Below are 107,234 nucleotides of genomic sequence, written 5' to 3' on the forward strand. Positions count from 1 at the left end.
CTTGTAGTTTACTGCCATTTCTTGTATACCAGTCCTTCCCCATGTACAGCTTCTTTTAACGGAACAAAAAAATATCATCAGCTTATTTACCATTCACAAAATCTGGTACACTCAAGACACTTGCTGAACCTTATATAACATCCCCAAGTGGTAGGCAATAGCATATTTTCTCGGCAGAAGAAAGCAAACAACTAAATCAGATGGGATGTGAGTGAGTGAAAAGATGATGTGTCTACAGAAACCAGCTAGATCCCTTATGTGTTCAATTTAACAGACGACTTTATTCATAGAAGTAGAACTCATTTGAGAAAAAAGTTCAAGTCAGGCAGCAAAGGGAAGATGATGGCATCTGAACTCCCCTGAAGCCAACTGCGCTTTTTATCTTAACAAATTCATAGTATTTGAGTAGTCCTACTAAATAACAGAGGAGAGAAAAACCACTTAAAAATTAGTATTTGATTTTTATATATCGCCAATGATGAAAAACAATGTTTGCATACAGGCACACAACTTGCAATTCAATTATTTTGTGCTAAGCTAAATGAAAGAATAGATTGTGCTATCTCCTAAAAAACAATCAATAGTCACTGTAAGGATCAATAATCTAAAAAAGTATTGACTGCTCTTGTCACAACCTGTACTTTCCATTCCACACTGAATACAACTGCAGATCAATATTTGCCAGATGTCCATTTGGAAACAAAGCATTCTGGCTATGGTTTCTGCCCTTAAACTCGCAAAAAATATTGGACTTTACATTTCATTTAAACATCCCCCGGTGTGATGTAGCATTCCACTAACTGCATCTCCCAGAGGTCTTGTTGTCTTCCTTTTCTAGACGTAGTGAGGGAGGTACTTTCCATGGCTTTCATTAGGCCACCCCACGTTGTACAAATCAGACTTAGTCATTCTGACAGTATTCTGTGTTTATTCAGAAGGGGATAAGAGGAGAATGTCTGATCTAGCAATGAGGGCAATTCATTATATTTAGAGATTTGACTATCAAGACCCACACCCTGGTCAAGCAAGCATGCTTCTCTTGCACACCTATATTATCGATGGATCTCTTTCTAAAAAACAATCACCCCTTTATAGAAAAGCCAAGGGCTGTACAACACAACAGCTCCCCAGCTGTTAAAATCCCAATCCCTCTCTAGTTCAGGCTGCCACTCCCCCAAAGAGATTTGAGGCACTCAATTTGTTGCAGGTGGCATGGGCACATTGTAGGTGGGGGCACCTCAGCTGTAGGTGGGATGGGCACAGGCACCCCCCAAGCCCAAGGATCTGCAGCACTGATCGAGGCTTCCCTGACGGCAGAGGGGCAGCAGCGCTGCCAAGTGAATTTCTCTCCTCCGAGTCCTGCAGTAAGAACCGAGCAAGTGCGGTTGCACGTTGCGTCTGAAAGAGGAGGTGGATCTTGTGTTGTCAGAGAGGGAGAGAAGGTTTAAATAGGTAATTTTTAGAGACTGTCAAAACTGAAATGTGTAAACATTGTTAACATTTCTTTAAAATTCTGGCAGGGAATGAATGCTGCCTGGACTTGTGCCATCCTACAGTTGCAAAAACGTTTAGCAAACCATATGGTGCCCCAGAAGACAGGCCCTAGACAGATCCTCACCGACAGGGTACAGAGCAGCAGCGAGCCGTCCCTGGAGCGCTGCTGCCATTGCCCCATCCAGCACCACCACCTTCCTGCTTCTGCAATCGTGTTTGCTCATTGTGTTGCTGCATGATGTCCTAGAAATAGTGGGCAGCACTAGTTTTGACGTGGAAAAATATGGATGCACCTGTTTTCAACAGGAAAGAGTTCCTTTTTAATGTAGTAGGGAATCAAATAACCTTCTGATCCACCTGCAGGTTATTATAGAGTCTAAATTTCCTTGGCATTTGATTCTGCATACGACAATTCTGTAGAGAATAGTTCCGTTTGATCAATATAATTCTGCAGTAACTTTGCTGGCACGTTTGGTTCTACATCAGTGTGAAATGGGTGTATGCAATTTCATAGTCAAACATTAGGATTTTTCACAAGTTTTCAGTAGCTTAGAAAGACACTGAATTAATAACTGCAGTGGAGATGTTTTTAACGAGCTGTCAATGACTGTTTCAATGTGACTTCAAAAATTAAAATGTCAATGGCTTACACTTTACATTCTCATCTGAGCAGTTCTGGTGAATTTATGAGTACACTAGCATAACTGAAGCAGAATTTGGCCCAGTGATGCAAGATACCATCAGCATTTCAAAACAGGCAAGATTTCACAACAATGACAGAGATCCTATAACTCACGTAAATTACATGGACTTGCACAGACTTCTATATGGTCACACAAGACTCATTTTTTCCCTGAATTCCAGATTGGTAAATCTGGATCCCTCATCCTTACTCAGAGGTTCTTGCATGCCTGCTATCTCAACATTAATTAATTGTACACTTCTAACCCCTGTATCTTCTCAGTCTCACAAATTATTCTGGCCCTTTCAGCTTGACGTTAATTAGAGTGCCTCACAATTCACACTGGCACACTTTATCTTAGACTCAATCTGTCTCTTTGGGTGATAGCTCCAACCATACATACCAGTCTTTCTCCAGCTCACACTGGTCTCTCCCAGCGTTAGTACCTGTAGCCTGCAATATAACGATCGGTTTCATCATCCAGTCTTGCCCACTGTCCACCTCTGCTCCTCCTGTACTCACACAGGTTCTCCAGTCCTTTCTCAGGGTCACGGAGGAAAGTTTAGGTATCGTTCACTCCTGCCTGTGGCCCTAAACACCAGGTAGAAGGAGAAACAGCATTTTAGCACTGGGCAGGTCTGCCTGGTTGGGCAAAAGAGCAATGGCACTATCAGTTCTGGGCCCCTCACCACAAGAAGGATGTTGAGGCTCTGGAGAGAGTCCAGAGAAGAGCAACGAAGCTGGTGAAGGGGCTGGAGAACAGGCCTTATGAGGAGCGGCTGAGAGAGCTGGGGGTGTTTAGCCTGGAGAAGAGGAGGCTGAGGGGAGACCTCATTGCTCTCTACAACTATCTGAAAGGAGGTTGTGGAGAGGAGGGAGCTGGCCTCTTCTCCCAAGTGACAGGGGAGAGGATGAGAGGGAATGGCCTCAAGCTCCACCAGGGGAGGTTTAGGCTGAACATTAGGAAAAAAATGCCATTGGGCACTGGCAGAGGCTGCCCAGGGAGGTGGTTGATTCACCTTCCCTGGAGGTGTTTAAGGGACAGGTGGAGGGACATGGTTTAGTGATTGATAGGAATGGTTGGACTCGATCTGGTGGATCTCTTCCAATCTGGTGATTCTCTGATTCTATGAATTCCTGTGGGAATTTTCCTGCCTGACAGCCCCGCAGCGTCGGTATTTTGTGGCTTCGTTGAGCACTCCCGGGAGCGCACAGCCCGCAGCTGGAGGCTGGCAGAACCTGCAGGGATGATCTCTGCCAGCAAACGCCCCAGGGGCCTTGCTGCTTTCCCCAAAGGCTCTTTCTTTCCCAGCTGCGGGCTGCTGGTGTTGAGTAGAGAAGCCACAACCTTGGAGGCAAACAGCAAGGAGATAGAGAGAGGTCTCTAGAAGGCTGCAGCAGCAGGAGGGCTGCGGAGCTTTGCACCGAGAGAAAGAAAGAAGAGATGAAGGAAGTGAAAAAGAACATCCTCTTCCATCCTAGCAAAGTACTGTGTTCTTCCCCCTTCCTCCCCATCCCATTTTTAGGAAGAAGCAGACCACTGCCATGCTCCAACAACCCCTGTCTTCAGGCTGAGCAGGTTTTCAGGAGCCCACAGCCCTTCTGGAGCTCTGGTTGTGCGTTTCAGGCATGGCTACGATAAGGGTGCCCCAGCCACTGCCAGACCACCCCAAGGACAGCTGACTCAGGAGACACTTCCATTCCCTGCGGCTGAAAGCAAGAGGTTTAGGCTGGGTGTCTTATATCAATTCGGGAGCCTGGCACGCTGTAGTGAGAAGCAGGAATGGGGGTAAAGGGAATAGAGCAATATACTCTATAATAAAGAGCTATGTTCCCCTAAATGTCACAACTGCTAGCCTCTTTGTGACAGAAAAAGAAGAAGGGAGAGTAGAACAGCAGAGCAGACAGAGAAACAATTCAGGCTTGAGGATAACACCAATGTTCAAAGGAAGGATTATTACCAATCTGAGGTTTAGCAGAAAGCCCTAGGAAGGGGTAGCGTCTATGAGATTAGGAAATCTGCTCAGACTTTGCATTTTCATGTTAGAGGAATCTAACATGATCTTTACAAACTGAATGTGCCAGATCTCTCTCTCACTACAACAGGTTATTATTCTCACTCTCGGTTTTACAGTCAGAAGCCTGAACTCCAGTGGTATATTCCAAATCTTTTTAAAAATAGCCTACTTACAATTATTTTTATTTGATTACAAGACCATGAAGATTTCCAGATGCAGATTTTGGAATTATGCTGCTAAGAAACCGAGACTCTTAGCTGTCACAGGCAGCTAACACAGTCACTCTGGACAGCTGTACTTCACAGCAAAAATACCAGCATCCCAATCCCAACAAAAATGACTTTGAGAAGCCTGAGCAAACCAGCAAGAACATGATGCAGAATGTGGTAGAAAACATCCACATATTTTACTAATTAGATTAGAATCAGGTGGAGTTTTAGTTAAAATATGTAAGCCTTTACTGTTCTGTATCCTGATGTTAACATGATGAATTAGTTACATACAAATAAAAGCTTTTTTCAATGAGCAATGAAAACCAATATTTTCCTATAAACTTTTGAACCTGTACTATTTCAAATTGTATTAGCATTGCCGGTAAAGCAAGAGAGACAGCTGTAGATGTCTGCATAAAACCCTGGAAAGAATCAAGCAATTGACATCTACCTTTATGGCAATATCTTGTGCTTCTGTAACTTAGTAAAGCTATTTTGTTTGTCTATGATTCAACGAAATTACTGTGTCACCAGTAAGTTTGGATTTGAATAAGAAGACCAAGATAAAAAACGTAGTATTCCTTTTTTTTTGTTGTTGTTGAGACAAATAGAAAACACTGCTACAGCCAGGAATTGATTCTGTAACACTGACAAAGTAAGGCTGAATCTTCCCCCAGAGTACAATGAGTCTAAGGCAAACTAGGACTTGCAAAGCAACTGTGAGATGGCAACATCACCACACTTCCTGATTCTAAAGAATGTCCCTGATATCACCTGATGCAGTGTTACCTAGTAATTTATAAAAGACTGAAATATTCAGCATAGTTTCCTGATTTGTAATGGAATAATGAAAATTTTCAATAGTTTATTGGAAAAGTTATTTAAAATCTATTAATGAAAAGTACTTTTTCAACAGATAAATGCTAAGACCAGTTTTTCTTCCTTGTTACTGTCTTTCTTGTATCCTGTTTGTCCTTGTTACCTTCTTATCTTCCATGTTATCTTCTGCAGAATATGTTGGTGGAGACTGTCTGGTCTGACCACAGGCAGGACAGGCCATAGAAGATAACACAATCATCTATGCATCAAGCCCATGCACTCTGTTTGGGTTATGTCTAACAAAGATGCCTGTTTTTCACTCTTTAGTTTTAGTGCTCTTTCCCTACTCTTTTCTTCTCCAGTGGGCTGAAATAATTCATAACACTGGAGACACAGGAGCCGTGTGACTCATTCCCTCGCCTGTGGGGTCCATCAGCTGAGAGACTGTTTGATTTCTTTTTCCTTTGTTACATAATTTTAAAATATAGCAATAAATTGTAGCTTAAGTTTAAAATCTACCACAGGCCACAAAGAGAAGTGATGCTTTTTACTGCAATGGAACACAGACATTACAACTAACTAAATACTGTATCACACAAACTCCACAAACTGGGGTTTGACTTAATAGATTGGGCACACTGCTTAAATGGTTAATTTACTGACTGCCTCTCTAAGACAGATTATGGAGAGAATTCAAATCCTATTTATTCCAGCCCTGCAAAGAGCTTAGGAAGTATCTGATAAGAGGTATAATGAATTGTGTATTGTATTGTATATTGATACTGTTTTCAATATAATTTTTTGAGACAAATCGTTTTCTTCAGTGCCTTCATATTCACGGATGACTGTCAAATTTCTCCTTCCCCCTCTCCCTACCATCCTTATCTGCCCTTCTCACTCCCTCCCTTAATTTTAAATACCTCTCACGTTTCCTGGCCCCCATGCTCTCTCTCCCCCTTCCTCTTCCCATCCCTCCCTCCTTCCTTGTCTCCAGTCTCCATCTTTTCCACGTTTTTGCACTCTATTTTCTTCATTCTTTCTTTTGACATCCATGTTCTTCATGTCTACTACCACCCTATATGAAATCATTCCTTCTGTTCTGTTTGTGATTCTCTGCCTCCATACAGTACAAGAAACATCAGAAATGTCTGCCTGCATCTTTCACTCCCCTCTCTGAACCTCTCCCTGTTCCCCAGAACGTTTTCTGTACATGCTGCATACCCTGCAATCTTCTATTATCCTTCCTGCTATTCATCCAAGCTCTTGAAGCCCATCCAGTTTCTGCTCTATACTCTGGCTCTTTTTTTTGCTGCCAGAAAATGATCTAGTTCTCATATTTCTGGGCAAGGAAACAGTTTCCATTTCCTATCTCACTTCCTGGATACCATTTCACCATCAAATGTCTCTGTCCTTTTTATTCGACCTCTCTTTTTCCTCGGTTCTAGCAGATCTTAGATTTCTGCCTTGCTTTCTGCCATTTAGAGGTTCAGGTATCACAGCATTATTTATCCTTAATGTATATCTGCCTCTTTCATTTATAATTAATCCAACATTAAATATAGATAATCAACTTAACCCAACCTCATCCTGGAGTGCAGATTTATTGAGACTGTTCTTACTAGACAAATTATTTACAGGTCAAGTTTCATTGTAGAATACAAAATGACATTTCTTCCTGTATGGAAACCACTAAGTTTCAAATCTACACCTGAAAATCCCATTCAACCAAGTCTGGTGTTCTGCACTGTTTTACATTTAAACCAACACCATTTAACTAGGCCAGGTTAAAATCCTCGAAGAACTAGCAGTTATTTTCTCTGAATATCTAGGGTTTTTCCCCATTTCCTCATTCAACTGTCAATGCGAGTTCCTGGCTATAAATATCAAAGATCTTTCAGGTGATAACTGCTCTTTTGGTCTCGTGTACTTAGAGAGCCTTGTACATAATTTTGATCATCAATTCCTTCCGGTGTTCCAAGTCTCTCAAATCAAGGTTAAACTTCTCTTGTCTCCTCCTAGGAATGCCCACTTCACAGGTATGCATTTAACCTTCAGCTCAGAGGGTTAATCCTCTGCTAGATTTTTCTGAGATGACAGAAGTTAGAAGTGGCCTAGCTGTCTGCTGCTTCTTTGGAAGAATTAACTACAGCAGTGTTTGCTTCAATTCTTCAATAAAGTAGCTGTATTCCTAGATATAGTATAACCTTTCATATTCAAGGAAGAAACCCAACATTTCACTTGGGCTCACAGTTAACTCCTCTGGTCTAGACTTCAAAGAGAAACTGTATTTATGAGATTCAGTAAAGCAACAGTCCTGAGGGCTCTTAGTCTGAAAGTCACGGCAAAAGTATCTGAAAAGCATAAAGTTTGGAATCTTCCCTTCCTCTTAGAACAAAGTTATGATTCATGATCAGCAAGCAAGCTAAAAAAATACCCAGCAGTCAGAGAGCCCAGCCACATCGTATCGTAGCACATTCAGGTTCAAGACATGACTTCTCAGTGAAGGAAAATTCTGCATTTTCCCCTAACAATTACTGAAGAGATCATATCCACACTGCCTTCATTGTGTACATGCATTAATTTCAACTTCTTAGAAGCGTGTCGGTAACAGTAACCGGAGATGAACCCTCCATTATTTTTCAGTGTTGCCAATGCTACAGCTGGGATAGAAACCTGAAGATTAGACCTGCCAATCATTGGTAGTAGCGATCATCACTGCTCCCTGTTGCTCCAGGTTCCTCTCTATCTTAGAGGAAGCTTCTTGTAGGTCAAAAAAAAATGGGAAAACTATCTAAAGAAACCTGGTTAGAGTCCTTTCCTTCAGCCCTCTTCCTTTGCTTTGATACATCAGCCACAAGGAGAGCTCTGGAAGTAGTAAATGTTACTAGATGGTCTTTACAGCGCACACACACTTCAAAAGAAGCAATGCTCCCTGTGCCAGTTACTCTGTCAGGGGGCCAGCTACTGCCATTATTTTATAGCACAAAGTGCTTGTAATGCATTAAAGTGCATGACCGATTATTTTCATTACTGCCTATATGGCATGTAGCATGCTCCTGCCAGCTTGTAAATTCTAAGTGTTAAACAGCAATTTTGATGATATTTTATTACTGGAAGAACAGCCTACTCTTCTTGGAAACTTTTCCTCCTTTCCTCTCCTTCAAGACACCCATAAATGATTTCAGCCTTTTCAGGACAGGGATTTCAAAGTACCCTTTCAATTAAACATTTTTACTAGCTTGGATATTACTCTGGTTACAATATTTTTTTTTTTCACAGGTTTTTTTTGAGGAATATGGTAATCTGAAACTACAAGGAAGCGAATACCACTGGTTCTTCCAGCAGCCTGTGATGAAGCACATCCCACAGTTAAACAGCTCTTGGTTAATACTTGCAGTAGTTTTGTTATAATTATTCTCAATGCCTAATAAGTGTCTGTAAGTGGGAAGATTGTTTTTGGGGTTGGTTGGAAGTTCTGAAATTCCACTTGCTCCATTGTTTTACATCTGGGAGTCTGTTAAAAAATGAAAACATAGCCAAAATTTGTCATTTCAGAACACACGGCTGGTGCAGACTGAGGAGCAAATTTTGTGTGGTGCAATTGCAGAGAAAAATAGGTGGCTGGAGTTCTTCCAAACTTGCCATCCTTAGGCAAAATACCATAGACATTCAAGACTAAACACTTTCCAGTTAGCAGTATCTTTAGGTTGGATGCAATAGAATAAACCATAGAATGGTTTGGGTTGGAAGGGACCTTAAAGATCATTTAGTTCCAACCCCCACCATGGGTAGGGACACCTTCCACGAGATCAGGTTGCTTAAAGCCTCATCCAGCCTCGTCTTGAACGCCTCCAGGAATGAGGCATCCACAACTTCTGTGCAACTTGTTCCAGTGCCTTATCACCCTCACAGTAAAAAAATTCTTCCCACTTTCTAATCTAAATCTGCCCTCTTCCAGCTTAAAAATGTTACCCCTCATCCTACCACTGCACTTCCTGATGAAGAGTGCTTCCCATCCTTCCTGTGAGCCGTATCCTCTCTCCTTCTGCACCAAGCACAGATACACAGCATGCATCATGCCTGCTCACTTACAGAATCCCAGGAAATTAAAGGAAAAAACCCTGAAAGAGAGGAATGAGAGTAAATTATGAAGGTGCAGATGGACAACATATCTTGAAGACCATTATTTACAGAGCGGATCTGTGAATTGCTTGCTGTAGGCCACAGGCACAGGCAAAAGAGGAAAATATTTAAACCCTTTCAAATAGAAGGACAGGGCTCGTTTGACATCCCAGGTGTGACATGATGCTTTGTCCCTAGAAATGTAAGGTCTGTGAAAAAAATATAAGCAGGTTAATGTCCCAATTCAGATAAAAAAATCTGATTTAGCATAGGTAGAAACTCTGAGAGGAAAAAAAAAAAAAAAATCACTGTTTCACTTATTTTGTGAAAGAGTCTGTATCCAGCCCCCAACATTTATTGTGGGCCACTAGTGCTACAAAAATAAACTAAGCTAAACTCAGGCTGAGGAAGGCAGAAGAGGATGATGTTTTATAAAAAGTTTTAAAACTCTACATGGAACAAATCAAAACCCACAAGGCCAAGTAAAACTCTGAGCAGCGTACCAGAAGTCCTAATTCCTACTATCAAACCCCCATCCCGATCTGCTGCAGAATCACCTTCAACCCAGTTCAGTCAGTATAAATGAGGAAGACAAATGAAATTGTGGTTTCTATTTCTTCTCTTTCTATTTCTTCATGTTCCAACTGTTTGCTTTGTATGACTTCAGGTAGTATAGGCAAGAATCTGCCAAGTTTTTACATTATATGTTTTACATTATATATGTTTCAAGATAGGAGAGTAAACAATAGGCAAGGAATGTTCCCTGGTCTTTTATATATATATATATATATATATACACACACACACCCCCCCTGGGCAGAGGTAGATAGCGGATGACACTGAAAGGCACTTCAGAAATGCTCAGTGTCGAAAGGGATGAGATGGGGTAGGGGTGACAGGTAGAACCATATCTCCACTAACCACCTGTATACCTGGTATGTTGACCCGAGCTTAGAGCCAAACATGCATCCTTACCTAGGTCAGGAGAATGGATATCAAAACAAGGTTCCCCAAAGCCTTGTTCAGAACTTAAATGAAATTTTTTCCTCCCTAGTGTACCAGACTGTATTCACCATCAGCTACATTTTATTGTTGGTGTTACATAGGACTGTAGTCATTACAAAGAGAACCTAAGACAGGGTACAAAAAAAAAGTTGTACAAATACATACGATGAAGTGCTTTTTGCTTCAAAGAACTTCGATCTACTGTTGCTTATGAGTAATAAAAACAAAAGGAAGGAAGGGAAAAGCAGAAATAGAACTATAACAGTCACACAGCAAGTGAGCAGTAAGGTCTAACTTTGTTGTTCTTTATGCTGCAATAAATCTGGAGTGGATCAACTTCAGCCAGAAGTCCTACACCAGTCTGAAAGCTGCATCAATCAGGAGAAAAGGAAGGCACACTCTAGGATTTCTAGAGACTAAGGAAAAGTCACAAATGAAATTTACATCACAAAGGGGTGACAGAGAAGTTAAAAAATTACACTAGGTGGAAAAATAAGATGCTGGCACTTGTCTAGGAAGCATTTGATAGCACACTGATACCCTTTCTGTGAAGGGAACCTAAATGAGCTCAGAAGGGAATTTCATATAAGCAAATTGGAAGACAATCTTTACACAATCAATTTTTCCACTGAAAAGTCCATCAAGCTGGGAAGAAAAGGAAAACAATATCCAACACATACAATGAGGGTGGGCCACCAAAGATGCAGCTCAGCAGGGTTAGGCTCTCTTATCCTCCTCCACACCCTTCCCACAGTTTCCCACACTCCAATTGCTTCTGGAGTGCTAGGAAAACGTTATCTGGAAGGCCACACATGAGTGGAAGCTTGGCAAGGGCTCCCAGGCCTCACACGCCTTCCTTCCAGGCAACCAGAGCCCATGTTGGCTGGCTGTTTTGTCCACAGACACCTTCCCATCAGAAGACTGGGGTAAACAATTTCTTATAGGTGGCACAAACAGCCAAGAACTGGTGATTTTCTGTGCGACTGACTCACCAACTGCAGGAAGAAACTCATATCTGGACTAGTTTGCTATTTCACAAGGTAACACAGAGCACCACCCAACCCACAAAGGAGTCAAACTGTCTTTCAGCTGCTGATGGGCAAAAGAGGTGCTTGGTGGACTAACTAAAGGTCTAGATGAGATGCAAAGTATCTCTTCTTGCTTGAGTTTCGATTGTTGCGGGGTTTTTTCCTTCTAATTAAGCGACAACATGATGGGAGAAATATAGTCTGTGTACAACAACTATCAGCAAGCCCAGTCAGCAAGATGAAACTGGAGTAATGGGACTGCATGAAAAACAGGTTTAAAGCTGATAGATCCCCCCCATTACGTTGCCCCATGATAAAATGATTATATGGCCAAATGAAAGTGAAAGGTTTCAGGACAGGTATAAGGGGTAATTCCAAAATTAACATCCTCTTGTACCATCTGATTTCAGTGATAGAAAGGAAAAATTAGTACCTCTTTCGTATGCCGCTTAAGTGAGAATCACCAAATAAGGCATATTGTTTCTGTCATTTTATTTACTTGTGCTATAGCTAGAAGAAGAAATCAATAAATACACAGTAAAAAGGTGTATCTACAGAGAAAGCTAATCAACTTATTACTGGATCACCTGTGGTTATTTTTTTAAAATAAAAATGTCAAGATGATTTCCAAGTCTCGGCTATCTTGATTGAACACAAAGCCTTGGCAGTGTATCGAAGAGCCATTACAGGGACAGAAAGACAAAAGGAAACAGCTTTCCCTGGGCAAAGGTCACTTCTAGAATATGCTTCATGGCTAAAGACTCACTAGGGATTTGATAGGAATAAAGAATGTGCATTATATATTCACCTCTAAACACTAAAATGAAGAACATACAAATGGATTTTCAAATATGTATATGCATATTTACATATCTGGACAAGCATTCATATTATTGAAATTGAAGTTAAATTGAAACATTTTGCAAATAAGCCAAAGGACTTTCTTCCAAGAGGGAAAGAGCTGTCCTCATCGAAAGACAAACCCTTAGACCTTACAAGAATGAGTAATGCAAGAGCCCACTCACATTGTACGAATCCCAGTACAATGCGTTACGTACCATGAAACATTCCTTAGTTTTTCTGCAGGGCAATGATTTCATCAGCAGTACATCTGCTCTCTGTCTGCTGGAATAACTCACCTCATTCATTCACAGAATATTTTCTAACAACAGAGCTGCCCTCATGTCTCAGCTTAAGAAGGACAAATAGCTCTTTTTAAAAACAAATGTCTGGCCAAAACTCTTATAATAATTGCAAATGTCATCCTGTAATTTAAAGGAAAGATCTTTACTGAATAAGGTTGTTCCCCCTCATATGCCAAAAAGATTTTTGGCCACTTTTCCTGCTAGTCAAATAAGCTCATGTTTTTTACTTGTATTTCAATTAAAGACTTACCAGAACCCATAGCATTCTCTTCCTAAATCAAATAGTACCTTTTTTTTAAGCTTTAAAAACCTCAGGCCAAACTTGATTTTCTCTTGCACTCAAGTTTTAAAACACATTTATTGCTCTGAGTGGAACATATCTTAATTATAGAATTCAAGATTCCTTTTTCTCTACAGATCTGAACAGTAAGCTGGCTTACAGAATTAATCCTCTGAATCAGATTAATCAAATAATTGCTTATTGATTTAACAGGTATTTGAAAATGTTATTTGTAATTGTTAATTGGGTTTTTATCTGTATGCATTAGTATTTTTAAAATGCAAAAATCTATGATGGGGAAGTCATCTCCAGTACACAAAGAACTGTTCCATCTACCACTTACACATCTAATCCTTCATCATACAAAGCACTGAAATTCCAAGTAAACCAGGATTTCAAATTGCACTCACAGACAGTTCTAATTAAAATTTGTATATGGCACAGTAGCAGTATGTGATCTGGAGGAAAACCTGTTTATAAAAAACTACTGAAAAGTTGGAAACTGGTACCTATGTTCAGCCAGCAGACTGAGACATGAATCAATCTGCTGTGAAGATTCATGTATATCCACAGTGGAAAAGAGCAGACACAAGAACAGGACCTTCCACCTCCAGAGGCTGTGGCCTCCCAATGCTGTCCTCTGACTCAAACCCCAACTCCTACTCTAAACAGATGCTGCCAAGATATTCCCCAAGGTGATTAGTTTAAGTTCTGTTCATTTTATCAAACTTTCTGATGCCCATTAATAAATACTTTTTGTAATAAGAAGGGTTTTCAAAAACATATAAATTACATAGGTAGCATAAGACTTTAAATCCATCTTGCCTAGACTTTTCTTTGTACAGGATCTGTTTAGTTATAATGCTTTAAAGAGAGAAAAAGAAAGAAGTCTGTTTCTTTCATAGTTTAAGTTCTAGTGCTGCATATGATATTCTGAATCAAATCTGTTCCCAAGGCATTCATAGCAAACCCAAGGGGTTTATAAGCAGATGTGTTTATAACAAACCCAAAGGCTTTATAGGAAAGCCCCTTTGGGAGACAGTTACTCATAACTTCCTTTCCCAAACACAGTGATGTTAACAGACAACATTAACATAATTCAGAATTTCACATCCTGGCCACTGTATTAGCTGATGATATTTCAATTACTGTGAAATGCTGCCTGAGCATAGAGGTGCTACCTTGAAGCATCAACATGAGCTCTGTCAGGTGGCAATAAATCTGCTGGTGCTGCATTCAGGAGCAGATCTCTCTTGCTGTTAAAGCTGCTTCCTACTGTCCTTGCTGCTTGAGAGTTTCTCATTCAAAATACTTAAATCAATGTCCTTATCTCCCTCCTTCCTGGTATTTAAATGAAGCACTATTTCTCCATAATCTGTATCCCTCTGATATGAAAAGAAAACCGACTATGTAACTGTTAACTATTCCTTGTGGCATCACTGCTTTTTCAAACATTATTTTCCACAGTAGATATGTGCAGGGTGTCATTTACAGATGGAAATGGTGCACTCCAAGAGCAAAAACACGCAGCTGGTTTGCTCCATCTACCTGTCTCTTCATCTTTCTGTCAGCATCCTTCATTTCTGATACAAGTTTCCAATTATATGATCATATTTGGTTTATGAACCCAAAGGCTGAAAGAATTTTAAGTACTGAAAACTTAGTTCTCACTTGTTCTAGTCTCTAACGTAGCCACCGTAAATATAATTCAGAGTTAACTTCATATATTTTTAATAGTTTATTTTGACATCCCCTCCAGTCTGCAAGATTGACAGTTAAGGTAACCATTATTTGTACAGCTCAACTGTATTCCTCTGCAAACTACTTAAATTCATGCACAATAATCTAACCTGCAGCAAACCAGAATGCATTTTATTTGTAGACAGAATTTCCTCAAAGATTTATGAGCAACCTTAAGTTTTAAATACACTTTGAGCAGAAAGCACTGTTACTCAGATAGTACTGGAGGCTCAAAGAACCACCTGCCTTCATAAGCTGGCAATTAAGGGACTGGGAAAAGCTGACCTTGTAGCAAAGATAGTGTTACTCACCCAATTTAGTGAGAGCATCGAGTAGTAGTGGGGCAGTTCTGAAGACCACAATAAGGAATGAAAGTTAGGGTCAGTCATCAGTGGCAGATAGGATAGAGTCCCCCATCAAATAGATTAAATGAGTTCTGCAGAGCATCCAGGACCTCCTGTTGGCTCAGCCCCCTGAACTTAGGGACATCTTCAAGAGAGTTAACCTTGAGAAAAAAAGAAGAGACCTAAGCAAGGGCTGTTCTGCTTCCCAGGAAGCTGGTTTTAAGCTGAGGCTCTGGCCCTCAGTTCCTGCTGGAGATGTGCTGCAGCTGTGTCCCAGCTGCACTTGCAGCTGGTTGTAGGCTCATTTATCTGGACCCTAGTCTGACCCTGCTGACTGAGCTTGTCCCTGTGTGCTAGTGACAATGTGGCTGGTGATGGGGACTTTGGGCTGACCCCAGGTGCCCTCCTGCTGGCCCCATGGGGAAACCCTCCTGCTCCCAGTGCCTCAGTCATCAGGGAACAGCCTTCCCTGACAGGTATGAAGATTGACTGATGGCTGTGAAATGGAGAAAATAAAGTGGAAAAGAAGGTCCTGGCCCTAATATCATTCAGGCAGTGCTCCAGGATGCAAGGAATAGAAGAATCCAGGTGCGTAAGATGTGCAAGATCTGATCAAATCTCACTTGCCCCCAGCTTTTCTAATTGAGAGTAGGCAGAGTTAATTTGATGTAGCCTTTAGCTGCTGACAATCAAGTCACACCTCAGGGAACACAGTACATCACTCCATCCCTGCTTTTCCTTTGAAGCGGTGTGGCAAGTTGGAACTGCTATTTATCCTTATGGAGGAGTATTGATGTTGAGCATCACATGTCCCTTACCCTCCTCCTTTTGAAAAGCAGCTAGTGAGTGGACTGAAAATCTTCCTTTCATCGGCTGGACAGACTGCTGAACAGCAGCAGTCCACTGCTGGTATGCAACAGATGGACCTAGATTGTTTTTCCAGCCTGTCTTCACAAATCTATACATGTTTCACTTTAGGAGGCCAGCAGTTTCCCTGCTACCAGCTTGGACTCCTGCTTGTCTCTGCTTCATATTCATTTTCAAGTATTTTAATGCAACACCTGATTAATCTCTGTCCTTTTCCCTTCAAAACATACATAAAATAGAAACCTGCCTCTTGAACTGTCAGGTTTGAGCTGGGTAAATCTGTTCTTATCGTTCTATACCAAGATCCTTAGGACTTCACAAATAATTAAGTTAATCATATACTATATTATATCTATGCCCAGCCATGTTTATTTGGTGGTTTTTTTTTCTTTTCAGAGCAATATATGCATAAACAAGTTTATGTATAAAGCAGTTTATTCCACTGAACTGCTATCCAATGCTGAACACAGCATGTCTGCCTCCGCTAGCATTTATCCTGGAGGTGCAGTCTACTTGTAAACGTGTATTTATAAACAAAAACATGTCCCTGCATCCTTAGGGAGGTTTTTGGCAAGGCCTTTTTGACGTGAACAGCTTATGACCAGCTCTGCTTGATGCTAACCTCTCACACGTAAACCCGAAAGGCTTCTTCTGCCCATAGATCCGCACCAGCGCCTGCCACCCTGCTGTGCCTGCAGGTTTTCACTTTTTTTGTATTGACTACAATGCTCAAGTGCTGCGCTCCAGACTTCACACTTCTGCAGCAAGACAGCTTCCTTCCACAGCAGCAGCGAGATAAGACAAACATTTCTCCTCTTCATCTTCACATTTTCTAGCTTTCAAGAATAAGGCTCAACTTTGGTCCATTTACCTTCTGCCAATTGTGGCTTTTCTTCCTGAGCTAAAGCAGCTGTTGCAGCTGCAGCAGCGACTGGTGCGCTTGGCTCTTACTTAAAATTAACAAAGCACTTTCTATTTGCTTGGAAAACAACAGCTTGCTCCGCTTCTGCCGCGCTGCTCTCCGGCAGTTCTGGGAAGGGTTGCTGTCTGCTGCACCATCCAGGCTGCGCATGGTTTGAAGCTGCTTGCAAGATTTATTTCTGTGTCTGGAAGCAGTCTCTGCCTGCGGTTTCCCAGTCACAAGCTGGGCCTTTTTAATAGGATCTCTGTCCCTCATCCGTACTTGCAAAATGGCTTTTCTGCCTTAGATCAGTTGCAAGCATTGCTCTCTCTCATCCTGCTTTGTTTCCACTCAGTGCCATTTCTTAACATGCTTTTCTCCTGTCCCAGAGTTCAATCAAAGCCAGAAATCTGTTTCACTCAGCATGCGATTTTTTAATTGATTTTTTTTTCCTGAAACAAATTAACATTGCAGAAACAACTGCCTTAAGGAACATGATCTACAGAGGTATTCTAGCCTTCAATAAAAGACAAGCACCAGGATGCAAGAGCAAGCCTGACAGACTGATAATTGACTGTGTAACCTAAGCACAGCCAAATACTTTCTCGCCCAGCACAGAAGACAGACTATAGAGCAACACAACTGTGTTTGGACAAGCAACCTTAGCTTGATCTTCTGGATGTGGCATACCTGGCTAAAATTTAGACAACTTCTGTGTAAATATAGGCTTATATTATTTCATACAAATTTTTTTTTAAAACCCAACTCCCGGTAAGTCTGGTAAAAATCTAGTTGGTTTTATTTCACATTCACAATTATGCTGTGAGAATTGCACAGACATTGTGTCTTCACTCTACATTACTTATCACGCCTTTTAAATGGCTTTTCTGCTATTCTCCCATTTCCTTTTCTCTCTAACCATATTTTATTCCAGGATTGTGGACATTTAGACTGTGTAAGTGCATAATGAGGACATTGAGGTGAAGTGTAATTAAAATCCTTCTAAGTAAAATGATTACATATTCAATTAATAGAAACATACTTAAAATTCTCCCTTGGTTTTAATCTGTTGTCAGTGGCAGCTGCAGCTTCACTGAGTGGTCTTTCTGTATGCATTGACTCTTCCAGTCAGCAATATTACATCAATAAATGCATATGCTTGTCATGCCCTGATTAAATAACGAAACTAAATTATCTGAAATCTAACCAAAATCTTCTGTGTCATTTGATTCAAATTCTATTTTCAATAGTCTGAACTTCAGATAGCTTAAGGCAAGTGACTTTTGAAATTATTCCACTGCATTTAGGTAGGAAAAAGAATATATTTTATTGTATATTGCTGCAAATCCCTCAAGACCAACATACAATTTGTTTTGTAAGTTGTAAACCCTTTTAGAGAGAGAAGAGCTAAACAATTAAAACAGACAGTACACTGCAAGTCCCAATCATTTGATTTTGCTCTGGTTGTCTAGTGATTAGCATACTGAAGACAAAAATTCTGCTGGGATTTCCATTTACTACCTTCAGAGAAATTATCATATAAATAGCTGAAATCAATTAAAAAGGTACACAAAAAAAATGAAATTATTGAGAAAAAACTTAGAATATAAAGAAGTATCATAGAATCATCGAATCACCAGGTTGGAAGAAACCCACTGGATCATCGAGTCCAACCATTCCTGTCAAACACTAACCCATGCCCCTCAGCACCTCGTCCACCCGTGCCTTAAACCCCTCCAGGGAAGGTGACTCAACCACCTCCCTGGGCAGCCTGTTCCAGTGCCCAATGACCTTTTCTGTGAAAAATTTTTTCCTAATGTCCAGCCTAAACCTCCCCTGGTGGAGCTTGAGGCCATTCCCTCTTGTCCTGTCCCCTGTCACTTGGGAGAAGAGCCCAGCTCCCTCTTCTCCACAACCTCCTTTCAGGTAGTTGTAGAGAGCAATGAGGTCTCCCCTCAGCCTCCTCTTCTCCAGGCTAAACAACCCCAGCTCTCTCAGCCGCTCCTCATAAGGCCTGTTCTCCAGGCTCCTCACCAGCTTCTTTGCTCTTCTCTGGACAATCCATTAGTAAAATATGAGGAAGCAAGGGCACTGCTTTCAATAAAAGGAATGGTACCTTTACTATATACTTACTAGATTTTATCATATCAGGTTTATTTGCTTTGGCTCCAGTTATCTCTTCTCACAGATACTTTCCTTACCAAAAAAAAAAAAAGTCTGCATAGAAAGCACAATACATTTTATATATAATTAAAGTAGAAACTATATTATAGAACAATTGTCACCAAAAAAGCAGCAGACCCCGGAGTGCCCTTTGGGACTTCAAAAGTTACTAGTATGTGGTCAGCATGGTGTGCTTTTCAGGCCTGATCACCTGTTTGGTTTGGAAACAAGGAATTATTTTTTCAAACTTTAAAACACATGGAAACACCACCTGGTGAAACCCTAATTTATGAACAAACCTTATAAAACCTTTGAAGCCTTCGGGCTCCCTCTTGCATTTAGAAATACTGGTGCTATGCACGTACTGCAAGTGTGGTGCCAGCTGTCGGAGACACCTGATACGCAGCATGTTGCCATCTGCATTCTTTGTATACGTGGCCTGAAATAGGGGTGAAGGAAAGTAGTGGAGAAACACAGTGACCCAAGGGATCAGGTTTTAAGTTTTTGGCTTAGGAGAATGTGTTTACACACCGAAGTTACACCAGTTTATTCAACACAAGTTAGAAGGGTGTGATTAGCTTGTGTCAACCCTGGTCTATCAATTAAAAGTTGCTTGCCTTGTAATAGTTTATTCTCTCATGGAACAGCAGAATAAGCTACAGCAGTTAGTCGTTCTATAAATGGTATGTGCGAGGAATTGTGCAACGTAGCTCTACTGGAAAAGAAACTGTAACCCTACCACCTCACATTCCTCTCATGTTGGTATAACTGTATGTTGATCGAGCCTAAACAGAGGCAGCAATTTATCAAGGCTTAGAGTCTCCCTGTAGATAACAGAGAAAGGCAAAATAGTCAAGGAGGACAAGACTGAAAATAGAGTGGAAAGCATGATAACTGACTAAAGTCTTAACAGTTAATACATAAAATACTTCAAATGAAGGCAGATAATAATTGAGAAGCACTAATGAAATCTTTTTCTAATTCAGGAAGTGCTCAAAACTGATGGGGAACTGGAGTGTATATTTTTTATGGTTTAGTGATTGAAAATGATGACACAAATGAAACCACTGAGCAAGAAAGTTCATCTCAGGCTAATGCACAAATAGAGCTGGAAAAACTCAGGGCTCCATTATCTTATAAAAGTAATTGTGGCATTCATCTCTACTTTACTTTTCTAGTAAACAGCCTTACAAATGATGGGCATAATTACCATTTTTCAATGGAGGGGATATTGCTCAGAAATTTAAACATAATTGTAAAAAATTCAGTTTTTAAATACATACTTTTCAAAACTTTTAACTGGAAATACTGAGCTGTCCAAGCTGCTTCCGGAGTTCAAAGTTCGTCACCTAAGGTCTGTCCCTGTCACTTTTTTGTTCACCCAAGTATACCTTTTACTGAGAGGTAGATGGAATGGTAGCTAGGAAACTAGAATTTTCTCTTTTAAAAAAACAAAACAAAAAAATCCAACATCTTTGTTAAGTGCTAACCACAACTAAATGAAATAAAATGCAACACACTTCATTTTTTTGTGCTCTGAACAGCACCATGTAAAGGCAGTCAGAGTGAAGGACAGAGCAGGATCTGTCCTCAGCTGTGCAGCTCTCATTTCCACCAGTCACATCCCTGTGCACGTCCCAGCTCTCGGTGGTGGCATTAACTGTGAAAATCCCCTTCCCTCCACTGATTTCACTGTGGCCACATCAACCTCTAAGTGCATTTAATGCGGTCCATTTACATCAATGGAAAGGTTTGGTTGTCATGGAGGGGAATTTGATTCGAAGGCAACATCCACTCCTCTAAACTTGTCCTTCCCAGGCATCCCCCCAGCACAGGAGTGCAGAGGAACTCACATACACACTGCTCACTACCAAACACCAGTGGTGGCACTGCTCATGCGCACAGCACTATTTCAGGTCTCCTCTACTGCCCTTGCAATCCTAAAACATAATTTTCTTTTTTTTTCCTCTCCCTCCCCCCAGTCTTTTCCATTCCAAGTGCCAAAAAAAAATGTGAGGACAGTGTTATTGTAACATGATGCTAAGGGCATGTACTGCACGCCATGAGGGCATGTAGGGGTTGAGATGATGTTGGGACAGGAGTGGAGAACTGGAGAGAAAGCAAGGAGCCAAATTTAGTGCAGTCTCATCTGGAACAGCAACTGAAGTAAAACCTCCATCAGATCCAGGTTTTCTCCTAAGGGAACCAGCTGCTTTGATCCAAAGGAGAATCTGGGACCAAAGCAGTGTGCATGCAGCAGGCACAATTGGGCACGGACACAGGAACAAACCAGAAAACTAAGGCAGATGCACCCTATTGCGGACCCCCCTGCCAAATGAATCCACACAAAAAATTGGTATTGTCTAACCTGTCTGTCATCTAGCAGAAAGAGATAGCAAATTAATGGAAACTGAAGCTGGAAAAAATCAAACCAAAGCGAGATAAACACTGTAACAGCAGAATTAATTACTCGTGGGAAATGACATATTTGCTGCAACTGCATCTGGTTCGACATTATTGAGCTCCTTCTAATAGTAAAGCAGCGGAGAGAGAGATGGGCACAGCGTAACAGTTTGTGACAGAATAAAGATAAACACCATTGCAGAAGCAGTCCTGAAAATCAATTATTTAACTGCATAGGGTTGTATCTCTCTTCTATAAAATAATATTAGCTATATATGATAATAAATAACTTCAGAATGCCTCCACAATTTGAGAGAAATTCTGGTCTATCACCATTCAAGAAAAAGACATTTTCTTTTTCTCTGAAAATCCCCTCAGCTGACATGCTAATCGTATTACTGCTTATCCACGGAGGGGAAATCTAATGCAATGAGAGAAACAAGAACTTGCCAGTGTAACAACAAAGCATAGACATATATTCTCATAAACTTCACCTCACATTCAATACAACTGTTCAGTTTTACTGACAAACAGTTTAAATCACAGCAACAATGAAATTCAAGACTTCTGCCGACTATAATATAGCTATCCCTCACTTTCTTCATTTTTTTCCAGCAGCTTGAATATATTCAGAGAATGGGGAGGGAAGAGTGTGTTATGATTTGAAGCTGCTGAATTGAAGTCAAGTTGCAGGTGTCTTCTTTCCAGCCTTCAAACAAACTTTCAATTGGGTTGGGTTAGCACAGGTCAGAAAAGATGAGAATTTTCCAATACCTTTCAAACATCAAATCATTTTTCCAGAGCAATTCAAACCCTGTGAGACCTCCTTGTGTGTCTTCTAGTGCTCACTTGAGCAGTAGTAGCCCCTTATTGAGGACTGAATGCAAGGAGCTGCCAAGATCTTCCATACAGTATCACAGGATCAATATGTAAAGGAAAAAAATATTTAAGTAGCAAGCCAGTTCTCTGTCTAATTAAAATGCCTGAGGCCTACACATGTTAAAATCTAATTTACCACAAAATGATCTTTCTTTCCAGTATTGTTCAATGATGAACACTTCTATGAATATATGACTCAGAACTTGACTATAGAAAGGGCACTCAGATACTTGTGCTTCTGGCCAAGGATCTGCAACAAGTACCACATAGTTCAGCCAGCACGTTTCTTTCAAACAGCTCCTTCAAAGTGTCCCACAAATACCTTGTTTTCTCTGCATAACGGTGGTCAGAAGCAACCCATCCACTTTGTAATTCTATTTTTTTCTGCTGCACTGTAGCTAGGTTTTCTGATAACCAGATTATCTTTGTCTTAAAAACAACAGGTCACCAATTGAGAAGCTGTAGACACAGAGCTAGATATGGAGGGTAATTGCTAGACATGGTGAAAGTCTTACTAGGACAGGAGCCAAATTTATCTGCATATGAGAAACCACAGCTGGATCACTGGTTTGTTTTGGTTTTTTGTTGTTGGTTTGTTTTTTTTTAATAAATGAGAATTCAGCCTTTTGTGCAATCCCTTCCCAGAAACAACAGATTTAGGAGCTCAACTCCAATGTTAGAAAAACAAAAACAAACCCACCAACAGTAACAACCCTACATCCTTAAGGCTACTTCACTGTGTGTTGTCAGTTCCTGAGTGCACAACACAAGATACAATCTCTTAACCCTTTGCCCCTCAGCCAGGGGTTTGGCTGCTGCTCTCAGGATCAGATTTGAAATGGTGTTGTGTAACTTCAGATCAGACTGCTTTGAAAAGTGTTGTGTGATAATCCATGAGGGTTATCTGCCCCTTGACTTGAGATCTGAGCTGCGTTTGAGCTCAGGTCCTTGCTATCAGTTCTTGCCTGAGTTGCATTGTAGATATGACTGTCCTGGCTGTATCCTTTGTTTATCCCGTGATTGTCTCGTAGATTTGACTTCCTGGCCTGGCCTTGGACCTATTCCATCACTTTGGATGTATCTGTGTAATTTCATTACTGTTGTCATAATATGAGAAGTTATTCAACAAGGAGTGCAATCAGTGGATCCCTGTCTATTATGGATTCGCATACAGTTCAATTCCTTCCTTCCACCTCTTGCATCCTCCGTTCAGAAAACACCAGGGCTGCTTTCATGGTGTCTACAAGAACTCACTTGTATTGAAAGCTTGAGTTCCAATTCCACTTTGCCTCACCTCCATCGTGCCTCCAAATCTCTGACTACGTAAGACCGTGCATGACATGACTGCCCTACGAGTGCACTGACTAGTCAGCTGTGCTGACAGGGTAGCCGCAGATCAATCAGAGCAGGTAACTCTTGCAGACACATGTCAGCTCTTCTTTCACTGGGAGGAGCACCCATTTGTCCAAAGCTCCAGGAATTTTATATCTTTGTAATCCTTTGCTCCCCTGTCAAATTTGCATCAGGAAATAGGTACATAAGCTATCAAAGGGAAAGAATGATACAAAGAGTAGGAAACCAGATAAAAAAAAAACATTCCTTGAATGCTACTAATCTGTCAGATTTTAAACATGACTACATGCTTTCTAGCCATGTAGAAAGAAGCCTGAGAAGTTTATTCTATTAGTAGTCACTAATCATACAGCCAGGAAATAAGTAGCCAAGTAACTAAGAAACAAATAGACAAATTGACACAGAACTAAATAATCCCCACTAAAGGCTCCTTTGGGACTCGCACAGAACTGCTTATATCTTATGGAGGTGATTACAGGGATTTGGCAGGATATCGGTCCAACTCCTGTTGTCCATCTGACACAGGAAAGACTAACACAAAGCACAGATTGCAGGTGGACAGGTCAAAGTGCCTCCATGTTGCCACAAGTAAGACATGCACAGTGGAAAACATTTCATATTTATCCATCAGACAGACTGTAATAATAGGTCCCTTTTCCCCTCAAACAGCACTGAGGTGTAAACTCCAATCCGCTCATCTAACAGGGTTACATATCCTCACAAACAGATTCTTTGCAAACTGCATATCCTTGGTAGCACAAAGCGAATCTATTAACATTTTTCATTTTTCCTGTTTCCATTGGATTGCTTCTCTTGAACCCTAGTGCATGGGTGTTTCTGCTCTAAGTACCTGTAACAGAACTGTATTTACCTTCCTCTTTGAAAACCTCCCTCAGCTTTGCTGCATTGCACATGGCCATTCATATTTTTAGGAAACCTAAAGTGAAAGTTTCCACACATTTCCCTTTCAGTTTTACAGTCTCACACCTTCCTTTCAAATCATTATTGCACCATTTAGTTATTCACTAGCCTGAGGATACAATGCTGATTATTGCCTACCTACAATGACTCCTCCTTTCCCCATGAAAAATATTGAAGTTGCAAAGTTATTACTTGTCATCTGTTTGTGAACATCAGTTTTCTGAGCTTTTTACTCTGCTGAAAAGAGTAAATGGAAAATCATGAGCAATGAAGAGGCACCTGTGAGAGAGGCTACTTCTGGCCATGTACTGAAGAAATCATTTAATAAGACACTATAGCATTCATCAATGGCAGATGAGCAACAAGATCCACAGTGTTGATTGCCAGCTTTCCACTCAAGTTAAAAAAAGATAGCGTGGCATCAGCCTGTACCAACTCACTCATTTTGTTAGGTGAGAGAAACTGATTTAGAGTAGCTTGAGCATCCAGCTCTGGCTGCAGACGGAGAGCTTATAACTACTGTTATGAGAACTCACTGATGTGCATCATGAGCAAAATGTATTGATTTTGCCTCTAATTCCTCCAGAGTAACACACTTAAGAGTTATTCCCATGTCTGGCAGAGAAAGTTCAGTCCAGTTCAAAATACAGGAGAGATTAATTAGATCTGTTATGATTATAAGTCTATTTTGCTATCAGGATGCCATGTAATTTCTGCTCAGCGAGACAGACTAAACAAGTAGCTTCATATTATTCTTCTGAAACTGCAGCAAAGATATATGTGATTTGTCCAACTGCTTCCACTGTAGAAGACAGTACTTGCGAGTATTCAGAGTATTTGGGGATGATAAAGATGAGCAAACCAAGCAGTCAAACATCACATTTTCATCTCTTGATTGCTTTTCTATGTCATGTATAAAGAAAATAATACTACTTAGCCCTCCTCTGAGTGTTTTCAGCATTAACTGTATAATAACGAGCAAAGGGACATGATCTGTGTGAAGCTGAATTTATGGCCAAAAGACAGAGTGTCCCTTCTCCTATTAGTCCTGTGCAAGTCTATATTTCTTCTCTGAGGGTGGATACTTTTCCCTTGGCTTCTTTAACTATTCCTGAAGAGCCCATAATGGTCTTCTCAGGGTTGATGTCATGTATTTGGGTAAATGTGGACTCAAAATGCTATCCTGAAGCATTTCAAGCTTGTTCAGCAAAATAAAGTTGCAAAACATTGTAAACTCTGGTTACATTTAATGATGGTTTTCACCAATTCAGAATGAAATTATGCTACATTTGTTCAGGACGTAATTCAGATATCGCACTTTATAGAGTTTTACAGATGAAACAGTTTGGAATGAAGTTTTCATTCTGTAATATAAGAATTGAGGAAGATTAAAAACTTGTAATGGTCTGAGTGGTGGGGCTTGCATAATCATAGCAGTTTATTCTGCACCTGGTTCAGTTCCAACAGAAGAAGTATGTTCCCCTGATAAGAAAATTCTATCTGAAGTGGCATCTGAAAAAGTGAAATTTCAATTCTGCTAAGCTGATATATTGTATTATGTCCTGTAAATGTTCTTCTTGTTTCATGACTCATCAGCTAACACTGAATCCCAGGCTGCTTACTAAAAACACTCATCACTAGTTCCTTGAAAAACATTAGTTTCTAACATATGGCATATGTTTTAGACACAAAAATGATCCAATGAGGGTCATATGAGGGCCATGAGGGCTTCGTTAATTTGCAAAACACAGAGTGCAGATCAAGATTTAGAAGCATCTTGAATGCTTGCATTAATCTTGTATGTAGACATCGTTGGCTTGCAATCATTAGGGGTTTATTTAGCTGCCCTAGATCTACTCAAAGGCAATATTTTCTTTCTTTCTTGTCAGAAAAACGTTGGAAGTATCCACCCAGGAGATATGATTTATTTGATAGAAATGTTCAGAGCAGATCTTTAAGCTCTGGTGATGCTTCATTTCTACAGAAATTGACAGCTGATTCAGACTTTATTGCCTGGTTATCACACCAAGTAAAATTCTAGCTCTGAAAAAAATGCTTTGCACAGCTGTAACTACACTCTGAACCACCTCCTGTAACTGATTAAACTTGAATCAATGTTATAGGAGTGTTTTACAATGTGGAAGCATTTTTGCTCATTCGAGGCAGCCAATACAAACTTGCCTCCTGTAGGAGTATACACGTCAGGGAATCCAGCAGTACGAGTCAAAAATCACATTTGCATGCAGGCAGCTAAGCACAGGATTTCTTTCACAGAATCACACAGAATCACTTGGTTGGAAAAGACCCACAGGATCATGGAGTCCAACCATTCCTATCAAACACTAAACCATGCCCCTCAGCACCTCATCTTTTAAAAACCTCCAGGGAAGGTGACTCAACCCCCTCCCTGGGCAGCCTCTGCCAGTGCCCAATGACCCTTTCTGTGAAAATTTTTTTCTGATGTTCAGCCTGAACCTCCCCTGGCAGAGCTTGAGGCCATTCCCTCTTGTCCTGTCCCCTGCCACTTGGGAGAAGAGGCCAGCACCCTCCTCTCCACAACCTCCTTTCAGGTAGTTATAGTGAGCAATGAGGTCTCCCCTCAGCCTCCTCTTCTCCAGGCTAAACAACCCCAGCTCTCTCAGCCGCTCCTCATAAGACCTGCTCTCCAGCCCCTTCCCCAGCTTTGTTGCTCTTCTCTGGACTCGCTCCAGAGCCTCAACATCCTTCTTATGGTGAGGGGCCCAGAACTGAACACAGGATTCGAGGAGCGGTCTCACCAGTGCCGAGTACAGAGGGAAAATAACCTCCCTGGACCTGCTGGGCCCGGCCATCCAACCAGTTTTCCGCCCAGGAGAGCATTTGCTTGTCCAGGCCAGAGGCTGACAGTTTCCTAAGCAGAACGCTGTGAGGAACTGTGTCAAAGGCTTTACTGAAGTCCAGGAAGATCCATCCACAGCCTTTCCCTCATCCAGTAGCCGGGTCACTTTGTCATAGAAGGCGATCAGGTTAGTCTGGCAAGACCTGCCTTTTGTGAACCCATGTTGACTGGGCCTGATCACCCGGTTCTCTTGCATGTGCTTCATGATAGCACTCAAGATCACCTGCTCCATGACTTTCCCTGGCACTGAGGTCAGACTGACAGGCCTGTAGTTCCCTGGATCCTCCCTGCGGCCCTTCTTGTAGATGGGCACAACATCAGCCTCCAGTCCAGTGGAACTTCCCCAGTCAGCCAGGACCGCTGGAAGAACCATGTTTCCTCACGTGGTTTATGAGATACAGCCTTGACTGAGTGACAACCTTCTAAACCATTGATTCAAACTGTATGGAGACTCTGGTGTGAGTTTCCAACATCAAATCTATAAGCTTGCTGCTGCCCTTTGAATGCAGCAGAAATACAAACAGTTTAGCTCACTCCCGGCTCACCGTGCTCAGGATTTTTAGCTACATCAAAACACTAGTCCAGGGGCTACTAATTCCATACTCCTGCTGTTCACATTGAGCTCTACAGCTGTCGTTATTAAAGCATCCAAGCAGCTTCCAGCATGCCAGCGAGCCCCTCTCCGAGCTCGCACTGCCTCGCTGCACTGGGAAAATGTTCTTTTTGCTTTGGGATCTTGCCTGCCGACCTTTGGCTGTTCTCAGTGCTGGTAGCAAAGGTCTTTTTTTCCACCTCAGGCTATCTGAAGGGCACCCTCTTCTGTCCGGCACCCAAATTGCATCACCACACTGATTTTTCCCAGTTGGTGTTTCAGAATTTTCCAAATTCTGCGGATGAAAATTGCAGCGCTGGTTGTTTTCTGTGAGGTTAGTGACACCATGATCCGTTCCATGATGACACACAAGCCTGTTCTACATTTAGTTAATGAAGACAGCAGGTGTAAAGGAAAAAATTAGAGTATTGCATGGCAAAGAAGGACTATGGATAAGATTGATGGAAAGAATAGAACAATTTTTCCAGTGGAAACGCAGGCAGCTGAGTAATATGATGAATGTTATTCACTGCATAATAAGAACTATCCTTGCCAAGTAAATGCGAGAAGTTTACTGTTTTTTCTGGGATGATTGCCTCAGACTCTGAACTTTCAATAGAGCAGTCCAGGACTAGGAACTGCTGCCATCGTCTGCTCCAGAAGAACATTGTTCTGCTTGGTTTTGTCAATTTTTTAAGGACACTGCCCAGTTCACGTCTATCCCTGCAGGCACATACTCATTTAACATAAGCAAAAAGAAACCAAAGCCTTTAATTTAAGCCACTTCCTTTTTCAGGTGATTTTTCACTGGCTGTCCTAAGGAAACAAGACTTCTGTGGCTGCCCTGCATCTCTGCTGACCCCTGGTAAGGGCAGAAACAACTGACCCGTTTCAGACAATTCTGACAGATGGAGAGAGACCTCAAAGACAGTAACCTCCTACAAATTTTCCAATAATTGGCAGCTGGATAGAAGAGACTAATAGAAAGGGCACCTGAATTACTGCTCCCACTCAGCATGAATCAACAGTCTGTTTAGATCATGACCAGCCACGCTATCCCATGTCCTCAGTGACTGCAAGGGAAGGGAAGAGACGAGGGAGTGGAGGGGAGGTCAGAGGAGATACAGAGGAGGAGGAAGCTGGATGATCACACAGATGTGGAATACAAATCACCATGCAAAGAGATTTCATTAGGTCAACGAACAGATCAACTTATTTTATTTCTCCCTTGTGGCTCATACTGTTTTAAAGCCCTGTTATTTGGATTGACTTTGGCAGCAGGTAACTAAGAGATCAAAATGCTGTCTATCCATCTGTTGTGTTGATTACTGTAATTTCCTCCCCTCTGTGTTGTTTATATCATGTTTAGATGTTATTTCGAGATTTTTTTGTCAATAAACATGGCAATAACTATCAGGGCATGCAGATCTTCACCACTGTGAAAGGGGAAAAGAAAGCTAAGATGATGTGTTGGTAATATTTAGTGAATTAAAAGACATAGTGAATTAAAGGACATAGTGAATTAAAGGACTTTTAAACATAGTTTTTTTTATTAATTGCTTGAGTGTTGATAACAACTGCTTGGAGAAAAAATACCTAGTCAATGGTTTATCACCTTTAGTATTGTTCAGCTTTTAGGACAGAACAAACCTAGAGAACATTAGTTAAATATTTTTCATTGATCTGGTCATGTCAGGTTCCCATGTTTTCCACGGAAAGCAACAGCTGGCCTTCACCTTCATGTCACATATAATGCACCAAGGCAGCCAAGGTCATAGCAAAAGAATTCTACGTGCTTTAGAAATTCAAGATTCCATAACGTATCTGTAGGTAATGAGGCATACACTGCCGGTATCGATAAGAGATGCATTGGTGTACAAATGCATAACCCACGCACTGACTGGATTTCTACCATAATTCATTGCTACATTCTGTGTAATTTTAAACCAGAAGAATATTTAATTGGATGAGGTATAAAACTGGGCCTATCTCTTTTAATCCTGCAATTTTTCATTTTATTACAGCCATGTAATTATGCATTAGAGTCAGATTACTCAGGAGGATGAAGAAAAGATCCCTATGTTTTCCACAATTATGCGAATAAAAAAGTTTCCATAAATCTACTTTATTTTGCATAATTTGTCTTCAAAGCAGAAGCCAAAAGCACTCCAAACTTTAAAATAAAATCAGAATTATGATTCTACCCTTATGATTATAAAGGAAATTTCTAAAACGTGGAAACGTTGTTTTTAAATATTAAAGACAGGAACTGGTAAAAACATGTACTGTAGCTAAGGAGCTAGCAAAGATAAGTGTCCTCGCTGTCAGAGCTTAGGCACACCAGCTTCCCCCCACTAACCCTGGTAAATACAGTTAAGGGCCTAGAATTACCTTGCTGGAGGAGGAGGAGGAGATAAATGTTTCTACCCTTGTGAATCTGTTCCTGCATACATAGAGTACTGAGCTATAACATATGTATGCACATATGTCAAGTGTATGTATGTAAAGAGGTTCAGAAACTCCCACACTGCTGTGGGATTCCCCAGGAAGGATTGCTGGGGAGCTTCAGACTGATGGAGCCCAGTAGTCTTCTGCAGAGCACTAGGGGCAGAAAAGAATTCATAGCAACTACCAGCCCTCACTTGCCAGGTGCAGCCTAATTAGAGTTTATCTTGCATATCACCACCGTCAATCAGAGAATCATACTATAGAATCATAAAATAGTTTGGTTTGGAAGGGACCTTAAAGAACATCCAGTTCCAAAGCCCCTCGATAAATTCTCCATATCTTTTCAGATTCATCACTGTCAGTGCGGCTTAGAGGAAGCCACATATTCTCTTCTACGTGAAATTATAGACTATAACTACATTAATGCAGATTTTTAAAGCAGAGATTCAAGGTATTGTCTTTCCTGCCACTGCTCTAATTGCTCCAAGAATAACTTCATAATGCCTGCCATCCCAGTAGGCAGTAGGACAGAAAGGAAAGCCATATCAGCTTTATTTTTCAAACCCTGTCATGTATCGTAAGCAGTGATGAATCCAGATGCAGAATATCAAAACACACACACACACACTGTTCTCCTTCATTAAACAAGCATTTGATTTTAAAACATGAATTGGCTGTCAACTACAAATACAGTGTTTTCTAGATCAAAGAGTCTCTGTGAGGTACAAAATCATTGCTGGTGGTTGTCATCACGGCACTAGGTATGCATACTCTTTTGGGATGGTTTAAACAGGTGCAGCCAAACACAGAGCCAGGCAGCAGCAGACCAGCTTGTGAAAGGAGAATTCTTGGCAGGAAAAGTTAACCTATCTGAGCTCCTTGCTGCTGCCACTACGATACTTGCAGTACCCGTGCACATATAGGTAGAAGTATGTGATTTATGCACCCACTGCACTGCAGTGTGTAGCACAAATATATCTGCAGATTAGGAAGAGGCAAGGGGAGGAGATGGTGATGCTGAAAGGGACTCACTGGATTTCAGGCGAGCAGCTGGGATGCTGAGTATGCACAACCAGTGAAGAACAGAATGCAGATTATCCACCCTGCACTCTCCCTGCAGGAGGACAGGCTGTGAGCGTTGGGGCTGAGGAAGGCAACCTAAATTGGAGAATGAGGGGGATTTTAAGGTGAGACAAAACTGCTGAGGACTCACTGTTACTGTGCTGTTATCAACTGTCTTTGAAACAGGGCTAGAAATGGCCCATGTAAAGGATGACAACCACTCTGCTGATATGAGCTGGCTTGTCAGCTTGAGTTGGCAGGAGTTTCTACAGTTAACGTAGCCGCTACTGCTTTGCTGATGACCTCTCTAGATGTCAGCAATGACATTTCTTTTTATTCAACATGCATTGATAAAACCACAGGCAATGGCACATTAAAAAAAAAACCAAACCCACAGTAAGATGTCTTTAATACAAAAAATAAAATATTTTTACAAGTTTTGAAATGCCAGGATTAGGACTGCCTGTGATGCCTTAATTTCCACTTGTTGTGCATGTTTATGTTAATATAGTATTTAACTAAAAGATCACATAACTCCCACAACGCTGCAAAAGCAGAGTAAGTGCAGCAATTGAACCCATTTTCTGCAGCATCTTTTCTCGCTTGCTGCAGAGATGGAGAAGTGCACGGTGTATTAGCCTGAAGACAACACGAAGCGAAAGGAAAGTCCTGTGATGTAAAATCACATAGTGCTGCCCTGACAAGAGTTGTTTCAAAAGCAGTTCCCAGCTGCCTTTTCACTGTTAGTCTGTGCATCAGCCAGGGTCACATCAGCCATACAGCACGTGGCTGGGGGCCCTTTGCTCCTATAGGAATACTGGTTGTTCTTTGACACTCAGCATCTGGAAGGTTTCAAGTTGCAAACCTGAGGTGACATAGCTTAAGCTTCTCAAAGGTGAAAGATGTGTCCTTCCAGTACATAAAGGGGACCTACAGGATGGGGAGGGGCTCTTTATCTGGGAGTGCAGTGATCGTACGAGGGGTAACAGATTTAAGCTGGATGAGGGGAGATTTAGATTAGATATTAGGAAGAATTTTTTTACTGGTGAGGCACTGGAACAGGGTGCCCAGAGAAGTCGTGGATGCCCCATCCCTTGAGGTGTTCAAGGCCAGGTTGGACGAGGCTTTGAGCAACCTGATCTAGTGGAAGATGTCCCTGCCCATGGCAGGGGTCTTCAACTGGATGATGTTTAAGGTTCCTTCCAACCCAAACCATTCGATGATTCCATGAATGAAGTAACAAACTGATATTCAAAGACCAGCTGACTGACCAACTGACAGACGACCAGCAATAATCCAGAGGGCTGTATCTCAAACCCTTAGCAGGAACTGCAATATCAAATGCTTCCCCACAAAAAAACACCACCCATTTTTCTCAAGACTGCAGCATGACCCTGTGAAGAAATAGTGTGACTGTGCAATTAAAAACTACATCACAGTGCATGCACATAAAATGTCTAAAGGCCGTTGCTCTATTATGATGTGAACAACATTTAAAGTAACTTTTTATGCTCAGCTTTGCAATATTAGCAACATTCTTTCAGGAATATTTGCAGGTATATTTTATAACCTTAGATGAAAAGTACTAAAGAATTGCAAAATAATATTATAACATTAGACTGAAGTAAAGCAACAAAATTCAATTTCTACCAGGACATATCCATTAGGGCCAGAAACTGATGACAGAGTTTAAGGTTATCTAGTTATGCCAAGAATATACAAACCACATTTCCTTGAGCAAAGCAGAGATGAATCTTTGATTTCCAAAGCAGAAGAGAACCAAATGTTAGTTGGGATATAGTTAATGGCTGCCTGTTTACGGTATGATTATCATTAGAAATTTTGAGGACTTACCATAACAATTATTTACATCTTCAGGTATATTGAATTTGGCACTATTCACTGATGATATTGGATACTTTAAGCCAGCTGCCTACAGGTTTATTCTCATACTATATTTTTAAATTGTTATACTTCATCACTCATAGCTGGAACTCTGAACCAGTGCTGAGATTGGGTCACTGGGCACTGGAACAGGCTTCAGGTAGTAATTATACACACGCTATGCTTAAAACTTTGTATTGTGAAGCCTTTTTTGATTGCTGCAGAACTTATTTTTAAGTAAACAATGTGTGAGTTGGTGACAACAGAGAAGAATCATAGAATTATAGAATCATTAGGTTGGAAAAGACCTTTGAAATTATCAGTTCCAACCATACCTGTCCACTACTAAATCATATCCTTACGCACTTCATCTACCTGTCTTTTAAATACCTCGAGGGGTGGTGACTCAACCACCTCCCTGGACAGCCTGTTCCAGTGTCCAGTAACCCTTTGGTGAAGAAATTTTTCCAAATGTCCAATCTGAACTTCTCCTGATGCAGCTTGAGGCGATTCCCTCTCGACCTATCACTCGGGAGAAGAGACCAACACCCAACTCTCTACAACCTCCTTTTAGGAGGTCTCCCCTCAGCACCCTATTCTCAAGGCTAAACAACCCCAGTTCCCTCAGTCGCTCCTCGTAAGACTTGTTCTCCAGACCCTTCATCAACTTTGCTGCTCTCCTCCGGACACGCTCCAGCACCTCCATGTCTTTCTTGTAGTGAGGGGCCCAAAACACAGGATTCAAGGTGCAGTCTCATCAGTGCCAAGAACAGGGGCAGAATCACTTCCCTGGTCCTGCTGGCCACACTGTTTCTGATACAGGCCAAGATGCTACTGTCCTTCTTGGCCATCTGGGCCACTGCTGGCTCATGTTCAGTTGCTGTCAGCCAACACCCCCAGGTCCTTCTCCTCCATGCAGCTTTCCAGTCACTCTTCCCCAAGCCTGTAGCCACATGGGGTTGTCATGTCTCAAGTGCAGGACTCTGCACTTGGCCTGGTTAAACCTCATCCTGTTGGCCTCAGCCCATCGATCCAGCCTGTTCAGATCCCTCTGTAAAGCCTCCCTACCTTCAAGCAGATCAACATTTCCTCCCAGTTTAATGTCATCCCCAAGCTTGCTAAGGGTACATTCAAACCCCTTCATTGATAAAGATATTGAACAGGACTGGACCCAGCACCAAGCCCTGGGGACAAACCACTTGTGGCCAGAAGCAGAGAAGCAGGGTGGTTTAGAATACATGAGCCAATGAAGAAATGTTTCATTCCTCCAAATAAAAAGAATTCCTAACATCCACAAATTCAAGGAAGTCAAAACATGAGTGTCAACATGAATAGGCAGAAAAGGCATTGAAAGGGCTGAAAGAACTAAGGTGCAAAGCAAAACAGACACATATATAGGAAGCTAAGAGGAGCTGCGTGGACTGAGACTAAAGAAATAAAGGTGTGAATCAAGTGATATGAGTCATAGTGAGAAAGAGCACAGGAATATTAAAAAGAAAACAAGAAAAAATACAAAATTTAAATCTGTGCTTTCTTATGTACTTTCTAACTGTGCCCGAGGGGCAAAACATAATCTTGTGCTAAGATACAATGTAGTTTGGATTTAGCTCATTGTCAATGTGATTTACGAGGCGAAGACAAGTTACTAAGGGTGAAAAAATAGTAGAGCAAGGTTCTATGGCATCGGAGGCAGAAAGGGAAGTGGGAAGCTGCATAAGATAATATCACGGTGACGGATGAATGCAGATACATTCTCGTTTATTTTAGTAAGCATTCAGTTCTATGATAAATCTGAGTTTTGAAATGCAGTCAATTGTATACATGAAAGGTAAGTAAAAAAGATAAGAAGATTTTATATTTATCTGAATAAGTGAATTGCAAATTCAATATTAAAATCCTGTATATTTCAGTAATGTATCTCCATCAGCTATGGAAAAAGAAACATTTACCATGGCAGGTATTAAAATGCATACTTTCTTGTTCTTCTAACATCACATATAAACTAGTTCCAACCTATTTCTTCCTCACTTAATGACAGTCTTGCTAACAGACAAATCCTTCAGATCATAGACCTACCTAGCTGTGGGCAGTTATTTAGTAAAAGAAAAACTAACAAACAAATAGCCACATACGCCAAATACACAAACATTTTAAACCCTTTTGTTTCTAGATGGAGAGATGTAATTTATAGTGTGGTTAACACTACATACACAAAAGACAGGTCTGCACATTAGCAAAGGAATGTGATTGTCATGCTTACTGGTAGTTTGGAGTTTGAATACCCCAACAGTGAAGCTGCAGCAGCACAGATTCCACTCTCATGGAGCAGAAGACGCTTACTCAGGCCAGTTATCACACTGCCCACCTGTATCACGATAGGCAACTAATATGGATTAGGGATGCTGATCTGATTCAATCTGCTGCAGTTACATCTTTCTATGATCTCTAGGAATGTCTCAAAAAACCCACAGTGTCTCTAAGGAAGGTACTTGAGAAGATGGAGAATGATTTGTGAGTGATATGAGTGAGAATGAGAAAAGGCTAATTTGTAGTTCATGTTCTAAATGCTTCACTTGTTCTAGCCTCTTAAGTTATTCAGCAGACTTAACAGAACTTATACATTTGCAGTTTGCTTTTCAGGTGTGTAAATTCTGCTTGGAACAAAGTTTTTAACATTAAAACTTTACTAAATAATCCCTTACAGATAACTTTGACAAAAAGCATCTGTAAGGAAGCAGAATGGAGACATTTAGTCTGAGCTAAAAATACATACTCACTGTGTAGCCTGGTATACAATGTTAACTTCAGTGATGGAAGAGGAAAAATAAAATCTCAAGGACAACTATATTTATAGGCTGGGATTTCTATTCAGAAAAACACTTGGTAAAACAGTTTTAAGACTTGGATAATTGTCTACCTTTGCATTTCTAAGTAGGAAATCTTAGAAGAATATAGAAAGGCCTGTCATAGTAAGAAGATGAAGTAAATTAGACAACACCACAACAGAAAACTTATATTGGTTAAATTTTTTTAAAAAACAATTAAAAAATCACTGACAATCCTATGGTACATGTTAAACAATCCATGATAAGAGGACAGACAATCTAAAGCTCCGCCAGGGGAGGTTTAGGCTGGACGTTAGGAAAAAATTCTTTACAGAAAGGGTCATTGGGCACTGGAACAGGCTGCCCAGGGAGGTGGTTGAGTCACCTTCCCTGGAGGTGTTTAAGGCACGGGTGGATGAGGTGCTGAGGGACATGGGTTAGTGTTTGATAGGAACGGTTGGACTCGATGATCCGGTGGGTCTCTTCCAACCTGGTTATTCTGTGATTCTGTAATGGAATGAAGAGTCTGTCTTACAGTCAACACTATACATGACGGAGAAATCTATAACCCATATTATTCTATTACACAAGCTACAGTGGTGGACATGTACTCTTAGTTTTAGGAAATGTAATATCAAAGTAATAGAAACATTCTTTAAAGCAACTTGGCAAAGTAAATAGAAATAACTAAATATTTAATATTTTCAAAGACAGTACAGCATGAGGATTTATTATGGAAAGGACACAACTGGTTCTTCTATTTAAAATCAATTATAAAACAAAGGTGTTCTATTTAGGGAGGCAGAGTATAAATTTCAGAGTAAAGCTCAGAAGAAAAAGATAAGTGATTAAACTGGATGTAAGTGTAAAGGAAGAAAGGGGAGTAAATGGCCATCTAGGAGATGAAAACATTCCCAGACATCTCTCAACAAAAGTACTGGTGGGAGGAATGCTCTTACCAGGTAATAATTACAGTCAATGTTCTGTGTTCACAGAAGTACAAAAACTAATCTTTTCCTATTTTAGCCACATACTATTTGCTAACATTTTACATTGATTGTTTCTGCAGTGCCCTATTCTTTCAACCAATATTTAGATTAAAATTACTTCTATTTCCAAGGTATTCATAGACTCACGGAATCCCAGAACAGTTGAGTTTGGAAGAAAGTACCTCTGGAGGTCCATCCCCCCTGCTCAAGCAGGGCCACCTGCAGCAGTTGCCTAGGACCATGCCCAGATGGTCTCTAAATATATCTCCAAAGATGGAGACTCCATAACCACCCTCTCAGGGCAACCTGTGCCAGTGCTCGGTCGCCCTGGCAGTGAGAAAAGTGTTTCCTGATGTTCAAATGGAACTTCTTGTGTTTCAGTTCGTGTCCATTGCCTCTTGCCTTGTCACTAGGCATCACTGAAAAGAGCCTGGCTCCATCCTTTTTGCACCCTCCCTTCAGGTATTTATACACTTGAATGAAATCCTCCTGAGCCTTCTCTTCTCAAGGCTAAACAGTCCCAACTCTCTCAGCTTTTCCTCATAAGAAAGATGCTCTAGTCCCTTCACCATCTTAGTGGCCCTTTGTTGGACTCCCTCCGGTATGTCCATGTCTCTCTTGTACCGAGGAGCTCAGAACTGGACACAGCACTCCAGGTGTGGCCACACCAGTGCTGAGTGCAGGGCAAGAAACCCTTTCCTAAGCCTGCTGGCAACACTCCTCCTAATGCAGTCCAGGATCCCACTTGCCTCCTTTGTCACAAGGGCACACTCCTGGCCCACAGTCAACTTCGTGTCCACCAGGACTCCCATGTCCTTTTCTGTAAAGCTGCTTTCCAGCCAGGCAGCCCCAGCATATATTGGTGCCTGGTGTTGTTCCTCCCCAAGCACAGGGCTTCGCACTGAACTTCATAAGGCTCCTGTCAACCCATTTCTCCAGCCTTATAAATCTCCAAATTATAATTTGTGGAACTCTGATAGTTGTATCCTGGCAAACACTATTGAACAGCTGAGTGCATACCTAATCTGAATTAAGTTTACTTCACCTTCTAAAGGATTTGAAAGAATAAAAAATGGTTATAGAACATGTTAACAAATGACATCACCATAGAAAAACGTTTAGCATAATCCTTATTTAAATCCATACAAACAAGAATTAATCCTCAAAGAGAAGGTATAAATCTTGTTTCGCAAGAGATGAAATTGAGGGCATAGAGAACACAGCCAGGGCAAAAAAGGCAACCATATGTCGATATAAGCATAGAATCTGCTAAATTTCAACCCTACATTTATTCATCTAGACCCAAGTATTTCTTCATGCTGATAACAATTACTTTCATGCAAAACTAATGTTTACTATAAACTTTGGACTAAAAATACAGTACAAAACAAATCTGAGAAGAAAATGTAAGGTTTTGGTAAACATTTCGGAGCAAACCCTGGTTTCAGTGAAGTCAGTATTAAAACTCACATAGATTTCAACTAAACCAGGATTCTGCATTTCATATAGTTACAGTGGACAAGCTGGCTCTTACAATCATGTAATCTTGGTGAAAACAGGAAAGTTACAGAAGTGCAACATGTAAAGTAGAACAGAAGATAAAACTTTCAAAGATTATTTCACAGAAACATAAGGCTAGACAAGGCCCTGGGAAACTATCCAGACTGAACCTCTCATTCCTGTTGATCTCTTCTGCACCACCTGTAGATGGTCTACATCTTTTCAGAGTGTGGTGCAAAAATCAGACACATTATTCTAGCTGAGATCTCACTAGTGCTCAGCATACCAGAACAATTTGCTTCATTATCTCACTCATGACCTCCCTGCAAATATCTCCCCAAAACTATATTATTTCAGTCTTTGTGACATCACGGTATTATCAGCTTATTTATCTTGCTCTCTGGAATAAGCTCTGGATTCCTTCTGCTGTATAACTGACAGATGGTCATTCCTCATTTTGTTTCTATGTATCTGATTTCTGCTTTGTAAGTGTTGATTTTCCAGATCTGTTAAGCGAGTTTACCCTGCTGATTGTGAACCATGATTCCAATTTGCTAAGATAGCTCAGCCCTTCACAGGACTTGCCCTCTCTTCCAGCTTGCTCTTACTCATAAATTTTGTAAGCACGTTCTTCTCGCTGCTATTCAAGTGCTTAATTATAATATTAAATAGAAATGACCTTAAGACAGATTTTGCTGGAGCCTAATTTAAAATTCCCTCTTAGTTTGAAGCAGTTTGGCCAGATCTGCAGCACTTTGTGTCTAGAGAAGAGAGAAGACATTGCAAGTGAGAAAAGTACTATCGGAAAGATGCAAAGTATTGCCTGTAATTGTTGGGAACTGTTGATCTAGAATAACTTTGAATAACCCTCACTCTAAACATTCTTTAATTTGTTCTGCCTCTCTGAAGGCTGAATTTTGAAAAGCAGATGAAAAAGAAAACTACTAAATCAGTTTTACAAATATGTTTAAAAAGAATCCAAAAGTTCATCTCAAAATGACATATCTTAGTGCCTAAAATGCAATATAACTTGTTTACAAATAAATTCATAATGTATCGCAGGAAGATATTAATAGTTTAGTATTATTCTGAACAGCAAGAGAAGTAAAATGAGTCACTGATATCTATCACCTTGTTTTCGCCCTTTCAAATCAAGCATAAAGCAAGGAACAAGTAGCAGAGACAAGGAAAAGCAATATCCTACAGCATCAAGGTCTGAACAGTCACTTGTTTTTCAAGATATTAAAAGTTCTGTTTTCACTCTCTTTCTCCTTTTCTTCCTTGCTGCTAAATGATACGGTTGCATTTGAGTATATACAAAAGTTTGCTATTTAAAGATATTCCAGAAAAAAAAAATTAGATTCCTTTTTCAAGATTAGAGCAGGTAAGAAGCTGTGAGCTGTGATGAAGTGGTAAAACCAAAAGGGGGAGATCTGCATAATAACTGCTTTTATCAATGCTGAGATCAGCTAGTGCTCTGAGATTTAGAGGTGTTAAAAATAATTTGGGCCCACTGGTGTGAACAATACTTTTTAAACAAAGATCTTGATGCCTGAATCACTGTATTAAAGGTGACATGCAAACAACAATAGATTTTCTTAAAAAAATCAAACAACACACTACGAACTATAACACATCTTTAATTTTCATTCATTTGTCATTCACATTTTTACCTTCTTAAAAAATAATGTAAAAGAACTGAGAGAAATATTTTTCTTCAGGAATTTCTTAAACTTTTTCTACTCAGGGCCAGGTAAAAAGCATTCTGCATACTCCTACCTCTTACAAGAAAAGTGTTTAGCGTAATGCCTAGGATCCAAAGGGTTTCTCAAAGATACAAGAAAAAGAACAGGCGTCTCACACATATTTTCCTTCTGGTGTACAGAAAGAAATATTCAAATATTCAAAACCTTGAAATCCACCAATGCTGTTCTATGTTTAGGTATAAGCATGTTATATGGGTTAAGATCCCTTGTGAATCCACTTCCATGAAATGGCTTGAAGTTTATCCTTACATATATGCATGTATGTGGTGTGAAATTTGCTTTTTTAAAGCACACATTTAATGTAACAGGTGTTCAATTTGTTTGCCTTTATAGTGCTGGGTAAAACCACTAAAGTTGTTCCAAAAATGGTCATAATATTTTCACTTTTTTGGCTGCCAGCACTATAACTTGGTTCAAACTCAAATAAGCAATAGTAGCAGTGATCTCATTATATCTAATGCGATGTAAGTATAGGTTTCTAGGACAGAAGTTGTCCCATCTTGTGTTATTGTTCTCCCTCCTCTTCCCTTGCTCTTCGACTCAAGAAAGAATCTCCCTCGACTCTTGTATTTAGTAATCAGGAGCACAAGAAATGCCCTTTTGGGTCCAGCCAAAGGTTTATCTCCACCTCTGACAATTGCAGTAGCAGATGCGACAGAGGGAGAGTAATCTCCGCTCAGAAATTTGGATATGAATTTTAACAGAGCACAGGATGCCAGGTACACAATGCTTTTGCAAATGTTCTATTTCATGATACTACTTAGAAACTAAAACTATTTGAATATTTTCTCAAAACAGGCATATTCTATCAACTCTTAAGGACAAGGAGACGATACCTCTCCTGTTTGCTCCACCGCTCTACATTACCTTTTTGCTTTCTGGTAACACATCCCTATTTCTGTGACCTTTCCAGTTGAAGGCACATGGACACACACTAACTATTATAACTCCGTTCAGCTTCTCTAATTTGAAAGATACATTTCCAGATGTGGCCCAGAGCTTACCGCCTGAGCACAATCTCTTGGTTTCCACTACCTTGGTAAGCATTCTGTTAGTTTTCATAGCATGATCTTTTTTTATTCATTGCATTCTCTAATGCATTGTTCTCTTTCCATCTCTCAGAAGCATAAATATAGGATATATGTGTGGTTTTAACATTCATGAAATTGGGTTGCTGTTAAGACCTAGAAATTGAGATACGTAGCCACATACAAGAAATACTGTATAGCATAATAATTATTTTGCAAGGATGGTATTTCCAGGCTAGGGTCTTTCTTAAAAATCAACATAATACAAATGTCTACTGAAAAAAAACCCAAAAAAATAAAACTAACAATCACAGCATCTCACTGGCATGGTAAACTTCACATATTTATTCTTCAACACTCTTCCTTTAAATATTTTTTCTCTGTCTCATTTTTTCTTTAAATACTGCTCCCAAACATCTGCATATACCTAGTCCTTAAGCCAATCTAAAAATTTCAAGAATGGTTACAGGTTATGACACTATTATGATATCACAAAGTACCATTTTTATTACTGTTTTTGATAATTTCCTTGCATTCTTTACAGCCATAGAGTTGCATTCACTACCTCAGTGACAACCTCCTCACTGCACTACAAAACTGAATCACAGAGATGACTTTGGAAGAACTTCTTCACTGTTTTTTCATCCCCCATCATAATATAACCAAAGATCAGCTGCTTCTTCAGGCATAGTCATCCATAGAGCTTGCAGTTCTCATTTATGTGTCTCCAGATTTCTTAAAGATTGTGGGTTTTAGACCATTCGCTGCCTGCAGTTAAACCACAAAGCTGCTCAGAAACATTATCAGTGGAGCTTGAGTGGGTGGACTGCCTTCAAATACTTCGTCATGAGCAAACAACATTACATTTTGGCATTAACAGCTCTGACATCAGTGGAACAGTCACAGAGCTAAGAAATTAATTGTTCAGTTTCTGCAAGATCTGTCAACAATCAAAACAGATGGATTTTTTTTTACATTTAGTTCTATACCTACTGCTTGGACCATTTCTTAGGTACTTGTCTAACTCTGGAAGCCCACAGAGTGTTCAGCCATTATGATTGTGCATCATGGTAGCAAAATATTTGTCAGAGCTTTCAGAGATATGAGAGACAACTGAAACTGCATCTTTTGCAAGCGGTCCTGCAACAGGATGATTACAGAACTTGTAATTCATGAAGCTATTAAGCCATTAACTTTGCAGATAGTAGTAGCATTTGCAAATATACTTTTACACTGTAAAATGTGATGCTGATCTCTGTAAATAAAGTTTGAGAAGGTTCTTATTAAGAAGGCTGGGAGAAGTCCAGGAAGCATGTTTTTGTGTTGCCCACCTGACATTCTGAATGACTGAAATATCACAGCTATTTATTCTGAAAATAAATGATAAGGCACCTCAAACTATTAGAACAACCTGAGAGAGACTTTAAAGAATTTGTGCACATAACATTGCATTTTAATCTCTTGGGAAGCTGACAGGAAGTGAAATGCAGTAAAATAAAATGAAATCTTGCAATGATTTGTTGGTATGTTCAGGATTACAAATTTGCGTTCGCTCTATACATTTTCACAGGCCTCAGGTTTACAAATAACTTAAGTATTGCAGTATTGAAAATATGCCACTTCATAGTTGGAAAACGTTGAAACCTACTGCATTTGATGGATGTTTTAATATTTTTTATGACAACACTTTGACAGTTACTTCATATACTGGTTAGCTCTTGACTTGCAAGGCACATTGTAAATATTTTCCTATGGTACTTTTAAAAATCAGGTGTGCCAGATGTTACAGTGAAGCAGTGGGAAGAGGAACCAGACTGACTGCTACAAGGACTAGGGTTAGGGAGGTAAACAATTAAATTCTTACTATTGTGGTAGGCTCTTAACTGAGCCCCTAACAGTCCCTATTTTTACCACACAGGAATCATATTCAGCAAGATTACTGATTCACATCCACTTAACACAATCATGTCAAGTCGCACCTGACAAAAGCAATCTAACTGTAGCTGTAAGTATGCAAAGTGATTATTCTCAATTGAGACAAATGCAATTGAAAAATAAATATTTACCAGTTGTGGTGTCTTCTGCAAGGTTAATAGGTTGAGCATCCTCAGTACTTCCTGTGCTCCAGTTTCTGCCCATTGTCCCTTGTCCTGTCACTGGGCACCACTGAAAAGAGTCTGACATCCACCCTTTAGATATTTATAAGCATTAGTAAGATCCCCTCTCAATCTTCTCTTCTCCTGGCTAAACAGACCCAGGTCTCTCAGACTTACCTTGTAAGAGAGATGTTTCAGTCCCCTAATCATCTTTTCAGTCCTCCACTGGACTCTCTCCCATAGTTCCTTGTCTTTCTTGAGCTGGAGAGCCCAGAACTGGACACAGGACTCCAGAGGGAGCCTCACTAGGGCAGAGTAGAGGGGAAGGATAACCTCCCTCAGGCTGCTGGCCACAGTGTTATCAGTGCATCCCAGGATACCACTGACCTTCTTGGCCATGAGGGCACATTGCTGGCTCACGGTTAACTCACCATCCACCAGGACTTCTTGGTCCTTCTCTGCAAAGCCGCATTCCAGTAGGTCAGCCCCTAACCTGTACTGATTCTTGGGGTTATTCCTTCTAAGGTGTAGAACCCTACACTTGAATTTGTTGAACTTTGTTAAGTTCCTCTCTGCCCAGCTTTCCAGCCTGTCCAATTCTCACTGAATGGCAGCCACAGTCTTGCAGTGTATCAGCCACTCCTCCCCATCTTGTGTCATCAGCAAACTTGCTGAGGGTACCCTCTGTCCCCTCATCCAGGTCACTGATGAATATGTTGAACAAGACTGGGTCCAGAACTGACCCCTGGGAAACACTGCTGGCCACGGGCATCCAACTAGACTCTGCATCACTGATCACAACTCTCCAAGTTCTGACATCCAACCAGTTCTCACTCTCACTTCACTGTCCACTCATCTAAGCCACACTTCCTAAGCTTATGAGGATGTTATAGGAGACAGCGTGAAAAGCCTTGCTGAAGCAAAGGTGGACAACACCCACTGCTCTCCTCTCATCTATTCAGCCAGTGATGCCACCACAGAAGGTCATCGCATTGGTTAAGCATTATTTCCCCTTGCTGAATCCATGTTGACCACTCCTGATGACCTTCTTTTCCTCAAAAAAGCTCTTAACATTTAGCAAGTTCTCATATCAAAAGCTGCACTGGTCTTCAAGTCATCAGCTAGCAGAAGCGATGGCTTATAACAAAGAAGTGGGCAGCTCCTCAACAAGCAAGGAATCACGATTAGATAGTTCTTTTTCCTTTAAAAGCATTTCATACCCTTACTATCTTTAGGTCCTGGCTGAGATCACAGCATAATGTCTCAGTTCAGAACTCACTTGACGATCTCTAGCAAAAGCCTGAAAATATTATTATTGAAATATTTCACCACCAGAACTTTTTGAATCTTTTCATAATTTCTGAGTGAATAAGGTCATTCCAATGTAAAGCCATTGACATAAACATTAATAAAACCCTTCTATGTAGGCAAGGTCCCACATAAGACCATCTAGTGACTTTCAGTCATTTGAATTTTATGAGACAGAATAAGAAAGCTAAGTTAGCTGAAGCACACTTTCATTCCAAATGAAAATAGAGCTTAGCACTGTGACAGCTGAAAGAAGATAGAAATTGAGTAAGCAATACAACAAAGTAAAAGTCATATGTCCCAAGAGGTACACATATGAACTAGAAAAATACAAATACTTCAGTGATTATCCTACATAATACTTCTCTCCCCAATCCTGTGTGTCCAAGCAATATGTAAAAAAACTGAAGGAATATAAAAAGGTGGATTTTTTATTCAATGTTCTTTTGTTTTGATTCCAGTAGTATCACATGCTAGAAAACATGCAGATTCTTTTCTCAGCCATACTATTACTGGCCAATGTAACTGACTTTCACTGAAGTCAATGGAATTCTAATGGTTTAAGTCTTGAATTACAGACAGAAGGAGTATTTCCAGGATCCAGTTGTACAACTTCTAATTCAAGTAACTCTCCTATTCAATTCAACGAAAAAAATAACCTGGCTGAAGAGAAGAAAACCAGGCTCATAATGCCAGAGGAAATGCAAAAGCTCAGATTTTGTGTTCTCAGGTAATCTTACATCAAGGATCAAGGCTTTGACAGAATCTCAGAGTCAGAGATGTCTTTGGACAGCATAGGGCTAGTCTGGGTGCTGCACCAATAACTGTTGTTTTTCCTTCCCTGAGCATGTTAAAGAAATAGGGGTCAAGATGAGACTACACTGGTCTGTCCATTCCTTGACACAGCTAAGAACAGGCCCCAAAGCTGCTTTTGTTCCCCTTCCTGACTCCTACTCTAGCACAGAAATAGAATAGCAGAAATCTTGGCTGGAAGATTACAAAACGTAGTGCTTGTGCAGATTTTGAGCAGTCTACTCTGCAGTTAATTTAGCTGCAGACAGACTTCTTCATACTTTCACTCGCACACGCTCTAATTTGTGCTTTTAGCACAAACTACATTGTAAGTCAACAAGCCCTGAGCTTGCCTTCCAAATGCAAAAAGGAGCCACGTTAAAATTATACCTTGACCATTGATTTTCATCTTCTTGAATAGCGTCAGAAAACAGGATTCTTTGGCCTCTGTTTTTTGTAGCACTCATTTGTCACTGATTTGATTTACAGAAGTAGCTTGCATAGAGGGTTACAACAGTGAATGGATTTAAGTCAGCTGGAAATGTGTGGAAAGGCAGTTTCAATACTTTTTGAAAAGCTAACAAAACCTACAACTAAACAAATAAACCATGTCTGAAAACATTCAGATAAAACCATTGTTGTTTAATTTTTTTTTCTCCTTAACTATGGATAATAAAAAGTAGTGGCATCTGTGCAACAGCAGATTGTTGCAGTCCAACTTGGACTTTAAATGTAATGCTCCAGTTTCACAGAAGCCACCAGGGGAAATATTCAATTGAGACAAAAATCTATTTCCTCTTATTTGAGTAAGGCTGTGATTCATCAGTAAGAACAGATAATATCAGTATAAGAACTATTGGTATCGCATATAGATTTTTAAGAAGCCTCAATTTAAGAACAATTAAAAATTTAAGAACAATTAAAAAACACAAATGCTGGTTAAAGTTAACATTAAATCTCATAATTAGCACCATTTTACTGGTGTTTTAATAGGTGCTGATTTAGATAGACAATTTATTTGGCTGCTTTGAATATTTCACTCTCAAATAAACTGAAATATTACAGGTTTAGTTGCAACTGGAAGGTTTATTCCAAATGCAACATGGCATTTGTCTTTTCCTCACATTCTTAAATTAATTTGGCTAAGAGCTATCTTGTACTAAAAGAATTCTGACCACTCCACTAATCCAATAGCTGCACTCCTTGTGACAATTCAGGACACTTGCACTTTCTTTCTGGGCACCACCCACATAAAGAACAATGAAAAACTATCATATGTTTTGTGTTGGTATAAGCGTATGCTTGGGGCTCATCAAAACATTGTGCCAGTAAGCCTTATTAGTATAGAATGGGTACGGCAATTACGATGAGCTCAAGTTCAACAGAAGACACAAAATTCACTTTTCTCATAGGAACTACCAAAGCAGAAACCAGAATCCCATGTTTTCAACTTGTTAGCCATGAAGACTGGAGTTCTGAAAAATAGTTCTTCCTCTATTTAGATCATGCGGGTTAAAACCACGCTTTTAATTTACAGAAGATGAGCAAGTTTACTCATCTTTTAGTGTTTAAATATGAACCGTTCTAGACAAGAAATTAATTTGAAGTGGAATAACTAGTCTATCTACAGTTCGTCAATGTTAGAGCATCAGGCAATGAAATCAAAGCGCTTCAAGCACAGCCACACTAGGGTTGCAGTAAAACTATCATTCCTGGAAGGAATGTAATAATAACACATTTTTTTCTAAATGAGATACACAGATGTTATGACAGAAACTTTGAGCGTAGGCACTTATAATAATGAGTTGCTTCCGCTTAATCTTTTCAAAACACTGGTAAAACCCACCTAGTAGTTTGAAGTCAGCTCAGTATGTCTAAATGGCAACAAGAAAGAATAAAAATTCATTCTGTTTCTAGTAAATCATAAACAGTGAGAACTCCCTAAGTACTGTAAGTGAAATACTTATAGTTCTTAGTTCTACTTTAACTAAAGCTGAAGAAACTTATTTTTTCATGGACTGCTTAGTGTAGGTTATGAACACAGACTCCACAGCGGGAATAAATATTAGTAGTTTATGAAACAGTGTAGTAGCATGATAATCCTGTTATAAAAACAGGTCATTCACTAATTTCGTATGTGATAGAAGTATTTTCAGAGACAAACTTACAAAAAAACCCTTAAAAATTAAGCAGCTATCTCAATTAAAAAATTCACAGGCCATTTATGTATGAGATTTGAAAAAAAAGACAAACATAGAAGGCCTCCAGTTCTCTAGAAAAAAAAAGGTAATACTGTTAAATATTATACATTCTTGTATCTTCTGCTCACCTTAGGCAAATCTGTTCCAGGCCTTGTACAGTGTATGGACTGCAGTATTTACCACAGGGAGGGATGGTTAACTTGCACAACTACTCTGGAGAGACAGCCTCATTAACTCAGAATGACTTTGCTCATGTCAGACTCTCCAATATTATTTTTACATAACTGCAAGAGCTGTCTTTCAATTCTAAATCCAGTTTTGAACTCAAACTCGCTATCCTTACTACCCAAATCAAAGTGAGTCTTTTGAGACTCATTAAGAACAGACAAATCTACCCTCCCCATGCAGTCTGCAAATACTGGATGCCTTATGGCTACTTCTTAACATGACAACTACAGAGGTTATACACATACATTTTAATGCTTTCTTCATGCCTTCAATTAATTAGCTTATTTGTTTTCTGCTAAGAACTCAATTAGCAGTCTCTAATATCATGAGAGACAGGATATTTTTCAAGAAGTGGCCCAAGTTATCAGCAGCAATATTTTGAATGAGATACTCATTAAAGCTCAACCATCAATGAGGCAATTAAAATCAGCTTTCCACAAGGGTTGTCATACAAACTGTCCAGTCTTTAGTACAGAAGTGTGCTTTTTTCCAGCTTCTAGCATCATAGAGTTCAGAATCCACTGTCTTTTTCAGTGGAAAACTGACCCATAGTTTATGGAGAAGGGATGCTTGTTGGTCTTCATACTGTCATAGGGTCCATGGCCTCCTGTACGTCAAGTTTACAAGGTATAGTCCATATAAACAGAATTTTGAAAAAAGGCAGATATGGTCAAAAAAATAATTTACTGAAAATATCATCACCAGAAGAGCTTTAGCAGCCTACTGCAGGCATTTGGAGAATTATAAGTTGAACTGCAACAAAAAGCTCAAGCTTCGCCAGGGGAGGTTCGGGCTTGACATAAGGAAAAAATACTTCACTGAAAGGGTCATTAGGCAATGGAAAGGTCTGCCCAGGGAGGTGGTTAACTCGCCTTCCCTGGAGGTGTTTAAGGTGCAGGTGGATGAGGTACTGAGGGGCATGGTTTAGAGATTGGTGGGAATGGTTGGACTCGATGATCCGGTGGGTCTCTTCCAACCTGGTGATTCTATGATTCTATGAAAAAATAACATGTATAAGACTGCCTTCTCTACTTTACACTACTATACTGATCAGCTATTCAAAACTGCAGCAGTTCTCCCTCAATGAACAACATACTCCAATGCTTCTTTGTTTTCTCATTTTCTTGGGATTTTATTTCAATTTTTCCCTCTCTTAAAAACTGAGGGAGAGTATTTCTTATTTACTGTCTCACAGCTTTTAAGATTCTCCACAATTGCTGGAGGCAATAGTGTTTGAATCCTTCACAACATTGATATCAAAACATAAAATCATATTACCAAGTATCACAATATTCAAATGTTTTAACAAGGACTAGGTATAAGGGTCTCTTTGTCTCTCCCACTGCTTCCTCATCAATGTGACCTTGTCAGGAGTCAGGACTTGCCTCGCATCGTCCTATGATGGAGGCTGCAGCTTGCTAATGCTGGGATCCTGCTGGTGTCTTCCTTGACACACTTTTTTCCCAAAAGCACCAATTCATTTACCTGTGTTCCTGCTGGGACCACTGTTACAACTCAAGATCTTTCAAATTCATTTGTCTGGCAACATCTGTCAGTTGTTGTCTCTTACATGAAAGGAAAGCCATTTCGGTTGAGAAACGAGGGACAGTAGCGAGGGACAGTACAGCCTAACTTTTGTACCTCCGCCTTCTCACTGGCAGAGTGAAGAGACCAACAGCTACTTGTTCAAATCATTGGGATACAGACTTGGGAGGAAGATGTCAAAGACTAAGCCACAACAGTGCAAACAGACTATGCAGATGAGGGCATCCCTTTACAATCAGTGTTACACCATAGAACTACCACAGTATCAATACATTAAGTCATCACTGTATATCACAGTTCACCTTCACATTGCTTACATTCTATGGCGCTGTAAATGAAGGAAGATTGAGATAATGAAGGAAGATTGCTTGATAGAAAGCTAACTTTCTATTCCTTCCCTGCATAAGGACTATAGAATACCTAACACAGATGATATAACTTTTCCATACTCATGCTCCACAACACTACAGTGAAAGGGGCAAACATGCAGACAGACTTGTACTGCCTAAGAACTAACAAGCTGATGTACCAAGAGGACTGTGAGAGAACGTATATTTCAAGGTGTCACATACGCCCGCCTGGGACTCCAGTTACTCATGCAGATACTTCAGACATACTACAATACCTTGAGCAAAACTTATTTTTCACTTAAATGCCCACTTTGACCTACAGAGAGATCTGGCAAGGGTCTCAGCAGAATGTAGATAAAGAATTTGCCAGACAACCATCAAACTCTGTGTATTTCAAACTCTATATTTTTACAAATGCCTTTCCTGAAGACACCTGAAGCCCTGTTTCCACCTTGTCCAAGTACTCCTATATAAATAAATAAAATAATTTTTATAATTAGCAAACCACAGGTTTATAACAAATGGAAAATGCAGGACAAGAGTCATGTTAACTGAACCAGTAAAGTAATATTTTTATCTGTTTACTTTAGGCAGAAGTCCATCAGTGATTGTCTGAGTATCATCACTTCCCCCGGTGTTATTTCAACATCATAGTCAAGGATCTGAGCTCATTTTAATGCTGGACTGCAAGTGTGGCAAGCTATCTAAGGTCCATTCCCGATGCAATTATTATAGAAATGTTAGCTCTCTCAGAGAATAGCTCAGACAGACTTAGGGCTGAAAACACTTGAGCTATTAGTTTTAAAATCATGTTCCAAGACTTTTATTACACAATTCTTTATAGATTCTATGCTTTTCTGTTTCCTTTTCCTAACTAGGAGCATCCTGACCTACTAAATCTTTTCTGTCTCTGACTTCCATAATTAGCTGTTAAAGTGAAAAGTGCTACCTTTCCAATGCTTTAGTGCAGACTACACAAGGTCATGGTAAAACATCACACAGATCAACAATATTTGGTTCTGAGCATCTGCCAAATATTCCTTTGCTTTCTGGACATGAACATTAAATTCAAACGTAACTGTTTATATCTTTATTTCATGCACCTCTAGAACATTTATCATCACAGTAATTTTAGTAACTAGATTTAGATAGATGCAGTTTTTATCATAAGTGGTACATTTTTTGTTCTTCAAGCTAACAGAACTATGTGAATGCTAAATTTCTCAATTAAAAACCTCCAACTTTCCAGTTTGATTATTAGCCATTTAGGCCGTCAAAGTATAAAGTATATGCACAGCAAAAGCTTGACACTCACCCAGAAATCCATGCCAAAGTATTTTTATAAAATGTTATTCTTCTAAAATGTATTATTTTTGGAGGCCTAATACATTATTTTGTACACTTGCTCTTGGCAGAAAACTTTTCTAATTTTTGGTTGCTAAAAAAAGCTTAAAAATGCAAATCCAAAGCACTGGGAGACAAGAAAGCAGACCAGGAAATAAACCTGAACCCAGAAACATGTGTCTTTCTCAAGCTTCTAATTTTAAGCCATATAACGATTCCTTGTGGCCTAAACTATAATATTTGAATGTTTGCAATCACTAGGAAGATATCAAGATTCGCTTCCAAGGCCCAGTCACATGCAAGGATGAGAGTGAGAGAACTACCTGTATGACATGAAGTCAATATCCAGCACTAAAAGCGTATGGCATCTATCAGGAAACTTGTGACAGAAGTGACCAAGTTAACTGTAAGTGGCTTGGCTTGGAACTGGAGGCAATTAACCTTCAGGAACAAGTAACTATTTAGATGTGTGGAAATGATATGTATGTAGAAATGTTTACTAGTGCTGTCAGAGCAATGACTACTGTGCAGGATGCATGGAATGTCAGAGCCTTTACTTGCAGACTCATTTGCTGAGGGGCATGGTTTAGTATTTGATAGGAATGGTTGGACTCGATGGTGATTCTATGATTCTATAATTCATGTGCAGCCTTGCAGCAGGAAATACCAGAGGGCTCTCAGTATTGCCAAATCACTAAACTTTATCCTTTTCCAAAAGAAATTAAGTTTCATAGGGTACAGCCTTCTTTGAAGTCTCCTTTCAACTGCAAAACTGAGCCCTTACTTCACCTTTGTGTCTTCCAGGTACAGCAGCTCTGGACCAACTTGGTTATACCACTTCTGCTAACTCTCCATGACAGTTCCCTGTGTCACACAGCCACGCAGAGTGAAACTAAGCTGGATCAATATTCAAATATCCTTGACATCAGTCCTGTTCTGGAAGGAAAGACAATACTAAAATTAGAGAACAAAACGGAGACTTTTTAGTTTAGAGAAACACAATTAATGAAATTGTGGACACATTTTATATACAAAGGCACTCAGAAGTATCGGCAATCTGCTTTGTTATCCAACATTCCATCCTTTCTTATTATATACAAGTCATTGTGATAAACCAGAGCTGACAAGCGGCTTCCTAGGCACAATTAAAAGAACTATGTTTCTAATGAGAAAATTATTTGTATATACAAAACAATGATTTTAAATTAATACAAAGAAATTTCTATCAACACAAGACCAACAATAAAATTCTAGCTGAATTACTGCTAGTGAATACTCAAAAGAAACTTCTTAGCCTTAGACATCCTTCTTCATTCTGTAACTGACACCATTTCACTGGCAGAAATAATGTTCACAGATACAACAGCGGGATTTACTCTGCTATTACATCAAAACAGATGGGCTGCAGTGTATTTCAAAATGAAGAGACTTTAATTACCAGTATAAAGCAAAACATTAGACTATGATGTTACCCTTTGTCCTAAATCAAACAGCTTGAGAAGGACACCAAAATATCTATAGACATCTACTAACATACTAATCTATAAATACACCTCAATTTCCAAGCATTCTGGCAATGAAAGTTCACAGTGTGAAAGTCTGCTGTAGAATATTCAATATTACTTAGAGTAATTTTGGTAATAAAAGCATGTAGGATGTTTACACTATTTATTTTTTTGAGGAATTAAAAAGGGGAAAGTGCTACTCATGCAACAGAAAATCAGAAAACATAACAAACTGACTAAAACCTTAACAAAATCCTTGTTCTAATTTTGTTTTCCCACCAATATATAAGAAGATTTTGCAAAGGAAAAAAAAATCATCATTAAGACTTCTGGGAAAAACTCTAAACCAAAGATTTGTAAGTAGTTTAGTATACTATATATACATCTAGATCCAAATATACATTCTGGCAGAGACACTGCAAATTAAACTCATTCAAAAGTTAATTAAGGCTTTTCTACACATGGAATAGTTCCTGATTAATTCCATATAGGGCCATTCTTATTCCAGAAGAATGAGAAGTGCCTCATTCCATTTCAGTTAAAAGAAACTGGTTTGTTCAGGAAGGAAAATTGCTTGTACATGGAATAATCAGAATAATTTGTAGCCTATTTTAATTACTTGTGTCCAAATAGGATTAAAAAAATAAAACCCCCATATCCGTAGCCTTTCATTCACAAGAAGGTCTGTGCTGGCCTAGAGTTCTCTCTTTACAGGACCATCTTCAATTAAATATCTGACTAATGACTAATATTTTTACCGTTTTCAATAGGTATAGAAAAAAATAAAGTAAATACACTGTAGTGAAAATACGTACAAGCCTGAAGCTTCTGAAGAAGGGCTTTTAGGTTTCAGACCTTGTAGTTGTTCCTCTTCTCTCACTTCATAAACAATCTGGTCTTATTTGAGGATCAGGACTGTTTCATAATGGGCAATATCTGCATGACAAAAGATTACATCAGAAGGTGGCAGAAAGGACTGGAACCTCTCTTCCTCCATGCTGGGCAATAGAGGAACTTGTATGCCAGAGCAACAGCCCCATGCAACTGTTTGTCATACATGCACATCACCTCGGCTTTGTCCTGACACAGAGTATGGAATGAGGTGCCTGAGCACACTAATGTTGAAGTGGAAGGGAAAAGTAAGAAGATGAAAATGCCTATACATAAGTTTTCCAGAAATGGTTTCAGAGCACTCAGGCCACAAGACTAGCACTGCAGATAACACAGTAGTAACACTGTCTCATATTTTTGGCATAACATATGTTTAGTCTGATAATACATTTGTGAGACTTTGTGTGCCCATTCTCAGTACTTGCCATTCCTTTTCTTTGTTTCCTTTGATTAAAATATACTTGAATGCTTGAAAAGTATTTGCCTATCACCAAATGACAGTGTGATCCTGGGGGGTGAGGGGAGAGAAAGGAATTTAAAAGGCACATTGTTTCTATAACCCTACAAACATCAGCTTTGTGGCTGGAACTAGATGATCTTTAAGGTCTCCTCCAACCCAAACTATTCTATGATTCTATGATAACCCTTACGCAGTCAATACCTTATAAATTTCTTATTCCTGATTTGAATGTATGATTTTCATCTGGTAGAAGATTGCAAAGGGTTTGGAAAATTCTCTCTCTCTAGAATTAAGGGCACTTTGCAGGTAGTTGATGATTTGTGGCTTGTGAGAGCTAACACTGCCACAGATAAAAAGTGGTATAATACCAGAAACTATCGGAACATATTTGTTAGCTCCCTTTGGCAAAAGCATGTTTAAGAAGCTGTTGTCCTTCCTAAAGTATTCCAGCTCCTTCAGAAAACACATAGTTATGAAGTTTGCAAAAGATTTTATGAGATTTACTTATACAACAAGTATTTTTGCCACAATGTGTTTGCCATACAGGCCTATTCCAAGCTGGTTTGTTTTGGGGTTTTTGGGGTTTTTTTTTTGGCAGTATTTACATCTCAGCTATGAGTTCTACAGCAAACCCGGTTATACTAACAAGTAACTTGGATAATAAGCCTCATTTCTCCTCTAGTGGTACCCAGCCTGTTTCAGCAAATGGGCCTTTCTGCTCGTTTGTCATGTAGACACGAATTGTGTTTACATCCTCAGAGGAGACCAGTGCAAGGGTACCTTTACTAGCAAGCCTGTCAATTGTAGACAGTCATATGCAAATAATTCCCAACTATTCAGTACAGTGTCTGTAAAAGGTCTGTAGTTACCGGTCTAAGAGCTGTTAAAGAGCTCACTCAACCTGCTATTAACTCTCAAATAACCAACGACAACTCAAATATCCAACTATTGACTGTTTAAGTCTTTGTTTAAGAAAGGAGAACACAACCCAGCAATGTAATGTTTACTGTAAATATTTCATTCTGATACTGAGATCATTCACCATCCTCTTCCTTCTAACTTCAGTCAGGAAGACGTCAGCCTTCTGGAAGGCAGCATGCATGAACTCAAGCAGCCTCATGCCATACCGAATGCTCCTGCGTGGTAACTAGGGAGAGGTTTCAGCTTATTACATGACAGATGGGACCTCTTTCTAAGCAGGAGAGAAGTTTTAACCCTGTCCCTGCAGGGAGGGAATGTCCTGCAGTAAGCTGATGGGGCAGCAGAATGAGCTTAAACCAATGTTATAAACCCTATTACTCTCAGTACGAATCAGCTAGTTTGCTTGCAAAAACAGGGTTCTCACCCACTGTCTGCGCAAATGCAGCCGTCAGCATGGATGTGAGGAACTCAGTGCTAGGTGTTTGCATCAAAAGGTAGTTTTCCTTACAGAAGCAAAAGCGTCAAAGATCCACAGCTGTTTTTCCATCTTTTTCATAGTGTCAGGACATAGGATAGAAAATTTCAGGGAAGGAAGAATGCAGTTTGCTTGAATTTAAGAGAAAAATAATCCCAGTGGGCAGAGCTCAGTGCAGTAGGAAGTCAAAGCCTTCAGACGGAAATTCAGAATCAAGAGACCTGAGCTCACAAGATACGAAAGCCTGGGGGCCTAGGTCATAGATGAACACAGCTGAAAATCAGAAAGCTTTGACAAAGATTCAAAATACAAGTGGACATCTGCAAATTCAATGTACTAAGTTTTCATTTTAGGGTTTTCCAATTCTAGGCACAAGTGTACAAGAGTCTGGATAATCACAGAAGATTGCAGCCCACTATTTCAATCATGTCAAATGACTATGTGATTTTTAATTTGTCATCAGAAATAATCTTAAGAAGCTCAGAGCGTTTATAATACCGTTAAAAGCATTTTTAATTAGGATTTTGTATAGGAGAAGGTTTAAAAGTACCATTACCCGTCTCTCAGTTCTATCCTTTTCAGTAGATAATTTTTATAAAAATGAAAAATTATAAAACCCAAATTGTTGTGTTTATTCCACCAAATATAAAATGCAGACTCTGTGGAAGTTGTTGCTTAGCTGAAGTCTTGGCTGAAATTTAGCCAAGAAAGAATGGGTCCAAATGTGCCTCTGAACTCAGAGGCATAAAAAGATAAACATTTTAGTTCTCAACAGTACTGAGCTGCAGAAAGAATTAACCACAGTAGGCAGCGTACCTAGTGTACCATGTGAGCACTCATTAAGCTCACAGGCACGCTAAAATCTCTCAGAAGCAGACAGCTGGGCAAAAAATGTGTTAAATCACAGATAGTTGAGAGGGTTCTCTGAGCCATGGGTGTACGTTTACATAAGGGCTGGCATCCCAGCCTGGAGTATACTTAAAACCATTAAAGGATGCTGCCTTTCCTCCTCCTTTCTTCTAGAGTAGATGGAAGAGTGACGGTCTGCAAGGAAGTGACAAGATAACATTAGTAATTCCATCATACAGTGAAACCTGTGTGACAGACAGTATTTGTTCTATTTGTCTGTTCCTACATCCTATTATTTTAAAACAAGGGGCACTAAGATGAAAATCCCTGAAGGAAGGGACACAACTCATGTAACTGCAAGCAACTTGCACTCCATACCATACTCAAGAAAAGTTTTCCGAGTTTCTAAGATTAGAGAAAAGCTGGAAGAACCTGCAACACACTCAGGAAACTACTTGGAAAAGCAGACAGATATTCAGACTACCCTTGCAATGAAAAAAATTCTTACTTGAAACTAGATGAGTATGTACAATGTGTTACAATGCAGAGCAGCCCTTGCCTATCCACTCAGGTTCAGTCAAGTCCTTGGCCTCTCATGACTTAATAAAATTGATGTATGGAAACATAAGATAGCTAGGGGAGATTGCTTATAAACATTTTTTATTTCTATTCTGCCTCATTTGGTCATTTTTTCTTTCAGGAGAAAAAAAAATCCCTTGTCCTGTTTAACTACCAGTTCAAATAAAGCCACTCTTTTGGTGTTTAAGCCTTTTTCACCTCTAGGGAACTTTTTCCCACCTAAAAAAGAACTTTTTGTTTGTTAAGGAAAAGACCTAGAGATACCCACTTCCAGGCTCCAGCCAACTCAGTGGTCTCATCAGGTTTAGGCAACAGTAGTCTGGATTTCTGTTTGGAGTGCAGCACATCACCTTGACCTGAAATGGCTGGGAAGCTCTGCGCTGCCCATGGGCTGCTGTAGCTGATTCTTTGCTCTAGCACATGAGTTACAGGGGGGCAAATCAGTTTAAACAAATACAGGAGCTGCTGCCCTGTGAGAGGCTGAGCAAGGCAAGGCACCTGGCCATTCATCCATTCTGAAACCTATTGAGCTGAGGAGGAAAGGGAAGAGGGAACACAGTTATAACAACAGAAGTATAGCTATGACAGAGGCCTATAAATTAATGAATGGCATCAAAATATGTCCAAAATACAAATGTTGGCTGTTAGGTCATGAATGAGATGGCTCCAATTAAATTATCAGGAGAAAAGTTTAAGCAAACAAATACTTTTTCCAAACAATGTCCATTCGTCTTGTGGCACTGAAACCCTTGTTCAGGCCTAAGAATGAGTTCAAAAAGTGACCAGAAAAATTTACAGGAAAAATCATTGTGTATTAGCAAATATAGTAATGATGGGGACTCAAGAAATGCTATTGTAGGTGGCTAAGCACAAGGGAAAAATACAAGCAAGAAAAATCACTCTACATCTGTCCTATCTCCACATCCTTTCCCTAAGCACTCCTGCTGTGTACCATGAACAAAGATACTGAACTGGAGGGACTTTTGATCTGAACCATGTACAGCCATGTTCCTATGTACTTATGACTTATTCTTGTAAAATGTTTGGATGAAGACTATTACACAGCTGAAAAATACATTAAAAATGTCCAGTCGTGCCACGTGCCATAGCACAAGCCAAAGCATGTATCAGCTTTTCTATAGTGGTAAAGTTGTTCAGGTTAAAACTTAACTACTCAGAATTTAAATGCCTAAAAGCTAATGATAATGAAGGTAGTGTTAAATATAAACTTGACCACAGAACAATCTCATATAATGATTTCAGCATTGTCTCAGCTTAGATTATGAGTACCTCAAGTATTTAGGGTTCAGTTGTTAAGTTTTCACTGAATTATTGCCTGTATATTGTATTGAGTTAAATTTATTATCAGACTAATTGAAGTGTTCTAAAATAATGCAGTTTATAGAAAAGTAAGTTAATGGATTAATGTTCAAGACAATATTCTGGTTTTCATCCAAGTCAAGGAAAAAAAAGTAATTTTATTACTTTAAAAAAAGTAAATTTATTACTTTAGACGTGCAGAAATTCACTGTGTCTTTTTAAAATAAGTTATTTGTGTTCCATTACTTCTTGCAGAGTTGGGGAGGGGACAAAGAAAAAAATCAGTCAGCCAATTATCCACTACATTTCAAAGGATTTTACCATGCCAATAAAAACATATATACTGTTTTGCTTAGTGAAGCCAACAGAAATTCTACTAGTGATTGCAATGTCAAATATAGCAGCATGTAATTTTTTTTCTTAAGTACAGATGTTCATCAGATTATGGTATATTCCCGTAAAAAGCTATCCCAATGCAAACAGCAGTAAAGGAAATGTCCAAAATTTAACTAGAAACAGCATGATCCTTTAAAGATGGCTGCTGTGAAATGCATGATTCTCAAGAAAAGACCCCAAAATGAGTTCCAAGACATGCCATTAAAATTCAAATACTCTACAACGCTTATGCTGTCAAGTTCTAGTTCCTTATCTGGGAAGACTAAATCTAACCTGAACTTTAAATTAGGTACTTCTGACTTTTAAACTATAAGATGTAACCACTCCTATTTACAATGGGATTGATAAATTTTATTAAGATTTTTTTGTAGAATTCTCACTCACTGAAGCCTATCAGATTGCAAAATTATTTTGATTTACCAGTAACTCTAATTAAAAAAAGGGAGGTGTGTGCGGGGGAGGTTCGTGCAAAACAAAAGGCAAAAAAAAAAGGCTAACAACCTAAAGCCAAGCTCTGATTTGTCTTTTATACTAACATTGAGACATCACCATAACTGATAATAGCTCCTACATTACTTAAAATTCATAAGATTCCAGGAGAACACAATTTGGCTAAGATACTATTTTTTTATTTAAAATGTGTATGAAGCTGAGAAATCCTGTATGGTATAAAAGAATACAACATCTCTTTCTCCTGCTGCTACTTACTGCATTTGACAAATAAACCTATTAGGCAATAAATCTTCCAGTAGCAATATTAACAAAACAAGCCAAGACAATTATTTCCTACTCTACTCCCTCCATATCTTTTGAGACTTGCCTATTGGCAGCAGAAAATGAATTACTCTCTCCTTTGTTTTAAGCAACAGATGTTCTCCAATAATACTGAATTAAGGAAAAACAGGACACAATCCTGACCCAAACCCAGTCCACGGAAGCTCAGCAGGTCAGCCTCACAAAACTAGAATCTATACAGCCTTGCTAAGGGTTGTTTTTTTTACAGCAACAACACCACTCTGCTTTTACATAGGCATCATACTAGTTTTGCTAGAAGAGGACAATACTAAGCATTTCCATGATAAAAGGTAAAGAATTCTTTTTCTGGGAACAGTATTTGTATTACCAATTCCAGGACAGTTATCTTCCACTTAATAGCAAACAGGAGATCCTTCAGAATACTACCCCTTAGGGCCATAAAAGAGGAGAAAAAAAGGTAAAAAATCAGCCACCCTGCCCCCAGTCTGGCTTCTTCTCTGTTTTGGAGTATTATGAGCAGTTTTAGTTTCAGCAGCTCTTAAAAGGAGAATCACTTCTTTTGCACTTAAGAAATAGTAGTGCTAACCTGTTGCCACTCTTCAGGTCAAATATGAATAAATTTTATTGGGGAAGATGTTATGTAATATTTTTCCATCATTGTTGGACCACATTTTCACAGTCTCAGCTATTTCAAACAAAAACTAAAAAGATTTTATATAGTATTGTAGAAAATCTCTTTTATTTAAGTAAATGGGCAACAGTTGCATGAAAGCCCATGTATACGCTTACCTTTAGATAATACAGCAACCCCTCTATAGTCAACATAAGTACATCTTCCGTGATCAGGCTTTGTTATTACTATTACGTAAAACAACTCTGGTTTATCTGGTTTAACTCCAGGTATATGGTACAGCAGTCTACTTTTGAGTATTAATATCAGCATCTCAAAAAAGTGAACGCTTGTTACCTGTTTTAAAAAAAAACAACTATGCATTAGAAGAAATAAAATCTCATAGAAAAAATTGCTTTTTATTACATATATGTCAGTATATTAGTTTAGCTTTGTAATTCTATTTTTCATCCTAATCAAGTACCATCCTTATGCCTTTGCCTTTAAAAAAAAAACATGTAAAACAAAGAAATTACAAAGCCAGCTTAGCCAGAGGCTGGGTTTATTTTGGTGAGGTATCCCTAAGCTTCCCCTCTCCCTGAAAGGTTCTAAAATCTCTATCTGTTCTGAATGTTTGATATCAGTGGCAAACTACTATTCCAAACTGATTTCCAAAACCAGTAGAAGCATCTTATCTCTGTAGAAGGGCTTCCAGAGAAGAATCCTTCTGGAAAGGCCTTGAGCAACTGGTTATCAGACAGTGGATTGGCTCCCAGTACAGGCAGTGAGAGATAATATGGAAACAGCTTGCTCTATGACAGCTGTGTAAGGTTGGTTCATGGAAACGTTGATGCACAAGCTCCAGGTTTTGCCTAAACGTGAGTGAAAGCCTCTCCAACAATCCTCCACCCTCAAACCTCCACAGACCAATCACAGAATCACAGAATGGTTTTGGTTGGAAAAGACCTTTAAGATCAAGTCCAACCATCAATCCAGCCCTGCCAAGTCCCCCAACCATATCCCCAGCTGGACCAAGCAGTAGTTGTTGTCAAAGTGACGACAGCATGTGCTGCTGCCACACACCCTTGACAGCAACATCACACCCAATGAGCCCACAAATCATACGATCATAGAATCAGAGAATCAGAGAATCACAGAATGGTTTGAGTTGGAAGGGACCTTAAAGATCATCTAGTTCCAAGCCCCCGGCCATGGGCAGAGACACCTCTCACCATACCAGGATGCCCAATGTGCGAATTAATTGATAAGTTTTGCTGCAGCTAGTTTGTATGTTTAATGATCTTGTAATATAAATCTGTTTTGTATCAAGAGATAATATGCAGACAATCTCCAGACATGCACGAATAGCCAGACACTTTCTTAGAGCTGCAAGAATTTATTGATATGCTTGTAAGGTATAGTTGTCTTGGGTCAGGAGTTAACCTGAAGGGAGTCTCCAGACATGTTGGATAACCAGAAAAACACATAGTTTGAGGACTTATACAGTTCTTTGTCTAAAACTAGTGTATATACCAAATGTTTTTGTAAGATGGGATGCCTTTTTTAGAAGGGCATGGATGTGGGGCTAGGGAGTCGGGGTCCTTAGCAAAATGGGATCTGATTCAGCACTGAATTGTAAAATGAAAGTATTATTGCCTTCGTTTCGAAGACTTTGTCCTTTTCAATAATTTACCAGTGAATAAGCGTTTCTCACACCAAGGCCCCATCCAACCCGGCCCTGAACACCTCCGGGGATGGGGCCGCCACAGCTCCCCTGGGCAACCTGTGCCTCACCACCCTCATGGTGAAGAACTTCCTCCTTATGCCTAGTCTAAATCTGCCCCTCTCCAGTTTCTACCCATTCGATAACAGCACCACAACAACCCTGGGGTGGTTCGTGTCGGAAGGGACTCTGGAGGGGTCACCTCCCGAGCGGGAGGGAGGCCGCCGAGCCCCCGGGCACGGGGCAGGGCGGGGGTCGGGCCGGGGCCCACGGGGCGGGTGTGGCCGGCCCCGCCCCGCCCCGCCCGGGGGGACTTAAGGAGCGCAGAGGGACCGGGGGCTGCTCGCCTGCACCTGTGGGGTTTCTTGTTAAAGGGAGGGGGGGAAAAAGGGGGAAAACAAAAAAAAAAAAACCCAAAAAAAACCCAAGCAACCAAGAGCGCTGTTTTGTGTTACTTTCCTCAGGAAAGTTCTTATTGTTTTTGTTATCAAGGCCTTGTTTTCTTTTTTTAAGTGTGTGGGCGCTGCCTCAGCTTTGGTGAAAGATGGTGAGTAGGGGAGGAGGGATGGAAGAGAAGTGGAGAGGGAGGAGGAATGGGGAAGGAGGGAGGGGTGGAAGGAGGGTTGTAGAGAGGACGAGGGACGGAGGGATGGAAGAGAAGTGGAGGGGGAGGAGGAATGGGGAAGGAGGGAGGGATGGAAGGAGGGTTGGAGAGAGGACGAGGGACGGATGGATGGTTTGAGGAGGGATGGATTGAGGAGGAGGGAAGAAAAAAGGGAGAAGGAGGAGGAAGGCAGGGAGGGATTGAGGCGGGATGGAGGAGAAAGGGATGGATTGAAGCGGGATGGAGGAGAAAGGGATGGATTGAAGCGGGATGGAGGAGAAAGGGATGGATTGAGGCGGGATGGAGGAGAAGAAATGAGAGGACGAGGGAGGGATGGAGAGGGAATGAGGGAGGGATGCAGGAGAAGAAATGGAGGAGAAAGGGAGGGATGGATTGAGAAGGAGGGAGGGAAGAAATAGGGAAGGAGAAGAAAGAGGGAAGGGACGGGTTGAGGAGGAGAGATGGCAAAAGGGCGCCGCGGTGGGCGCGGTGTGGGATATTTGGGTGAAGCTCTGTGGGGCTGAGCCCGAGGGGGCTGCCGTGGTTTTTCTGGGTCTCAGCTGAGAGTTGAGAACGAAGTTGGTGGGTTTTGCTCGTTCTTTGGGTGAGGAACTGGGGATCCTTGTGAGGCAGAGATGCGCCGCTTTCCAGGAGCCGCCGTGGCTTTAAAGTCGAGGGCTGATAGTCAGGGAGGGGAGGCCGCAATTAAGAAGCTTGTTAAGAAAATGTAGAGTGTTTTAATTGTTATAATTAATACTTATTTTAAATAAAAGAATGTGAAGTCGGGGAAAGGCAGGGAGAAGCCTGAGAAATCGGGGACTCTGCACTTGTTTTCTGCTAGATTACGGTGCTTGTAACTTGAGGTATTTACCTGTATTTCGTGTCGGGTTTTTATTTTGTCAAAAGCCTTAGTTAGCCGTGTGGCTCCTGTATTACCCTTCTCCCCTCACGGCGAGGGCCGGGGTCGCCTCGCGCGCGGCCGCCATTTCGTGGCGGCGCCTCCACATGGCGCCTCGTGGCCGGGGGTGAGGGGAGAGGGGGCGGTGACCGCGGGGCCCCGCGGAACCAGGGAGTGGGTTGAGTTGGAAGGGACCTTGAATAATCATCCAGTTCCACCTCCCCACGTAGGGGGCTATAATTTTGTTATTTCTCCTTACGGAGTTAAGGAATACGGATGTCAATTCAGGTTATAATTCATTATTTGTCTATATTTTCCTCCTTTCAAAGCTAAGGAACTAATACAGGTGATAATTCCACCTGTATAAGTTTCTCTTTAAATCCCTGTGTGCCCCCTTCTTTTTTTTTTTTCTTTAACCATAGAGCGTTTTAGAATCAGCACAGAATCAGAGAATGGTTTGGGTTGGAAGGCACCTTAAAGGTCATCCAGTTCCAGCCCGCTTGCCGTGGAGGGGTTACAATTTAATCATTTGTCCTTACTTTTCTCCTTCGAAAGCTAAGGAAGGATAACAGGTGACATAGAATCATAGAATCACCAGGTTGGAAGAGACCCACCGGATCATCAAGTCCAACAATTCCATCTGTATCAAATTGCTCTTTTAATCCCTGTCTCTTCCCCCACCCAGACACTTTTTTTTTTTTTAAATATCTTATTAAGTTTTACTATAGAGCATTTTAGAATCCTCACGCAATAGCAGAATTGTTCGCTTTGGAAAGGACCTTAAAGATCATCCAGTTCCTGCCCCCTTCTTCCATGAGCAGGGACACCTCCCAGCAGACCATGCGGCTCAAGGCTCATCCAACCTGGCCTTGAACACCTCCAGGGATGGGGCTTACACAACTTTCCTGGGCAACCTGTTCCAGTGCCTCACCACCCTCATCGTAAAGAATTTCTTCCTAATGTCTAATCTAAATCTTAACCCATCCAATTAAAAAACTACTCCCCCTTGTCCTATCACTGCATGCCCTTGCCAGAATTCCTCCCCAGCTTTCCTGTAGCCCCTTTAAGGTACTGCCAGGCTGTTGAAAGGTCACCGAAAGCCTTCTCCAGGCTGAACAAACCTAACTCTCTCAGCCCATCCTTCATAGCAGAGGGTTTCCAGCTGTCTGACCATCTTTGTGGCCCTTCGCTGGGCCCGTTCCAACCGTTCCATATCCTTGTGTTGGGGATTCCATAACAGGACATAATACCAGGGAGGGCCCTATGAGAGGGGAGCACTGCCCATAGAGGGGTGCCTTCCCCTTTTGCCCACTCAGTATAACTGTCCTCTGTCTGGGTGTGAGGCTTGAAGCCCGTGGCCTTGGGGCTAGTAAAGAAAGCAGTTACTACTAAAAAAGTGGATCACTTTGATTTAAGCTAAAGTAGGGTGATATTTTCATGCAAGTAACTTTCTTTTTTGGAAGTCAGGCAGAATGTCCCTCTGATAGTGTGTTGTTTTATAGTGGAGTTTTTTGGTATAACTTATTTAATAGCATGTTTATTTTCCAGTAGTGTTTTTTCCCAGACACTGTTACATTCTTCTGGAAACGATAATGTCTTGTGTTAAGGATTATCTGTGCTGAACAGATGTGTCTTCTAAGATCACCTCTATATCCTATCTCAAGTGCAAGTTCAGAGAGCTGACTGTTGTGAGGTTAATAACATTAAAATCAGTCCTTGGAGAGTAAGAAATATGCCTACGATTTCTGGGAAAGTTTATACATGTGCATGTAAATTGGAAATATATTCTGTGACCAGTATTTGTCTTGCTGCACGTGATTGATGGAGGTCCCTGCCTCAGGGCGCTTGCTTTCTAAAACTCCAAAACTACTCTTGAAGAGTTTGTTTGACTCTTGAAGAGTTTATTTGCCGGCATTTTCGGTGTCGGGGCAGCGGGTTCCCTGTTTGTCCCTTATCCCCTTCCTGATGTGACTCGCTGTGATGGCCCCGGGTCAGGTGTGTCACTCCTGGCTGGACTGAGCGCTGCTCCTTTATGCATCTCGCTGCTTTCTTCTTCAGGAATTCTTTTGTTTGAAAAATTTAGACTGTAACCCAGAAACTTCTAGCATAGCAGTTTTAGTTTGTTTTGTGGTGGTGATGTGTTTTTGACTTTTTTTTTTTTTTTTTTTAAGATGTAGGGCCTTCTAGCAGTCGTGTGGCAGTATTTAGGACTGATGGCTCCACCTGCTGCCTAGTGGGAAGACGGCATTGTCCTGCCTGTGCCGGGAGCCATGTTCTCTCCCTTCTGTAGGTCTTGTGCTGCCATGGAAACCGTTTTCTGCGCAAAGAAAGGGGCCAACATCAGGAGTGTCAAATCTTTACATAGAAAGCATTTAATGCTTCCTTTGAACATAGACTGTGTGAAGTCGGGGAGAGGCAGGGAGAAGCCCGAGAAATAAGGGACTCTGCACTTGTGTGGCCAAAAAAAAAGGAAGGATCTTCCTCTCTTAGAATTGCATTAGACTGAGTGATGTTTGTAATCCACTTGAGTAGCGAGGTAGTTACACCACTTGGTGCTAAGGGAAGTCCCTTTCCACCTTTTTTTTTTTTTTTTTTAATCAAAATTTTTAACTCTCTTCATGGCTACTGTAATCAAGAGGTTCATCCAATTTCCTGGAATCAACTTCATGCATGCTAGAATAATGCAAAGAACAAACTGGTTAAATGTACCTTATGCTGAGAGAAAGGAAAAAACCCTTTTAATTTCAGTAAGCTGAAAAACTTTAAGCCCTGAGCTCTTGTAACACCTAGGAATGTGATTTAAAGATGCTTCATGAGATGACTAGACAAATCAACCCTACTTAAGATATTTTTGAAGGTTTGGGTCACTTTGGCTATAATTTCAGGGTAGCCAATTCATCAGCTTCAGGGGTTTCTGGATTTTGAAAATTTTAGGTAGCTTAGTCATTTGATATTGATTCGTCAGTGTGAGTTCTTTGCCCGTAGTGTATGTAGAAGTACAGCCCTTTGCATAAGGTAGTAAAATAAATTACACATTGTGCTGGTAGGATAACTTGTTTTTAAGATAGGACAATATGTTGATATAGCAGCAGTTTTGCTTTGTAATACTTAAGACTTGGTAGGTAACTTTGAAAGGATATTTTTTGTCTTCTGTGTTCATACTAGAAGACTTTAATCACTGTTTTTCAGCAACAGCTGCTTTTTAAGTTCTAAGAAGTGTATGAATTAACAGATCTCTTATTTTTGATGTTGACCAATTTATCAGAATGCTTAAGTAGAGTATTTACTATCATTTAGATATTTCATGTGTAAAAGCATTGAAGAAATGTATTTTCATTGAAAATTGTCTGCATCATTAGTGTGAGAAATGACTGGTGCGCTTGCATGGCAGCCAAGGCCATCTTTTGACTCGTGTACCAGCAATATCTGTGTGCCTGCCCAATTCCTTGTGCTAGTTCTGGCACTTGTTGGGTTCCTGTGTGGGCTGTTTCCTATTCTCTCTTTCCAAAGAATTGGCCCAGGAAAGGGAATACTTCTCTTTTAGCCTGTTTTGCTGAAACAGATCTAGAAAGAAAGAAGTAGAAGCCAGCAGTTAGGTCAGCCTAAGATTGCGGATTTCAGTTCAAATTCCTCTTAGCTGGAGGTGCAGCCAGAGAAGTGATCTCTTCACGTCTTCATTTTTTGCCCTTGCATTGCTCATATAACAGCGGAATGAGCTTGTATCAAAAGTGGATCTCTGAAAAGTAGTACAAAACTTTTCTCCTGTGAAATGTAGGATTGATTTCCTTGTGCAGTGATGTTCTGGTAAAACAGGAGGGACTGTGCGCCTACCCTGTTTACAGTCAAAATGTTCTGTTATGTAGTCTTTGGTATTGTGCAACAGTGGAATATGCAGTCTCCAGCTTTGCTGGAGGGTAGAGGGAGTTCTGAGAAGATAAAGGAAAAGGAATGACGTGTAACTTCTGTTGAGAATTTGTAATAGGAAGCATAGGAGATGAGCAAATTGAGCATACGCAAGTGTCTGATGTGATGGAACCAGATTCTGTCTGTTTTGTCATGAAGCAGTTTTGAACTAAATTGGTGGCTTAGTGCTTCTCAGATGAAGATGCTAAGGCTCTTCTATCTCCATTTCCTTTCCTGCATCTACTGATCCTGGGGTGGATCTGGTGCGTGTCTTAATAGCACGGTAAGCTGATTCAGTTCTGTACAGTAGAAGAATACTAATTGAGTGGAAAAACTGCTCACTTTGTTACTTTTCCTGTCAAATTGAGTTGAGCCAGCTTAATTTCAGCTGACAAGTGTTAGAACATGTGCAGAGAAGGTGCAGCAAAAGAGATGGGGCAAACACTCTCTGGCTTGTAGTAATAACTTGTTGTTAATTTGGATCAGTCACACTGAAATTGTATTTGGGAGGCTGAATTATAGTTTTGGCTTTGTTTTAATTCCTAGGCAAATCATGGATCATGTGTGGTTTGGCTCTTTTAATTTTCTCCCTTACTGGGTGTCCAGTTTAAGTTCGGGTATCTTTCACAGCTGTGGTTTGTAGTCATTCATATTCCTGTTGTATTTATATTGAGAACTTTGAGGAAATAAATAATGACTTTTCATCGTGGTCTGGTTTGCTTTCTTAAAATAATTTGTAGCATAACCGTGTTACTTGTCCTGTAAGACATTAGTAAGCTTAGTTGTGTCTTGAGTATTTAAATCTTTCAGCCAGGAAGATGATAGAACTTGTTCTCTTGGATAATCAATTTACAGTAAATTTTAAGGGATTTAATTTATCGTTTACATCTGAAAAAAACTTGGTCAAGTTTCGAAATGAATTATTTTGACATTCTCAGTGTGTGTCTGACAGTAGCAACAAAGGTTGTGAAGCTTCATAGAGTCATCAGGGCTACTTAAACTAGCCTAAGATGCAGGTATTCTATCTGGTAACTGAAAGTACTATAATAATTTGACTAAAATATCTTTCTGTTTAAATTTTTCAGTCCACAAATGTGGAGGCCCAGTGTGCAGGTATCTCAGAGGACAACACTCGTCTGTCAACACCCAGTCAAGGATATGTTTTACCAGAAGGAAAAATCATGCCAAACAGTGTCTTTGTTGGTGGGATTGATTTAAGGGTATTTATGTACTTCTAACCTTTTAAGCTAGGGCTCTTCATTGGGAAGGAAATGGGAATTAAACTCCTGGGTGTTTTTTTTAGTTTGTTGGGGTTTTTTGTTTAATGTGTCTCTTAAAATTTTGGAACAGATGAGTAACTTTAGGTGTTATGGTAAAAGAAGATGGGTTTAAAAACATACTGGCTGCTTTAAATCAGTTCTAAACAGTTGAATGTGTTTGAAGAAGTTTAAGACACTGTTTTTTAGATGAATGAAGCAGAACTTCAGAGTTTCTTCGAGCGATATGGTACTGTGAAAGAGGTGAAAATAATCACTGACAGAACTGGTATTTGCAAAGGGTGAGTAGAATGTGAATAGGTGTTTTAAGTTGCTACTTGTGTGGACAGAATTATGTCATGGATTGTATAAGCAGCTATTTAATAGCACAGTTGATGTGCTTAAGTGTTAACACTAGCTGCGGTTTTCTGTTGTGGTGAGTTAATATTGTGGAACCTGTAGATGAAGATTGCCCCTAAGTCTGTATAATCTTGTAAGGAATAGCCTGATTTTTTTTTTTTTTAATCTGAAGTCAGCCATTCTGTACAGGGGGAAGAGTTATTCTCACTTAACCAGGAGAAACAAAGCTTAAAAATTTTAATGATGCTTACACAGACAGTTCTTTCATAGGACTCTTCTGATGGTTAAAGTGGTTAATTCAGGATGATTAAGCGATGGGGTAGTTGGTTTATTCAAGGCAACGGGACTGCACTTTTCTGACACTTAGGTAGATGTTACAGAGAAAACAACCAAACCTAATTGGATAGAGGTGAAACTAAGTGAACAGAGTTGAAGCAAAGAAAATACCCATTGGAAATACCAAAGTTCTCCCACTTCTGAGTTCATCCCTGCTTTGAGAAGGAGGCTTCACCCTCTGGTGGTTTCTTCCAGCCTAGTTTTTTTTTTTTTAAGATTCTTCAAGCAGATCCTAAAAAGTGACATCTTTTTAGGCATGTGTAGTAATGCATTAGCTGGGAACTTTTTTACTACATCATTTCCTTTCCTTTTCCATGGTAAACTCTGATGTACACTTAGCCAATGTATGTTCTGATACTGATAATGAATTGGCATACCCCTTTGGTAGGCATGGAGTATTTACTATTTACTGAAATTAATTTTCAGTTCAACAGGTAGAGCAGTGAAATACATTGAAAAACCTCTTCAAGGATCACTTTCCCCACTGGTGTTGCTGTTCCCATGATGCCTGCTTTAATCTGAACCTCTTCAGTAAAAAGAATATTTGATGTTAATCGAGATCTTAATACTTAATTTATTTATTTATTACTTTCTGAGTTAGTAGTAACAACAGAGCTCATTTTGTGTAGCTGAAGTGGAAGAATAGCCCTTGTATCTTCTCCATGTTATTCTAGAATCTGGCATTCAAGGCCTTTCATTTGGGCTGGTAATTACCAGTAAATAGATTTTCATGACGAATTATAAACTAATGGCCTACTTGATACTTTTGTCATGCAGTATAATGTAGCTACCGTATATGCTGTTAACTGATCTTGTTCCAAATAATTTAGCTAACAAATAAAAGAAAAACCTGGTTATTGAATAACATTATTTTTCTTTTCAGGTATGGATTTGTATCTTTCCTGAACAATGTGGATGTTCAAAAAATAGTAGAAGTAAGCTCTTTGTCTAAATAATCTGAAGTTGAACTATGAAGGCTGGGGACTTGTTTAGGGGAAGCCAAGTCATGTACCCTGTAGAGTAAATTAGGACTAGGAAGGTCTGGGGCTACCCAAAAATTAAGCTTGCTAAAATGTATACTGGTGGTAGAGTTTTTATATTTACTATTATGTCATATAGCTTGCCTTTAGGTCACATAGGAGGTAAAGGAAATAGAACTGTTAGAGCAATCCTGCTCTTAGAGTTTAGTATCGGAGAAATTTTAAATTTTGACGCTTAAAGCCATATCTGCTACGGATTCTGATAAACTTCAGCAGGTCACAGACCAGTGCGAAAGCTTTTTTTCTCTTAATCCCAAAACTGAGTGCAGTAACTGTGGAAATAACACTTACTGTAATATTTCCTCCTCTGAAGTCTTTGCCTCAGTGAACTTCCATGTCTTTGGAGGATGAACAGCCTCTCATTTGCTCCTGAAGGTTTTGGATAGGGAAGTAGGTCTGAAAAATCCAGGTAAACATGTTGGGCACAAATTTAGTGTTCCATGATAAGTTTAAATGTGTTCACTGTCTAGCTCCTTTAGGGGTAAGAGAACACATTTAAACAAAGTGGGAGAAGAGTGAAACTCAAGTAGGATATTCTTGATTCTCTCCCAAAGACTTCAAGAGCTTGCTGTTCTTTAGCTGTCATGGTATGCTGACAAAAGTGTTGGTTTTAAGCAATAGACTTTTATCTGGGAATACTTCTTTGTTTTACCAGGGGTTATATTTACTGTATTAGGTCAGTGTGGAATACTTGCCTTATGGCAGCAATCTCTGTAGACGCCTCTTGAGTAGCATGGTCGTTTGAGTCCTATGTTGCTTGTTTTCTGTGTACATTTCTTGAAAATTGAAAGCCCTCCGTGTATTTCTTAGTACATTGTTTGCTGAAGTGACTTTGTAGATCAGAGGTCTTGACAAGCCCAGAGGTATACACTGGATTTTCTTTTCAGTGCAGATTTCAGGTGTGCAGGCAGTACAAATTACTGCCTTGTCAAGAAGAAACATGTGCAGATAGTCCTACAAAGCTGTTGGCTTCTGGAGAGCATGGGAAAAGCGTGAACATCAGCATTTTAGAGCTCTACTCCTAAGCAGATAGCACCTCACTAAACCATGTTGGGCATTATCCTATACCAAGTGGTCAGTCTTTTATGTAAAGAAACAAAATGGAGCCTCTCCATGGTTAGAATCACTAATCACTGTTAGGAAGTCTGTGGGAAGGAGGGTAAGAGGTGATGTAAACAGGACTTCAAAGGAACCAGGAGGCTTACAGTCACTAATACATACTTGTAAACAAGTAGTAGGGCATGTTGCTTTTAAAGCAAGTGATAGGTTTGGAGAATCGATGAGCAGGCAAATGGGTGTGCTGAGAGTATTGCAGGAAGTTAAAGGTATAAGTTGTTGAGATGGGAGAGGAGAATGGAGGCTGTGAGCCTGAGTTGATGATACTGTGGGGCAGAAGCAGGGTATGTACAGTCCCTTTAAAATCAAACCACCCACCCACCTCACTGATTCCCTGGCTTACGGAGTAATATGTCTTTCAGTCACAAATCAGCTTCCATGGCAAAAAGCTGAAGCTGGGGCCAGCAATTAGAAAGCAACAAAACTTGTGTAAGTAAATAAATGTGTTCCTATTACAAATTTATATTTTTCGTAATTATACATTAACATTCTTGACGTTTTTATCTCCTGTAATCTGTATTGCAATTACACATTTTATGACCTCACTACTTGTGTGATGTACAGTTTTGATAATAAAACTCAGGTCGGTAGCACAATGCAATACTGATAAAGTAAGATCTTTTTGAGCTTGAATTCAGGTTACTAATGAAATGCATATGAAAATGTCTTAATACTTTATTTTTCGTTGCTTTAAACCAAGGTTCTTATGTGCATCCGAGACCATTGGTCTTCAATCCTCCTGCACCACAGTTCCATAGTGTGTGGGGTAATCAAAATACAGAGACGTACATGCAGCCTCCAGCTGTAGTGAGCCCAGTAACTCAGTATGTTCAGGTGAGGCTGTTCATACCACTGATTGAAAATTGTAGTGAAATATTTTTGAAGTTGCAAGCATATAAACTTTAGGAATACGTGTTCAGATTCTCATCTTACCCACTTATTTTCATATTGCCTCCCTTAGTAAGAGACACATCACTTTAAAAGAATGCCAACAGCCTTTTAATTATATAACAGTTCTTAAATGATACTGTTACTTGTCACAAATGCTCATCACAAATAAAATGCGTAAGGATATTTAAGGTCCTGCTTCCCTGCAGCACAAATGGGAAAATGTATTTTTTTAAACAAAGAAGGGATCAGAAGTTGGCTGTGGTACTCTTCTTTTTATTTCTTTTCTCCTTCTTCTAGTTAGATAAATTCTTCATACAAATCTATTGTGTTTGTGTAAAAACACTGTTATGGCATCTGCTGTTAACAGCTGTGATGTGTAGATTATGCCTACAGGGCATCACTTTATTGATATTTCAGATAGGCATTCTTACTGAGGTGTAGGCAGAGCCAGGACCTTCTGAGTCCTGTATTATGTATAGAAGGATTTCCAGGTTATGATCTCACGCTGTGTTAACCCTATATGATATGGCAGTATAACAGGGCAATATTAATTGCACACAGGTTGTTTTGTATATTTTCTTGAGCAAATAAAGATGAGCAAATGTCAGTGACTTGGAGAAATATTTTATTTTTGGTAAGAAGAGGTTGATGGTAGTACTCTGCCCAGTTTTGTAAGTTTGTTGGAAGAGTGGCATGGTTTAGGAGGAAATAATTCTCCTTAAATACTGGAATGTGACTTAAACTATTCTCTAAAGAAGCTGAGAAGGTTCCAGGTTAACATTGTGTCAGAATATTTGCAGTAAAGAAATGTTGGGAGTTTGTCTGAATTGTAATACTTTAAAGGCAAACTGAAACGAAGAAACTGATTTTCAGGCTGAAGTCCATTATTTCATGGTAGGTGGTTGGTTCCAGGCCGACTTTAGAAAGTTTGAGATGAGATGTACTTCTGAAATTACTTATAACATCATCTGCAAGCAGATGTGGAAAATCTAGATGTGTCATACACTTTAGAATCCCACTTGGTGGTAGAGACTTTTAGTGCTTGAGGTGCTGAAGACCCATGGGAAATCTGTAAGGGCTGCTTTTAAATACTGAAGCTAGTCCGAAATGGGAATTAAAGTAACAATTTGACTGCATATTTCTAGAAGTGTGCTCCTGGCTTTATAAATACAAAACCCATAGTTGTATTTTGCTTCAAGCTGGCATTTTTAAAAAGCTTTCTTTTGCAGACATACCCATACAGTTCACCACCTTTATTGATACCGCAGCAAGTTCCTGTAGGATATCAGCCAGCCTTCAACTATCAGGTATGTACTTCAGTAGCAGCAGAAATGCTGTTTTGATACCTGACAAGAATTGAATAGAATGAACGGTGTTAACTGGAGTCTAACCTATCTGTTTCTTTTTCTGTGAATTCTGTTTCCTTTGAGCTCCTGCTTCACAGAAACTGAAAGTAAAACCAAAATTAGTGATATTTTTATGCTAATGCAGGGGAAACTATTGAATAACTTGGCATACTTTTTATAGTTCTTAAAAAATACGCAGTGATAAAACAACTTCCAAATTGGCAAAAGTACATAGAACTGTGCTATTTCTTGTGGGAAGGAGTTTTGCATATCTGTGTGCTATAATTTGGGTAGTGGATGTCAGTTATTTATACAGAATCACAGAATCACTAGGTTGGAAAATACCCACAGCATCATGGAGTCCAACCATTCCTATCAACCACTAAACCATGCCCCTCAGTACCTCATTCACTTTCTTACAAGCACCTAGAGGGAAGGTGACTCAAGCACCTCCCTGGGCAGCGTGTTCCAGTGTCCAATGACCCTTTCTGTGAAAAATTTTTTCCTAATGTCCAGCCTGAACCTTCCCTGGTGGAGCTCGAGGCCATTCCCTCTTGTCAGGCAGTTGTAGAGAGCAATGAGGTCTCCCCTCGGCCTCCTGTTCTCCAGGCTAAACACCCCCCAGCTCTCTCAGCCGTTCCTCGTATGACTTGTTCTCCAGCCCCTTCACCAGCTTCATTGCTCTTCTCTGGACTCGCTCCAGAGCCTCAACATCTTTCTTGTGGTGAGGGGCCCAGAACTGACCCCAGGATTCGAGGAGCGGTCTCACCAGTGCCGAGTACAGAGGGAGAATAACCTCCCTGGACCTGCTGGTCACGCCTTTTCTGATACAAGCCAAGATGCCATTGGCCTTTTTCAGCTCATAGGTGAAGTGTAGAGGTAGGTCCATGTATTGAAACTAACCTATGAATTGGAAGTAACAAGAGGTTAGAAATAGTGTCAGTATGACTGCTGTGATTACCTGTAATTTTGAGAAATCTTATTTTTTAATATTTTTAAAACTTGAATCAAGAAGAGGAAGGAGGTCGTTGAATTTGGTAAGGTTGACCTTGTGCTAAACACTGAGGTACATGTGAAAAAGCTGTCTTCTTGGACAGAAGACTGTAAATATTTTGTACTGAAAAATCCACACATGAAATGTTAGAAATGATGGCTCTTAAAAAGCAGTTGCTTGCCCATGTTGGAAATGTATAAATAAAAGCTGTTTCATTCCAATTTTTTTTAAGGTTCAACCACAGTGGCTTGCTGGGGAGCACAGAAGTTTTGTTATGCCTCCGGTAAGTCTATAAAGTTAAGCCTACAGAACCTTGTCTTCTCAGTTAGCACACTGTTTTAGCAGCTTGATATTCAAGTTGTTGACTGGAATCTTGCATGTACTGTGGTCTAAGCAAATCTTTAGCTGCTGACAGAAGGTATTTTTTAGGAGCTGCCTGGTAGGCAAGGACTATGCCTATGTTCTGGTCACAGAATTCCAAAACTTTAAAATGAGGGGAATTGATGCTGAACAGAATTTCACGAAAAGTTAAGGGAAAAGCCAAGTGTGGTGAGCTGATCATGATTTGAGATCCATATATTACTACTTATCCAGATTTTTTAAATTTAAAAAGCCTCTAAATATTCTGCTTTCCAAGTACTTTTTTTTTTTCTTTTTGGGCAGCTTTGAAAATGATTTGCCAGGCTGCCATAGGCTGTACATGGTTTCTAAAGAAATAACTTGCTTTCTTTGACTTCACATGAGTTACATAGACAAGAGAGGGGGAAAAATTAGTGTGTAAAGTTGCATTTTAGACATTTTTTTTCTTTGGATGTAATCTTGTGTTTATTGAATACAGTTTCTATTAAGCATTTCAAAGCTGTAAGGCTTAGTTTTCTTCTGAAGTTTTCCTTCAAGCTAATTCCTGGCAGATGCTTATAGCATGTGTGAAAGGCTAATGGGGAAGAATGAAGAAAAGGGAACTTCGTATGTATGTTGCTACCTGCATGCATCTGGCAATTCTGTCTCTGGTCATATTAGAAGAATCCTTTATTCCTGCTCACTTCCAATCATGTGTAGTAAGCTTTGCTTTCAGCTTCTCAGCAGCTCAGAGAAGCAGCCTTATCTTTTTATGGAAGGTTTGTATTTGTTAGTGAAGTACCTTGGCTTTAATAGGGGCAGAAACAGACTCAGAGTTCAGAAGTCAATGAAGTCCCAATTGCCCTGTTGGCTTAGAATATATTTCGTTGAAGAACATCAATGAACATGATACAGCTGCAGTATGTCACTTAACTATTAAATGGTAGCAAACGGCAGTGTGTTCAGAGCAGGGGTGTGTAGTAATTTTTGTTAGACTTTTTAAGCTTGATAATATGAGCAGACAGCTTTTCTAGAGAAGCTATGTAAGTTAAGTAACTTTTAATCTCATTGCTAACAGACTCTAGAGAACAGGTACATAAGGAGGTGGGAAACTTCACCCTTCAGTCTGCTAGTTTATACCCACCTATTTATTTGGTGGGTAATAATGATTTCCATTCATAAGTGGAATGCCTCAGTTGTGAATGAGGTCAGATGTGATAAACAATCTGATGGTTAGGGATGGTGCTCAGTAAGGAGCAGTTTGCTAATACTGTAGGGTTATGTATTTCCCAATAGTCTTGGAGTGAAATGACAGTTACGGTGTTGAAGGACTTTCGGGAATGCCAGGTGGCATGGTTACTGTGTATAATCACAAATAATGAATTTTCTTGAGAAGAGAGGGCGGGGGGGGGGAAACCCCAAACAGTCTGTTCTTGAAAAGAGAATGGTTAATCCTGCCATTGGACTCCTGGTAAAATGGGCTGTAAAAGCTGCCAGTCCTCTCTGGAAGCAGTAGGAATGAAGTTTCCGTAAAGAATAACTTTATCAACCTTTGTGATTGTAATTAAACTCTGAACTGGGTTGCCGATTGCAACACCACCTCTTGGCAGAGGGAAGAGGGGGAGAGTTTTTGAAGAGTTCTAAAATGGCTTGTGCTTTCCTAGACCTTTTTAGTCTTGAAAAAATTTACATTGGCATGAAGCAAGCTTTGCACAAGATAAACTACATAGAGAAGAGCAGCTTCTTGGAAAGGCAGTGGCAGTAGATGTTTTGCTTTCTCTTCCATACGATTTTAGTGCTTAATTACCTGCTGGCTGTCTATGAATTCTCAGTGCACCCCTTCATGGCTCGATCTGCTTGACTGCAAAACCCATACATGGAGAAAGTAAAGTGGATTGAGGAGCCAGCTCTCAAGAATGATTACAGTGAAGAGAAAGGATATTTATTAGAACATATCCTTTTTGGAAGGACTTAGAACTGCCTTTATAAAAGAGCAGGATACAGTATTTGCCCTATTCATGAAACTTTATCAGAATTGTGAAGATAAAGTAGTCATAGCTTTACACATAGTTGAGAACCAATGACAACACAACTGTGCGTATTTTCCCAGTGTTACTGAAGTGCTACAGTATTAAAAATTACCTCTGCAGGCTTATGCTTCAGTAAGCTATCACTGCACTGAGGATCCAGAATTTATACAGGCAGAATGTGCTGTTCCAGAGCCCACACAGTCGTCTACTAGCAGTCCACCAAAGGTGAGTGATCTGAAAACTTTAGTGTTTTCTGTTACAAATTTTATTTCCAGAAATTTGCACTTGAGGATTATCTGGCTTGATGAAGGCCTCTGATCAGTATCCTAGAAATTAAGGTTATAATTACTGCTTTAGCTAGTGGCTCAATAGACTTTATCCAATTTCTGTGTACAACTTCAGAAGCCTCACGTTTCCTTGAAACTATTAATGCTTGTCTGTAGTGCTGAGAGCTGTATAAAATGTGTGTTCTACTTCATTAAGTGCAATAATGTTTTTGAGTGACAAGACTTTACTTAATCTGCTCAGAATTACAGGTGAAATTGCAGATACTTAAAAAGCAGGTTAGGCAGCACTATCTGCTATCTTATGCTGCTTTATTTAAGATTCAAGCATGGGAAGCTGTAATGTTTTACTCGATTCCTTTGTGAGATCACCTGATCTTGGCCTACAGTTGGCTCTGAATTCAATTTTCTAAAGAAGACTATTTTTCAGCTGTCAACCTATTCCATAACTGAACTGGCAAGTCACTGGTCAGAACTCTTATGTTGTGACATCTAGAGTGATAACAAGTTACCAAGATTAAAAGATTTTTAAAAAAACCAAACAAGACAGGTGAATGGAAGTATACTCTGGAGTGCAGAGTAAACCCTGCGACACACCCATGTTGCTAGTAATGGGTTGACCACTTCAGGATTGCTGTAGATGCACCTGTAATTGTATTTCAGAAGTCTGTGGACAGAAGCATACAGACAGCAGTATCCTGCCTGTTTAATCCTGAGAACCGTCTGAGGAACACCTTTGTGTCACAAGAAGACTACTTTAAGGTATGTGGTGGAAGCAGAATTAAATCCCTAAAACACTGCTGACCTTATATTTGTTCACCTATAAGATACTCTAAAGGGGTTCATATGTGGGATGCCTTTTGACATTTTATTCTTTCTTGTATGTGCACTGATAAGCAACTGAGAGCCAAACGCATACATAACTCTGGAACAAGTGCTGAAACTAAATTCAGCAGTTTTAATAAGACTATATAAATTTGCTGAAAGTCATTTCATGGATGTGTAGAGTAAGATTTGCTAATAATTTCTCAATGACAAATTGCTGAAAGGGCAGTGGGTTACTCCCTAGTTTGTATAGAGGATATTGAGTTTGAGCCTTGACAGTCTTGACAGTAAAGAACCCACTGTGGATGATGGCTCTTTATACTTTGTGCACAATGTTTATGCTTCAACCAGTAAGCTATAATCCAGATGGGTTAGCTGGTCATCGTGTTTTGCTTTCTTTGTAGAAGGGCAGTTTCTGATTGCATTCCAAGTGGTGTAGTGTCTGTTCTTTATTAATAGTTGTATTCAAGACTAGGCTTCCTTTTTTTATTAAAGGACAGATGTGAGCTAGGCACATGTACTCTGAAGCAGGAGTACAGAAGCTGTATTTATCAGTCTAGGTGAGGGTGAATAGCATACACAATGTCTTGAGATAATTCCATGAAACTTCAGTTGCTTTGTTCTGCTTACTATCAAGAAAACTTTTTTTCTGTCTTTTCTCCCATCCCATTCCAGGAGAGGAAGGCACATCACTTCAGAAAAGGAAGAACAGTGCTCAAAAGTGTTTAATCCAGAAAGACTTTAAAGTATCTAAATTCATTAACCTAATGTTTCTACAGTTCGGTTTAGCAGTAGGTGCAGTATAACCTTTTTCGAAAAGTTGCTTCAAGTTGAAGTTTGTTCCTGTTCTGTCTGTTCCAATGCAGTTGTTCTTGCTTGAAGTTCAAAGTTGGAAGAGTTGACACGTTTCCAGGTTTTATTAATCATTTGCATGCTTTCCTTGATAACTAACTGGAATATTGGAGTGTATGAGGAAAAACACTCTTGGTTTGTTTGCATGTGAATTCTCTTTTGAGCTTTAAGGAATGTTTTGTATGTTACACTTTTTTTTCTTAAACTACGATTTAAGTACTAATACTGACTAGTTACCTTTTGCAGTTTAAGAATAGTAGCAGCTGTTTGCCCAAGAAGATGTATTTTAAAACTGAGCTCTTAATCAGTGGAACAGAAGATGTCAAGTTGGAACTCAGCTGAAGCCCCTTAAGTCATGGTTGTCTTTAGACTACCTAATCAATGTGGTTGTTTATTAATGACAGTTTATGTACCTGCAGTCTGGAACATCACTATTAGTTTTGGGAAAGTAATTAAGAGAAGCCTGAAATTCCTATGTATAACTTAAGATGCAAGAATGTAATCTGTTATATTGGCTACTCAGTAGAGCATGCTTTTTTTACTTGAAAAATTTTAGGAATACCTGCGTGTTTAAAATTGCAAGAAAATACTGCATTTAATATATGCTTGTGATGCAAACTGTTAATTGGAATATATGTAAACTTATTTTAATAATTATGTAGATTTTAGTCATGTATTTTGAAAAAATTCAAATAAAATTTTACTTTGACTTGGCACCCTAGACTTCTAGTGACATACTAAGTTAATACTGGAGTTTGTTTTAAGCTGCCTTAAAAATATACAGCAGAATAAAGACTACCTAGAATCACTAGGTTGAAAAAGACCCACAGGATCATGGAGTCCAACCATTCCTATCAACCACTCAACCATGCCCCTCAGCACCTCATCCACCCATCTTTCGAATACCTCCAGGGAAGGTGAGTCAACCACCTCCCTGGGCAGCCTGTACCAGTGTCCAATGACCCTTTCTGTGAAAAATTTTTTTCTGATGTCCAGCCTGAACTTCCCCTGGTGGAGCTCGAGGCCATTCCTTCTTGTTCTGTCCCCTGTCATTTGGGAGAAGAGGCCAGCTCCCTCCTCTCCGCAGCCTCCTTTCAGGTAGTTTTAGAGAGCAATGAGGTCTCCCCTCAGCCTTCTCCAGCCCCCTCACCGGCTTTGTTGCTCTTCTCTGGACTCGCTCCAGAGCCTCAACACCCTTCTTGTGGTGAGGGGCCCAGAACTGAACACAGGATTCGAGAAGCAGTCTCACCAGTGTTGAGTACAGAGGGAGAAGAACCTCCCTGGACCTGCTGGCCACGCCATTTCTGATACAAACCAAGATGCCATTGGCCTTCTTGGCCACCTGGGCCACTGCTGGCTCATGTTCAGTCGCTGTCAACCAACACCCCCAGGTCCCTCTCCTCCAGGCAGCTTTCTAGACAGACTTCTCCTAGTCTGTAGCTGCACAGGGTTGTTGTACCCCAAGTGCAGGACCCGGCATTTGGCCTTGTTAAACCTCATCCCATGGGTCTCAGCCCAGCGGTCTATCCTGTACGGATCCCTTTGGAGTCTTCCCTATCCTCCAGCAGGTCCATGCTTCCACCCAGCTTAGTGTCATCTGCAAACTTGCTAAGGGTGCACTCAATGCCTTCGTCCAGGTCATTGATAAAGACATTGAACAGGGATGGAACTCCATATGAGAATTCCAGTTACTACAGATTTGTAGTAACAAAGTTCATTCTGTAGTTGCGAGCAGGAGCTCTGTAAGAGTATAGCTGAGACCTGCCTTCAGTCTTGTATGTATGTTAGGTCTTAGTAAGCTTTTCTGCTATTTGACACCTCAGTCTCTCCAAACAAAAGTTGATATTACACCTCTCTTACTGAGGATGTATACATGAGTTTGGGATTGTGTGTCCTGCCTCCAGTTTCCAGAAGGTTTAGACAAGGTAGTGGCTAGGAAAAGACATAACCAGGAGTGGGTTTTTCGGACTAGAAGTGCTATGTGTTGTCACCATATCAATTTCCATGTTCTTTTCAGACTGCTGTTCTAAAGATGGGTTGATTATACTTTGCTTCTCAAAGTTTTTTTTAATCTTGCACAGTTAAACTTGATACGAGTTAATAAATCTGGAGTTTCTTGAGTATCAGGACACTTTCTCTTGCAACTTTTAAGTACCTAAACAGAGTACTTGGATTGTTAAAGTTGTGAATGTCGGTTTATTGATAAAGGTAATTGTTCCTTTGCAAATGCAGATTTCATTTTGCCTTAATGTTCTAGTTGGCTTGATTTCCCTGGGATGTATTTGAGGCTTTATGCTGTAACTATAAGAAAATGCGAAGTGCATATGTGTAGATCATTGAAGAGTCTCAACACCAAAAGAAGAGAGAAAATGGAAGATACCTACGTAGAGTGCATATTTTATGTTTATTTGGCCAAGTGTAACACATAAGACCATCTGGTGAGTGAGTTGATTGTTCAGTATGTTTGAAATGGTGGTGCTAGATATGAACTGTTCTTAGAAGCATGCCGAGAAGGCTTATCACAGTGAAATGCATAGCCCAGGCCTTATGAGTGCCATTTATTTTCTCTTCCATTAGATCATGTTGTGCTGGTTTTGTTAGCAATTTCTCACCCGTAGGAAACTTAATTTTTTTTATTCCCATCTGGGAATCTTGCATTTTGTGGCATATGCCAGTAAAAGTAACAAGTTATAACTAAGAACATGAATTTTTTTATGTTTTTTTTTAAGTACCCTATAAGCATAACACAAAATCAGAAGGTAATCTCTTTTGTGTTGCATTCAGAAAGTTGAAACATCTGTTTAATATGGCTGTAGCTGAAGGCATTTCCACAATAGGTGCACAATGGGAGCTTCTTGCAAATTCGTATCTCTTGAGTTATCAAATCAAGTGGACCGTGTTAATTGTTAACTAGTAGGCGGTAGTGAGTTCTTGTGGATCTGCCTTTGCCGTTACAGAGTACATACATTTTATGCAGGACTAAAAAGCGTACAAGTCTCATTTAAATAGTGAGGCAGCTTTTTATCAAAAGAAACAATTATTTAGACAAGATAGAAAAATACAATGCTTGCATTTCCTCTGAATGATAGAGCTATGACACTTGTCTGTTTTATGGTTCTTGCCTGAAGTGTCCCACTGTGCTGCTTGGTACTGTGGCCTTTTACAAGCTGTGCCACCTGACAGCATTAGTCTTGGAATGAGACAGACAGCCAGATGGTATTCTTGGATCTCCATTAGGATGATTGTCTGGCACAGACACGAATTCCCTGTCAAAACAGAAATATTTTTTCCTTCTAGGTATTTGTGTGCTAAACCAAAATGCTAAATTCTGTCTCACATGAAAGTGTTCTGATCCTTGAATGCCGCAAAACCAAAATGATTTTCCGTTACTTACATTTCACAGGATTTTCTTGTACATGTGTTAATGGAGCAGACATTGAAAGTCCTGTAACGGGTATACAGTCCATATTCTTTGCAAGAATGACTTGGTAGATCAGTATTTTAGGACAGATGATGTATAATGTAAAAAAATTTAATGTCTCCCACCTTCAATGCAGCTGAGAAAGTAAAATAACATGATCCAGGCTATAGAGTAAGTATCAGGTCTTCTTCAGGTTAAACATGGATCTAAAGAAAAAGCTTAAGTAGCTTAACAACCCAGATGGATTCTTACTTCATGCTCCTTCATTCCTACTCTGAAGTTTAAGCTGAACTGCACTTAAAGCTTCCTTGAAGGGGAGGAGTGGGAAGGGGGGAAAAAAATACACTTTCACTTTTAAGAAGGCAGGTGCCAGCTGAGTTTATGAAGACTTCTGTATTCCCTCAGTGACTGTTCTGGGTTTAGCTACTATGAATAAATTCAGAGCTTTTTCGCAGTAGTCTGTATTTCTATGTCTTATACTTAGTGCTCAAGGCAAACAAGAAAGGGTGGTTCAATTTTTCATATTAAGGTAGAGAAGGATGCGGTGGTAACTCTAGCAGTGAGGAGGATGGGTTTTACATTTCAAAATGCTACTGTAAATTACAATGGTAGACCTGGAAATAATGAAGTACCTTTATTACTGCAGTAACGGTTCTAGGGCTAGCAACATAATTGGTCACGAACTCTCAAAGCCCTCTACATGTTTAGCCCAGTAAAGATGCATGCTGCAGTCAGTCACTTTCTGATGCAGTGGAATATTGGAGGTACTGCTTGTAAGACACTAGAGGTCTGCAGCACTCCTCTACTCTTCCTGGGGGCATGTGTGATTGTATTGGTGCCGTCTAAGCTTCTACCTGGTAGCCTGTTCCTGTTGGTACTTCTGTAAGTCACACATTCAAACTTCAGTGTCTTGTTTGAATTATCAAGGAGGCTGCTTTCCTTTTCCCCTATCCCATTCAAGATTTAAACATCTGCTCTTATCCTCTACGCTTTGTCTTAAACGTAGAGGAATAATATGTTGCCGAAGGGTGCTTTTTTTTGTTGTTCTAGAGCAAGCTAAACCTGGTGGTTTTCCTCTTCGTCAGGGTTCCTTTCATGTGCTATGAATGACAGTTCAAGGAATTCCTAAACTTCTTTTCAAGTCTTCCTAGAACAACTTGGGAGTGCAACTACCAGATGACAGAGGTAGTTCACCTGTTTCTTGGGAAAAAAACCCCAGTGCTTAGAAGTGTAAAATATTTTGACCTGTAGCAGCTTGTATGGTCATACATACATAGCTGAGATGTGTAACCGTGTAGTTGCTACCATAAGGTAGCTTTAAACTGAATGTGTGAAGTGGTTAAATGGTTGAAACAGGGTTAGCGGCTTCTGGACATCATAACAATCAAGATAAATTATGCCTTCTTAAAACACACAAAGGGTATCCTACGTGCATATGGTGGTGTACTCTTCTAGGAACATCCTTGTAATTAGGATGGGCACACACTTCCACCTCTGGCTCTTGGGAAAATGTTAAGGCAGGTAATACAATATGCATTCCAGATGCTGTATACCGAAGCTTTGACATACCTTTGCTGAAGCATCTTCCTTTCTCTTAGATATCTACTAGGGTGGAAATAATCTGAAGGCAGTGTCTTCAGTAACTGAGAGAAGGTACTTACTTTAACTGGGAGAAAATCCTCTTCAGACTTGTCAGGATTTGTAGGACAATACCCCATGTCCTACATGGGGTAGCTGAGTAGCTTGCCCTGTGATTTGCAAGTGGGTTAGAAGTCTGCCACAGATGTTTGCCCTGTAGCCATTAGAGGGCTCTAGCATTCAGTGCTAGGTAAAAAGATCATACTGTAGCTAAGAGATGTCAAAGAGCAATTAAGCTAAAAAAATAATTCATCAAGGTATGTCTATATAGCATATAGATAAAACCTTGGACTGCGAATAAGATTTCCCTTTTCCTGAAGTTAAGGCTGTTCAATATCTTTATTTTGAGTAAACATGCAGCATTAATTTGTTCACTATATTAGAGTATTTTAAAAGGTCTTTAAAAAGGAAAAAGCAGCAAGTCTTTATTAGACTTTTCACTTGTGCCAATAAGTTACCTATGCAGACGAGTTACCAGTGTACCACCAAATGCTGGAATTCTAATTGAGGTTGGTTGTTTAGTACTTGGATTCTGCTTCCACTAGAATAGAGATCTTTGTACTTTTATTTGCTGAATCTCTTCAATGAGATCCTACACCAACACTTACTTCCTGTAAACGCTGGACTCCATCTATTTTTGACAGGGAAATAAATCTGTGTGGTCTCTGTTATATTTGAATGTTACAATAGCTTTCATAAAAACTTGTTAATTATGCTAATCTCACTGTTGAGACTCCCTGACTGAAGAGACAGACTTGGAAATTGTTTTCTTAAGTAGTTTCATTAACTAGAAGTGCAATTCTGTTAACTTTTTAGGTTTTTTTTTTCAAAGTCAGATAAAAAGGATCAGCGGAACCTCAGAAATTATATTTTAGTGCTGTATTGCTCATTAGTAAATTGTGAAGTCTGGGCTGATTTAGCTTTGTTTTGCCATGGTTTCTGGGGACTTTGTAAGGTGCACGGCACCCAAGAATGTGAGGCTCCTGGAAAATGAAGTACTACTGTGATGTGTGCCATTCACACTAAAGCATGTTTTCTAGCACTGGGACAGTACTAAACTTGTCTGCTGCAGGAAAGTAAACCTGATTATGAATTGTTGACTTCTCTTGCTACGTGTAACTTGACTCTATTCGTTCAACTTCTAATAGGCCCTTTAGGCAGTTGGTTCTTGTGGCGAATGTCTGCAACAGATTCAAGAGACTTAGGAGGTTCAAGCTCAGGAGTCACGTGGATTGAAAGGGAAGATAATCCTGGAGCTGGCACCTTGGCAAATCCTTGTGTGTCTAAGAACACTTAAACTCAGGGCTGCTACAGAAACATTTATGTCTCTGCAAGTGTCTGGGGATGCATTTCCATGACCTTGGGGCAATGGACATGACAGACAGGAACGTCTGCGTTTGAAAGGTCCCTTATTTGTTATTCAAATAATTAAGTAGGTCCTAAACTCAGGCTGGCCCTAACTGCAAGCAGAACTCCTTCAACCAAGTGAAGTTTGGTTACAAAGTGAGCAGGAGATCTAATCATTCTTTGAAAAAAAGCTTAGCTTCAAAACTGCTACTTCAAATGGGATTCTCAAATGAGACTGAAATACATAGTTACATGATAAGCCTTGATTTCGGTCTCTTCTTGTAGACTTTGATCCATTTTTGAGAAACCGTGCCTCAATATAGCATAGCCCAGTATGGTGACTGAGCTGGGGGCAGCTGAGGGTGTAGTAATTCTTGCAGACTAAAGATCCATGAGGATTTCACTGTTTTTATTGTACTTCTTATTCACATTACACTTCATAATATTTCAGTGTGATCAGCCTGGATAGATATTTAAAATTTTTTACTAACATCTGTTTTATAACCTTCTAGGTTCTATTTCTGTGTGTTAATCTTCACACTGTGGTGGACCCAGCTGTGCAGTCCATCTTCTACACAGAATTGTACCAGTTGCCATGGCAGCGCATAGCTACCTACTGGTGACAAAATAATAGGCATGCGACTTCTTTTGATAACTGTCACAATGTAATTTCGTCAGTAGCCAGCAGGTGGGGCATTAAGCTAACAAAAACCTCCCAAATGTCCTAATTTAAAAAATGTTTCTCTTTTGGAACACTAGGCTGTCCTCTGCAATAAAAGCCATCCATGGCAGAACGTAGCGATTCTTATTGTAGGCTAATTAACTTCCGCATTAAAAAATACAGCTGTAAGAAATGCTGTGATAACACTTCGTAGCTTACCAAAGGTTATGTTATTGCAATGCACGATGGGTTTGGCAGAAAGGCAGGGTTTGTTAGCAGATTTGACACTGGTTCTGAGCTGGGCAGTCCTTAGGGAAGCAGGACAGGGAAGTTTAAACCACTGATGTGTTCTGTAGCTGAAGAATTTGTGTCAACTTAGAACACTTTCCAGTTCTCCACTTCTATAGTTCTTACAAGAACATCCTTATGAACTTGATGGTAATTCAAAAGGAAATAAGTCAGAAAAAGGTTTGGTCCTCCTTCTGGCTTTTGGGCAAGTCTTTTATTCTACAATGTAAATAATTTGATAAGTACAAAATAGTAAAAAGAAAACCTTGTAGTGATGCTTAAATCTCGGTGTATTCTCAATGTACTCATTTAGCTGCAGTTTCTGTTCTTTTTCTTTAGAGAGGTAAGGTTGAGACCGGCAAAAACATGGTCTGCTTCTTTAAAGTGGATGGACACCCCTGCATCTCTCTTTTCTTGTAAATGGAGCACAGTAATTGGCAGTGGATGGGAACTCTGCAGTGTTGTTTACTTTTCCTACCAATGCTTAGTGTTACCTGCTGTTTTCAATATTTCCTATGACCAGATCCTCCTGGGTTGGATGGAGGAGGGGAGGGCGGTTATCTAGCAGAAATTGCGGATGATCCAATTTTCAGTTGCTGTGTCTGCTTCCCCATGGGATTTATGAGCCCTCGGAAATGTTTGCTTTCTTGGGTGACATTTTCCAATATAAATGACACTGACAGAATATTATGAAGACAACAGTGAACAAACTGAAAAAAATAAGTTAGGATTCACTTACATGTTGGCTAGTCTTGTTATTATAGACACACCACTGAAAAGGCAAAATAAAGTATTGCTTTACTGAGTTCCTATATTTGGTGGTGACCCTTAAACAATATTAGTTAAGAACTAATTTACCTACCCTGATCAAAGTTTGTCTGCTTCAGTATTGTAGGTCATTATTGGAAAACTCTCTAAAAATGGAAAAGCACGAAAGTGAGGAAAGGGATTCTAAAGAACATGCTGAGCTTCTAGCAGCTTGTGCCTCAGGATTTCTGAGCTAGAGGTTGTCTTTGATCCTTCCTTTTGGTATATATTGAACAAAGTAGAAAGGCAGGTTCTCCAGAGTATTTTGCCGCAATGTCACAGAATGCAGTTATAAATAAAAAGAGTTTTATTTGCTGTATGAGTCCTGTATGTTTTCATCCTTGCCTTTTTTAACTCTTGTTATTTAGGTTAAAGCATTACCATCCATCAACCTGCAACAAAGCAGTTATTACTATGAAGCAAACTTCTTTCATAGGCCATTAGAATTCTTCAACAGATTTTCTGCTGTACTTGATGTTCTGAAAACGGTTAAATTTCTGTATGAAAAAAAACCCCAAATGCTGTAATAGAACTGTGAAAAAAACCAAGGCAATAGTAGATAACACTAAGTACTTGTATTCAGAGTTCTCCAGAAGTACTCAGTACTTGTGAATATGGTAGTTTCAGGTGCTGTGTATGTGCCAGAGGTCCTGTATGCAGAACCAAAAGCAACTCCTGAGGCTGTGGGGCTGTGTCCAAGTAAGGCAAGTTCTGTGATAAAGTACTGTCTGATATTCTTTTAACAGTCATAGGGGGACGTAAGTAGCTAATAATGACTGGTGGTGTTGTGTAGCTTTGAGACCTTGGTGGCATATCCTCTTAGAGCTAGTAGAGTGGCCTGTTACTCCAAGTGACAGGGCTCTGTGTTTTGGCAGCAGACGTACTATTTTGAAGTCACAGGATTTATTTATGTGGGAAAAAGCTTCTGAGTCCAACTGTAAACCTAGCACCACCAAATTACCACTAAACTGTGTCCTTGAGTGCCACATCTACATGTCTTTAACACCTCCAGGGATGGTGGCCACCAGTTTTTTGAGCAGCATCTTTCAATGCTTGACAAACCTTTCAGTGAAGTAGTTATTTCCCAACATCCAATCTAAATCTCCCCTGGTGCAACTTGAGACCATTTGCTCTTGTTCTATCACTTCTTGCTTGGGAGAAGAGACCAGCCACCCACCTTGCTATGACCTCCTTTTGTGTAGTTGTAGTAAGTGGTAAGGTCTCTCCTCAGCCTCCTTTTCTCCAGGCTGAACAGGCCCAAGTCCCTCAGCTGCTCCACATAAGACGTGCTCCAGTCCCTTCACCAGCTTCATTGCCTTCCTCTGGACATGCTCCAGCACCTCAATGTCTGTCTTGTAGTGAGGTGCCCAAAAGTGAATGTAGTAATTGAGGTGTGTACTCAGCAGCGCAGAGTACAGGGGGATGATCACTTCCCTAGTCCTGCTGGCCATGCCATTTTTGATACAAGCCAAGATGCTGTTGTCTGACTTGGCCACCTGGGCACGCTGCTGGCTCATGTTCAGCCAGCTGTGTATCAGTACCCCCAGGTCTTATTCTGCCAGGCAGCTTTCCAACCACTTGCCCAAGCCTGTTGCATGCGTTGTGACCCAAGTGCAGGACCAGACACTTAGTCTTTGAACTGCAGATGGTTGGCCTCAGCCTACTGAGGCAACCTGTCCACAGATTATTACCAGTAGGGCTAGAATCAAGTGCCCATGACCTTAGGGTGGAGTGACACTTCTTGTGCTATTGGAACAGCTGGGTTGCAGCAAACTTATGGAATAGTTTTTCTGTGGTGTAGCTTACTTATCCATCTACTAAAAAGGTAATGCTGTTTAATACTTACTAAAAATTTCATGAATCTTTTTGTGTGATTTAAAGTGCCTGGTTGTCTACTCCTTACTCACATTACTGAAAAGAATTCAAGTGAGAATCTCAGTTGGCTGCCTCATTAGTATCGTTGAGCACCAGGTATCTGGTAGTTAGAAATGTAAAACACCAAAAGTTCTGAGAATTACTGTGCCTTGAATGTGAATTGGCTTAATGCAATTTAGAAATTGAAAAATGCATTGATTAGTTATAGTGCTTTATTAGACTACTAGAATGCTTAAGAAGCAGAAAAATGTATTAATAGATATCAAACTCCTTACTGATAGCAGTGAGTAGTGTTTAGTCTGGACATCTGAAGAAAGGAAGAAGCATTTATTCTAGCTCCTTCAGAAATGTAGTTTCTTGTTAACATTAAGTCTTGCTCAGCCTGCTGCACTGGCTTATTACTAGCTGACTTATATATTAAGGTTTTCACTTGTGAGTTATTGAAGCACCTTACAGAAATTAATAACTATCCAGCATTCTGCCTGAGATCAGAGATGCAAAGTGGAAAAAAAAGTCCTGTGCCATTAAAATGCCATTAGCGGTAGGACTTCTGTTAGTTTCTCTTTTTAACTTTAAAAACAGAATTGAGTTAGTTTTGATAACTAATTGGGCTAAAGTTGTGATAATGTCCGAGTACACAAGTGTGCATTAGCTGCTGGCCCACTATTCCTATTCTGGACCCTGGAGAGGCAAAACCAGTGGCTACTTCTGATCAAAGGTCAGTTTATGTGCTGCTGCTGGGGCCAAAGGTGTTATAGCACTGCCATAACCAGCAATAGGGACTGGCACAGTTCTCTTTAGCAGCAGTGTAGACTTGACTTCTCTGTAGCTTTCTATTCTGTCTATTCTTACCTTCTCTATCTAAAATGAAGTCTTAGATTTTCTCATTTTGGATTTTTTTTTCATATTTTGTCCTGTTAATAAAAATCTCAGCAGATACTAAACATGCTTTTATGCATAGTAGGTAAATGAAAACCCTAGTTTTCCTTACTGATATTTTTTATCTATTTCCGATGAACTTATGATTAAACGTTCTGAATCCTATTTAGTATGATATTGCAGATGTCTCTTGTTTTTTTGACAAAAGGGAAACAAATTTTGTTCTCCATTACCTTTAGATATATTTTCATGCTACTGTGAAAAACGGGAAAATGGGCTGTGGTTAATTTGAACACTCAAGTCTAACTTCGTAGTGAAAATAATGGAAACTGACGTACTGAGTTTCATACGAAAAATAAATGACTTACTTTTACATCGATCTTTCCAATTAGTTGTTCAAATAACCCCTTTTTTTGATTGTTTCAGGCCTTACCTAGCAGCATCAGTAGTAACACCTTGTGAGAGAGAAGTGCTGTGCCTGTGATTGCTTGCTGTGTTTCGCTGTGTTTCACTGTGTCATCTTCTCTGCTTATGCCAAACTAAGTACAGATACTTGGCAAAGCAGAATTCTTCAATGACCTACCAGTAGCAATTTACACCTACTTTGAACTTGCCTTACCCCTCAGCACCCAGTACTACAAAGTGCAAATGGGAAATGTGATCACTCCTACAACAGGAGACTGGAGGGCTCTGCAGTGCTAAACTTGTGGGTTTACAAGAGAGATTGCACTCCCTAGAAACAGAAATAAAATGTATCAAAAATACTTTTTAACTCCTAAAGTAAACTAATATTCTCTAATGGAGTGTCTAGGGGCAACATCTTACTGTTGATTAAAGCAGTAAGGTCCTTCCTTATTTATAGTTAAGTGGTTCGTTCTTAGAGCAGTATTTTACTAGTTAATAACCAAGCCACTTGTGTTTTGTGGTAGTTTATTGTTCTGAAGGGGCTATGTGTGTATAAGCATTTATTTATATATATATAAACCACTAAATGTCTAGAATGCTTGTTTAAGTTTTCTTAAATTCATAAGATTTCTCCTGGGAAGAACGTTGCTGCTTCCTAGAGTACCACATGGAATACCTATTACAGTCAGAGTAAGTTCTAGATATTATCAAATCAAATTGTACCAAAATGGTTCTGAAAGAAGCAAATAATCTCAAAATATGATAAATTTTTAAAGAATGAACACTAGCAAGCCCATGAGGAATTATTGAATCGCTCATAGCGGTAGTCTAGAAACAATAGTTTAGATATATAGCATCAGTTTAGATTGTATGCTGGGCTTCAACTTGCATACCTTCGTACTAGGCACTTGAAAAATATTTGGTTTCTTGAATTTCATGTAGACACACCTAAATAAGTGATAGGAGATATATCCTATCTTGGTAATTAAACTGCTACTTCAGTAATATACTTTTGTAGACAGAGAAAAACACCTTTATGTCAAAATTCCTACAGAACAAAATTTTAATTCAAATTTGTCTCTGTTAAAAAGTGCAGAAATGTCTTAATGGGTTTTATTTTAACACTGGAGTAGAGGAATTCCAGACTAAAATTGGTGCATCAAAATGCCTCATCTCCGATAGGTCTGAATTTGGAGACACGTCTGACGTGCTGACTATGAAGTGGGTAGTAGAAAGATGGTTTGTAGTGCCTGTGTCTGTGCTGTGTGGCACACTGTGAACATTAATTCGAAACACTTTTCATCTGTACATGACTTCATGGCAATCTGTGCTCATCCAGGACAGCTATTTTCTTAGTGCTGATGTCCCTTTCTGTATCTGAGAAGACTTTGCACCAGCCTTTCATGTTGTCAGACACCCTTTCCGTTCAATCCCTGAGGTGTAAATCTGCAAATCCTACGGTGTTGGCAAGGTCTGGTGCCCAGGACGCTCCTTCTGGAGCCATCTATGACCTGATGTATTTGTAATACAGGCAAAGCTGCACTTTCACTTCTTCCCTACACACTTCGCAATCCTTCCCTATGTGCTTTAACAGTAGGATCAGAAAAACAGCTCAATTACATGGCACCCTGACGTGACTGCATGCTGCTTTCTCACACGGTTGGAAAGCCAGAGAAACTAATGAGTGAAGGAAAAATGATGAACAACAATGAAAGAAGAGAAAAACTGTGTAAATAATTAAAAGAAATGGAGAGGAAAAGCTCAGAACACACAAAAGGAAAGAGAAAAAGGAGATGGGTAAAGTCACCACACACGATGTGCTGCTCGGGTTTGCTTCATAGTTCAGTACTGATAAAGGAGTAATTTCCTTTCCCCATTTTCAGTGTTTTGATGTTACACTTCTGGCTATGGACTACCAGCTAATGCTGATAGTTGTGCTTTAAGAGGACTTGAATGCAGACAGAAGCCTCTCTAGGGAAATTTTCTTGTTCCCTGAAGGCACTTGAGGGAAAAGTAGAGGGAGTACTTTCGTATAGATTTCATCCATCACAATACCAGCCTTAAATACAGAAATATTCTGCAGTTAGGAAGGAATTCAGGTGCTCATGTAGTGTTTTGGTTATCTACTTCTGCATAATTTTTAAGTGGACGGTGTGTAGCAAATGTAGTTGTCTGCTGGACCCAAGGGCTTCAAGCAGTTTCGGTATTAATCAAAAATGTTTTAGGAGTCATTGAACATCGTTTCTGGCCTAGCAGGGGGAATTACAATGAAGGTGGCAAGCAAAGTTCCAGACTTGGCCCACAAGAATGGATTGATATGTGCTTTTCTGGAGAGACAGGGAAGATGAGGATGGAGGGTTGATCACTCTGTAAAATGCAGCTGGAATGTATAGAGCTCTTGGGTGGATGACAGGCTGGTTGAGAGTGGTAAAGATCAAAGGAAAGGCTACTGAGGGTGACATGTGAATTACAGACCAGCTACCCTTGATGAAGGTTGATTAAATTAGCAGCTCAGTGGCATCTGTGGGTCACAGGAGTTAATATTCCTGAGAACTGTATGGGTAGTGTGGTGGGATGCAAGCAATCCGGAAGATTTTAGGTGGCTTTCTTGGTGGAGATGTTGAATGGGCCAGCCAGGGGTGCTGCACAAATGACTGTCCAATTACAAGGAAGCATTATTTAGGAATGTTATAATAGCAACCCTGCTGTAGTCATGATCATACAGTGGAGCTCAAGACCCTGAAGGGAGTGAGGAAGGCAAGTCCTTGGACTTCAGAGAGAAAACTTTGGCTTATAGTTGTGGAGTCGGTAAATGGGATGCCATGGAAGGCAGCTCTGAAAGGTGAGAGGAGCATAGGAGAGTTGGCAGGTCTTTAAGTGGAACCTTTCCTCTCTGAGACAGTGGCCTATCCAAACAGGAAAACAGGTTGATAAATCAGGACAGCAGCTATAGGCTAAATGGGAAACACCTGACTGTAAAACTTGTAAAACTATCATGGTGGAAGCAAGAACAGGTTATGGCAAAGGAGTTCCCAGAAATGTTGCCAAGGCAGGTGGGGATGGTGCTGATGTCTACAAGGGCTTGTGGAATCTCACATTGCTCTGAAAAGCTGTGTTAACTGTAAGAGGCTGAACAAGGACACCTAGGCCTGTTGTTGCAAAGAGCACAGGTAGGGTTGGTGCACTTGGAGATGCATTTACCTCAGTCTTCCTGACCTGTGTGCTTGGAGACAAAGCTCAAGCAAGCAAAGAAATACCAGAAATGGATGAGGATCAAAGCAGGGAATCCTGAGAAATTAACATGGAGAAATCTGAGATCAGCTGAACTGTGTCTGAGGGTGCTGTGAAGAGTAGGCTGATACCTTTAGAGCAGATGCTCTCTGTGCTGTTTGGAGTGGGGTGAAGAGGATCCGCAACAACTAAAAAAGGGAAAAGTGGCACTCTTTTTCAGAAAAGGTTGGAAAGACAATTTGGAGAACCGCAAGGAAATCGGTGCTTGGAGAAACACTTGTGTCCCCCTAGAACAGTCGTGCCTTTGTGTATCTCATGTGTCTAGAAAGAGTACCCTTGTGCCTTACCAACTGTTTGCCTTCAGTGATGAGATGGCTGCATTTGTAGGCATGGGGATGGTAGCGGATGCCACGGCAACTTTAGGAAGGTGCTTGGCACTGGCTCTTGTGCTATTGTTGCACGTGCTTAGGATTCTATAGTCTGGGTGGGTGGACAGCCAGATGGGTAAGAAGCTCAGTTGGGTATTTGGGCTCAGACAGCTGCAGTTTAATGGGATGTGCTTTGTCTGGAGGGCAACAGCAAGTAGAGTCCTGTTGTATTTAATGTCTTTCACAAGGACTTGGAGGAGATGACAAGGTCCACTGTTGCAGTGTTTAGACGTGACCCCATACTGAGGGTGCAGTTGACAAGCTGCTGTCCAAAAGGAACTGGGCAGCTCAAGGAGCAGGCCAGACTGAATTTTTTGAAATTTAACAAGGATGAACATCCTGTCTCTGGGAAAGGAAGGCACCTTCCACAGATCTAGATGGGTGACAACCTATCTGGGCAGTGTCTCTGTTGCAAAGTCTGGGGGATGTTGGTAGGCAGCAAGCTGACTGTAGCTAGCAAAGATAATGCCAGTAGCTTAGGAAAAGTGATTGTCCCCTTTAGCACTCAGGAGGGCTATTCTAGACCACATCCTGTGTCCAGGTATATTGTCCCCCCACCATCCTGTTATGAAAATGTTGTTGACAATCTGGAAGAAGCTCAGTGGAAGGCTGCTGAGGCCGGGGCCAGGGCAAGTCTTTGAGGAGAGGCCGAGGGAACTGGGGTTGTTTAGCCTGGAGAAAAGGAGGCTGAGGGGAGACCTTTTGACTGTCTATGACTACCTGAAAGGAGGCTGTAATGAGGTGGGTGTTGTCTCCTCTCCCAAGTAACAAGTCATAGGACAAAGAGGAAATGTCCACAAGTTGCGCCAGGGGAGGTTTAGAATGGACATTTGGAAAAATTCCTTCACTGAAAGGGTTATTGAGCACTAGCAAAGACTGCCCAGGGAGGTGTTTGAGTCACCATCCCTGGAGGTATTTAAAAGACAGGTGGGTAAAGTGCTTAGGGATATGACTTAGTAGTGGACAGGTACGGTTAATCTTAATGATCTCAAAGCTCTCTTCTGACCATGTGGTTCTATGATTCTATGAAAGTAAGGAGAGGCTGAGGCAGCAGCGGCAGAACTTGTCTGAGCAGAAGGGAGGGCTGGCAACGACAGAATCACAGAGCAGTTTGGGTTGGAAGGGACCTTAAAGACCATCCAGTTCCAACCCCATCGTGGGACACCTCCCACCAGACCAGGCTGCTCAAGACCCCATCCAACCCGGCCTTGAACACTTCCAGGGAGGAGGCATCCACAACTTCTCTGAACAACCTCTTCCAGTGTCTCACCGCGCTCATTGTGAAGAATTTCTTCCTCATGTCTCATCTACCTCTTCCCCCTTCCAGTTTAAAACCATTCCCCCTCGTCCTATCACTCCACGCCCTCGTAAAAAGTGCTTCCTGAACTTTCTTTTAGCACCTTTCAGGTACTGGAAGGCTGCTATAAGGTCTTCTCCAAGCTGAACAGCCCTGGCTCTCTCACAGCAGAGGTCATCATGTAGGTTTATAGAGTCATAGAATAACCAGGTTGGAAGAGACCCACCGGATCATCGAGTCCAACCATTCCTATCAAACACTAAACCATATCCCTCAGCACCTCGTCCACCTGTGCCTTAAACACCTCCAGGGAAGGTGAATCAACCACCTCCCTGGGCAGCCTCTGCCAGTGACCAATGACCCTTTCCGTGAAAAATTTTTTCCTAATGTCCAGCCTAAATCTCCCCTGGCGGAGCTTGAGGCCATTCCCTCTTGTCCTGTCCCCTGTCACTTGGGAGAAGAGGCCAGCTCCCTCCTCTCTACAACCTCCTTTCAGGTAGTTATAGAGAGCAATGAGGTCTCCCCTCAGCCTCCTCTTCTCCAGGCTAAACACCCCCAGCTCTCTCAGCTGCTCCTCGTAAGACCTGCTCTCCAGCCCCTTCACCAGCTTTGTTGCTCTTCTCTGGACTCGTTCCAGAGCCTCAACATCCTTCTTGTGGTGAGGGGCCCAGAAGTGAACACGGGATTCGAGGAGCTGTCTCACCAGTGCCGAGTACAGAGGGAGGATAACCTCCCTGGACCTGCTGGTCACGCCATTTCTGATCCAAGCCAAGATGCCATTGGCCTTCTTGGCCACCTGGGCCACTGCTGGCTCATGTTGAGTCGCTGTCAACCAACACCCCCAGGTCCCTCTCCTCCAGGCAGCTTTCTAGACAGACTTCTCCTAGTCTGTGGCTGCACAGGGTTGTTGTGCCCCAAGTGCAGGACCCGGCATTTGGCCTTGTTAAACCTCCTGCCATTGGACTCTGCCCAGCGGTCCAGCCTGTTCAGATCCCTTTGGAGCCTCCCTGCCCTCCAGCAGATCAACACTTCCACCCAGCTTAGTGTCGTCCGCAAACTTGCTAAGGGTGCACTCGATGCCTTCATCCAGGTCATTGATAAAGACATTGAACAGGGCTGGACCCAGCACTGAGCCCTGGGGAACCCCACTTGTCACTGGCCTCCAGCTGGATTTCACACCATTTCCCACCACTCTCTGGGCCCTCCAGCCAACCAGTTTTCCACCCAGGAGAGTGTGCGCCTGTCCAGGCCAGAGGCTGACAGTTTCTCAAGCAGAATGCTGTGAGGAACTGTGTCAAAGGCTTTACTGAAGTCCAGGAAGATCCATCCACAGCCTTTCCCTCATCCAGCAGCCGAGTCACTTTGTCATAGAAGGCGATCAGGTTAGTTTGGCAAGACCTGCCTTTTGTGAACCCGGTTTCTCACGTTACGGCTCATCCGAGTAGGAAAGAACGGGAGAATCGCTCGGTGAAAACACTCAGACGATCCCAAACCCTCCCCTGTCTCCTCATCAACGCTGGTCGGGGCGAGGCGGATTATTTAAGCGGCCGTGAGAAGGCGCGGAGGCAGCGCGCCCGGCCTTTTCCCTCCCCGGCCGCCGGGCGGCGCCGTCCCCCCGCGGGCGGAGGGAGACGGAGAGGGAGACGGAGAGGGAGCTCCGAGCCGCCTCCCCACCCCGCTCCGCTCCGCTCCGAGCGCACAAAGTTTGTGGCGGCCGCCCGGCACCTCCCCGCGGCGGAGCCCGAGGAGGGGGCGGCGCTGCCACCGGGCTCGGCCGTCTCCGCCCGCCGGGCCGCGCCTCGCCCCTCCCAGGTACGAGCCGGCGGAGCGGCTCCCGGGGCTGCGAGTCGTCCCGATCCCGCGGAGCCCGGGCGGCGGGGGAGCCTCTTCCCTCTTCCCCAGCGGATTCCGGTCTGTGCGGCTCCGGGCGGGGAGGGGGCGGCCGGTCCCGCCGCTCGTCCCGGGGCTGCGGCGGCTCTCGGGGGGCGAGCGGCGGGGCTGGGGAGCGCTGCCGGCCCCAGCCGGGGAGGCGGCGACGGGAGGGGGGAGAGGGAGCCGCGATGGAATAGGGGAGAGCGCCCCGGGATGCAGGGACAGGAGAGGGGAGAGCGCCCCGGGATGCGGGAGAGGGAGCCGGGATGGGATAGGATAGGGGAGAGCACCCCGGGGATGCAGGGATGGGGGATAAGGAACTGGGATGCAGGGACGGGGTAGGGGAGAGGGAGCCGGGATGGAATAGGGGAGAGCGCCCCGGGATGCGGGAGAGGGAGCCGGGAGGCAGGCGCGGGATGAGGGGGAGGGAGCCGGGCTGGTATAGGATAGGGGAGAGCGCCCCGGGGATGCAGAGATGGGATGGGGGACAAGGAGCCGGCATGCAGGGATGGGATGGGATGGGGGAGAGCGACCCGGGGAGGCAGGGATGGGGGATAAGGAACTGGGATGCAGGGGCGGGGTAGGGGAGAGGGAGCCGTGATGGGATAGAAGAGAGCGTCCCGGGGAGGCAGGGACAGGATGGGGGAGAGAGCCCCGGGAGCCGGGATGCAGGGACGGGATGGGGGAGAGGGAGCCGGGATGCAGGGATGGGATACGGTAGAGGGAGCCGGGATGCAGGGATGGGATACGGGAGAGCGGCCCGGGATGCAGGGCTGGGATGGGGAGAGCGGCCCGGGGTGCTCCGTGCCCAGCGGGGCTGACCCGGCGGTACCGGCTGCGCTTTGCGGTGTTGCGGTGGTCGCTCCCCCGTGCCGGGCTTGGACGCTGCGGGTTTTTTAAGACCACGATACCGTTTCGCACGTTTTTTGTTTCAGTTGAAGGAGCTGTAGCGCTCCGGTGGGGCAGGGGTTGCGTATCCGAGCGTGAAACGCATCCCTGTTGCCTCTTGTTTATCTAAATTCTTGTCAGGGCAGCTATTCCCGCGGGCTGTGTTGTTTCTGGAAAGGGGGAGCTCAGCTGGATGGGCTCTAGGAGCTCCTCTAACATACTCCCAACTTGGTCAAACAATTGGGACCACAGGTCCCAACCCCTGGTCCGGGTGGGGGTGTTGGAGGTGCGAGAGGGGCTGCTGGATGTGAAGTAATAAAAATTGAACTCTGCGTGACGAAAGCTTCCGTAATGTTCTCGGCCAAAGTTTGGAAGCTCTGGGATGATTCTATATTGCTTCTATTTTTAGTCCCATAAATAAAACAAATTATGGTTTGGGATTTTTTTATGTAGTAGAAGAACAACTTACATTGTCACGATATAGCTGATCTGGAGCGAGTCCAGAGAAGAGCAACAAAGCTGGTGAAGGGGCTGGAGAGCAGGTCTTACGAGGAGCAGCTGAGAGAGCTGGGGGTGTTTAGCCTGGAGAAGAGGAGGCTGAGGGGAGACCTCATTGCTCTCTACAACCACCTGAAAGGAGGTTGTGGAGAGGAGGGTGCTGGCGTCTTCTCCCAAGTGACAGGGGACAGGACAAGAGGGAATGGCCTCAAGCTCCACCAGGGGAGATTTAGGCTGGACATTAGGAAAAAATTTTTAAAGCAAAGGGTCATTGGGCACTGGAACAAGCTGCCCAGGAAGGGGATTGAGTCACCTTCCCTGGAGGTGTTCAAGGCATGGGTGGACGAGGCACTGAGGGACATGGTTTAGTGTTTGAGGGGAGTGGTTGGACTCGATGATCTGGTGGGTCTCTTCCAACCTGGTTATTCTGTGATTCTATTCTATGATTCTGTCTGTAGCTTGCAGAGGGAAATCTGTGCATCTGCTTTTATGTTTGATTTTTAAAGAATCTGATCCGTTTTAGCCGCTGGCATCGAATAACAAGTTACTGGCAATAACCCTCATTTTCACAATACCAGTGGTCGCATTTGTGTATTTAATTTCTGTTTTTCTAAGGAAAAAAAAAAGTATCAGAATGAAGAGTTATTTTAGGAATCTAACTTAGCCTCAACTTAGTTACTGTAGACAAGGGGCTTTCCACTGCTTAAGTGCTGGCATTCCCCTGGTCTGAGAGTGAGAATGCAGCATGAAATGAGTAAATGCAGCTGTGATTGAATACCTTGGGGAGTTCAGAGCTGTGGTCCTGGGAAGCTCGTATACCGTATTGGATATAACGGATTGATAATGAAGTGGCCTTAGAATCTGCAGTGGAAAAGCCAAAAAGCCAGAGCCACAGCCTTTTGAAGAATAAAAATCAAAATTGATGAAGTCTGTATTTTAAATAAATAAGTAGAATAATAGTGATGTGATTGTTTTTTTTTATCCACCCAGCTTCATGCGAGATCCCACAGCTTCACACCTGGCTCCAGTGGTTTGCTTTACCTCTTACCCCAAATTGGTTGGCCTAGGTTTTACTCTGTGGCAAACGAGCAAAAAGCAGTAAGCACAGGACTGTCAAGTCTGTCTAGCTTTGTGTTTTACCCATGGTTTTACTCACTGCCCCTGAAGCTACTGGGTACGCATTGGAATATGCATCTGTTTTTCATGTCTGTTTTCTGTAGGTTCAGAGTGGTGTGGAATTAACTTTAAAAGAAAGTTGGATTCCTATCTAATGTTAAATTGTATGCTTCTCTTTGGTCTATTCAGTCTTTAATTTGCTCAACAATAAATGTTAGCCCCTATAGTTTCCTCTTAAGTTCTTTGGAGTAGTTCTCAAGACCTTCTTAGCATCTTAGTCATCTTTTTTTCACATGGAGGCATCTTGCTTAAACGTTTGCAGCCATGGTATTTCAGAAAGTTTGCTGGTACTTTTTCTAGTGATATTAACACTTCTTAATTGAGGCTCTGGAGTGAGTCCAGAGAAGAGCAATGGAGCTGGTGAAGGGGCTGGAGAACAGGCCTTATGAGGAACGGCTGAGAGAGCTGGGGGTGTTTAGCCTGGAGAAGAGGAGGCTGAGGGGAGACCTCATTGCTCTCTGTAACTACCTGAAAGGAGGTTGCGGAAAGGAGGGAGCTGGCCTCTTCTCCCAAGTGACAGAGGACAGGACAAGAGGGAATGGCCTCAAGCTCCACCAGGGGAGATTTAGGCTGGACATCAGGAAAAAATATTTCACGGAAAGGGTCATTGTGCACTGGCAGAGGCTGCCCAGGGAGGTGGTTGAGTCACCTTCCCTGGAGGTGTTTAAGGCACAGGTGGACGAGCTGCTGAGGGACATGGTTTAGTGATTGATAGGAATGGTTGGACTCGATGATCTGGTGGGTCTCTTCCAACCTGGTGGTTCTATGATCCTATGATTCTATATCTTGACCAGTGATATTCTGCCTAAGAGTATTTTGTAGAAATGTGTGGCACCATCTGAATCTTCTGCTATGCAGGAAGACAGCATCATGGCATTACTAAGTATTAAATCGTTTGGAAGAGCATTATGGGGTGGGGTAAGGAGCGAGAGCCTCTCACCGACCTACTGTTCTCAGGTGGTTCCCCAACACCAGCACAGCACTTGACTTACTCCTCCACCAGTTCTCTCGTTTGCTCCTCTTCCTCCCACCCTCTCACCCACGTGTACACAGGCACAAACTTGTTTTGTTTCCCTAGAGAGGGTTAAGCAGAGCTGGAGGCAGCCCCTGGTTACGGGCAGGTACCTGCAGAGGTGTCCCACTGACCTGCAGGGACACTGCAGAGGAGAGTAAGAGAGCGTTATGGGGGGCAGCAGAGTTAAGCCCAAGACTGATGTTGTGAACACCATCGTAAAAACAACAGCACCTAATATTTTCTTGAAACCACTTTATCAATCTGGTGTGTTGTTTGATGGGCTGCACGCTAGGACGTTGCTTTCCTCATGACTTGCAAATAAGAGCCACCAGAGTAGTCTATTCAAACTTTACCGAGTCCATATCATATTTATACGTGTATTAATTCGTATTCTTCCTAAAAGACTTAGCAAATTCTTGAGCCTGGACTAGCAATAGCTTTAACCAGCCAAATGATGTTTTCCTGCTTTTTTAGTGCAGGCAGTGCTTTTTCTTGTCTCCCAGGGAGATGGTACCAAACCTGGTGCAACAGTTTATTTTTTTAGTTCTAGCAATCGAATATGCAGTTCATCATGACAGGTCTTCCGGAGTTCTTGGAATGAGTCCAAATTAGTCCTACTGATTTGTATTCTGCTTCCGTTTAGTTGTGGCATCTTTGGCCTCTCTAACTGGGCTTGACTTCTGGCACATTTCACTTTATGCTGGTGTTTCTTGATCCGAGACTCTAGTTTCCTCTGCTGAGCCTTTTTTTCTTGTCCCTTGAAAGCTCTCTGCTTGTTACACCTTTTTTTCTTTATTAGGTAATTCATCTCACTGGGTCTGGAAACCTTCTTATGAATTCTCTTGTCACTTCATTGGGTTACAAATTCTGCAGATATTCATATTGTAGTTTAAACATATTCCAGACCTCCCCTGTGCTCACGTTCTCCAACTTTTCATTCCTGTTCATCTCACTAATGTGTTCCCTTAGTTTTTGAGATTTGCCTTTTGAAATTGAAAACCTTAATTGCAGGTTTACTTTGGTTGCTCTGCTTTTTAATTTAAATCAAATCAATCATAAAGAATAAATCTGGGATTATTCTCTCACCAATCTTTCCATAAGCAGAGATTTAGTTATCAGCTGCAAGTCTAAAATCCTGATAGCACTAGTCAAATTGATAAGTACATGGTAAGAAAAATCAGTCATCTGTGACATCCAGCAATACATAGAGCTGCTTTATGGTAATTGTTCTTTTTATTTTCAAAATAACTCTTTCAGAATCTTTCCAATTACTTGGTAAACATTAGTTACTTAAACAACTGATCCCTCCTTGCGAATAAAAATTGTGATGTTTATCGAGTATGTGCTTAATCACCTGTATGGTAATACACGTGGAAAAAAAGACCAAGTAGGTATCTTGGTAAGGATTTTACCACTTAATGGTGTAATCTGACAAAAGGTGTGTGCAGGGGTAGCCAGAATAGGGAAAAATGGGGATATGTCAGCATGGCTCTTTTCTGGGAACCTCTAAAGGATCATCCTAGAATACCATTCTCCCTTCTTTGTTTACCTATGCCTCCAGCTTGTCAGGTCTGGTGTTTTTAATCCTTTGCTTTGGTTATATTTCTCCGCCTGATGTTTTTTTCCGCTTGTTATTTCTCCTCTGCTTCCTTGCTTTGACTGTGCTCGGGGAGGGACTCCACCGTCATTTGGAAGTTCTCTCAGGGTTTGTTTAGAGCTGAATAGGGTACTAAACACTCCAGTGTTTTGTAGACTGGGAAGGATGCAAGAATTAAGTGACCACATGCCAGCAAGTGAACTGAGCAGAGCATGAAGTGCTTATTATTTTGAAAATGGAAAGGTCAGGATTGCAGGAGGGAGCGTTTAAGAAGAATGTCTCATTACTGAACAAGAAATGTGAAGTCCTATAATTATTGGTAAAAGCCTTCTAGCATTCCTGTAAGCTCAGTATTACCCATGGAAGGAAGAACCAGGATGAAAGAACCAAAATCAAGAGAGAAAACCTATTAATACACTGCAGTTATCGTGTTTCCCAGCTGCTGTGCTCATCAGTGGGAACGCTGTGTTCCATACTTTTGTGAAAGGAATTTTAGCAGTAACTTAGGATAAGCATTTAAAAAAAAATAAATTAATGATAAAGCTTACAGAATTAGGTTAGTAGTTCTGGACAATAAACATTTTAAATGTGTTAATGCAGGCAAGCTTGTTCTCATTAATTGTGCTTTAAAAAAGAGCTGACAATAGCATAATTTACCTGTACAGCACGTTTTCTCTGGATGCTGTTGTAAATATTAAAATTAATTTCTATTTCAGGTGGTAGTGTATTGCACTTACATATCTATTAGAATATTCAGACTGGTGCCATATACTTAGCTGTTGACTCTGGTATTATAAGTATTTAAAAGAATTCTTCAGGAATTATTTTCAAATCGTCCTTGCGAGTAGTCATTGACACAATGCTTTCCATAATATTGATTGAATTGAAATAAACTGTTTAGCCAATATGTGCTGCGTTGATAAACATCCCTTAAATTACTTAAGCTGCTAATCTATTCAAGCTTCCATTAACCATGTGGTTCTGTTATGTTTCAATGTAATTTTCATTATTATTCCTTGGAGATAAATTATTATGGAGTTCCATGAAAGGAAGGGGAGATATGTCAGAAAAATAGCTCCATTTGTTCCCAAAAAAGCCCCAAAGAAAAAAATTCAGATAGAAGGCAAGTTTCTTTTCTTCTCTTTACTTGTGCCCTTTTTCTGCTGAAAAGGAACCCTGGGGCCTGAACCACTATTAACAGGAAAATAAGTTGTTAGCTACATGGAATTATTTTATGCTTGTTGTTCTTTGCTAATTCTGAACTTGTTGTATTTTGTCTATTTTGAACACAAGCTAGTAAATCAAGAAAGCAACCCCAAGCTGCTTCGAGTGTTGTAAAAAAGCTTAGGTTCAGACATGGCGAGTTGAAAACTTGACAGATCTAAGAGAGTTATAAAAATTCTTCTGTTTTATTCAAGATACTCTTGTTTTCATGGATCGCGGAGGTGCTTAAAAATGGAAATATGTTTTTTTTCCCATTTTGCTGAGTACAGTTTATTGTAAATTTGTTTGATTTTTTTTTTTTCATGGCAAAGCATGGTACCAGGTTGGAAGAGACCCACCGGATCATCGAGTCCAACCATTTTGATAGAAATGGTTGGACTCAATGATCCGGTGGGTCTCTTCCAACCTGGTTATTCTATGATTCTATGAAATGTGCGTTGGGAAGGAGTGTTCAGGAGCAAGTAATTTGCTGTGCTGGGGTGGGTTTCTGTTCCGTTCCTTCAGATGCTCCACAGAGCTCCTCTGCTCCTACGATACATGATGAAAGCCTATAATGGAGAGGAGGGGGTAGTGGCAAGTGGCTTATACTGTAGCTTGCCAGCTGGATGTTTTGCTTGGGATGTACAAGTCCTGGGTTAAATTTTTGGAATCAGTTTGTTGAAGCAAATTGTTCCTTTCCTGACCTGCTGGGGCCTTTGCTGTCGTTCACAAGACAAACCTGAGAATTAATTGACTGTAGGCTTTGCTGTTGTTCTGCAGTTCATCACAGCTTCCATTTTTGATGTTTTGCAAAATTAAAATGAGATATAGACTAAAAAAAACCCAGTCTGCTGTTAGATCTGGGTTTCAGTTCCAGTTTTATTATTCCATGGCTAAACACAAGAACAAGTTTAGAGATTACCAAGATCACAGAGCATGCGTAAGATTAATTTGCGTTCTAAGTGAATTTGTGGACACAATTAGTTTTTCTAGCACATGTACCTGCAAGACTCCATAGTTAAGTCTTAATTTTAGTGGTTAATATTCTTCATGAGATGTTTTCTCTCACTCAAGGTGTTTCTTTTAAGTAAGGAGCTAATGAGTGAACAATTAATATTTTTATTAATGAAAAAGTCTTTTAGAACCTACTGCAGAACAAAAAATAGTTGAAAATTTGGCAGTGTTTTTTTAGAATTGTTTTTTAATTTATGAGGAAGTGAATATTTGTGGTAATGTTTTGTTTTAATACTGAATAAAAGAAGTAGAATTTGCACGTGGGTGTATAGAGCCAGGATAAATATAGGTAGTACACTAACCTTAAGCATCTCATATTGCAAAACAATATACTGGCTGAAAAAGGGGATTGAAGTGGGTCTAGATTGCTTTGAATGCATCAGGGAGGAACATATTTTTACAGTGCTCTCTGTTAACCTCAGTGTAGAAAATTAAGGTGAATAATGTCCTGTTGACAACTAGATTTGTAACTGAAAAACAAGGAGATGTTTTCTGACAGGGGTGGAGAGACTCTGGACAGAACTGCCTTTTCTGCAAAGGAAAGGAAGGAAGAGGGTAATAACTAGCATTAAGTCTTTGGAAGGAAGGTTATAAAGCAGGCTCTCCCAGTAGGTAGTTTGTGGGATAACATTAAGCAGAATTCAATGATTCTTTGTCATACACACCTCATCGGTATGTTTAAGTCTTCAAACATCTCCAGAGCTTTTTTAATACTTAGACTTCTGTATTAAAGCAAGTTCTTCATTTCTTAATATTTCCTTTCTACTGCTGCAGCACTTGCATCCTCATCACTGTGGAAAAGACTGTGATGCTGTGAAACATTTTTTATACTGATACCTCATTTTTATTCCAGTGAAAACATCCTTTTCCATATATGTGCTTTAATAACATAAATATAGTTGTCTGTACTTAACAAAATGTGGGGAAGTGTTTATCCTCAGGATACTGACTGAAGTTTTAGCCAAGCAGAAGTCTTGGGAAGCAGTCACACAGCGAATTAATTAAAAAAAAAAAAAAAGTATGTTTTCAGTTCAGTCCCATGCGGGGAGGTATCTCCATGCTGAATGGCTCATGGTTTGGCAGTCTTTGCAGAGATCACGACTCGCATGGACAATGAGGGTGGACTGGTTTTCTCAAAAGGGCTGAGGAAAGGTTTGCTAGGGAAGCTTAGAAGATTGTTTGTGGCTGCCACTGAAGAACAGGCTTGTATTTTCTAGCACTTTTACCCCAGTTTAGGAAAGAATGCAAAACTCTGTGATGTGAAATACAGAGTCCCTAAGGCCTCCTTCTGCAGCCATCACTGTCTGAAGAATCCCGTGAATTTGAACTCTGTATAACTAAGGGTTGCAGGCACTGCTGCTTAGTGACCTCTGGAATGGAAATTTTTTCCTTATGAAATGATGTACTGTATACTTATGTATAAGAATTACAGAGCCATTGCTGAAACAAGAAATTTGATACACTTGCTAACAGTTAATGCTATCTTAATTCCTCACTCTACAGTCTATCGAATTACCGCTAGATGTGTTCCATTATGGTCTGTGGAAATATGCATATCTTGTTGGGCACATTAATAGCCAATATACATTTGCACAGTAAAATAAATAACATTTTAGTCTTCAGCTAATCATATTGCATGGGCAAAAGAAAGAAACTGCTGTATGTATGCACTTCCACTTTACTTAGTGGAAGTAGTTGTCATTTAAAAAAGAAAGTAGGAAGTATCATTTTGGGAACAGAAAAAGGTCCCCAGGGTTTTTAACTACAGTTGTTAAAATAAAGTAGATTTTACTTGTCTCTCAAAATAAGCAGAGAAGATTGTTTTCTGTTGTATGAATCCACCAAATACTTGAAGCTCAGGAATCATAGAACTATAGAATCATTAAGGTCTCTAAGATCATCAAGTACAAACGTCAGCCCAACACACCATGATGCCTACTAGATCATGTCTCAAATTGCCACGTCTACACATTTTTTGAGTACCTCCAGGGAATGAGATCCCTCGGCTTCCCTGCGTGGCCGTTCTAATGCTTCACCACTCTTCTGGTGAAGAAAGTTTTCCTAATGTACAGTCTAAACCACTCTTAGTGCAACTTGAAGGTACTGCAGGTCTTTCTAGCAAATGGTTTTTCTGCTTCTGGTTTCTGTGGGATCAAATATTTATTACGGTAATTTTTTAAGATTCGCGTCGGTGAGTCGTGTTTTGGTTTATTTACTATTGACTTTGCACTAAGACCTAGGTGTGCACTTACGGATCCTGCAAATGAAGTGAAGGTGAGCAGCACTGCTGAGCCTGGAAGGACGTCAAGCTCTTCCAGGGGTGCAGGAGAATGGGATGAGCTTATTACCACGTAGTAGAAATGAAGAAGAATAGAACGAAGTTGTAAGGGATGAGTTTGAAACTTCTCAGTTAGCTGTGTTGGATAAAAATAAAGAGAAATGGGTGCTTTGGCTACTGGGAAGCTGACAATAAACAGCGCATGTGATTCAACTGTGACTGATGGTTTTAGGTGCAGTAGGCATGTTTGCAGTAAAACAAGGGAAAGCATCAATTTTCTTGTAATAGGCCTTGTTAAGATCTCATTTTGAGCATATGGTCACCTGTGTTCATGTAGAGAAATGAAAACAGAAGCAATGCAAATGAGAGTGAGCGTGGTGATGAAGGGGAGCAGAGGTCCTGCCTTCTGGGTGTCAGGAAAGGACTTCAGTGCACTTATGCTAGCAAAATATGGGAAGGGATTTGGTAACTTCACAGAAATGATTTCACAAGGAAATATGAGGGAGAGGCAAAGATCATAGCACTTAAAAGCACAGTGTAAATATAATGACATTTTAAAAAGTAGATTCCAAATTCATTGAGGCTGGAAATTTGACCGAGTTTCTAACCATTTGGGGCATGTAGCTGGGGCATAAGCTTACAAGC

The 107,234-nt window shown here is 40.8% G+C and overlaps 1 protein-coding gene across 1 annotated transcript; it reads left to right on the top strand.

The window, feature by feature from the left end:
* The first annotated feature begins 1,253 nt into the window (after positions 1-1,253).
* Positions 1,254-78,904, top strand: DAZL (deleted in azoospermia like). The gene is made up of 12 exons (XM_069859980.1): positions 1,254-1,379; positions 1,521-1,625; positions 68,188-68,322; positions 68,569-68,660; positions 69,938-69,989; positions 71,573-71,639; positions 71,911-72,044; positions 73,331-73,408; positions 74,674-74,724; positions 76,931-77,035; positions 77,758-77,856; positions 78,595-78,904. Exons 1-12 carry the CDS (start codon positions 1,254-1,256, stop codon positions 78,646-78,648), a joined length of 1,098 nt encoding a protein of 365 aa, XP_069716081.1. The 3' UTR covers positions 78,649-78,904.
* Positions 78,905-107,234: the final 28,330 nt, after the last annotated feature.

This window comes from Phaenicophaeus curvirostris, chromosome 6 (genome assembly GCF_032191515.1).
Source record: "Phaenicophaeus curvirostris isolate KB17595 chromosome 6, BPBGC_Pcur_1.0, whole genome shotgun sequence".
NCBI classification, from domain to species: Eukaryota; Metazoa; Chordata; class Aves; order Cuculiformes; family Cuculidae; genus Phaenicophaeus; species Phaenicophaeus curvirostris.

Bases quoted from the DNA above. Each gene is read 5' to 3' on its own strand.
- DAZL (XM_069859980.1), top strand. From the start codon at position 1,254: ATGGGCACAGGCACCCCCCAAGCCCAAGGATCTGCAGCACTGATCGAG. The intron at 68,661-69,937 runs GTGAGTAGAATG...TTTTCTTTTCAG, and splicing joins AGAACTGGTATTTGCAAAGG to GTATGGATTTGTATCTTTCC. The intron at 73,409-74,673 runs GTATGTACTTCA...ATTTTTTTTAAG, and splicing joins AGCCAGCCTTCAACTATCAG to GTTCAACCACAGTGGCTTGC.